General features: G+C 34.7%; 3 protein-coding genes and 2 long non-coding RNA genes across 5 annotated transcripts; 2 read left to right on the top strand and 3 right to left on the bottom strand.

The window, feature by feature from the left end:
• Positions 1-35,428: 35,428 nt before the first annotated feature.
• LOC143239681 (la-related protein 6-like) lies at positions 35,429-36,912 on the bottom strand. The gene has a single exon (XM_076481046.1). The coding sequence runs from the start codon at positions 36,885-36,887 to the stop codon at positions 35,637-35,639; it is 1,251 nt and encodes a 416-aa protein (XP_076337161.1). The 5' UTR covers positions 36,888-36,912; the 3' UTR covers positions 35,429-35,636.
• An 8,065-nt stretch (positions 36,913-44,977) lies between these two features.
• On the top strand, positions 44,978-73,028 carry LOC143239698 (uncharacterized). Its single transcript, XR_013021316.1, has 3 exons — positions 44,978-45,088; positions 69,949-70,009; positions 72,889-73,028. It is a non-coding gene; the product is annotated as an uncharacterized LOC143239698 (long non-coding RNA).
• LOC143239691 (uncharacterized) lies at positions 47,811-59,367 on the top strand. The gene is made up of 3 exons (XR_013021314.1): positions 47,811-47,931; positions 50,911-51,652; positions 59,104-59,367. It is a non-coding gene; the product is annotated as an uncharacterized LOC143239691 (long non-coding RNA).
• On the bottom strand, positions 66,029-103,704 carry LOC143239687 (repulsive guidance molecule A-like). Its single transcript, XM_076481058.1, has 3 exons — positions 103,278-103,704; positions 93,932-94,431; positions 66,029-67,282 (listed from the first exon to the last, which is right to left on the bottom strand). Exons 1-3 carry the CDS (start codon positions 103,363-103,365, stop codon positions 66,617-66,619), a joined length of 1,254 nt encoding a protein of 417 aa, XP_076337173.1. The 5' UTR covers positions 103,366-103,704; the 3' UTR covers positions 66,029-66,616.
• A 3,872-nt stretch (positions 103,705-107,576) lies between these two features.
• LOC143245453 (zinc finger MYM-type protein 1-like) lies at positions 107,577-108,948 on the bottom strand. Its single transcript, XM_076491816.1, has 3 exons — positions 108,882-108,948; positions 108,158-108,774; positions 107,577-108,026 (listed from the first exon to the last, which is right to left on the bottom strand). Exons 1-3 carry the CDS (start codon positions 108,946-108,948, stop codon positions 107,577-107,579), a joined length of 1,134 nt encoding a protein of 377 aa, XP_076347931.1.
• Between the last annotated feature and the right edge of the window lie 5,383 nt (positions 108,949-114,331).

Here is a 114,331-nt window from a genome sequence, read left to right on the forward strand (position 1 = left end):
GTAACATTATAACGCCCCCACGGCTGAAAAGGCAAGCATTTCTGGTATGTCGGGGATTCGAATCCGCGACCCTCATATTACGAGTCGAGTGACTTAGCCACCCGTCCATGACGGGTCTCAATAAGTATTGAAAATAAGCTAATTGCAGTAAAGACAACATCAAAAACTATAAGCTAATTGCAGTAAAGACAAAAATTATTCAAATCTGATTGTAGTTGAATAAGGCTAAATTGTTGACAGTTAAATAAGACGACGAAAGCGATTCTTATCTGTAAATTTTATTCAAATTGCATTCCAGCTTCACTTGCAATTTCAGAATCCATGGTTGATAATATAGAGATAAACTATTATATTTAGAAGAGACAACACCTCCCACTTTTTTCATTTATATTTGCCTATTTCTGATATAAATTGGGTTTCAGTATCGTGGCGGGAAATGAACAGGTAGCCCTTTGTGTAACTTTGAGCTTAATAACAAACAATAACAATTCGTCTGGGTGTTCATGAAACACTTTTAATACTACAAATCTAACACCATTCATTACACATAGCCCGGCATGGCCAGATGGTTAAGGCTCTCGATTCGTAATCGGAGGGTCGCGGGTTCGAATTCCCGCCACACCAAACATACTCGCCCTTTCAACTGTGGAGGGGCGTTATAATGTGACGGTCAATCCAACTATTCGTTGGTTAAAGAGTAGCCCAAGAATTGGCGGTGGATGGTGATGACTAGTTGCCTTCCCTTTAGTCTTACAGTGCTAAATTAGGGACGGCTAACGCACATAGCCCTCGTGTAGCTTTGTACGAAATTGAAAACAAACAAACTATGCGTTTGTTTTATTATATTGAGTCAGGCTTCGCTTTGGGGGATAATAATCAACCAGGTCAAGTGCGATTGCCACTGAGGGAAACTAGGTGGTACAGCTCCCCGCAAAATGTGTACTGTTAAGAGTGTCAGTTTGATGCTATTTTAACTCAAAAGGGACCAAGACATGGTGAAAATCATGAAAATACAAGTGAAATTATTTTTATTTTCTACTCTAGCTCACAAATTAACTTTAAGAATATTTATCTGCTTATTGTTGGTTACATACGCTTTGGGTTTTAACACCTCATATGTTGAAATTGTTTTTTGTTCTTAATGAAATAATTAAAAGGAATATTTTTTTGTTAGTTATTAATGCCAAATCTACACAATGAACTACATGTACTCAACTCACTGAAGGTATAAAGCCTGATTTCTGGTTTTATAAGCTCTTAGTTTCATTCCTCGACTGGTAGCTGAAATGTTCAAACGTGTGAATTCATTGCTGCCATGTTGCCTTCATGGCACAAGCTTCCTTCCATTCCAAGATCATCAGTACCCCCGGTAATTCTTGACGGATTACCGTTGGATTTCTCCCCTAGTCATCGACCAGTTCAAATCTAACGTCTCAGTTGATCCCACGAAAACAAGAATCCTTCGCCAAGGAGGTATATTACTGCAGCCTTCAACTCTCCAGGACCACGCTTATCTATGTAAACCATGGAATGCAAATATCAACGTTCAGTGCTCTCCTACCAAAAGTTCCAGTAGCTTATACTCGGTATTTATTAAGAACGTTCATTTGTCTATAACTTCTACTGAAATTCAACATTCTCTGGAAACAACAACCTCCACGAAACTCCATGCAGCCCACAAAATTCATTCCAAGACCACAGGATTACTAATTAACTTTGTTAAAGTTGTGACCGAGCATAAACAGGTAGCTGATTCTATACTTAATCACGGATGTACCCTACAGTATTATCATTTTAGTGCCGAAAGTCCCTGACGTCGACCAACTACTCTTCAAAATGTCAAGTCTGTTAATCAGAGTGACCCTCGTCCAGTAAGCTTTACATCTCCCTCTTCAACATGTCAAGTCTGTCAATCAGAGTGACCCTCGTCCAGTAAGCTTTTCATCTCCCTCTTCAACATGTCAAGTCTGTCAATCAGAGTGACCCTCGTCCAGTAAGCTTTTCATCTCCCTCTTCAACATGTCAAGTCTGTCAATCAGAGTGACCCTCGTCCAGTAAGCTTTACATCTCCTCTTCAACATGTCAAGTCTGTCAATCAGAGTGACCCTCGTCCAGTAAGCTTTTCATCTCCCTCTTCAACATGTCAAGTCTGTCAATCAGAGTGACCCTCGTCCAGTAAGCTTTTCATCTCCCTCTTCAACATGTCAAATCTGTCAATCAGAGTGACCCTCGTCCAGTAAGCTTTTCATCTCCCTCTTCAACATGTCAAGTCTGTTAATCAGAGTGACCCTCGTCCAGTAAGCTTTTCATCTCCCTCTTCAACATGTCAAGTCTGTCAATCAGAGTGACCCTCGTCCAGTAAGATTTTCATCTCCATGTATGCCCATTATCTTTACTGCCAGCAGCATTTCTACACTTAGTGCTAAAAAGAAAGACAAGCTGACCAACGTTGGTATTACTCTTCAGCAGGGACTCAAACCAGAGAAGACAGCTTCATGCCAGACTAAACCCACGCATGTTATGATTACAGACATCAACATCACGTTCAGACACAAACCAGATTCATAAGAAGACACCAATCGTCCCAGACAGAAATTGAATGACTTATCGATACAGATATAATTGATCACTCTGTTTTATATCCACGAACAGCCTATCTTTATCCTCCTGGTGCCTTAGATCGGTCTTTTGATTCATCGTTGACTTAACTCATGTGTTTTACCGTTGTGTATGTTTTTGTGTATTTTTTTTAAAGCATTACTAACTATAATTTCCTTTACAGCAACTTCCGGTCTGGGTAGATTATTCGGCACCCTGATCGTGAAAGTGGGTTTTCTAGGGGTACTCCCGTTTCTCCCCACAGTAAATTCTGAGGTTCTTGGAGCTACACTGTCCTCTTATGTTGTTTTTTTATACTTTAAAAGTCAATATTTAACCTCTCGCGAACCACCAATGGACCTTTGCCACCTGATTGCAGCATAATTTCGTTAACTTTAAATCTTGTCGGTTTAGACATTAATCAGAAGCCCAGTTAACTTTAACTTCACGAGTAGGGCGAAGAGAAGGTCTCTTCTGAGTGCCCTCGACTGCTTTGCATCTCTTCTTGATATGCTAAGTGTTAAATCGAAATACGTACCACGATTTTATTTTTATTATATTATTATCCCTTAGATTTACCGCTGAGCTACCGAGGATGGGAAGGATCCTAATGAATAACATTGTAACTGGGATAATAAACGTTATAAACTTTCTAGTTTAGATAGTCTGCATCTGAACTACATTAAATGATAGTTTATGGTAATTCATGATTTAGTTATTTCTCATTCAGATAATAAAAGTAACTAAAATCGCTAGAGGAACCCCAGAAAATGTTATGTCACGAGTAACTCTGGATTTTTTGACTGAGTTGAATAAAAAAACAAAACACGAAGTGAATAGCAGTGTGAAATAACCTTTATTAAACGACAGCTCAATAAGCTGCACATGATAACACACTACTTGTTCTTATTAGAAGGTAGACGTGACAAAGATATGAAGACAACAAAAACTGTGTGAATTTCTGATTATAGCGACTATAAACAAAATATAATATGATCTTTCCCAGAGCACATGCATCAGTCTTAGTTACTGTTGGTCATTATAATACATGAATAGAGAGACTATATCCTCGAGGCGTCACCTAAGACATCAATTAAAAACAATTTTTGTATAAATCTTTCCCTCTAGAAAGTACATGTGGCACCAAATACAACTGGCTAACTAGAGCATACTGAATTTAGTAACATTCTATGCCTAACATCCGGTGTTAAAACAAGACAAATAACTTTAGCTCTGATCTAATGAAAGTTATTTATAGCTCTTCTTGAATAAACATGTACAGAGTCTTGATTCTAATGTTTCCAAGTTTTTACGAATAGTATCTTACTCTCTTCCAAGAACAGGTACGATAATTTTGGTTATCTATTGAAAAACTAAGTGTTTTTACCTCAGCCCATGAATTACATCATTTTTATTTAATTCACTTGGAATTTGCCAAACAGAATAAAGATGGCATTAACCATCCCTTCAAAATGGCTGAACTTGTTTTATAAGAGGCAACAATACACTAGTTCTGGAAATTATTCTATGCCATTCTATCTTAGTGTATTTTCGTATAACTTTCTTCTGGATATGCTTAATGATATTTAGATTATAGCTATCTGTGCTATTTTCTGGAAACATGCTGAAATGACACTTGACAAAACTTCTTGCTTTCTTGTGTTGCTAAAACACTTGAACATGATTAATGTTCTGTTCCTCCTAATCCTTGGGTTATCTCTCAGAGAGTACGAGTTTCGTAATGTTAGGAGTATACTTATTTCTCTAAGAATTTACACATGTGTAAATTACAATTGATATATATATATACCTTGTTTTGGTGATACTGCGTTTGATAGTGTTTGTATGCAATATTATTTACAAACTTTACTGTATGAGGTAATGTAGTCATGGCCAGGAAGTTAGGGCGCTAGACTTACAGTCTAAGGGTCGTAAGTTCGAATACCCGTCACACCAAACATGCTCGTCCATTCAGCCGTGAGGGTGTTATAATGTTATGATCAATTCCACTATTCGTTGGTAAGAAGAGTAGCCCAAGAGCTGGCGATGGGTGGTGATAACTAGCTACGTTCGCTCTAGTCTTGCATTGCTAAATCAGGGAGGTCTAGCGTGTATCGTAATATGTTAACATACATATATCAATTTATTTATTTAACAATGAAGAATCGATGTACATATCCTCCCTAACCTTAACGTGAATCGTTGAAGTTCTGTGTTGAAGCACAGGTCACCAATTTGAAATGTGTGCAGATGCACTGCACTTGTTTGCAACTTTTGTCTTGTTTATCGGTTCTAATACTTTTTAATAGCCTATATTCTGCATGTATTAGTGTTTTGGTAGTATTAACTATCTACTAGCAGTATAACGGTGTAGATGCACCACCATGACATTAAACAATTGTTGTTGTGTTTTCTGTAAAAAAAATGTCTATCATATGGACTGAAAAAGTGCTTCATGACAAAACAAAGTTTGATCAAAGGTTAAGGTACTCGACTCGTAATCTGAGGGTCGCGGGTTCGAATCTACGTCACAACAAACATGCTCGTCCTTTCAGCCGTGGGGGCGTTATAATGTGCGATCAATCCCACTATTCATTGGTAAAAGAGTAGCCCAAGAATTAGCGGTGCATGGTGATAACTAGCTGCCTTCCCTCTATCCTTACACTGTTAAATTAATGACGGCTAGCGCAGATAGCCCTCGTGTAGCTTTGCATGAAATTCCAAACAATCATTCCCTTTTTGTCCCCGTAAAGATTTTCAGAATTGGTTATGTTAGATATTATAATTTATCTAGGACAAGCCTCAAAATTATTATGTTACGTGTTATAATTGCAAATAGCTGGAAATTTTAATTTATAAGCTAATTGAATGTATCAGGTCATCCCTTAAGTAATGTCCGATTGAGGTTTCAGAAAAGGAAAAAGGATTTCACACGCTTTTGATGTTATTTAATCAATAATGTATGTTCCATTATTATTAATTACTTCCTGTCAATGATTCACAAGCTTCTGAATGACACTTCTGTAAAATTCTTGGTGTTTGGAAGAAAAGAATGTAGAGAGGGTAATTTTGACATCTTCATGTGTTCCAAACTCTTTTCCATCAAGATAGTTCTGCAAACTTTGGAATAGATGATAATCAGATGAGACAAGGTCTGGAGAATAAGGAGGATGTGGAAGTTTTACCCAGTCTAGCTTTTCAGTCTTTGCAGATGTGATCCTTGCTGTATGGTGCTGTGCATTATCCTGGTGTAACACAACACCTTTACGATTGATCAAAGCAGGCCTCTTTCTTTCAGTGCAACATTCAGGCGCTTTAAATGTTGACAATAGAAGTCTGATGTAATCGTTACATTGAAATGCAGCAACACAAAGTGGATCACACCAACAATATCCCACCAAACGCGCTGAACAAGACTTTCCTAGTGTGAAGGTCCATTTTGGGCTGTGCTTTAGCCAGTTTACCTGCACTAAGCCATTATCTGCGGCGCTTAACATTTTTATAAAATATCCATTTTTCATCTCCAGTCACTAACCTGTCCAAAAAAGGTGAGTTACGTTCACGAGAGTACAGAGGAGTGGAAATGTCCACTCTTGCTCTAAGATTGGCATTTGTCAAATCATGGGAAACACGTTTTCCAAGTTTTGACACCTTTCTAAGCTGTTGCAGATGACGGTGAACTGTTGAATGGGTTGAATTAAGCTTCTGTGTTAGTTTTTCAACTGTTACAGCACAATCTTCATTAAGTGCAGCCAGCAGCAAGTTATCATTAAACTCAACAGGATAAGCTGAACGTGGTGCATCACTTAACCTGTAGTCACCTGGTGTGAACTTCGACATTTTCTGTCATTGAGAGATTCTGCACCATAAACACCTTGAATGTTTCGTGCAGTTTCTGCTGCACTATTGCCTTTTTCAACTCATAAAGCATTATATGCCTAATGTGCTCCTCTTCATGTTTATTTGATTAATGATCTGTAAAAGTGGAGTTGGGTTAGTTTCTTTTATTTGTCTGAACATTTTTATACATGTCCTGCTACATATTTTAGTCATTAAAGCCTTCTACAAAGATAGAATGATGATGCACTTTGTATGCTAAATTTTCGGGCATTACTTATGGGATGACTTGGTATTAAATTTATTATATTTGCCAACAAGATTGATACACAAAATTTTCTTCATAACACAAAAAATTTTAATATACAAGTAAGAATACAATTTATAATAACAGTCATTGCAAACTTACAAACAGTCTTACAGCTGTGCTAGAACTGGTTGTTTTATCGACGTTCACGGAGAGCAGATTAATTCGTTGGTGATACACCTGCAGACTTCTCTTGACGGCTGGAAGCGCGCGTGAGTTTTTCACCGACGACAGTATCTAATGTTCTTGTAGAAATACAAACGTCCGAAGTTAATTCACTGAAGTCGAATGGTTTGAAATGTTTAAAATCGATAAACATGTCTGGTCAAATATCTGTAGTTTATCGATTAAATGCGTTAATAATAATTACAGATTCCGAGACTAATTGTAAACTAACTGTAGCGACCAAACAATGTTCTATAGCTGTCTCTCGGCGAGTTTGGATTATATACTTTAAGACGAGATCCTCGAATGTTCAACAATATTCGAAGATAGGCGAGTGTTTTCGTAAAAAATATATTGTTGGTTTTTACGCTCAAGAATCTTCTACAAATTCAGAGAACAGACGGGACTTAAGATATACACATTTAACAATAAAAGTTACATGCATCAAACTAAAACAAACGTAGTCATTAAAATAAATGTATAACAGCAAATCAGTTTATACCTCCCTCCTTAGAGAATTAAAAATTCGCGTTTGACGATTTGTGACTAAAATATTATATATGTATACATACACATACATTGATAACAGTACATCATGTATGATGCTTTGTCAAAGAATTATCCAATTTCAAAATCATGACACAAATAACACATTCGAAATAAATAACTTAATTAGCATAGCATTACATAACATGTGAAAATGTTTAGACACAAATGTTATCTTTTTTGGATCAACACAATCAATAATCATACGACTGAGGTGTTCTTTGAAAGCTGGGATAGGTTTGAAAGGAATAACAGAAATTTTCCTATTAGGTTATTCCAGCTAATTGCCGTCAAGGTGTTCCCTAGTATTGGGTTAAAAAATGTCTTGTTAACATGTCTTTTTAACACCTAAATGATCTCCCATGGGAAGTTCATGGGCCAATTTCAATATTTCGGAACCGTATGCTTTCAGAACAACGATTTGATAAACTACAGCCCAGTCCTCTAAATCTAGTACATTTGGTGGGCTCCATTTTCTCATAAGCATACCATTTTTGAAGAAATAACCATTTGAGACTTTCTTCAGTTCGTATATTTTGGGGAGGGCATATTTAAATAATGATGAGATCTGTGGATCGTTTTCTTGTTCAGTTATCAGATTACGTAGATCAAACAGAACTTCACCAGATGAACCAGATCCCTCACGTTCATCATTGTCACTCACCAATGAATTGCCAATAGTACATTTCTTTACAAGAACTCTGTCAGATAAAAAAATATCTGAGACAAATCTATAATATCGTTTTTTGAACAAGTGTCTATCATTTGCTTTTGGCTTAGTTTCATTGCATGAGCTCGAATCGCAGCATACGTGGGATACACGTTTGGATTATCCCAAACAACAACGTCGATCTCAGATGAAACAGTCATCGGCTGTTTTTTGCCTCCTTTCATATTTTATTTTTCAAACATCAACAATCAGTCATAACATGACCAGATTTTTCTTGGAAAAATAGCAGACAGGCTTTAATAGTTTTGATAATATTTTATTCAAACTGCCGGGATATTTCGAACTTAAAGAGCTGGGATTTTAGAATAATCCTCAGCTTTAGTGGATGGAAAAGATACATGTTCTACTGAGATAGCGGGAATTTGTTTTATGAAAAATGGTTTTCTGTGTTAAAAAGTAGTAATTGGAAAAAGCAGCTGCTTCCTCTGGTACTTCAACTTTTTTTTTCATCGAAGTAAATTTTCAGGTTGTCAGTTGTAAAGCTTTAAATTCCTCAATTAGATATAGTTGTCTTAGCTTAGCAAAACTGTTGCCAACATGCATAGAATCACATCATCGGTCAAATAAACCTCTTTTTTTTTGTGGGCGAATTCCATATAAGTTTGACTGTATTGCTTGCGATAACCTTAAATATTTCAACGATAAGCCTCCAATACGCATGATTTGAAGATAGCTGCTTTAACCTTATCATAATCCACACAATATTCTAGAGACAGAGTTACATAAGCTTTTTCTGCTTTACCAATTAAGACACTCTGTAATAATTTGTTTGTTTGTTTTTTGAATTTCGCACAAAGCTACTCGAGGGCTATCTGTGCTAGCCGTCCCTAATTTAGCAGTGTGAGACGAGAGGGAAGGCAGCTAGTCATGATGACCACCCACCGCCAACTGTTGGGCTACTCTTTTACCAACGAATAGTGGGATTTACCATCACATTATAACGCCCCCATGGCTGAAAGGGGCGAGCATGTTTGGTGCGAAGGGAATTCGAACCCTCAGATTACGAGTCGCACGCCTCAACACGCTTGGCCATGCCGGGCCCTCTGTAATAATAATGTCTATTTTTCGGTTGACCATTCCATGGTTTGGGCAAGTTTCTCAAAATGTTAGAGATAATTATCATTTTCATTAAACAGTTGTACCTTAATATATCGATTGAGTTGAAATGTATTCTCAAGACGAATGGTATAGGTATTAAAACTTTAATTTAAAATTTAAAGTTTTATTACTTATACCAGCCATCTTGAGAATACATTTTTACTACAAGTGGGTTTCTCGTCATCATGAGAGTGACTTCAAAGTTGCAATTTTGCCTTAATCGATCGGACTTGAGTTTAATTTTCATTTCTTTAAGCCTAACTTCTTTCTCGATTTTCATGTGGGATTGTTCAAGCTCCATTTGCTTGAGTTTTACATGGATTTCTAATTGATCTTTATCACTCAACTCTGATTGGCTGGTTGAGACACTACATTATTCCCCTAATGCTTCCTCAGACAACAGATCTGTTTGATATTTAGACATATGCCTATAGGCATAAAATACCCTACAGGAAAACTGAATGATTTCATTGAAAAAAAAAAAATGAGTAGTGCTAATAGACCTTAGATCTCTTATTAGTGCCTTAAATAAATTTTTCAAAACCATTTTTCATTAAAAAAAATTCTGCTATCTCAGCAAAACATGTATATTTTCAATCCACTAAAGCTAAGGGTTATTCTGAAAAATCCAGCTCTTTAAGTTCGAAAGCTCCTGATAGTTGGATTAAATACATATTCAACAGTATAGGTTACACATTTATAATTGCATATTTAACTGAAAAAAGCATCGATATTAAAATAAATATATAATAGTAAGTCCGTCACACATTATATACACACATTAACCACAATACAATAAATATAATACATTATCAAAGAATTTTACATCTGTGATAATCATAACAGTATACAAAAGAATCAGTATAAATAATCTACAAATTAAGGTTAAAGGGTAAGTTTAAGACTTGAGAGCAAAAGAGAGACTGATTGGAATGACCAGGAATGAACTAATGATAAGATATTAAAATATTGTAGTTAGACCAGTTTTGTTTAACAAGCCCAAGTAACTGATAATAGTATATAAGAGATGGAGGAATTTATTGTATGGTTAGTGCCAGCTTTTGATTGGATAGGAGCTCACTTTACAGGTTTAAAAGAAAAAACAAAGTTGAAACACAACTCAAGAACTACCAGTGATATGTCGACAGTATCAAAAGCAGCAATTCAATGTTCATACTGTTTTAATACACTAGATAGATTATGAATGGCAAAGAAGGAAAAGTACAACATGGCAGCTTTCTGGCAGAGACTCTTACAATGGCAAATAAATTGTAGGGCTTTCTTCAAGATACTGCTTCGAACATATATTTAATATATATACCAGTTTTAAATAGACCACACATCCACAATACAAAAAGGTAACTATAACTGAGTAATTCGTTGGTATTCAAGCCTATGGATATACATATATCTTACAATCCTATAACACCTTAAGGTTGGATGCATATAGTCCTATCCTGTGGTATGTTGGGAATCTGTTGTGCTAATAATGTTTTTTGAAGAAAAAAAAAGCCCATAGAAAAACAACAATACTTGGCACTGCTCTCATTATCAGATCCTTGTTGAGATGACATTCAAATTAACAACTTTGATATATTCTCTCCTGTACTTTCCCTCTTTATTCTTACTGCAAAGTTGGTTGATACTGATATACATATATATATATAAAACTGTAACAATTATATTTTGTCTCTTGCTGAACATATCAACACGTTACTGTACTAGAAGTGAAATTATGTTTACAGTTGATAGACAAACTGTCATTATTGGTAACATTCATATTCGTGTTAACTGGAATGAGAAATTAACAAGTACTATGTAGCCATAAAAAAGTAACCTTATAACTTCGTGTTTGCTATTCTCATCAATGGACAGAAAATAATATAACAAATTGTGAAAATGTGGATCTATAAAAAATGAAAATGAAACCAACTCAACTCACATGGTTAAAACTGACGTCAATTGTAAACAACAAAACAACAACAGAAAATATAGAAAATCTGACTAAAATCAGAGTAACAAAGAGAACAAATGAAGTTAAACTTCCTCTTTATCACCAGTTTGACTCTGAGACACAGAATCATTATGCAATGAAACAGATAATTTATTACAGGTAAAACTCATAGTTAAACAAAGCATTAGTAGTTGGATGATAAAATTTCAATTTTAGAGCGAGCAATAAAAAAAGAAAAACTTTGATGTGAAAAATATCTCTTAAAGACTAATTTAAATAAAGACTAATTTAAATAAAGACTAAATAAATCCTAATTTAAATAAAGACTAAATAAAGACTAATTTAAATAAAGACTAAATAAAGATTAAATAAAGACTAATTTCGTCTGAGTTGGAGTCAACTTTGGTTTTATTTTAGTCTCCAAAAGTCAAACTTACACAGGTACATATCCAACTATAAATACATTAATAATAAACGGACTTTATTTATTTCCTCATTCAATTCCAGTCTATTTCTATCGATAAATAGAGTGTTCTTAACCAGAAAAGCCGTGAAGATCATTCCTTATTAAATTTACAAGTATTAGCGATGTTCTAAGTGTAAACATTTTCTCTTTAATAAATAATTGTTTGTTGACTTTTGTATGAAACTTGTTACTTGCTCTTAATTTTTATGTGATAGACGAGAAGGAAGGCACTTATTCAACATCACCCAATCTCAGCTTTTGGGATAGAACTTTCAGGCCAAATATTGTAACTTGATTGTCACTTTTATAATACCCCACAACCCCAGTTACGTAGTGTGATTTGTTTTTTTCTTCTGGTAATGGACACAAACCTTTGTTTGTTTTGTTAGTAGTTAACCACTCACGGGTATCGAAACTCGGTTTCTAGTGTTATAAGTCCACAAACACATCACTCTCCCAATGAGAGCAGGCTACGAACTATAGGACCACAGATCACAGTGTGGAGTTGTAACTCGGTATTGAAAGTTATTGTTTTCAAAAGAATGAAATGCAATGTTCGTACTTACGGCTATACTTTACCGTCTAAAGGCTGATGCTTCACGCTGATTGGCTACATAATTGAGTGGTATGTTGTAAGGAGGATGTGCGAAATGATGCCATCTGGCGAGTTGCTTGGCCTCCATGACAGGCGGCCATAACGGACGATTACGTAATAGTTCCTAGAAGGTAATAATGTGTTTCTTGGTCGCCATGACGTAATAGTTCTATATAGAGGGACCAGCATAATAACATGTCTAAACATGATTATAACCAATCCAGTCGGTATATAACAATAACTTATCAGTTATGTAATTTTTCTGACCATTTAAATCGCCATAAAATGATGATAACTTGGAATAATTAAAACTTAGTATTTAGTGTCTGAACAAGACAATATTCAATACAATTAGTTTAAAACACAAAATAATTAGTTAATCACTTTAGTGACTGTTTAAATCATCATAAAAAAGACGCTTAATATTAATGCAGTAGTGAATTACATTTCCTTACAACTTATGTCTCCTGAGAAACATTCTATCGTGAAATAATATACAATAATTAAAATGGATGTATATCAGAAAGGCTGGTACGGGTATTAACACTTTTATTGATAAGGAGAGAACAACGTTTCGACCTTCCGAGGTCAGGTTCTTAAGCTAAAGATGACCTAGGAAGGTCAAAACGTTGTTCTCACCTTATCAGTAAAGGTGTTAATATCCATACCAGCCGTTCTCATATAAAATTTTAATTCAAGTGGGTTTCTCGTCATCAGGAACTAAAATGTACACTTTCACTAATTTCTTTTTCTACTATAGCCACCCCCCAGCGACACAGCGGTATTTCTGCGGACTTACAACGCTAGAAACCGGGTTTCCATACTCATGGTGTACAGTGAACAGATAGCCCATTGTGTAGCTTTGGGCTTGCCTTCAAATAAACATACTTCATACTTTCAGTATGACTTGAGACTACGTAAGATTAATGTTCACTTTAGAAATCGGTAAATGTATTGCATTAGACGGCCCGGCATGGCCAAGCGCGTTAAGGCGTGCGACTCGTAATCTGAGGGGCGCGGATTTGCATCCCGGTCGCGCCAAACATGCTCGCCCTTTCAGCCGTGGGGGCGTTATAATGTGACGGTCAATTCCACTATTCGTTGGTAAAAGAGTAGCCCAAGAGTTGGCGGTGGGTGGTGATGAATAGCTACCTTCCCTCTAGTCTTACACTGCTAAATTAGGGACGGCTAACGCACATAGCCCTCTAGTAACTTTGTGCGAAATTCGAAAACAAACAAACAAAAAGTATTGCATTAGATTGTAAGTTTCTGTAATTAACAATTATAATGAAACATCTTTATACAGAATATGTAATAATAAACTTTACAATTAATGTACACCATTCTTTAATTAGCAGTTGTGTATGTTACTAAAATTTAAAAGTCAACAAACACCTTTCTTTGCATAACATTAAAAAACACTAAATTTTTATTTTATGATTTAGTTAGCATACAATAATTGCATACTGTGTCCAAGATACTGTAAGAGTGTTCTATTCAATTTTAATATATGATATATACATGAACATGTGAAACGTGAGATTTTATTACACACTAAAATCTAATCACTATTTGAAATATTTCATAATGTTTTGAAGCATAATTTGTAATACCTGTGGTATATATCTGTTACCATAAGGCATTGTCAAAATTATATAAAGCATATCATACACTTAGAAGCCATAATTAAACTGACTGTGCCCTACAGCTTAAAAGTGGCATATTTCGCCCCAACGTACTATCTTAAATACGTGTAAGTAAAGACATGTAAGGTATTACATAATCACTACTTACAAAAAAACATCAAGTAATTCGATTATTTAAATACATCAGATATTTTTTACTGTATTTTGTAATCATTAACAGATTAACAAAATTTGATCTCACTAACAAAGCTATATAAATATTTTTGAAAAATCACAGATGTTGATGTTTACTGTAAATATAAAAAGTGAGAAACTTTTCATCAGTAGAACCAATATGTGTAGTAATAACTTATTCTTTTTTCATAATGTAATGGGCATAAAAAGGACCTTTAATATTTCATACATTCAGAAGAAGAATGGATTTTATCTTCACCAACTTCTATCCGAATCCTCATTTGAAATATATTATGCCTATTTTAGGTAACACCAATGACCTAGTAAAGAAGTGACTTTGGATTATTTAAATATTCATTCATATGGCTACATAAATAAAATACATATCCATGAACAAAACAAACAGGATACTCACCAAAATGACCTGTTCGGAGATAGTGATCACGTATTGAACATTTAGGAAGTATTCTCTACAAAGAATACACTTGTAAACTAAGTTTCTATCTACTTTTGTTTGTTATTTCACATATACAGAGTTTGCCCCTGAAAAAGAAAGCTACACCTTTCGAAAGCGCTTGAATTACATATTTTTTCATTTCATCTCTATCATCCTTGGATCTATGTGTTTTTTAACAACATGTATTTATACATATATATATATTCAGAACAAAGGAAATTTCTAAAAGGAAAACCAGAGGGTGACTATTGCTTTGACTCTTGTTCATTAGTCACATGTTGGTCAATATCAGAGTTCTTAGTGTCAGCTGGTAATGTATCTAAATACTTTATAAAAAGATACAACACTGATAACTAACACTGTATTTTAAATACTTTATAAAAAGATACAACACTGATAACTAACACAGTATTTTAAATACTTTATAAAAAGATACAACACTGATAACTAACACAGTATTTTAAATACTTTATAAAACGATACAACACTGATAACTAACGCAGTATTTTAAATACTTTATAAAAAGATACAACACTGATAACTAACACAGTATTTTAAATACTTTATAAAAAGATACAACACTGATAACTAACACAGTATTTTAATACTTTATAAAAAGATAAAACACTGGTAACTAACGCAGTATTTTAAATACTTTATAAAAAGATACAACACTGATAACTAACGCAGTATTTTAATACTTTATAAAAAGATACAACACTGATAACTAACGCAGTATTTTAAATACTTTATAAAAAGATACAACACTGATAACTAACACAGTATTTTAAATACTTTATAAAAAGATACAACACTGATAACTAACGCAGTATTTTAAATACTTTATAAAAAGATACAACACTGATAACTAACACAGTATTTTAAATACTTTATAAAAAGATACAACACTGATAACTAACGCAGTATTTTAAATACTTTATAAAAAGATACAACACTGATAACTAACACAGTATTTTAATACTTTATAAAAAGATACAACACTGATAACTAACGCAGTATTTTAATACTTTATAAAAAATACAACACTGATAACTAACGCAGTATTTTAATACTTTATAAAAAGATACAACACTGATAACTAACGCAGTATTTTAATACTTTATAAAAAGATACAACACTGATAACTAACGCAGTATTTTAAATACTTTATAAAAAGATACAACACTGATAACTAACGCAGTATTTTAAATACTTTATAAAAAGATACAACACTGATAACTAACGCAGTATTTTAAATACTTTATAAAAAGATACAACACTGATAACTAACGCAGTATTTTAATACTTTATAAAAAATACAACACTGATAACTAACGCAGTATTTTAATACTTTATAAAAAGATACAACACTGATAACTAACGCAGTATTTTAATACTTTATAAAAAGATACAACACTGATAACTAACGCAGTATTTTAAATACTTTATAAAAAGATACAACACTGATAACTAACGCAGTATTTTAAATACTTTATAAAAAGATACAACACTGATAACTAACACAGTATTTTAAATACTTTATAAAAAGATACAACACTGATAATTAACGCAGTATTTTAAATACTTTATAAAAAGATACAACATTGATAACTAACGCAGTATTTTAAATACTTTATAAAAAGATACAACACTGATAACTAACGCAGTATTTTAATACTTTATAAAAAGATACAACACTGATAACTAACACAGTATTTTAAATACTTTATAAAAAGATACAACACTGATAACTAATACAGTATTTTCACTTATACGTTGATTGAGAAAAGCAAGTATTGCTTTCGTTTCTATAAAATGGACAAACAAACCAGAAATTCTATTTCCATATCATTTCTTTGGATAAAAGACAAGAAATATATAAAATTGTATATCTTTCAATTCACATTTTATAAATCCGTCACGTTTACAATCCAAATAAACTGTTCAGTTAGTGTACAATTATTGCATACTGTGTCCAACATACAGCAAATGGTCAGACTGTGTCTGTAGGCTCAGAATAATTTTCAAAATGGAAGATTGGTTAATTTCTAATTTATAATATTTACTTAGATTGTGTAAACATGTAAAATTCATGAAAGTTAAAGTATTAATTGTTATTTCAAAACAGTTATACATTCTCACGTGGATTTTGAACCTATTACTGTAACATAAATTATCTTACACTTTAAGGATAGATAATCAAAGGTGTAAAAAAACCACCAGTTACGAATTAGAGGTCCCCGCATGGCGAGGCGGTTAAGGCGTTCGACTCGTAATCTGAGGGTCGCGGGTTCGAATCCCTGCCACACCAAACATGCTCGCCCTTTCAGCCGTGGGAGCGTTATAATGTGACTATCCCACTATTCATTGGTAAATGAGTAGCCTAAGAGTTAGCGGTGGGTAGTGATGACTAGCTGCCTTCCCTCTAGTCTTACACTGTTAAATTAGGAACGGCTAGCGCAGGTAGCCCTCGAGTAGCTTTGTGCGAAATTCAAAAACAAATTAGAGTTTTGTAATTTTGTTGAATGAAACTCACTTATCATTAAATACTAATACATTATATTTAGTGTGTTTTTAAGTATTACACTTATAATTTTGTTGAATGAAACTCACTTATCATTATATACTAATACATTATATTTAGTGTGTTTTTAAGTATTACGCTTATAATTTTGTTGAATGAAACTCACTTATCATTATATATTAATACATTATATTTAGTGTGTTTTTAAGTATTACACTCATCGAAACATTTGTTAATAAAACTGTAAAATATACTGAGATACTATTTACTAAAACTTCTTAGTTTATAAATAAATGACAAACTTAGTCTTTTAGGGTAAGTTACACACCATAAGAATTAGTTTCTAACTACTGATGCAAATCTTCATTTATTATTGATATACAAAAACTAGTGTTTCGTTACAACCTGATGTAATACAGTTAATATATGTATGTAAAATCACATATTTAACATAATTCTAAAATAATTATGAAATAAACATCAAGATATAATATACTATTTATCAGACTTCTTAGTTTGTAAAATATTGATATACAGCCCAATGTAATAACACCTGTGGTATATACTTGTTATAGAAATCTATGAGTCACCACAAATGAAACTGAGGACATATAGTAACACTGTCACAGCATACTTGTTAAAATCCTATGGACAGTCATTAAAATAATGGTTTTAACATAATTAAATGTATTCATATATGGAAGTATAGTATCATTATAACATTCATGAATCATAAAACTATGAAGTGTCACATGTAAAGTGAAATACCTTCTCGTGTTATAGCACAAAGCCAAACTACTGAAGTGGTAACTTTAACTATTCCATAATATTTAATAAACGTTTTATTGATGACGTAATTGCATGTTGAAAAACAATTTGCCAAAGGTATTTTGGCTTCTTTACTGAATCTAAACTATCAGTCATAGTTTGCTTTATTAATAACTTCTGTCATAACCTTTCTCTGTTCATCTCCTAATTAAAAATATTTTTTTAAATTTTTAGCATTACGAAAATAATAACTTAAATGGTATGCACTATAGCTAATTAAAGAAATAATCAGAAAGGCAAAGCACAGTAACTGGATAAAATAATAGTCTGAAATGTATAGATAGTATATGGTAACTTTAGGCTTGGTTTGCAGTTTAACTTTTTGTTTCTGATTTCATTTTATTATGGGTTATGAAGATCTCAATCAGAATAATTTATTCATTATGGTCATGTTTTTGTTGGTAAGTACCAAGTCATATTGATAGCGTAAATTCAAACTAGTGAACGTGTAAGTTTTAATTAATACTTAATATTTCATTCTTTTTAGGACATGTAAAAGTAAGGAAATGTAATTAACTAATAATTTAGTGTTTTCAACCAATTGTATTAAATATAGTCATGTTGAGACATCAAAACACTACGTTTTAATTAATTCGTGATATCGTCCTTTTAGGATGATTTAAATGGTCAGTAAAAATTAATTAAGTAATGAATTAGTGTTTTACACTGACTTTATTAATGATAGTCATGTTGAGACATGTTATGTTGGTTCCTCTTTGTGGAACTATGACATGGTGAATGCCTGTCGTAGCAGCCTAGAAACACGTTCTTTACTTTCTGGAACTATGACGTCATTGTCTATCGACAGTAAAGTGCAGCCCTAACTACTGAATTTAATAACAAAATTACATATATATTTATAACAATTTATTAGAAATGCATTTTATATATATTTTGAAAAAAATAAAAATTACAATAGTATTGTAGCGCAAAAAATATACAATACTTATTCTGTAAAATCAGAACTAATTAATTTTCTTTAACATCCTATTTTTTTTCACTTAAAATTAAAATACCTAAAAGTATTCTATATTTCCTCCTAGTAAGAAAGTAAGCACATTTTGCTAGTAATTTTTCTTGAATAATTAGCATAATTTAAAAGACAATTTGAATATTACTTATTAGTTGTCACAAACCAAATACTAAAACTTTGTTCTGAGAAAAGGTGAGGGGTAAGTAAAAAATATGAAAAACAAAATGTTCTGTAGGAATGTATGTGTATTATTGAAATCAGTGAATCTCGATAAGTTAAAGAAAGACGGACACAAACAATACCAAGTGTTATAGTTGAGACTTGTAAATGAGCAGTTTTACGGATTTTCAACAGCAACTGGTAAAACATGATGCTTTTGTCAAACATTATGACAAAATATACATCAGGAGAGAATGATGACAATTCTGACCAAGTATTATAATTTAGCCCCTGTCAATGCTTCACCTTCAGGCGTTGTTCTTTATGCTCAGAAACTGGTATTTCTATCAAATAAAAGGTCCAGTACATCAGATGTCATGCAAATGAATTAACAATATTTCTAGAGTTCTGGCCATACAAAGAAGCAGATACGAGCTCAGCAGTTCTGACTACATGTGATAGGCAGGATTGAGTATCAGTCACAGTTCTTTACGTCCTCCTTACCTAGAACGTTTAAATACAGAGAAAGTATAATAAAAATTAAACAAGTTATACCAAAACAATATTTGTTTTCTATGCTATGAAATGATTACAATTATAACATCTGCATATTACACCCTCAAATAAAATTTTCTGGAATAACTTAACTTTAAAACTTCTACGATTTATAGTAGTAAAATCATCTGATCACTTTTATGGCAGTTTTATAAGATGATCAGATGAATACGGAGATGGATATTCAGAAGTAGATGTTACACACTCATATTGATAGCACTTAGGATTATGAACAAATTCTAGATTCCACTAATACTCTTGAGAACCACTTAATTTTTATCAGTCTTACTATGAGACTATAATTTTGTTGCATCAAACTTCTACAAAGTACAGCCATGTCAGTCTAAGACTAAATATGTTGATAATCCTTCCAACGACACTGTACACAGATGTACACAGACCATTAGAAGAATCACTTTTTCATAAAATTACATATAATAATAATTAGTATTAGTTATGGGTGACAGATAAATTTTAAAAAGCTCGTATGAATACTATTCGCCTGGTTCATGAGTTGGGTATTCTCTCTGATAGTAATGTTTTCAGCCCTCTTCCAATATTTAAAGAGGTTAGAAGCACAAAAGTCGACTGGAAATTCAATCAAGGAAATTGAAAAGTATGTGATGGAAAGAACTTACTGTGGTTTATTAACAGTACTAAGAAATATGTCTGGTATTGCCACATTGGCATTTTAGATTCCCTTCTGTAATCTAAGTCTTCAATTTTCAGAAAAAAAATGTTTCTTCAGATTGACCACGGGTATGTTGCTGTCTTACACACTTTACTGTTTAAGTGTTATTCCTTAGAAAATCATGAAGACTTCCTTCTTGAAAGTGCTTTGCTATATCATTTAACAACTTCACTTTTAAAATGTCTATACTTGTAAAGCCTGTGCTATTTACTTCCAATCATAAATCTATGTGTGCGTCAATTATCAGAAGTTGTACCACCTATATATATGTTAAACATATTGTCTGTGGTACTATCATACACAAGCCATTCTTACAAATTGTAATTAACCATATGAATAAGTAATTCTAAAATATTTAAAGGAGCAGCAGTGACTCTTACATTTTACTTTTATGGTGTATGCATTTGATACTTATCCCAAAATCAAACAAAATTTGTTTTCTTTAAGTTGGAAAGTTTAAATGAGGTTTATTATTGTGTACCTTATTAGAGGTAAATTATGTATATTTGCCTAACATCATTTTGAGTATAATTTTTAGAGGCAGTTGTACCAGGAGGATGACTGAATACACATTGCATATTTTCTTTACTTAGTAATTGCCTTGCCTGTGTTGCATGTAGGCATAATAGGTAGGCATATACTACCTTGTGTTACTTTTTAAAATATTTATACATGCAGAATACTTTGTTGCAGTACAAATTATTGGTGATAAAAGTCACTAAGTTTCTTTCACCCTAGCTATCTATTGTTCTGGGTAATTCACTTTATATGTTTAACTTTATATGTAAAATTGTGTAATGAAATTTTCATGTGATGCACTAATGTTGTTAATTTTTCAGTGGAGATGGCCAAGAAATGCATGCCCTGTGAATAATAACATTATTATTTCAAGTACATTATGTTATTATTTCTCAGTCTGGACCAGCTTTTCAAACAATTCTACCTTAACTAAGGATGTTGTCATCCGTGCTTTCGTCTTGTCTTTAATTTTTTGTTTCAAATGAAGATTGTTTCATTTCCCAATCTCTTTCATTCTTCAAGGTCAGTTAAAGATAGAGAATTCAACCTTTCTGCATGAAACATTTTCTAGTAAACTTCCTGTTATTCTGCAAAACTTACCTGATCACTTAAAGGAAACTCATGCTGTTGAAAATACTGCACCCAAGGTGTTAGAAGAATCACAGTCCCGTTGTTGCAGAAATAAGCTCCCCACGTTGAGGTCACAGTTGGGCTATGTTAGTAACCATTAAATCCTACTTTCTTAGTCAGACAAGAGTTGGCATTGGGTACTGTTAGCTAGCTGCTTTCTCTTTATTCTATCAATTCACACAGAAGGATGGTTATGAGCAAGTAACCTTTGTTTAAAATTTAAGATAAATATATAACTATACAGGCAGGTCAATCGATATTTTTGCTATCTTAGATATTTATTACGTTTATTTTTCACATATTATACTTGAAGTCGACACCCAACACTACTTTTACACTCAGGTTCAGTGAAAGGATAAAAGCGCGAGTATGTTTGGTGTGACAGGGATTCGAACCGTCGACCCTCGGATTACGAGTATAGCGCCTTAACCACGTGGCTATGCCGAGCTGATGTATAGGTCTTCATACACTAGTTTTATCTCCGTTCATAAGTTGGTTGTTAAAGTAGTTTTACATAGTACAGGTTTAAATTTTTAAATGAATTCAGTATTTATTGGAATGTTACAATTTTTTCCAGATGTTAATTATTTTATCGCTGATTTCTGGGCTGTAAGGTATGCAGAAGTGTAGAGTTCTGTTGTTGATTATTTCATTGATTTTAGGATTCTTGGTTGTGTTGTTTGTTATGGTTATTGTAAGGTATGCAGAAGTGTAGTGTTTTATTGTTGATTATTTCATTGATTTTAGGATTTTTGGTTGTGTTGTTTGTTATGGTTGTTGTAAGGTATGCAGAAGTGTAGTGTTCTGTTGTTGATTATTTCATTGATTTTAGGATTCTTGGTTGTTGTGAATAACTCTTTTTACTGCTTTCGGAAGATGTTCATTAAGATTGGTCCGGTATAGTCAGGTGGTTAAAGCACTCGACTCGTCATCTGATGGTCGCGGGTTGGAATCCCCGGTACACAAAACATGCTCGCCCTTTCATCCATGGGGACATGAGCGTTATAATGTGACGGCCACTCCCACTATTCGTTAGTAAACAAGTAGCCAAGAGTTGGCGGTGGGTGGTGATGGCTATCTGTCTTCCCTCTAGTCTTACAATGCCAAATTAGGGACAGCTAGCACAGAAAGTCCTGGTGTAGCTTTGCGCAAAATGACAAGATAAATCATCCAAAATATCAGGATACATTAGCTTACTATTTATGTAAATATATTAATTTATAAAACACTGAGTTTTTAGCTACAAATTAGCATTATATGATTTTATTGCATAAAGCTAATGTATCCTCATTGTCCAATATGTTTTGAATAGATATTAATACATGTAATTAAAATTTCAGACTTAAGAAGTATCTCCCCTACTGAAACGTTTTAGTAAGAAATCTTTGAGACACAGTAATATACTATTTATGTAAACATCTTAATTTAGAAAATTTCTCAAACAACTTTCATTTACGTTTTCTACATTATGTTCAAATTACTACTTAGTGTACAATTATTTTATTTTACTGAGTTTACCATACTTTACAGCAAAATAATTTTGCTCTTACTACTCAGTAAAATAAAACTGTGCCAGACATACAACAATTAGTTAAAGATTCACACATTAGTTAGGTAATGTACTCATGTTAAATTGATAATTCTGTAAGAAAAAGTAAGTGAATTTGACTTTATCCTGACTAAAGATCAAATGCCAACTAATTATATGTCCATCCTTGTTATACTATGATAAGAAACATCGGTATTAAGCAATAGAGATGTCATGTGTGGGTTAAAAGATCTAATGTTCAGCCTAATATGAGATAGTCATATTGGTTATATATTTTAAATGCATGATATGTTTTGTAGAATTTCTATTCGGAGAAATTTTTAGCTTGAATCACTTCAGGGACTATAGTTTGTATATCGTTTATGGGGACTTAGTCTACAAGTGGGTTTTCCTGTCATCACGGAGACTTATTCTGTTTGACTAATCTCATGCTAAAATAAGCATATACCACAGATATTATTATATTGGGTTGATATTGGACTAAGGTGTTTGTAGCTTTTATAAATAGTATATTAGTGTATGAAATTCTCGGAGTTTTGTTAATAAATGTTTAAGTATGGGTGGTATTTGTTAAGTGTTTTTTTTACTTACACATATTAATTATATCTGCTTAAACTTTATTGGGTTATGATGAATCATGAGTTTTATAAGAAAAATATAAATAAAGACTTGAATTAGATGTTCAAACATACTTGTTATAAACTGATATATGTGGTGTTTAATTTATCATAAAAGTCTAAGCTGGATATATAATTATCTGGCATTTGATCTTTAGTGAGGACAGAGTCGAATTAAGTTACTCTTTTTTAGGAAATAATCATAGAAAGGTAAATATATTTTCTGAATAATCATATATGAACATTTGACTGATTGCTGTGTACACTTTAATCATTCTGAGTAATGTGCATAATACAGAAATACAAATCAGTACACCAACTATTTAGTTTATAAACTAGTAGCAATGTACCTGGTACTGTTCAAATGAAAATGACTTTAAATATCCTTAGATTATATTTCATAAAATCAACCATATTAATCATGAATTTTGGAAAAATTCATTCTTTATCTAATTAGATATTTTGATTTAAATCAATAAAAATAACAATGTGTAAATAAAAAAATTCTAAATCTGTTTCACTCAATGCAAAAATGGAAATGTTGCTCCTGCTTCTTGCATGTTTTTTGCATAACATTTCAAGTTTCTAAAACAAAATTCCATGCCTTTAGGTGCCCTGATTTCTGCTGTGTGACCAAATGTCGTTTGCAGTCTGCGATGTCTTTAATGTCCTCCACTGGGACAGCAGTAAGTCTTCAACTTTACAATGCTAAAATCAGAAATTCGATTTCCCTCAGTAGACACAGCAGATTGCCTGATGTGGCTTTGTTATTAGAAAACACACACACAGACACATTCTTTAAAAACCATTACATTTAAAGAAGAATTGGTTCATTCTATTCTCGTTACAACAGTAAGTAAAGGCAATGTTTCCAATAACAAACATTTTTTAAAAGTCATCTTGCTGCTGATTCTTGCGAGTACATGCAAAGAAAGCAAAATATTTGACAGAAGCAAGCCTATTTAGTTGAAGTAGTGTGTATGCATTTCCAGAGAAAGCACTAACTGTTTTACAGCTAAGGAAAGTCAGAGAGCAGTCATGTATGTGTAGAAGAAAGAGAGAGAATGGACAGAGAAGTAAATGAAGGTTGCACGAAGTTTTAAAATCATTTTAATACATAATTGATAATGGATAGAATGAATATGAGAAGGCCTTACACTGAGAAGAAAAGTAAACAATATCCCTCTTCATCAAAAATTATAAAAATATCTAGCTTTTTCAAAATGGGGCCGAGTGATCGTCTGATTTGCAAAAAAGTACAATAATGGTAATTTGGTAATTTTGGTCTCAAATAGTATTTATGGCTGCAGTTGCATAGCCATTACTTCTCACACAAATTTGTATCTGTACCTGAAGTTTGTAGTTTGCAGCTTTAAAGACGTGACCGTGAATAAGGGACATGGCCACTGAGAGTGTGTTTTTTCTTACAGGAAAGCCACATTGGGCTATCTGCTCAGCTCACCGAGGGGAATCGAACCATTGATTTTAGCGTTATAAATCCGTAGACTTACCGCTATACTAGCGGGGGAAGCAGGCCACTGAGAGAGAGAGAGAGAGACATTCACATTTATAAAAATACATATGATAAGAATTTTGCGTACTGAACTCACATGAAAAAATAATAATACGAACAAAATTTAGAAAACTTGTAAACAAGCTAATTTACTAATTTTACAAGTTATGAACGTTTATATAAATAGTATAATAATGTATTTGGGAATTCTGTTAATCATATCTTTCAGTATGTGTAATACTTCTTAAGTCTCAGATTTTATATATACTCATATGCTTATAACATATTATACTATGATTAAACAAGATTCTTATATAAGAAAATCACAAACTCTGATTCCTAACAAATAATTTGTATAATTTGTGAGCGAAAATATAATATACACTGCTGGCCAAAGTCTTAAGGCCAATGAACATAAAAAAATATGCTTTTTGCGTTGTTAGACACTTTTTGAGTAGAGCTTCGAAAGATGAAAATAAGAAAAGGGAAAATAAAAATAAAAAACTTTTAACATTTAATAGGGAAAATGTGAACACTATGAAATTAGCCTAAATACTAGCTGGTCAAAAGTTTAAGACCATACTGAAACGAAGCGTTAATAGGTAAACACGTAACGAAATTTAGTCATTTGTGTTCAAGCATGAGCGTTGTCAACGTCTCCCACTGACATAACCTGTGTTACATTGGGTAAAAGCATGCCAAAGGTTAAAAAGGTGACACAGTTTGAGCGTGGCAGAATTGTCGAGCTGCAAAAGCAGAGTCTCTCTCAACCTGCCATCGCTGATGAGATTGGGGTAGTAAAACTGCTGTTGCAAATATCTTAAAAGGCCCTGTGGGATACGCAACGAGAATTTCAAGTGGTCGGTCCAAGAAAATTTCGCCAGCGTTGAGCAGGAGGATTCGACGGATTGTCCGGCAAGACACCAGCCGATCGTCGAACCAGATTAAGGCCTTTATGGACGCACAATGCAGCTCAATAACAGTAAGATGGCATCTACGAGAAAAAGACTTTAAAAACCGTAAACGTCTTCAAAGAAGGTGTCCTTCCATACCGCGAAACAGCTTGATTAAACTTTGCTGAGAAGCACCAAACATGGGACTTATAAAAGTGGACAAAGGTTTTGTTCTCTGATGAGAAAAAAATTAACCTGGATGGTCTAAATGGCTTCCAACGTTACTGGCACGATAAGGATATCCCACCGAAGATATTCTCTACACGACACAGTGGAGGAGGTTCCATCATGATCTGGGGTGCTTTCTCCTTCCATGGAACAATGGAGCTTTAGGTTATACAGGGGCGTCAAACAGCAACTGGCTACATTGAAATGTTAGAGAGAGCATCTTTATTGATTGAAGGCCCTCGCTTGTGTGGAAATGATTGAATCTTTCAGTAGGACAACGATGTAATTTACAATGACCGCAGGACAAAGGACTTTTTTATGGCAAATAACGTGATTATTTTGAATCATCCAGTTTGTTCGCCCGAACTGAACCCCATTGAAAATGTTTGGGGTGGATGGCAAGGGAAGTCTATAGAAATGGACGTCAATTCCAAACAGTACATGATCTTTGTAAAGCCATCTTTACCATTTGGAACAACATTCCAGCCAGCCATCTGCAAACGCTTATATCGACCATGCCAAAATAAATGTTTGAAGTCATTCACAATGACGGCCGTGCAACTCACTACTCAGACCTCTTGTTAGGTATTTCCTACCCTGTTTGGGACTTCTTTTTGATATGGTCTTAACTTTTGACCAGCTAGTATTTAGACTAATTTCATAGTGTTTACATTTTATTTTTATTTTCCCTTTTGTTATTTTCATCTTTCGAAGCTTTACTCAAATAAGTGGTTGAGTCTAACAACGTAAAATACATATTTTTTACTTATGTTCATTGGCCTTAAGATTTTGGCCAGCAGTGTATGTTACTGAAACATCGTTTCAGTAAAGATTAAAGCAGGTATAGAAGATTAGTGCAGCAAACAAGCAGAGAAAAACTAAGACAATAAATAACAGTGTCAAATCTATTAAATTTAAAGAAGTAAATAAATATCAATAACATTAGAACACAGACAATAAAACCACAAAGACATTTCTAAGTAAGAACAACGGAATGCGGTTTCATAAAACACCAAATGATAACCAAAACTTTAAAGAATTTAGTCATGACATATCATGTAAAATTGAAATTATTTTTGCGCAAAAACTGTAGCATTAAGCTAAACGTCACGAAACACAGAATACTGTTATTTAAAGAACAAACTGTGATAGTAAAGACTGCCAAACGGGGTAAAACTGTAATTATGGAAAGAAAAGATAACAAATACTTCTTTAGAAAAAACTAAAAACACCTAAACGATTCAACCCAAGTCCAAGATCTATCTTGAAACGTCAACTAATGTTGACGTTATGTTGATTAACCTACTTTTAAAGTTATAAACAACAATGACATACAGAAGATATGAAGAACATCTTAAAAGTCACATTAAAATATACAGTGATTATTATATTAAAAATCCACAAAATGAATTACAACTTTAGCTTAAAAACTTTAAAATAGCTGTTCCACTTTGCATTGAAAATATTTTACCCATCAAGGTAAAACCTATTAACAAATATACAGCCTAAACATGTGAAGCTCTTTGTCTTTTAGATTATTTGATTCGTTCATCAACAAAATAGAAAGTCAAGCCATTAAAACAGCTCTATACCCTTCACGCATTTTGTGGATTTACAGATTACAACCACCAAAGGGCATTTCTATAACACGTAAACAACATTCATTCTAACATCAAATACATTAATGACGAAGAAAATGGTAACCAGGTTTTAAGTTACATGAACATAACAACAGAAAAAAAACATTAACAATTTCGAAAAAAAGAACACTACCAGAAATGTGGTAATAGTAGCTCATCTCAATAAAACATTGGTACGTGATCATGCATTTACAACACAACATTTAACATGTGCAGTAACAGTATGTTTACCTTGTGCAGTAACAATAATCCACGAAATGAACTAGAATCAATATCCAGTACATTTATTAACAAGTGTCATGTTACTTCACTAAACAGATTGTCACAAGGACTTTAACCAAATGTATAAACAAACTCAATAAAACTCGATAACAGAATTAACGAAAATGAAAATAACATGAACTCCACGAAGGAAACAGCATGCACAAACTGAGAAGTTTCTTACCATGTCTTAGCTATGTAACCAAAAACATCATAAACATTTGAAAACAAGTATTAAAAAAATGCAATGTAAACATCAAAGTTATTTTATTTAACCGCCGAGTACTAAAATCGAAGGTAAAGGAGAGTCTACTGCGGCAACTTCATCAAAGGAAGTATCTAAATTTATCAAAAATGTGGATGTGACAGCACTTATCAGGCGAAACGGAACGTAACATAAACAGTAAGCTTAAAAACACGACTTCTCGTTACACATTAACGAACATAGCACAAAATTAACATTAACAACCTTAAAAATGTTAAACACTGTAACCTTAAAATGTTATGTAATGGGAAGAAAATTAGTAGAAGAAAAATAAAAGAAGCGTTAATTATCCATGAACTAAAATCCAATTTAAATCCAAACACAGGTGTCGCTCTAAATAGGTTGTTTGTTTTTGAATTTCACGTAAAGCTACACGAGGGTTATCTGCACTAGCCGTCCCTAATTTAGCAGTGTAAGACTAAAGAGAAGGAAACCAGTCATCACTGTCCACCGTTAACTCTTGGGTTACTTTAAATAGGAACAAAATTATATCATAAGTTCGTAATATTTTACACAGTAGACGATAGTTTACCAGATGATAACCACAGGAGAGGTTGAAACATTGTTATAAAGTTAAAAAAAAAAACTCACGTAATAAACTGGGTCTCTGGAGTTTTATTTAAAATATAAAGTGGATTTCCTTTCCTTACAACAAATATTAACTTAGTAAAAAAAAAATGCTATGTGAATATTATAAGTTTATTCAAGCTATATATTAAACGACGTCTTGTAAGTTGTACAAGTATTAGTCTCATAATTCAAAATGGAGACACTGTTTAATTTCAAAATGAAGTCTTTAATAGATGAAGTATATGTGTGTATGAGTGTATTAGTTTTTTATTTACTCTATTGTTACTTTACCTTAACTAAGGATAGATGGCGGTAGTTTCGAGGGTTGTGATATTATTTCCAGAATTTCAATCTCATTTTTTTCTCTCTCGCTAAGTGCGATTATACTGTAAAAAAAAAGTCCAATACGTGTTTTTCTGTATTAAAGTGTATATACTCATTAACATAATTCAAAGAACAAACACTATTTAGTAAAGAGCGTGTTTTGTAAGTGATACATGTTTAGTATGTATATATAAATACATACATTCAGGAAACTTTTAAATGAAATATAAACTCATTTTATTCTGCGACAAACGTTTAAACAAAGATTTTGTGTGAGATAAACTCAAACAAATAGTCAGAGAGAAGCATAATTAAGAATACTTTCCTTTAAATATTTTGATAAAGTATTAAGTAAAATGTCTGACAGATGACGTTCACCCACTTCTCGTCTAGCCCTCGTGCCATCAGGCCACTTCTCGTCTAGCCCTCGTGCCCTCGTGCCATTTCTCGTCCAGCCCTCGTGCCATCATGCCACTTCTTGTCTAGCCCTCGTGCCACTTCTCGGCCCAAACACCTTTCTTTTTAACTATAGATGTGTTTCTATAGTAGTTTTAATATGAAGCAAACTTCGTACTAGGATACTAACTTGTATCACAAACAGAGACACGTAAACAAAATATCGATTTGCTTTATCACAGAAAAATAGTAGTTGGTCTTAATACAAGAATTCAAACTTAGAACACGGCTTTTAAATAATTCTTAAACGTTTAACTGTACAGCATTGTCATATTTGAAATACAGCCGTGGTTTGGGTCACCTCCAAACAGAAGTTTATTTTTAAAATAAATTTGTTCTGATCACAAAACTTAATTAAAATGCAAACTTAATGTGTGTGTTTTCTTGTAGCAAAGCCACGTCGGACTACTTGCTGGGTCCACCGAGGAAAATCGAACTCCTGATTTTAGCGTTGTAAGTCCGTATATTTATCGCTGTAACAGCAGGGAACTGCAATCTTACTAACGATGGATCTTACAATGTAAATCAGTAGATTTATCGCTGTAACAGCAGGGGACTGCAATCTTACTAACAATGGATCTTACAAAGAATTGTAATAATGAGCAGTACAATAATTGTAATGAGCAGAAGTTAATGAAAGCTGTCCATTCAACTGTTCCCGTCCAAGAAATTCTGTCAGCATGGTTCTCCATTGATGATGATGTACCGGTAGCTTCCTCAATTTTAGCAGAAGAGACCATGAGCGAAGATGAAGAAGAAGAAGATCCTTCCCCAGTTCCTCCAACAAGAACTGCAGATGAAGCCGTCAAAGGACTTGAGGTTGCCCTAGAGTACTACGGGCGTGAGGGAGACAAGCTGAAAACACTACAACTAAAGTCCATGATTAGAGACGCCAAGAAGAGGGCAACAATGAGCAAGAAGCAAGCAACAATAACGTCATAACAATAACTAAAGTCCATGATTAGAGACGCCAGGAAGAGGGCAACAATGAGGAAAAAGCAAGCAACAATAACGTCATACCTTACCAAGAAATAAACTGTATTTGAACTATATTATCTGTATTTGTAATTTTTAAAATTAATAAATTGAATAAAATTTTTGTGATGATAATGTAAAAAGTGGATAAAAATTTAATGTGGTTTCGTATATATTCGTAAGAATTTCAAATGTAATAACTCGGCACTTGTTAAAACGGCACTTGTCAATTGTATCTGAATAGTCTATACATTAATATTATAATGATCACGCAATGGCCCGGATGAGGCTCCTCGGCGGAGCTGTTGGCGACTTCGGCTTTTCAGTCACAAAGGTTTAAGCCGCGGACCACTTAAGCCGCGGTTAAGCAGGTTAACCCCCCAAATACCGCGGCTTAGCAGCGCTCCACTGTAATGTGCAAACATACTTAGATTTATAATTAATATTTTCACTTAACATTTATAATTATATCTTGATGTCCTCATGCAACTTGTAATGTACGCTACTTAAATTAGGTATTCTATGATATAATTTGTATTTTCTTCTATTTATCCCTTTGATGAATACTTTAAGAAAATTAGTTATTTAAGTACTATTGCACTAATCAATACATATAATTATAGTATTATTTTCAGACTTAGCTGAAGACATATTAAGTGTATTCCGAAATGTTCGAATCTTTGGTAAGTAAAAAATGTTTTGTGTCTTGTAAACCGTCTTCCTCTTTACTATTGTACGTCTTTTTCTCTACCATTAATTTATTACCATAGCTACTTGAATTATGGAGAGGAAACCTCTAAACATTAACACTGGTAGTGTTAAATAGCTGTTACCTTTCTGAGCAGTGAAGAAATGTTTCAAAAATGTGCTTGTTAAATGTCGCTGTTGGTTTAATAAATGTGGATATGTTTGTGTTACTGGTAACTGCCACACTGCAACTTTTACGTTAAGTAGTTGTTAGTATGTACATGTCATGCCTAATAAGTACTTATATGTATAATATCATATTTTAATACATTTCTGTGAGAATAAATTAATTTTATATAGAAACCGTTATTAGTGAGATAATTGTAATGTTCAGTAAAATTATCCTTCCAGACTATCGCCACCCATGCATATTTTACTGCAATGACTGTTAAATAAATAAGTGGCTAGTCTCAACATTATCATTCCAATAATTACGTGAACTGTAGTTATGAGATTACTAATGTATATGTGGCTAATTAATTGCCAAATTACGTGTACATTAGATAACGTTTTGTTTCCCACTTGGTCAGCGGTCTAAGAGCTTACAACACCGAAATCAGGATTTCGATTTTTGTGATGAACCAATTGTATAGCTTTACGTTAAAACACAACAACAACACTTTTTTTTTTTTACTTGATGGTAATTGGTTTTCGTCTGCTTATTATTGTGTTATTACAAGATAATAGTTGGTTTCTATCAGGTTATTGATTTAATTTAGATTTGAGTAACAGGGGTTCTATTCCCTTCGGTGGACTCAGCAGATATCCCAATGTGGCTTTGGCATAAGAAAACATCCATTATAGTAATTGATTTTTGCGATCGTTGTCGTATAAGACATGTTATATTGCATATAATAACAAGCAAATATATGTATTGGCTTGATATTTGTCATTTTTTTCTAATAATCGATGAAATATATCTGTTAAAAGGTAAAAATCCCACGTTATGTCTCGAAACAGTTTATATTGTTTTGATATCCTTGCAATGAATTAACTTACAGTATAAATTAATGGTCAAGTTTCATTCTCTACATAAACGCATTACGAGTTTTTCAATATACTTTACCCGCCTCAATGACGTCCAAGTCATTTGCTTTTAAAACAATAAGAAAATTAAGCTTTTCATTCATATATCTTTTTATACAGATTAAATTCTTGTCTAAATCTGTCGTACTGCCACAACTGTTTGTCTAAATCTGTTATGCTGTCATGGCTGTTTGTCTAAATACGTTATATTGTCACATTTGTTTGTCTAAGTGTGTTATATTGTCACATTTGTTTGTCTAAATCTGTCATACTGCCATAACTGTTTGTCTAAATCTTTCGTACTGCCACAACTGTTTGTCTAAATCTTTCGTACTGCCACAATTGTTTGTCCAAATCTTTTATGCTGTCACAACTGTTTGTCTAATTTTTTTGTATTGCTACAACTGGTTGAAATGCTGGAATACCACTACGTTTATGTTTCTGAACAGATACAAACACCGATACATCAGTTAAAGGCAATAGTTTCATATTCATTTTAGCTCATATACAACTAAAAATGTCAAGATTACCATATTTTACTTCTTGTTGAAAAACTAAAATACATTGTAAACAAAGGAGGATCGTGACCAATCTAGATTCCAATGGTAAACCAAAAAGCAAGAAAATGGCTGTGTTTAAATCCCGCTTCTAGTGGAATTTTATTTATTTATTAATTTTAAAATAAAATTTTGAAAAAATCCAAGTTATATAAAAAGACAAACCCTGTTAAAAATATTATATGATCTACAACTAGGTAATAATGTGAAATCATTGGATAAGATTTTTTAATTCATTGTTTTAACAACTCACTGATCATAAACACAATTTATAAGAATGTGCTACTTTCTAGAAACTGAACAAGGGTTTATCAGGTAATTTAACAATATTCTAACTTCTAGTGACTGAACGAGGGTTTCTGAAGTAATTTATAAAGGTTTTGACTTCTGGTGACTGAACGAGGGTTTCTGAAGTAATTTATAAAGGTTTTAACTTCTGGTGACTGAACGAGGGTTTCTGTGGTAATATACAAATATTCTAACTTCTGATGACAAAACGAGGATTTCTGAGGTAATTTATAAAGATTCTAACTTCTGGTGACTGAACGAGGGTTTTTGTGAGTAACATATAAGGATATGCTGACTTCTAGTTTTTGAGGTAATTTATCCTGTGGTTGTCTACTCTTTTGTCTGTTTCCAAGTTTCACAGTAAGTTTTTATTAATGTTTGGACACTTAATTTTTCCTACGCTCGTGGTTCAATGTGTCAGCTACTTGAACTCTGATCATCCAACAGTTCGTTTTCCAATTTTTAGTTTTTTTTTTAAATTTAACCGGGAAGTTCCTCTTTTGTCAGACTATCTGATCGTATCAATGGTATTTCTCTTAACCATTTATCGTTTCTTTCTATTATAGTATCAATCTTTTCTTCTTTCCACTGTTGCATACAACATTGTCGTGCATAGATTAAGCATACACATACACAAACACATAAATGTTTAATACACATGTTTACTGAACACTCACCCCATATGGTGCATTTGTTTCGTGTGCGAAATATGATATAACAAAATGTTGTTGTTTTTCTAATGATGGACAGTCTCTGTCATATCGTCCACTGGCTTATCTTACATTATCAGGGCCCGGCATGGCCAAGCGCGTTAAGGCATGGGACTCGTAATCTGAGGGTCGCGGGTTCGCATCCGCGTCGCGCCAAACTTGCTCGCCCTCCCAGCCGTGGGGGCGTTACAATGTTACGGTCAATCCCACTATTCGTTGGTAAAAGAGTAGCCCAAAAGTTGGCGGTGGGTGGTGATGACTAGCTGCCTTCCCTCTAGTCTTACACTGCTAAATTAGGGACGGCTAGCACAGATAGTCCTCGAGTAGCTTTGTGCGAAATTCCAAAACAAACAAACATACATTATCATTTTAAAATATTATTACTTTCAAGCACCGTACGTGCATAGGAATGTTCTTAAAGTATTAACCAGAAGGATCCATGAATGAGGTATTTGCCAAATTTAAAATAACAGTGTTTTTGTTACAACTATTTATGGACATTATTACGATAGAGAACGGTGGTGGCTAAATTTGTAAGAAGTATTCATTTTATGAAGAATATTGAAAACCAAATGGAGGTAAAGATCCCAATACCAAGCTACGGCTCTCATTAGTTCGTGTATTTTTTAAAAAAATACTTTATGTAAGTTCTAGATAACTATTTATTTCCGGTATGTTAATATTTGTTCATTAGAAAATGCAAGTTTTGCTGATGTTGAAGTTTGTTAGAATGGGTCTTTTATGTGATTTTTCAGAACGTTTATGTTAATGTGGTATCACTGCCACCCTACATGAAGGGGTGGTGCCTCGTTTAAGAGTGAGGAAGTCAGAGGATGTACCTTCCACGTTAACCGTACATTTCCCAATTTCCAGAAAGTTCGAAGGCAGCGAATACTAATATCGGACGACAATTCCGTTTCTGACATACGAAACCTCAGACGGTTGTGCCATACACTATCAACTGCTTTATATATATATAATAAGAAAGAAAGTGATATTACATTCTTTTTTGGTGCAACCACCTATAACGGATTCGGTTAACCTAACTAAATGATTCATAGTTTGCCTGAATTTTTTAAACCTAATTTAAGCTTTCGGTAACCACGCAAGAAGCATGAATATTTAAAACTGCCACAGTTCTTTCAATGAACGATTTGTTAACATTCGAGAATCATCCTTGTCCCGGGAGAGCTCGTGAGATTTGTGTCTTTAACATGTTTCGTTAAACTTAAAACAGATTATGAAAAATTCTGAAATACTGTCTATATGTTTTACACAACTCACTAAGGGCAAGAAACATTCACTCATTCTACTTAATGACTGCTATTTAGTGGTAAAGACAACGTGTAAAAAAAACTAAATTGTATACAAAACTTTATTTGACAAAACATGCGATCAAATAATTGATGATTTTACAAAAAAACTTTTGATACATCGAAAATAATACAAATAAATATTTCACTTTTGTACAATATCTTACAGAACCAAAACCTCCACATGTATCACCAGAATAGAAAAATAAATAAAAAAGGAGGAATGATGAAGACAAGCAGAAGGTTATTGAATTAGCACATGCTAACCGGATGGTTAAAAGTAGACCTTAAAGCCCTCCAGTCAAATCCTTTAGTACCGCTAGGACCACGTGGAAGCCGGATCACACCTTCCGGAATTAGCCTGGAGTTATGAGCTTGAACAAATGCTCCAGTTACTCGCCGCTGTTGCATCCAAACAGCACGAGGGGAAGAAATCTCATAGTCACACTTTGTATGACTCAAGAATCGTTTTTCTTTTTCTATTCGGCAATTACTCCACCTGATTTGTTTCGTAGATGACGACAATAAGTCCGAACTAGAGTTAGAAATACAGTCTGATCCTTGCATCATTCCGAGGCAACTTACGTTCTTGGAAACACTCGTGTTTAAACTGTCACTTTTCCACTGTTCAGTCCTATTCAGTTTGTCTCTCTTCCTTCTTTTATCACCGATATCTACTTTTTTCATCCTGGTTCTAGACTCCTTATCTGAAATGTTAGCTACAAGAGGAACAACTCTTATAGAACGCCAGTCGGTATCAGTACAGTCCAATTCAATAACAGCTTTCTTTGCGGCCTCGAGTTTCGTAAATTCTACGACTGCGCACGCTGAAGAACGTACTGTGGGAAGAAACCGTTTAATATCTGCTGGGATACTGTTGCCAGGATTCAGAATCGTGACGAATGCAATATCTCCACATTTAGAAAACAGTTCTTTAACATTTTCAGCTGTAGGATGGTCTAATGGTAAGTTATATGCTACAACACTCCTCACCGAGGAGTCGTTCTTATCAGGCAGTGGATGTTTTCTTCTGACTTTGGTTTCTTCTTTGTTTACTTGTAGACTTTCAGACTGTTGTAAGCAGTACGCTACGACTCTCCAGTCTTTAGACAAACGTTTCACTTTTCGAAACGAAGCAACTAGCCTCAGACTCACATATCCTTGTTTATTTTTTTTTATGTGTTTTAAAAGAAAATTCTCTCTCAGAATGTTTTCATCTGAAAAAAGAAATTCAACTTCCCTCACAATGTTTTTCACTAACTCTCGACTAGGAACTTCAAAGTCTTCCGACGCATTGGAGCTATCGACTCCAGAATCGGTGCTAGCTTGGTGGAAATCGATAGCGGGCGTCAACTCATCGGTGGAAACAAAGTCACACTCGGCGTCCACGAATTCTTCATTTTCTGAAGAACTGTTACTGTCAGACCGCTGTCTGGTCATTTTAGTTAGAGAAATCAAGTGAACTTCCTCAGGAACAGGAATACTAGTGCAGCGTTGTATCATTACACAACAGTCTGTGGTTAACACTGTACTGTTTATATTTATAGTGCGTCGAATCACGCATAGTTCCTCCCAGAGGTGATGTCATCTAAACCTTATTGGTCAGAAATGCGTGTTAACGCACGTGCTGTTATGAGTCACGCAAAATACGCCACGTTGTCGTCTTGCAATATTTGCTCTTTTAGCGTAGACGTAGCAGTACTTAATTAACGCAGATTAACTTTTTTTACTTGTTTTTGTATATTTTATTTAATCTGATTTAAACTGTTAGGTAGATGTGTTCAATAATTATTCAATGCATATATTGAATACTGATAAGACAAGATATAGGTGCAATCTGCTAGTAAATAAACGGTGAGTTTAATTACTTACAACCTTAAAATACAGGGCTCGATTCACTGTGATGGACAAAGTGCAGACAGCCTATTGTGTAGCTTTGCTCTAAAATAAACAAACAAAGTTGAAACCCTTGGTCAGTAAATACAGTAATACGTGAAGTTACAGGGATACCATAAACAACCTATATTCAGATAAACAACGTTTAATGAGCATCAGATACACATTCCTGTAACTGCCACGTGCACCAAAGTGTGCTGTCGTATCTCTCACGTATGATGTAACAGCCCATGCCACGTTAGACAAATGTAAAGGTTACTTTTATTGCAGGGACTATCAAAAGCTCGTAAAATATTATATTAGCGTTGTACTGAAATTAGTGAAGCTTATGACTGCAAGATTATGGTTACTTAACCTATGAGACTTTGGGCATTTGATCTCTCGAATGCACAACTGTTATTGGATCTCAAATCGGTCAAGAAATGACAGTGCTGTATTCGAAATAAAAAAAAGAACATGAAAAACCTACAGAGCCGTTTTATCAGACATCGATAAAACTCTGCGTTCAAGTCTATGGTATAAATACATTCTGGAATGTGGAATGCTACTATCAGTCATATACGAGAGGAACGCTAATCTCTGATCAACAGTTTTAAGTTCGGTTTAGATATGCCTGAAATTTATTGTCTCTGATCTGGCCACTTAGTTTTTGTGTAGCAGCACAATGTGTTCATGAGATTTAAAATATCAAACAACACGCGAACTGCAAAACTTGATTTTAATTACTAATTATAATGTGTGTAAAGTTCAGTTCACTCTATATAGATTTACTTTAAAACACTCTGAAACGAAATCTCATAATACTTTCCTAAAGAGAACAACGTACAGGTAGCATTTTTTATATCTAATGTCAATATTTAATACACTGATAAAAACCTTAAAAATGGACTCACATAACACCGTGTTGTCAACACTAATAAAACATATTGTTATGCGTACACAATTATTTCTGTTTGGGCTACTTATGTAATACACATAATTTATATTTATTTTCAGCTGTTTAATGGCACATGTATTAATAATGTTAATTCTGATCGTATTTCCATAGTCAGGAGAATCTACATAAAATAACAATGCCGTAACGTCAGTAGCCCTATTATGTAATGATTGTAATAATAATAAAGCTATGTCTCATCCATACCTTGCAGTATATTAATCAAATTTAGAATAAAATTCAGTTTAGAAACATTCATAACAAAGAATGTTATTGACTACTGTCAAACTAATTTACATATTCAATACCCACACGATACACATAACAATTGTGTATTAGTAATAAAACACTATATAAATAAACACTGAAAATATAACAGAATCAGATAAATAATAGAATAATTTTACTATCGCAACAAGGACAAAAATAATTTTAAAAGGTTTGTCAGTAACAAAAATGTAGTATAACAGTCGCACCAGGTGTTTATTTGTTAGCTTAGATTTTTCTAAGACTGTCAAACTCCTTCAAACATACGTACTTTCACGCATGCGCATTTTTTTGACAAATAAAATACCAGTCCAAACATGTAGCTAACTTACAACTATCGTAGTCACTTATTATTGTAGCTCGATTTCCTTTGATGCCCACCGTCTAATTATGTGATTTATTTTCATACGAGATCAACAATGTAGAGATTTAGTGAAACCTAGATGGTGTAGCCTCTCTAGTTCTATCAACAATGTAGATATTTAGTGAAACCTAAATGAAGTATTCTCTCCAGTTTTATCAACAATGTAGATATTTAGTGAAACCTAGATGATGTACCCTCTCCAGTTTTATCAACAATGTAGAGATTTAGTGAAACCTAGATGAAGTACCCTCTCCAGTTTTATCAACAATGTAGATATTTAGTGAAACCTAGATGATGTACCCTCTCCAGTTTTATCAACAATGTAGAGATTTAGTGAAACCTAGATGATGTACCTCTCCAGTTTTATCAACAATGTAGATATTTAGTGAAACCTAGATGATGTACCCTCTCCAGTTTTATCAACAATGTAGAGATTTAGTGAAACCTAGATGATGTACCCCTCCAGTTTTATCAACAATGTAGAGATTTAGTGAAACCTAGATGATGTACCCTCTCCAGTTTTATCAACAATGTAGAGATTTAGTGAAACCTAGATGATGTACCCTCTCCAGTTTTATCAACAATGTAGAGATTTAGTGAAACCTAGATGATGTACCCTCTCCAGTTTTATCAACAATGTAGAGATTTAGTGAAACCTAGATGATGTACCCTCTCCAGTTTTATCAACAATGTAGAGATTTAGTGAAACCTAGATGATGTACCCTCTCTAGTTCTATCAACAATGTAGATATTTAGTGAAACCTAGATACTTCAGTTTTATCAACAATGTAGAGATTTAGTGAAACCTAGATGATGTACCCTCTCTAGTTCTATCAACAATGTAGATATTTAGTGAAACCTAGATACTTCAGTTTTATCAACAATGTAGAGATTTAGTGAAACCTAGATGATGTACCCTCTCTAGTTCTATCAACAATGTAGATATTTAGTGAAACCTAGATACTTCAGTTTTATCAACAATGTAGAGATTTAGTGAAACCTAGATGATGTACCCTCTCCAGTTTTATCAACAATGTAGAGATTTAGTGAAACCTAGATGATGTACCCTCTCCAGTTTTATCAACAATGTAGAGATTTAGTGAAACCTAGATGATGTACCCTCTCTAGTTCTATCAACAATGTAGATATTTAGTGAAACCTAGATACTTCAGTTTTATCAACAATGTAGAGATTTAGTGAAACCTAGATGCTGTACCCTCTGTATTTTTATTTATAGTTGCAAATGCTATGTAGGCGAGTAGCTCATGCACTTTGTGAAAAGTGGCATTATTGTATTAGTTTTATTTATAGTGACCGATCATAAACTAGTTGGTTAGTACTTTTAATAACTGGAGAGTAACTAATTAATTAATTTACCTTGTACTTTTAGATTACTATAATCTGTTTCCAACTCCAGTGAAGTCCTGAAAAAGGCAATATCTGTGTTGGCAGAAGCCAAGGTTCGATCTTTCGTCTTGTGTGTGAACCACATGACTCAGGTCTGTCCCGTTGAAACTTGAATCGATTAATAATTTGAATGTTTGCAGCAGGGATATATAAGTTTTATTGACTTATATTTTAGGGTGGCTGCATCACTAGTTAAGCGAATGTAATAATATTTTGTCATTTTATTATATGGTAATTCTCTCTATGGTTGTTGTAATGTGTTTTTTGTTCTCTTTTCGGGCTTTAGCAAGCCATGTCGGGCTATCTGCTTTATCTACCGAGTGGAATCGAACACCTGATTTTAACATTGTAAATCCCTAGATTTACCGCTGTTCCACCGAGTTTTAGATTTTTTTTTTTAATTTCTTGCTATCTGCGCTCACTGTCCTCATTTAGTAGTGTATGACTAACTGCCTCCTCTGTAGTCATACACTGCTAAATTAGGGACAGAGAGTTGGCTACTATTTTACCAGTGAATAGTGGGTTTAATCGTTTCTTTATAACGCCCCATAGCTGAAAGGGAGATCATGTTTGGTGTGACGGGGATTCGAACCCGCGACCCTCACATTACGAATCAAGCTCCCTAATCACCTGGCCATGCCGGGTTCGACCTTTAGGTAATTAATTGTGTACTAAAAGCAATCGTACAGAGTTACTGCTATTTACATATCGTCTGTATGCTATGCTTCCAATAACTCAACGGTAAGTCTGCAGATTTATGAGGCTAAAATTTGCGTTTCGATACCCCTGTTGGGCAGAGTACATATATCATATTTTGTAGGTTTGTGCTAAACAACAATTAAAATAAATTACTTCTAATGGTCAACCCCACTGGATGATCTATACTTAGCTATCACTGAAGCTATGAAACCTATACATTCGAAAATAAAAATACCTTTTTGATGCATCCTGAATCATTCCTAATTGATTAAAGCACATTTATCAAGTCCAAATGTAAAAGTATAGGATGGGTTGAAGGGCAAACAAACAGACTTTGCTCATATTATAGTAAGACGCAATGAAATGTTATAATTAAAACATACAATAGCAAATAGTCATGGTAAGTTCATACAATATCAAACAGTCATGGTAAGTTTATACAATATCAAACAGTCATGGTAAGTTCATACAACAGCAAACAGTCATGGTAAGTTCATACAATATCAAATAGTCATGGTAAGTTCATACAATATCAAACAGTCATGGTAAGTTTATACAATATCAAACAGTCATGGTAAGTTCATACAACAGCAAACAGTCATGGTAAGTTCATACAATATCAAATAGTCATGGTAAGTTCATACAATAGCAAATAGTCATGGTAAGTTCACTTTCCGGTATTTCTTGGAATGTAAATTGGGTTTGTCAAATTTATGTTCTTAGATGTTTGTGTATACGTTGTTCATGAGCTACCTCCGCTCACAGTCCTTAATATTTACGTGAAAGACTGGATGAGAAACAGGTAGCCAACGTTGTCTACCCCTAAACCTTGTGTTACTACAATTAAATAGCAATATATGATATTTACACGTGTAACATACCCCACTCAGAAGTAAGATTTTTTTTTATTCGTGGTAATAGTTTGTTTGTTTGTTTTTTTATGTCGCTCTAAGCTTCATAAGGATCATATGCATTAGCCGTCCCTAATTTAGCAGTGTAAGACAGGAGGGAAGGCAGCTAGTCATTACCACCCACCGCCAACTCTTGGGCTACTCTTTTACTAACGAAAAGTGGGATTGGCCGATAAATTATAACGACCCCACGAATGAAAGGGTGAGCATATTTGGTATGACGAGGATTCGAACCTGCTACCTTCGGATTACGAATCGAGTGCCTTAACCACCTGGCCATGCTGGGCCGTTTTGGTAAAGGAGCACTACCTACGGAACTTCAGATCCACAGTCCATTACACTAACCATCGTGTCACGCTCGAGCTGTTTGTTAGATATTAACCTCATAGCCGAGAACGCGAAAAAGATACAGTATTAAAAGAATAAGTTTGTCGATTTCTATTTCTTACATATAATATTTAAATCACGTGAAAAGCATCCTATCAAGACCAAATAGGCTAAAATAATACACATAACGCAGCATTAGACTAAATAATTCAATATCATTACAAAATACACTACTCTATTTTATTATAAAATAATACACCTAAACGAATAACGCAGCATTAGACTAAATAATTCAATATCATTACAAAATACACTACTCTATTTTATTATAAAATAATACACCTAAACGAATAACGCAGCATTAGACTAAATAATTCAATATCATTTCAACACACACTACAGTATTTTATTATAAACAGTCTCGAACAGCTGTGAAGAATTAAGGTCTACCCGTTGAAAACCCTCGGGTTTCAGCAGTTTTGTTTTTTCTAATATGAAGTTGGTAGAGACTTTTATATCAATCCTAACATCCTCTGTTATCGCTTATTTACTAGCGACATTTCTGTAGAAAATAATTCCATGAATCACATCAGTAGCTGTCACATATATGTCCCTGTCAATTGATGGAAGTTTCCGCCAGTTGTTTACGTATGGGAAGTAAAACTACGTTATGGAAAGTCACGATTTCCCACTACGGTGGCAAAATTACTTTTACCTTCCGGTTCTTACTCTCTGAGACTAACTTCTCGTTCTACATTTAATATAATCAAATACGTTCAGGCGTTAATATATTTACGGGACAAATCGAGGTTTTGATATCAGCCTTGAGATTCGTTTTATATATTTTGTGTGTTATTGCTAAAAATTAAATAAATGAAATATTTCTACAGGCTATCTAGCGTTTTGTTCGTTCTAGACAACATGTAAACGTTTTATTTTTATTCAATAAAGAAAATTATGTTAAACTTTAAGAAGGCAGTAGAAAGCAGCTTTGATAAAATAAAAACAAAGAAATTAACCGTTGTTTGTTTCTGAATATGTTCTTGTTAAACTCGTTTTACATTTAATTTTTTTAAGCATATTTTGAGATGCAACGACTTGGCAAGATGTCTCAGAAACGTCAGAATAAAACAGTGAATGAAAACTCATCTGAGAACGAACCATTTGAGCGATAAATTAAACTCCTTCAAAACAACAAAAAGCATCATAGGTTACATAGGATGATGAATCCAGGCCCATCCTGTGAGAAGTGAGTGGGTTTTTAATGGGTTTCATTACCTGCATGCCAGAGGCAGAGTGCTGATAGCCCGTAATATAACTTTGCACTTAATAACAACGAACAAAGAAAAATGTTCTTGAAGGATGAAATCTTCTAAACGTCGATATCGTATTTTCAAAGTTCGTTAAATATATTCAACAAGGAACATCGAGTGAATATAAACGACTTTCTTAAATAATTTAAACCTATTACTGAAATATTCTGTGAAAACTGGGACGAGGTTATACAACAAATATCCGTACAGAGTGGAAGAAAACATTGCTACACAGGGTATACTGAAATGACAAGCCTAACACATAAAGGTATCGATAGCAAAATATAGAATCAAGAATTTAACATCACAAAGAATCGATTTATAAAAAACTCTGTAAGAGAATTCTTGAATCTCTTTTCAAAACGTATTCCTCAATACTCGTTGCTTGTTTAATTTGATGTTAGAAACCTATATTCAAATATTGCATAAGATCTCGACTTAGAAACAACCAATTACTAGCTCAAAAATATCGATAGGCAGTTAATAAGAGATTTAAATGATTCTATTATTGAAGGACTCAACTTATTTTACAAAATAATATTTTCTACTTTTACAGTACTTTCTACAAACAAATAAAAGGTCGCCCCTATTTATGCCACCTATACTTTAGCTCATGTTTGTTTTGGAATTTCGCACAAAGCTACTCGAGGGCTATCTGTGCTAGCCGTCCCTAATTTAGCAGTATAAGACTAGAGGGAAGGCAGCTAGTCATCACCACCCACCGCCAACTCTTGGGCTACTCTTTTACCAACGAATAGTGGGATTGACCGTGACATTATAACGCCCCCACGGCTGGGAGGGCGAGCATGTTTGGCGCGACTCGGATGCGAACCCGCGACCCTCAGATTACGAGTCCCATGCCTTAACGCGCTTGGCCATGCCGGGCCACTTTAGCTCATATCGAAGAATAAATTTATTCTACAGTAGAGGAACACTGCGACGAGGGATACAGAAATAAGTTCAAAGGATTTGGAAGAGATGTTTTGAAACTATGTCTTACTCTGGTGGATCCCACGGTGGCTCAGAGTTAAGTACGAAGGATTGTAACACTAAGAATTGAGTTTCGATACTCTCTGTGGCCACAACATAGATAGCTCACTTGTAAAGTTTTAAACTTAACAACAAATTATTTACTGGGAAAGAAGTAAAGAAGACTCTGTGTAGTCAAGTTCCTAACAATCTGTATGAAAGGATAAGTTTTACAATAGAAGACAACGAAACACGATTTTTTAGGCATATTAATTATCAACTACAGTGGAACTATAGAAACTATGTTCTTACAACAACAACCCGTATTTACTTTTTCCTGCTGCCAAAGATATGAACAACTCCATGACTTACAAGTTAGCTTGAAGAACCTGTACAAATGTACCTCCGGAAATGTACAAGAACTAAAACTTATTGACGCAAACAGAAGTATCCTGTTTATATAATAGAAGTATCCTGTTTATATAATATAAGAAGGAATTAAAGCAAAACTGAACAGTTAAATGATAGAAAAGAGTAAAGTACAAACCAAACTGGATAAAGCATTTTATTACTGGTAACAATTATGTTCAACCTACGAGCCCCACGCTAATACAGGGGTAAGTCTATAGATTTACAATGCTAAAATCAGGGGGTTCCATTCCACTCGGTGGGCTCAGCAGATAATACGACGTGGCTTTGCTATAAGAAAACCAATCAACCTACGAAGTCCAAAACTATTTCCATTGATGAAAGAACAACTAAACATGTTAGTAGAAAAGGAAATAATTTGAAAATAACTAAAAACAAACGAAAATTAAACAACCTTTGAAGAGTTTTAAGAGAAGATAAATTGACCTAAACAGTAAAATAACTATTGTAAAGAGATGCAGTATTAGAATATGTATGTTAAATGTTTATCATAAAGAAGAAAAAAATATTTAAAATTAACAAACACGCGGAACGGCTGGGCGTGGCCAAGTGGGTTAAGACATTCGACTCGTAATCTGGCGGTCGCGGGCTCGAATCCCGGTCGCACCAAACATACTCGCCCTTTCAGCCGTGGGGGTGTTATAATGTTACGATCAATCCTACCATTCGTTGATAAAAGAGTAGCCCAAGAGTTGGCAGTAGGTGGTGATGACTAGATGCCTTCCCTCTAGTCTTACACTGCTAAATTAGGGACGGCTAGCACAGATAGCCCTCGAGTAGCCTTGTGCGAAATTCCAAAACAAACAAACAAACAGTTCTGGTGAGTTCATGCTAAAAGGTTTGTTTTCAACTTTTAAAAACGATCCAATATTTTCCAGTTGGCTAATGATCATATACAAAAAGTAGAATAAACGTTGTACAGTGAATAATGGTTTATTTTTCCATTAGTTTATCGGTGTGTGTTTTGTTTCGCTGTTGTTTTGTTTTTTGAAGGGGGGCAGAATAATCCTTTTGCGGGATCTGTGAATGACCGCGACATTTGAAAACGATGCAAATATTTTGCCACAAGATGGCAGATTAATGGGTAGTTAATGAATATATGTAAGTATATGTGAGTAGCTTTAAGTAACCTAAAGAAATATTGATATTACTGTACTGATATGTAGTACATGAGGCTATATATATACGTGTGTGTGTGTGTTATGTACCTATAACCGAAGCTAGTGAGACGACAGCTTGTTAGGTGTTTCATAAAAGAAAAAAAAAACTGTTCATATTTTTTAACATTGAAATATAACAAAACTTTCAGTAAATATGCGTATAAGTATTATTTAGAACCACAGTCTATGAACGGGTTTTCTGATGTTTTTTAATAGACAACTGTTATACTGTTATTGTGACACACTGACTAGCACTGAGTAAATGACACACAAATATGTTCTGCAAATAATTATCACCATCTTGGGAGAAAGACTGATTTCAGATTATCACTGCACGCAAACCATGAAAAAACCGCTAAATACTGTTCACCAGTAGGTACAACCTGTTTTGGGGGTTTGTTTTGTGTTAATAGTGAAGCTGAACAATGAGATCAGAGGCGTAGCTAGGGTTTTCAGCGCCCAGGAACAACAGAGTCAGTTTTCGCGCCCCCTCGTGACAAAATGTAAGCCATAATTCCGAATTATGTAACATCAATTTGGCGTCCCCACCCTCGATGCTGCGCCCGGGGACAGATGTACCCCTTTGCGCCCCTAGTTACGCCACTGAATGAGATATCTACAATGTTTCAAACACAGCTTACTATTGAATCACCGAGTTGGGCACACATTATTTAACAATTCATTTTATTCATCGTTGTGCATCATAACCTAAAATATTGATCATAAAATTTAAAAAATATCTTTAATTCTTTCTGTCCCTCTATTTCGAAAGAACCACTTTCAAGTTCAGAAATGATACAATAAAGGTATAAAATCTCCTTTATAATAATAAGCCTTTGTAATAGAAATGAATTGAACCGGATAAGAAACACTTGAGTATTACTGATTCCGATGAACATGAGAGTTTGTTTGTTTGTTTTTTAATTTAGCGCAAAACTACATGAGGGCTATCTGTGCTAGAGGTCCCTAATTTAAGAGTGTAAGACTAGAGAAAAGGCAACTAGTCATCACCACCCACCGCAAACTCTTGGCCTACTCTTTTACCAACGAATAGTGGGGTTGACCGTCAAATTATAACGCCCCTACGGCTGGAGGGCGGTCATGTTTGGCGCGACGCGGATGCGAACCCGCGACCCTCAGATTACGAGTCATATGCCTTAACGCGCTTGGCCATGCCGGACCCAAACATGAGAGAGAAGCACATTAATAGGGAGCCTTATTTTCCAAGATAACAGACAGTTGTGCAGTTTTTCGCTAAACAAATAACTTACAGACACGTTGAAGTTTTCATATGTTTCCTCCTTAATCTTGTTACGGACAATGTTAAGAAATGCGTCATTTTTCATTATTTTTTCTTTGTTTACGTCAAATAACAAATCTATGCGAGAATGTTTAAATAAATTATGTATTTTTTCACAAAGATTTATCGAGCGTGATTCCTGCTGTCATAGTCATGATATAATTGTACATATAATGTTTGTATTTAAAAAAAAAAAAAAAAACATTTAGCGAACAATACGCGTGCATATCACACATTTTTTGTGCTGTTGTTGCCCTTTGGATTTTATGTATCATGAGCGTTATACGTTCTCTTACGAGAGATTTTTGTGTTTTGAAGTAGGCATTAACATTATATGGTTTCTCTCTCTTAACCAGTTATGTAATACATACTTAAGAGATGTGAGGTGACATTTGTTAACCAATCAGACGCGACCTTCGTGCTGTTGTTAGATCCATATACGGTAATACCCCTAGTGAAGGTTTTGTCTGTTAGTTTCGCTAACGAAAGGTAATAAGATTTATTTAATCTTAATAACAGTACAGCAGTAAACTGGTGTTGGTTGGAATCGTCTGAACAGTGACACTATTGCGTATGTATTACTTTTTTCCACAACATTAATATTTGAAAATAATTTTAAACAGGGCCTTGTTAAAGATAATTAAAATAACTGATATGAAAAACAAAACAGCTTCTTACTTTAAACCTTGACACTTGAAATTAAAGTTTTCTTTGCTAGTTGTTAAATACAAAGCTTCACAATGGGCTATCTATACTCTGCCAACTGCTTGCGTGTGTTTTTCTTATAGCAAAACCACATTGGGCTATCTGCTGAGTCCACCGAGAGGAATCGAACCTCTGATTTTAGCGACATAAATCTGTAGACTTACCGTTGTACCAGCGGGAGACCCGACTTCGACTGTCAATACTCGTTATAAATCTTCAGGCCCAACACGTAGCCATTGAAAGGTTTAGTTTGTTTTGAATTTCGGGCGAAGATACACAGGAGCTATCTGCCTCTTGCCGCCCCTAATTTAGCAGTGTAAGACTAGAGGGAAGGCAGTTAGTCATCACCACCCACCGCCAACTCTTGGGCTATTCTTTTACCAACGAATAGTGGGATTGATGGTAACTTATAACGCTCCCACAGCTGAAAGGGCGATCATGTTTGGTGTAACGGGAATTCAAACTCGCGACCCTCATCGAAAGGACTAAAATAAAAGGAGCTGACAAAGTAAAATAGAAATGTTTTTGGAAAGCTTTCTCTAAATAAATTGAATTGAGGATATTAAAAGAAAAATTTAAATAACATGATCATTTATTCTTCAATGACTCAGAGAAAATGTTTCATTATTAACTCTGTTCTCCAGAATTTCTATGTACTTTTGTAATTGTGAAATCAGATTTATTAATAATTCTAGAATACCAATAGCAGTTTATGGACAGCTTTCAGACTAACAGTCGCAGTTGCAAGAGAATGAATTGACGCTGATATTGGGAAAGCTGGCTTTGATTCTGGACTATCAAGTTTAAAGTTGATGAAACAGTTTTGTTTTTATAGTGTAGATATGTACAGCTCTACAAAAATGGATAAAATTTATCTACTAAGTAAAATAAATAAGATTCATATTGATATCAGTCCTAAATTAACGAATGCTTAAATGTACTCTGAAGTACTGTATAACGAATGTAAAATCATTAATTTTACTCTGAATAAGGTACAGTAGCTAAGGGTGTTCCTATTCTGTAAGTAATAATAAAACAAAAAAATTAAAACATTACTTTAGTCAGTTTGCTTAGGAGTTATGATTTCTGTTTGAATTATGCGCAAAACTATTCAAGGGATATCTGAGTTAGCCGTCCCTAATTTAGCAGCGTAAGACTAGAGAGATGCGCTAGCTTTTGGGCTACTCTTTTACCAACGAAGAGTGAGATTGATCGTAACATTATAACACCCACACAGCTGAAAGGGCGAGCATGTTTGGTGTGACGGGGATTCGAACCTGCGATCCTCGGATTACGAGTCGAGTGCCTTAACCACCTGGCCATGCCAGGCCCGAGTTATGATTTAACAGAGGGCTAGTAAAACGTATAAGTTCAACATAAAATAAAATAAACACAAAATGGGAATAAATTAGTGAAAACATAAGGATTCATTTACCAAGTAAACTTTTTAAACGACTCTTGTGTAAACGCTCTTTTTTCGAACGATTACTTGTAAAGAACATTTGTTCAGAACGTGGTTTGGTAAGTTGAATAACTTGAGTAAGATGCTTTTCTCAGAATATTCTCTAAATTGGAAACATAAAAGGAACAGGGATGAATTCGTATTTATTTTTCGAGATTTTTTATATTTTGGTCTGTTTGGAATCAAGCACAAAGTTACACAATGGGCTATCTGTGCTCTACCCATCACGTGTATCGAAACCCGGTTTCTACCAGTGTGAGTCCGCAGACATACCACTGTGCCACTGGGAAGATTCTTCTTTTGGATAAACGTCGATAGTGTCAGAACAGATTTTAACTTAAGAGTTTATAGAAATATTTGACGAGGGATCCCGACCACAACTTCAGTAGGAGCTTCGTTTTCTGTCAGTCAAACAGTCCCCGGTTGGTGCAGCGATAAGTCTTCTGTCAGTCAAACAGTCCCCCTTTGGTGCAGCGATAAGTCTTCTGTCGGTCAAACAGTCCCCCGTTGGTGCAGCGATAAGTCTTCTGTCGGTCAAACAGTCCGCCGTTGGTGCAGCGATAAGTCTTCTGTCAGTCAAACAGTCCCCCGTTGGTGCAGCGATAAGTCTTCTGTCGGTCAAACAGTCCCCCGTTGGTGCAGCGATAAGTCTTCTGTCGGTCAAACAGTCCCCCGCTGGTGCAGTGATAAGTCTTCGGATTTCTAGCACTAAAATCAGGTCTTCGATTCCACTCGGTGGACTCAGCAGATAACCAGATGTGACTTTGCTATAAGAAAACTTACAGAAATTCGGTCAGTTGAATAGAACACAGGATAATCTAAGGCTGAAATAATCTAATAATATTTTAGAACGCGTCTTCCTAAATTACATGTGAGATATTAGTAATAATCACGGTAAATGAGATTGCGGTGTTTGTTATTTGATCACAGATATTGTCCAGATATTTTAGATGTTGTTTTATATCACTTTACAATGTAGAAACTTAATGAGTGAAAGTTTATAAAATACATGTCCAAAACAGGTTTAGGGACTTCACAGATTCGAATAGTTTTTTTCAAAATTAAAACATTAGAATAAGTAAGAATGAGTGACGAAAGGAAAAGTTAACTAAACTACGTTAGTAGTTTAACACCTGCTAGACATAACACATCATAACACATATATTCTTTTTTTTGTTTTGGTTGTTACAAATTTTCATATATGTGTTTCAGTTAACGTTCTTGTGGATAGGACAAGAAAAGTCGTAAACCAACGCTAATCTTCTGATTTACATAGCGTACTGGTTGTTCGGAAAGGTTTGTGCTTATTTGAACCTATTTCTGTTTCACTTCACCGGGATGTGAGTTATTCTAAAGTCAAGTGTGTTTCTTTGTTTGTTTCAGATTTTTTTTTCGCAAAGATACATAAGAGAATATGTCGGTACAACCATCCATAATTGTGAACTAAGAGATTACAGGAAGAACAAGCTAATTGAGAGTACCTCCCACAAATTCTTAAGCAACTTTTGTCTGACTGAATTCGGGACTGGAGGAAGCAATTCTGGATTCGCTAGACAGATCGGAATAGTGTAAAAAGTGCTGGAGGTGTATGCTTACCCAGGAAAATTTTGAAAAATTGGTTCTCTGAAATTGAAGTTTGGGCTAATTTTACTATGATTTATTGGAAGTATTAATCATTAAACACGTGTTTATAATTCACAAAAAATAGGTGCTCACCGGAACTTTTACTAACCACAGCTATAAGGAAGCATAATTATGTACACTTACAGACTACACGTAATTTATTATGCACTGTTGTACTGTTTCATACTGTTTAGAAACAATTTTTGAAGTGTAAGTTAAGGTTTAAAAAGCCTTACAGTTACTGTGGCAAAATCTAAGTCTGGCTACTGTCCGGTTTGACTGATCTGCTCCAGGACACATGGAATAGTCGAATTTCACCGTCATTCTTATAGCACATCCACAGCGTTAAATTCCAGGGTGTATTTTCGCGTGAAGAGTAAGGAGGGATGACCTATATCCTCGAAGATAATCTTCAGACGTTATGACCAAAATAATGTATTCTGAGGCATTTTTGAACAAGGTTGAAGCTACTATGTTCCTGACTTGTAGCATATAAACACTTGTACGTTCAGTTAAGCTAAATCATATTTTAGAATCAAAACTATTTTGCTATTTTAATTGCTATGCATGCCAGATTACATATAAAAAATATAAACAAAGTGATATAAAGTGTCTTTTCTTAGACGGTCTCCAACTGATTTATGTTTTAGACTTCTTAATAACAAATTGGTTTTAATGATATAAAGGAATAAGTTAATAGATCAAAATGCGCTAAACTGTGGCAAACAGTAGTGTAAGGTCACATACAAACTGTATAATGTTTGAGGCTTCGCGGAGACCCAATAAATTATTGACATCTGCTATTTGTTGGATATCAGTGCGTCTAAATTTCATATAATAAGTTAAGCTAAATGCCTGGTGTCATGATGGAGATTTGTTGTTAGAGAGATTATTTAATCATAATGTTTTGTACTGTAAACCAGTATCATCATAGAAGGACACATTCTGAAGTTATGTAGAGCTTATGGGGAAAGAAAGAACCTTAGTGGAGATGCAGACACAGTCTGAACATAAAGCAAGGACTAGAATGTATCTACTGTTAGGGAAAGAGCTTTTATGAGCCATAGTTAGTTAGTTATCTATATTCATCTGCTTCGGGTCCACTCCTACAGGTGCATGGTGGAATACAGGATAATGAAGGTACTGATGAATCTAGCATTCTCAGAACCAGCTGGGGTCGTTGTCTGGGGTTCCTAGACATCTAGTGGCCAGCCTAAGTAGTTGTTTGACTTAAAACTAGCCAATGAGAGAGGTGAAATAAGCACGGTAAACAAAACACACCAGGAAAAGAAACTCTGAGCCATCAATATCCTATTGCCATCCTATCGATACTTAGAGTTGTCAAGGTACACTGGTGGCATTCTGATATTTCATCTAATGGCTGAATATTGTGCAAAACATGATAATACATCACAATGATTTATTGCTTACTTCGCTCAAAAACAGTTTCATCAGAACGTGCTTTTCAATGAACGTTTGTAGGAAACTCAAATTCTCTCGGTTACTCATAGTATCTCAGTTGTACAGTATTCGAAATATTGTTAACATAAGCCTCTCTGTACCAAAGCAGGTTTACTTCTCAGAATTTAAATATCGGTGTAAGAAGACTTTGATCGGTTCTTTATACACTCTTGTCACTTTGTCTCTTAGCAAGAATGATCTCAGGAGTAGGCAGTGTAATATTTGATATTTAGTACAGATGCTCTATGTATCACTCGACTACATGGAGCATTTGGATGAAAAGCAATACAAAGACTAGTACCTAGCTGTCACCGTGTCGTTTCTCATACCATAGCTTGTGGAGAACCAAACAATGCACCTGGCTAACTGCAAAGGTTTAAGCAAAAAAGCTTTGAAAAGTAACCATTTTGATGAATGATCGGAGAAGGTTACATAAAAATGTATTGTAATCCTGTTAATCATGATGAAATACACATCAGTGAATTTACTTGAGAGCTGACAACCAAACTCAAATGGTAGTACAAGTTAATAGGATATATCATTTCTGAGTGAATCAAACTCTATTGTGACACAGTTTGAGGTGATCATGCTAAACTGGATCAGAAATAGATGTCAGTAATAGTATTGGCAGATGCAGCTGTAAATTGTGCTCTGAAAAACCTTCAGGACCATGATGGCTACAAAGGTTTGGCTGAGGGATAAATCTACAGGTCAACACGCTTCACCGCAGTAAGTGCTTTAAGATATTATGATGCATAAATAACTGATCCAAATGAGACAACAAGAGTAATCAGGTCTACTTGATATCCTCCTAAATATGCCAGAAATATAAGAAGAGGATTTCTTGCTTAGTCTATTTCAGAATGCGCTATTGTCAATATTTGGTTTTGAAAGAAGATTCTTAGATGCAAGTAACGTCTTGATTAATCCAGGAGAAACAAAGGTGATTGATGGCAGACTGTTGTTCCAATTAACCCAACTAATTTAAAGCAGTGGAGACTGAGCTGTTTCTAGTCATCGACTTAGACAGATGCAGCAGTCAGTTTGTAATGAATTCCATGGTACTTAATTTGGCTAATTACGAAGTTTAGAATCACATAGTTTGTGCCTGTAATAACAAGTTTGTGTGAGGTACGGTGTTCAATAACTACTAGATTAGCCTGAACCTTAGCCAATCTATCAGCCTATAAAGTATTATGAGTGAAATCACAACTTTGAACACTTACAACAAAAATAATTTTATTATATGGCGTCAAGTTACACACGTCTTGAACTAACGTATTGGCATTGGTGCTGAACAACTTTGTTCAAACATTGATGTCTTAGGAGTGGTCCTACTGAAGAAACTAATTGAATCCAGAAAAGGTTAAAGTTAATGCACTGCTTTTAAGGTGTGTTATGAATCTAGTTTAAAGCAATGCTGCCATTTACTTAGCAGTAGAACTAAGCATGATACAAATTGTTTTCTGTCTGGAAAGCAGACTGGACTTGGTGAAACATTTATTAACCCAAGTGCTGATATTGTATCTCGAGTTAAAGACATTTGGGTATTGAGTTAAAACAGCAAAAGTTATGTAAAGTAACTATCTAGGTTGTGTTGGATCCATTGTTTCACATTTGGGAATCAAAGCATAGTTTTTCCTTGCACCTGAATAACAATTTAAGATTTTGTTAAAAATATAAATGAGCTAATGTGTTTCTAAGATCTTATTCGGTTGCGCAACTATTAAGCCTCATTCTCAGATACATTAATAACTTGTCGGATGGTAACCACGAAAGCAGTAAGAATGACAAAAAATGTTATATGAATTTCTGATTTGGCTAAGTTTAAACAAATTAAATGCAATATGTGCACAAAGCCTTCAGATAGCACTACAAAAATGAAGATTGCTCCATATCAGAAGAAAACCTGGGAAGTTTTAAACAAAACTGAAAACATTTATCACTAATAGAAAATACAATAGTTTCGTTTCTCTCCACATCACTTTGGTCATTCCAGAAATGAAAGAAGAGGGAATATCCTACAGGTATTCATAAATCTCTTTATAGGAATGTCACTACAAGACACATGGTGTGGAACCGAACTTACAACAACACCTTTCATGAAAGATATCATATATGTCTAACGGTGAAAACCTTGATAAATGTTTAGTTAGTGCATTAAATAGGATTGCATCAACTCAAAGCGGATTTCTTTTCACAAGAAATTCCACACGTGTAAAAATATATATTTAACCCTAAATGTTTAAACGTTTAAGCGAATATGATCTTTATCTTTCAAAACTTAAAGCGAAATAAAATATTGTCTCAGATGGCGTTCTAACATTCAAGCTTTTCTCAATCAAGTCAAGTACTGGTATCTCAAGACGTAGTGTCAGGAATTGTTATTAAATTTATCTAGAACGTTTATGGAATTGTTCTACAAGATTTACCAACAAGATAGCTCCGACTGGTTGGCTTCGTCTGCCAGACGTACTTCCAATCTCCTTTAACTTGATATAAGTGAAAATAAGCAAAGATGGAATGAGGATTTTTTGTTAGGAAGAGTTTGGATGCACTATAGAGACCACCAAATTCTGTCTTAGGACCATCATTTCATAAGTAAACAAGTAAACCATTATTTGGATGGACAGTACATCATATTAACATTCACAGGTTAACCCTCGTAAAGAAATATCGACTATTTGAAGGTGCATGTGTTATTACGTTTTGTATTCTTGTCTTAAATAGATTTTTGAGCCTATGTGTTTTTCTTATGTCATAAGCTTTCATTAAAGCTCAGGGGAAGAACCTGGTCAGAAGTTCTGAAAGACATAGCCTATAGTTATGCCTGTGAAAATTTAAATTATTCGTACTAGTTCCAAACAGCTAACAGCTTGATGAATACTTCAAAAAGTGATAAAAGTTATTTGTGGCTCAATGCGAATGAAATGGATGAACTATTATTTTGTTTGTTTTTCTTTAATTTCGCGCAAAGCTACACGAGAGATATCTGCGCTAGCCGTCCATAACTTAGCAGTGTAATACCAGAGAAAAGGCAGCTAGTCATCACCACCCGCCGCCAACTCTTGGGCTACTCTTTTACCAACGAATAGTGGGATTGACCGTCACATTATAACGCACCCACAGCTGAAAGGGCGAACATGTTTGGTGTGACGGGATTCGAACTCGCGACCTTCGGATTGCGAGTGGAATGTCTTAACCACCTGGCCATGCCGGGCCCTATTACTTCGTATCCAATGAACGTAGTGTGAACTCGTTTATGTGAAGCTAACAGACCTTTACATCTGATGGCTATCATTGTGTACTATACACATCTTACAGTGAAAGTACTTTAGGGACTTCTTGTTTTGGTTACGTTTGATCAGTTACTTGACAAAAACATTTTGACTCCTTTATCACGTGTTACTTTTACAAGAATGCATTCAGTACTGTACATTATTGAGTTGTCAACAACTTTGGCAACTGGTGTACTAGGCACTAGTTTTTCACCTTTCTAAGAAACCTTTTGTTTGCTGTATTTCATTTAATTGGCAGTGTCATAAAGCTACACATTCTTGTTAATTTTATTATATGCATTTTTCATTTTAATATAGAATAATTACACTGTCAGTAACTATGTAGACAAAACTAGTTTTGTTACCACAGCGTTATTCAAGATTATTATTATAGAAGTTATATCCGATTAGACTGCTGAGGTCAAGAATGTCCATCTTTGTGTCACAAGCTAACCATCAGTATTTTATGGAGGACAAAGATCAGGCACATCCATCTGAATGGTCTGCAACACGAAGAAGTAGCTCATGATTATTATTTGGTTCATTTACCAGCATTATAGGTTGTTTGAATCAATATAAATGATGCAATATTCATTTGGCTTGCGCCATAGTTTTGATGCACGAAGTGTTGGCTTCAGCTGGATGGTCCTTGATATTCTACAATAAATGGAATGTTTGATGAAAAACAATATTTTGTATCTGTAAACAACTCAAGCCATCAATTCAACATTCTCAGCAAAAAATCCAATATGAGTAGACCACTAGAAATATTTACTAAGATATTGGAAAAACATAGCAGAAACTTCACAGAATTATTTTTCCATATTCTTTGGTATACAGCTGAGCTCGCCATCCACTTCTGTCATGGCTTAGGAGATAAGGCACAAATTATCTTAGCAGACGTTGTGAAATACTAAGAAAGTTGTCATTTTTTTGTCAAGCCAGAGGATCTTCAGATATTGGTATTATATTGAAATAACACCATACGACTACTACAGATTGTTGATGTTTGTTTGTTTTCTGAATTTCGCACAAAGCTACTTGAGGGCTATCTACGCTAGCCGTCCCTAATTTAGCAGTGTAAGACTAGAGGGAAGGCAGCTAGTCATCACCACCTACCGCCAACTCTTGGGCTACTCTTTTACCAACGAGAAGTGGGATTGACCGTCACATATAACGCCCTCACGGCTGAAATGGTGAATACGTCTAGTGGGACAAGAATTCGAACCTGCGACCCTCAGATTGCGAGTCGCTTGCTCTAACCACGTGGCCATGCTGGGCCTAATCCCAAATGTACTGGAAAGAAGTACTTAATCTGTAACTCTGAACACTTCTGTAGCATTTTTGTTGTTGTTTTTATTTGGTCACTACAGAACGTTAAATGGTGATTTCGAATTATTACTTTTTACGTTTAACAATTTAGCTTACACTGTTATTATTTTAACCTCTCGGAACTTGAATTTGAGGAACATACGCTAAGGAAAAAACATATGACAAATCTACAGCTATATCATCCGTATATTCATGTTTGCATTGCTTTCGGCATTACTATTCCTACAGCATCTTACACCAACAAAATTATTTGTATTATTTGTTTTATGACGTTTTTCCCATGACTAAAATCTAGTGTATTTTCTGAATATGAGTAATAAAATTTAATATTTTGTAAATTTATTTTTTCTACTCCTTCACTTCTTACATAATATAGTGCTTAACTCCATAACGGCACCGATTGTATAGTGTACAAAGCAATGAGTATTCCACATGTTAGAGTTGTCTAATGTTCATCTATTACTAGCTAATTCCTCTTTTACCCTGTAATTAAGCTTTGTAAAGGAACTCCAGATTTCTGTAAGAAAGTTAACTATAAGATGTAATTATAACATCGTTTACACTATATTTTTAGTTTATATTAAGTACTACCATGCATAGTAATAGCCTGTTAACAAGTGTTGTTAACATGAACTTTTACTGTATTAAAACTATTGAAAAACTTCACACATTTTTTTTCTTTTGTCTAGCGTTGGTAAAAAAAAAAAAGAACATTTCGGCTCTTTAGCTCGTTCCTAGTTTCCTTCTTCAGCAACACTTTTGGATTATACTTGGAGTCTCACAAGCTGTAAAACACTGGCTAATTGGACTTTGATTAGAGTCATTTGACATATGGTTATAGTTCAACTTTAGCAGTTATTTGTAAACAACTTAGCGTAATAGCTTGAATGCAACAGCCATTCTTTTTGGCCCATCCTTACATGCTAAGCGCTATCGTGCTTAATGATACAGAATAGAATCCATTCATTCCACAGTCCTGTTGTCTGCCTGCCAAAATACAGTCTACTTTACGTCTGCTTGCTAGAACGTTTAAGCTAATACGACGAAATCCTAATTTTGTTATGTAGTTGCTGTACCCAAAACCTCACATTATATATTACTGGAAAATGTGAGAATTAATGACCTATAATCAACACTATAACAAATAGACTATGTGCAATATGTTTGCTTATTGACGACATTTTGCTATCAATCCAGTTTTCAGTATCATGTTAACCTGAAGATGACGTAAGAAGGTCGAAACGTTATCCTATATTTTATTTGATTTGAATACCCGTACCAGCAGCCGTCTTCAGAATACATGTTTACTTCAAGTGGGTTTCTCGTCATCATGAAATCCTGCATTTATCAACTGAACTTAAGATACATCGGCAGGAAGCCCTGCGCCATGAGCAAGTTGCATGTTATCTAGCGATATAAGTCACTGGTAACTGCATAGAAACCTCCTTAGTCATTAGTGTCACTTTAAATAAGATTTCAGAATCAATAGCTATGCTTATAGTGTCGCCGACTGCTGGCCAAAAATAAAATTATTTATATACAAACTTGGCTTTTGAGTTTTCAAGCATTCACAGTTGTTCAATGTTTATTCATTTGTTCTATTCTTAAAATATATGATGAGTAGTGTTCAAAACAACACTGATGATTTTTGTAAAAATCACAAAGTTTAAACTGTTTTACTATATCTGATGTTTAGTTTAATTTTCATGTATATTTAGACGTATTGACGTCTAGTGACACTGTTCAAGAACTGCTATAAGTTCTTCAGGAAAAAAAAAATCCTAAATTTAGAAAACTTCAACATACTTTTTTAATCACGAAATAATAATTCTGTAACCAACATGTGAATTTTAAGCTCGGTCTCTTTATACGTATATTTTAGGACAACGAAGTGTTCTTATGTGAACTTGTTTCAGCTAAGTCTTCTTATGTGATGAACATTGTTTCAGCCAAGTGTTTTTATGTGATGAACATTGTTTCAGCTGAGCCTTCTTATGCGATGAACATTGTTTCAGCCGAGCCTTCTTATGTGATGAACATTGTTTCAGCCAAGTGTTTTTATGTGATGAACTTGTTTTCGTAATTTCAATGTACTTCTCAGCTTCTTCTGAGTATCACTTCTTAATAAACAAGCTTACAAAAACTTTTATATGCACAGGGTAACTATTTGACAGTAAAATATTTTATATTAATAAATTATTTCCCATAAGCCAATCTTCATTATAAACATTTTAATTGCATGGTATCAACTAAATGTCGAGAGAAAGTTGTAAGCTTAATGGTATGATTGTAGACGTTGAGAGAATCGTACCACGTTTTCTGCTCTTCATCACCCTATTAGTCTAATCTAAAGTGTTGCATTCAAGGCTTCTATGACATTATTTTCACTTTTTCGTTTGTGACATATCTAAAGTAGTTCATTTTTTCTCCTTCTATGACATTATGTTTTATTTCTTCTTCTGTGACTACGTAAACTAATTCATCTTTCTGTTTTGTTTTTATTTTGTTTCTAGAATTAAGCGCAAAGCTACACGATGGGCTATTTGTGCTCTGCCCACCACGGGTATCGAAACCCGGTTTTTAGTGTACAAGTCCGCAGACATACCACTGTGCCACTGGGGGCTTATCTTTCTTCTTCTATGACATTGTTTTTACTTCCTCTTTGTGTCATATCTAATGTAGTTCATCTTTTTTATCTTTAACACCTTACAGAGCCGTTAACTGCAGCACGTCTCACACCTCTGTCCACCTATACGTTTGTAACAAAGGTGTACATAAAATGTGAATTTTGTGGATCTGCAGTTCTGTGGATCTACTAAGCTATTCAAGGATTTCTAAGATGTAGTCGAACCTATCGAAGAATGCATCCATTGGTGCGTATTCAGAGACTTATCACGTGTCATTTAATTTATCCTTTAAATAATCCCTTTACTTATTGCACTTCTATAAATATGTTATGTCATTTCACAATTACATTAAAGAAAGTTGTTATCGGATTATGATATTTCATGTTAAATGTCCACTATGCAAATGCTCTGTCAATGTGTCATGTGCTGGGTGTAAGGCACCGATTTCCTCGAGACACTTACATCGTGGCTTTGACGTCATTGATTTATCTAGACGTTTCTCTTGAGCACTGCAATAATTGGATGACAGCCCTGCTTTCTGTACTTCATTCAGAATAGTTAAACTCATGGTTAAAAACATAAAGTTTATCCATTCATTATCGCAGTGGATGAGAACCTTTCTTAGAAGTCATTTCGATGTGTTATATGGTAATCCTTCAGATGAAGTGATATTGTGATTATGATGACCTCCTGTATTGTTACGGTAGACAAACTACATGAATAAACACTAAAAACGGTAAAATGTTATAACACGTGTAATTATTTTGTATCACCCATAACAGTTAGCAGATAATATGTGGTCAAGATAGTGGCTTTAGATCCCTTTTATGGCTCGTGACACATCCTTCTGGTGTACATCTAGGTAACTACAAATGCAAGATATTTACAATCTGTAGTATCTGTCCTTTGTCCAGGTTTTGAAGTTTAAAAAAAATGTGTGGGTGAGTGCTATAATAAATAACAAAAAATCCTAACTTTCACACGATTTATTAATAACATAACATATTATTACAGTATTCATTATTACTTCACCAAACGTTTTGTGTATGGTTTCAGAACTAAATATATATTTACTTAAAACGTGCGATGATGAGGATAATTTTGTGGGAAGAAGGTAGTGGGTACAGTAGTGACGGTAAAGGTGCTTTCTGTTACCTGCATTCAACACCCAGCTCTGGTGTTCACGTGACTAATTAATAGAGGGCTATTTGTCGCAGAAGTGTATTACGGGCCGAAGTTGAAAAGTCACAGATCAAGGTATTAGCCTTATGGTGGCTGTTGGAGTAAAAACTTCAGCTGTGTTTATGTATTACTGTAATAGTGGAGGTCATTTTTCCTCTGCATTTCTTCATATGGAGTATTATCTCAGTCTGAAAAATATGTAGATCGTTTGTGTGCCTTCCCCACATTGTGTGTTTGCTATTTTGAAAATTTAATAAAGGTTTTATTTTGTGTGTAACGATGTGGCACCATCTATGGATGTAGTTAACGTAAAGTTACTTCAAAGATAATAAATGTTCAATAACATGAATAAATGAGGGTGAAGGGAGTTGTGAATTCCTGTTAACTTATCCCAATTTACCATCTCACGAATTTGGATGAGATTGACTCAACCATCAAGAAGTGGTGATATAACAGACAGACAAAGAGACAGACACTTTTTTTTCGCTTTATATATATATATATATATATATATTTAACAGTAAATATAAAAGTTACATATTATTGTCATAGTAATCGTTTGTCATGAACGAAAATTTAAATACCTTTTGACTAATGAGATGAAATCATTGCCAATGTTGGAATTTTTCTGTTGGACGCCATAGCACTCCGAACCCAACTTCGCATCTGCTCCTGGTCTGAAACATTTATAATTAATATTTATAGGGCAACAGAAAAAGGGTATATGTCTGTATCATCTCAGATTTTTTATCTACATCCATTTTAATTCTTAAACACTTCCTTTGAGTGAATGTATAAGAAGGGCGAACCACACATTCCGCACTCACTGACAAAGGAACAGTGACCTTAGCCCCCCGCTAGTACAGCGGTATGTGTACGAACTTACAATGCTAAAATCAGGGGTTCGATTCTCCTCGGTGAGATCAGCAGATAGCCCGATGTGGCTTTGCTATAACACACACACTGTTACATTATCATATTTATCATAACAGTTGATCGGGAAAGGAATTTGTAACAACAACTGCGATAAATTGTGTGTCTAACCACATGTCAGTTAGGTGGCACGCTTGAGGGCTCATAATGCTAAAATTCAGGGTTCGGACTGAAACACATATTAAGCAGTATGTTCGTACTATTTTTTACATTTACAAACATAGACTCCATAAAGTTTGATAAATTACTCAACTTTGTATTTAACATATTTTGTTATACCTAGAATGTGTATCATAATATTACCTATAAACAAGAACACTGACTTAGTTTCAGTTATACAGTATTACCTTATGTTTACCTACCCTCCCTGTCTCTGTCTACTTCTCCTCTCCATTAAAGCCTCAGTAAGAGACTAAGATATTTATAAGTTAATTAAACGACAGTTTAGCCCTGTTCCGCTTGGGCAATCTTCTTTTAGTATAGTCGCCTGGTTCGTGTCCCACCCAATACTGACTTTAGCAAATTTCGAAGATCACTGGTGACTTGTAGAGGAAACACCAGTGACAATAATCACCTGTAATGTTTTCTTTAGGTTAGATTTACAATAAGCATGCATCTGAATACATTTAGGGCTAGAAAGGCATATTTGTTAAATGCACTATTGTGCAGGACCCCTTGGTAATTGATCAAGAAATAAATCACTTGAATCAACACATCAAACGCAGCACTAAATCAAAAATGGTGTATTGTTTGCATATTAATTTATGTTATCATAATTTTTTTCATGAATGTAATGAACATGCAATAATGGTTATTATTCTAGAAAGATAAATTTTCCCTGTAGCATAAAGTTAATAATCCACAATCAAAATTTAATTTTAGAGGCAACATTCCTTGTGTCATTTCATCTGAGTATGACAGTCATATTCAGGTTTTAATATTAGAGACAGTCATGGTCAGGCTGTCTCTAGCAGCTCAGATGTAGGGTCTGAGAACTTATAGAATTAAAAGCAGGGTTTTGATATCCTAGATAGCTCATTATGTAGGTTTATCCTTAATAATAAATAAACATATCATCTGTGTCTAAAGATGAAATTGAAGCTTTAGTACTAGGTACAAATCACAACTAGGCCATCTTGTATCTGCAGATAATATTCAGACTAGCTCTTTCATATTAGGTACACCTTTTTTTTTCCTAAATTATTAAGCACTTAGTTTTTGCAGTGGTATGGAAGCAACGTGTGGCCCAGAGTGTCTTAATAATTGCTTGTTATAGCTAACACAACCCTTTGTTCTTTTGTTAGATGATGTCTTCCACCAACAGGGAGTTTTTTCAGTATATTTTTTACTTGTGTTAAAATTAGTTAGAAGGTGAAATTTTGGTGCCGTGACACCTACGATTTACTACAAATCCCAACTTAATCTCTTGCATCAAATTTAAAATAATGCATACATGAAAATAATGGCTTTCTTGAATGTGGAACTATTTGGGGCAAGAAAGATAATTTAATGTTAAAAAAAGATGGTTGTTTTCGAGAGGTGTTAAGTTCAGAAGAAATCCTCTCTTGAACTTAGAAATGTTGCCAATGCTGCAAAGGTTTATAAAATTGGTCAGTTTGTAACTGCCAAATCAAAATTACCTGCTTCCATGTGGTATAACTAGACCACTGAAGTAAACACATTGCCCCTGAGAACTGATCTGAGAGTGCAGATCACTGAGGTTTTCTGGAGTAAATTGGTAACAAGTGAGTTTGAGACCATGAAAAAAAGTTTCTATAGAACTACATCATTACCAACCAGAGCACAACAGAAACAGAGCTGTTGAGAAATGAGAATCAATGGATCAAAACTGTGAAATACGGGTAATGATCCTTTCCAACCCCAGAGTTACCCCCTGATGGATTGTTGTTAACAATTTGCCACTCTTTACTTTGAACCAGAAAACTCATCATCCTAAGTCTGTTATGTCAGGGGCACCTTCAGCAGAGTTTGGCAATAAACCAGACAGAAGGAGGTTTGATCAAGTACCACAGGCCCCGTGAAAGAGGCCAAACAACTCATAACCTATGACATTCAAGACTGTGACAAGAGTATATATAGACCACTTCTTGAAAGTTTTCAGTCAATTCACAGCTCGAGATGGCTGAATTCAGTTCAGCAGCAGGCTGTCCAACAACTGATTCTGAGCTTAGGCAGTCCAGCCTACAATGCCATCAATCATCTGGATAACAAACAATAAAAAGACGGGTAAACGTGGTCAACAAAAATGAAGAAACATTACGACTTAAAATAAAAATACAAACAAAAACAATTTCCAGTTTTGTTTGAAAGAAGGTTTTAATAAAGAAGTGTATCCATGAATAACAGATGCATTCCATTAACTATGCCTTTTAAGTATATTTCCAAGTTCTGTATCTAAGAAAATTTCTACTATTTATCTATTTATTCTTGCCAAGTCCAGCTAAAGCAAATTTTTACACCCTGTCAATTTCTTCAATCCAACCTATGTGTTTTGATAATTTTTGATGTAGCCTTTTATGAATTTCTCACTTCCAATAGATTTTTTTAAATTTCTTCAATTGACAAAATGCAACCATTTGTTATATTTAAAAAAATGTTATCAATTTGATATCTATAGGCCAATCTCATTTCACTTTCATGACAGTCAACTATCAGAAACTATTTTTCTTTGGCTATATATAAAATCATAAATGTAATACTCTTTTAAAGTTCAAAAACATGCTGCAGATTTGTCCCATCATGCATTCCACTTCTAGATTGGCAAGTCGATGAAACTATATCGCCAAGTTCCATAAACCCATTTTTCCCAAAATTTCACACCAATGATGAACCCCACTCCCTGAGGATGGCTAAAAAGCTACATTACAGTGATGGTTTGGAAAGTTTTTGTATCTGTACTATAAGAATGATAGTTGTTTACCTAACAATGGACTTAAGGTACACATCATATATGTCTAACATCATGGCTAAAATGCAAGATATGTTAAGTATGATATTAGGTATTTCTGGTTGACATGACAGCATTAATTGAGGAGGGTTAATGTATAGTCACACCTCTTGAGAGCATCGAAATTAATGTCTGGTTACTTACACAGATAACCATGGTATGGAGTACTAAGTCTAATAGCATCTTATTTACACAGATAATCACAATAGATGGTACTAATACAAGTATCATTTTGTTTATACAGATAGCCATGGTAGGGAGAACTAAGGCTAATGTACATTTTCTTTTTGCACATGTAACTAAAGTAGGTAGTACTGATAATAGTGTAACTTTTTTGCACATAAACCATAGTAGGTAGTACTGACATTAGGAGAGAAGTTAACAATAAACTTTACATATGTTACCTCACCAAGATTTAAACAATAAGTTTCAAACAACTCTACTTTATTACAGGATGAATTTCTCCATTTATGTGACAACTTCAGATTTGTTGGTTTAGTCGAAATTGATTTGAAAACAAAAAGGTACTTGAAGTAAAATTAGCAGTGCACATAATATATACCTTAAGGTGTATTGAAGTTAACAAAGTGCATTAATTATTTACATTTCCAATCTCACGAATGACTTCAAACTTAGGATTGTGAAAATATTGTTCAAAACTTTAACACTTTGTTTTAATCCGTAATGATGAGAAAACCTACTTGTTGAGAAAGTAATATATTTAGAAACCCACTTCTGTCTTTGTGAACCTGACGATGACCAAAGAAGGTCAAAACGTTGTTTGCTCCTCTACTAGTGCTTTCTCTACCCTACCGGCCGTTTCTAAATATACAACTTTGTTTTACCATTTTCTTTTTTACAGAACTCCATTTTCTGTCAAAAGATTTAATTTTGAAAAGTTAAAACTGAGATACTGAGAGGAAATTTTTTAACACCAGAAATGAAACAAACATTATAAACAATGTGTATTTTTCTGTTCCATATTAAAATACCTAGAATCATGTATCAATAATGAAATGTAGGAGGACAAATTTCAGTACTTACAATTTAACACTGATGAGGTAAGACTAGCTAAAAATATAAAACAAAAACTGATAAAAGAAAAATAATTCAATTTACTATGATTCAACAACAGTAATACAGTAATGTGTTAATAATTTCCATATGAACTATGGTAAAAAGTGGAATTTCTGCTACAAATGAAAAGAAACAAAAGTTTAGTTGCATTAATTTTCACAATACAACGTAATATGTGGAGTTTACCACCAGTCAGTAAACAACAATACATATTCGAAATACCACTTAATTATACAATTATGACCTTTAAAGGATTTATTTACCCTAAAGAAAACTCTGGTATAGGGTGTATTAACCTTGCTATACACGATATAAAGAAAGTAGAACATTATGGAATAAAAATACTGTAGATCAACTACAGGTATCTATGATACGAAGGAGTTTTTGATACATCTCATTTCTTACAGGAAAGAACTAATTCCCTTGTTTTTAGTCCTTGTTTGTAAGAATACACTACAGACTTTATATTATATAGTACATAATTATTACTGCATGTACATATGTACTTACACTGTACAAACTATCCTCAAGAGTACACTATAGACTATATATTGTACATAATTATTACTACATGTACATATGTACTTACACTGTACAAACTTGCCATTTTAATGAAAGACCTCAATTAGGTCAGATATGCAAATGAATAACAACAACATTAGTAATAATAAAAAGTTCAAAGAACGACCCGGTGCGCTATTTTCCTTGTCAATTAGTAAATAGGTCCTGTTTTTTTCACTGTCACTAGATGGAGCATCCTCCAAAGCTTTTTCTGCTGCTAATGTAAAGCTACTATCTCCTGTCGTCAAAACGTCAAAAACACATGCATCAAAATAGAAGTTGACAACATTACGTTGCCTGCACAATTCAACAGCCTGCTGCACGGGGACTGCGGGCCGAGAGTTGCGGGCAACTTTGCTAATCCAGTGGTTGGGGTGGGCCAAAAACTGTTTGTGATCGATACGTTCTCGACGCGGACAACCCTTAACACAAAGCTGCAAGTTCTCTGAACTGGCACTAATAATTGCAACCTCTTCTGGCATCTTGATAGCAAAGGTTAAGTAACTTCCAACTTGTCGAATCACAATCCGCGTGGCGATGTAACGGATATAAATTTCCACGTGGCTACCTGGATCTACCTCCCAGACAAAGACAGGTTCAACTTCAGGCTTACCTTTAGAGCCATCATTAAACATACCAGGTAAATTGTTTGTTTGAGATTCAAACGTCCTCTCCTGTGTACAAGGTTTATAGTCTCGCACGATCACAGTGACCTGTTGAACAAAAATAATAAGAATATCTTAAGATGTTAATATACTTTTGACACACTATTAAATTAATTTTAGACATAAATATTTTTACGTTTTCAATAGACAACCTACTGAAGAAAAGGTAAACAATTCGAACCACTAACGCACATCTTTTAAGTAGGTCAGAATGTCGCATGCATACTTTATAAACTATTATATTTCAGAAAATATTTTTACTTTTATTCTACACATATAGTACATAAAGTTAGCACTGAAAGAACTTAGCTCAACAACAACAAGCATGTAACTAATTACACAATTACTGTACGGAATCATCCATCATGTTAAAACACTGCCATGTTCCTTTCGTATCACCTAATCAGTTTGTTCTAAAATACGTGGTGGTCCAACGTTAAATTAAACGTTATTAGACATACGTTTCACATTATTCTTCCCATATATATTTTATTGTGAATATTAACAAAGTGTCTAAAGTGTGACAAGCCAAAACAGGTGTAAGACAGTCTGTATATAAACAATACACGCAACTACGCTGTACAAAATTTGATACAACTTGTAATGAAACAAACTGTACGAGGTCTGTTCAAAAAATACGCGGACTGACGTCATAAAACAAAATGTACTTTATTTAGAAGTTACAGGTCTGGGACCCCTTCAAAGTACTCTCCTCCCCAACGCACACACTTATCCCAACGGTGTTTCCACTTGTTGAAACAGTCCTGGTACGCTTCTTTTGTAATGTCCTCCAGCTCCTTCGTCGCATTTACCTTAATCTCGGGAATCGTCTCAAATCTTCTTCCTTTCAAGGGTCTTTTGAGTTTGGGGAACAAGACAAAATCGCAAGGAGCAAGGTCAGGTGAGTAGGGGGGTGGGGAAGAACAGTGATCGAGTGTTTGGCCAAAAACTCACGAGTTCTGAGGGCCGAATTTCGCAGCAACGCGGTGCATCTTTAATTTTTCGGTCAAAATCTCGTAACAAGATCCAACTGATATCCCACACTCTTCAGCAAGCTCCCTGACAGTCAGACGTCGATTTGCCCGCACCAGGGTGTTGATTTTGTCGACATGTGGGTCGTCAGTTGACGTGGAAGGACGTCCAGGATGCTCATCATTTTCAATGGACTGTCGACCATCCTTAAAACGTTCATGCCACTTGAAAACCGCGTAGCTAATACACAAATGAAGATATCTGCAATCGGGAAATGGCGTAGTAATCAGCTGATCTTAAAACCGCGTAGCTAAACCTAGATATCGACATCAAGCGTCGATCAGCTTGTGCAAACCCTGGAACCAACTGGAGTCGCGCAATTCAAACAGTCCGCGTATTTTTTGAACAGCCCTCGTAAACTGCTAGCTTTTTCTGAACATTATTTTTAGCAGGATGTGATTTTTCTCTCCAGTTACGAGAATGAAATAAATTTATCAATGTTTTTTCAGTCATCAGCCATCATTTGTATTGCATTTTCAATATTGAAAATTATCATATTTTCTATATTTGACAGCAATCAGTAATGTCGAGAAAACTCACTTGTAGAGAAATATATATGTAAAAACAGCTCGTGTGGGTTGAGAAAATTTTTTGCGTAGAGGAGTGAACAACGTTTCGACCTTCTTCGGTCATCGTCATGTTCACATGACCAAAAAAGGTCGAAACGTTGTTCACTCCTCTACGCAAAAAATTTTCTCAACCCACACGAGCTGTTTTTACATATATATTTGACAGCAATGTTCCTTAAAAGCTGTACAAGATAGTGAAAAATAATGATTTAAACAAATATTTCTCCAGTAAATGGCATAAATATAAACAAAACTATGTCAATAAGAGGCCAGAATAATTACAATATATATATAAAAAATTATTTAGATTGTTTTTGAATTTCGCACAAAGCTACTCGAGGGCTATCTGCGCTAGCCGTCCCTAATTTAGCAGTGTAAGACCAGAGGGAAGACAGCTAATCATCACTACCCACCGCCAACTCTTGGGCTACTCTTTTACCAACGATTGGCCGTCACATTATTACGCCCCCAGGGCTGAAAAAGCGAGCATGTTTGGTGCGACGGGGATTCGAACCCGCGACCCTTGCATTACGAGTCCCACGCCTTAACCCACGTGTCTATGCCAGGCCAATTATTTAGATAACAATATAAAAGAACTTGTCTTTATATAGATTCTACACGTGTTCCTGTAAAGTTAGCAGTTTTGTAATGAGGAAAACAGATGGCAGCACGCATGCAGATTTGGTGACTCGTAATGGTTTGATTTGTTTTTAATTTCGTGCAAATGTACTCGAGGGTTATCGGCGTTAGCCGTTTCTAATTCAGCAGTGTAAAACTAGAGGGAAGTCAACTAGTCATTATCACCCATCGCCAGCTATTGGGCTACTCTTTTACCAACGAATAGTGGGATTGATCGTACTTTATAACGCTTCCACGGATGAAAATGCGACCATGTTTGGTGTGACGGGGATTCGAACTCGCGACCCTCAGACTACGAGTCGAGTGCCTTAACCACCTGGCTATGCCGGGCCCATTTAATGTGATAATGAAGCGAAAACCTACCAACACCTCAAACGTTGTTATTCGCTGGTCAACCTGATCCATCCGAGCGAGTACTCTTTACTGTGTATTCCTGAATCAAATCATTAACTACGTTGTTCTGTTTCTATACAGGCTCATCGAGGGCGGGAGGAACTGAGAATATCTTTTCCAGAAGCCATGAGCCTTGCGTACGGTACGTATCGTTTCAGTACAAAATGTTTAAGCAAACATCTCGGTACGACTTCAATGGCACGTAAACGGCATCATTACACTAATTATTCAGAGGGTTGGGAAGGGGTATTCTTACCCAGGACACATGATATTCCTGATTTATATTCTTACAGCAATTGAAGACAGTTCCTTGGTTAAAAAAAAAAACAACAACAACAAAAACTGTATGTAATCAAGCTATTATGGAAAAACCGTTTAATACAGCCATGTTACTAATCAGTTTGCCCTAAGATTCATGGTGGCCTAATGCCAAATTAAACAGGTTTCATTTCCACCTATTTCAGTCCCCTGCATATTTTACTTGAATAACGTCTTTTAGAGAAGGAATAAACAATCACACAACATTTATTTTGATTGATATAAATAATAATTTAATGCACTACATAACAAGAATGTTCAAAACCATTGTGATTTTTCTGGTCTTACATCTAAACTAAATTTACTATAATGATATATCAAGACAAGCATTATACCACCAGCACACACATTATTGTACTAGTCATAACAACATCAAATAAAATCACTCAATATTCAGAAGATGCTTCAAAAGCACAAGTATTTTTCGTTTGGTCATATAAATTTTGTTTATCTTATAAACAACACTTGTTTAGGAGATAAACAAGCTAAGCACACTATTCTGAGAAATAGGTTCACTTGTTTTTTTTAAAAACAATGCCAAATTTTGGTTCTGTATTTTTACGTGTATCCTCTACAGCGGCGAAGAACAAGTCTTCTTACGAGTCTCAAATAAATCATACCACACACCATGACATCACAAGTAACGTTCCAGTGGGCACCGACAGTCTCAGCTGTTACTTTGCGTATTTTGAATCACCTTGACAACAAATTAAAATTAACCTTCAGAGTGCCAAAATTATACTTGGAGTCTGTTTCTATGTCCGTGTCAGTTTTTTTTTTTTTTTTATAGACCACTTTATTAAAAACAAATGTACAAAATTATCACTATATAACGTAAGAGTTACTTTCTTCCAGACTCGTTCTAATATTATAGCGATAGGATTCCTGGAATGAGCATTCACAGGAACTACCGCGAGAGAAACAGAAACATTGAGTGTAACTTGGTACGCGCTATTGTAAAGTATGTCAATCTATAAAATAATAATAACAAGCTTTCAAAAGTGCATCATTCAGCTGAACCTCACAGCAACCAGAAACTGCGATTCAAATGAAACTATATAAAACTACCATATTGCGGTTATATAAAGTAACTATTTGTTCTTAATGTTGTTTGTTTGTTTGTTTGGAATTTCGCGCAAAGCTACTCGAGGGCTACCTGCGCTAGCCGTCCCTAATTTAACAGTGCAAGACGAGAGGGAAGGCAGGTACTCATCAGCACCCACCGCCAACTCTTGGGCTACTCTTTTACCCACAAATAGTGAGACTGACTCTACATTATAACGCCCCCACGGCTAAAAGGACGAGCATGTTTGGCGCAATGGGGATTTTAACCCGTGACCCTCAGATTACGAGTCCAACGCCTCAACCACCTGGCCGTGACGAGCCTATTCTTAATGAACACATCATAATTTCAAAATTTTCGAGAGCTCTTACTTCCTAAGTATTCTTGAATTAAATCATTAAGAATGATTTTCTCTTTCTATTCATGCCTACCGTGAGGGTGGGGCAAAAATCAATCAATTAGGCATCACTTCAAAACATGATTCAGGTGGTGGTGGAGGGTTACTCTTACCCCAAGCACATGAAAACTCTCAGCGGTCCTGTTTCTATGTTCAATTGAAGACAGTTCCATTTGAAAAAATAAAACTGTACGAAATCATGCATCGTGTTAAATCGTTTAATACTGCCATGTTAAAATAAACAAACATACTTTTCGGTTCACCTAATCAGTTTGTCTTAAACTTCATGGTGGCTCCTACGCTACATTAAACGTTCTTAGACATACGTTTCATTTTCACATTCAGTCCCTTGTATATTTTATTGTGAAACCGCAAGGGCGAAACGTTGATTGAAATCAAAAAGTATAAAGCTCGTTTTCTTTCTCAGCTTTTCATCACAACACATACAATTATTATGTCTACTTAATATACACGCACTGTATTACCTCTGTTTCATTGAATATTTATTAGCAAAAACACGACAATGATGCCAAGTGTTGAACTTCAGCAAACACCGAGCAGTTGCGAATTTTAGATTATGTAGGTTCTCCTTAAGGAGTGGCAAAATTCGTGCAAGCAGGAGACAGAGACTATAGACAAAAGTGGGGCAAATATTCTATAGCCATATATCTGGCTTCAGATACAGTGTGCAACAGCGACGTCCACCAGTTTACGGTCTTCACAGTGGAAAAAAGGAGTGGTAGAACTTCTTCAGAAATTGGTGGTGGTGAGAGGTATCTTAATATAATCAATTCACAATTGTTAACTAACATGTTTTTTTTATTATTATTTTGTACAATGTGCAAAATGTCAGGAAATAAAGGAAGTCAGGCCAACTGCAGCAAAACCGTGACCAGTCTTAGTATGACCAGCGGCGAGGAGTAGGAGAAAGGAGAAATATAACTATAAAAAATATTTAAAATGTTTATTTGTAAACATATAATGTTATGACACAGTACTCCATATTTGCACTGAATATATATGCATGCATCTACAAAATAAAGAAAATTCATATGGTTTTATATATGGCTTTACAACTTATAAACTATAAAGCCTGCATGTATGTAGATATAAACACTAGTCAACATGCACTGCACGCTTACGCACGTATTAAATACAGGGTGACCCGTAAGTCCCTACCCATCCATATGTTGTTATGTTATATTCAATTACGCATGTATTATAAACTTGTTTCTTTTTTCAGATGTAAGCCGATTTACACTTGAAGAGCGTATTGTGACAAGTACGTGGGTATATTATGCAGCGAGAATGAGGAACAGCACACAGATACACTGGATACATAAGATATATGGATGGGTAGCGACTTACGGCCCACCCTGTACATGCTGACAAACTCCAGTTCCTACAGCATTCCAGTATAGCTTAAAGAATCCCTCCATTCCAGTATTTACAGATTCTCCATACACTTACATGGTGTAAATATAGTTTATACATTCTACAAGCACCACCATATACTTATATGTATGTATTCTACAAGTACCATCATATAGATATTTTCAATGGATGTGCTCTTCCAGACCCTAACTTCACATACACAATTTCACTACAATTCATTAAAACTATAAAATATCTAATTTTCATTGAAGTTCTTCGGGTGTTTTTTGTTCTTCTTCACACATAAAATTTATTTTGCAGAAAAACATACTTTAATTTTATAGATTTTTCATACATGGTACACTAATAACTCATAACTTACGATTAGGTGCCAAATCTATAAGCCACACGTGCTACGCTTTTCAACAAAATGTTTGCGCACGTCTAAGCATACAATCACGTGGGCTACACGTGTTAAAAGTTCACTACAGGTTCACCTAACTGTAAAAGTGAACCGTTTCTAGTCGTTCCTCATTACAATTAAAGGTGGCTTATTTAGAGCAGCAAGACAATAGAGTGAAATCACGTGCAAATATACAAGTCTTGGTTGAACCACGGAAAGTCGATAAGCAGTGTTTTTGCTCAAGTTTTCAAAAGAATACTTAAGGTGAACGTTTATTATTGGATGCCAACTCTTAAGCACAAATTTTATAAAACTTTTACTAGATCTTTTGAAATTATCCTGATTAAAAGTTGTTTAATTTAACGTGATATTAGCTTAAGCAATTGACATAAATAATTATGCTTGATGCGGCTGTATCGAGTACATGAGAAGATGATGATGAAAAACTGTTAATCTAGATTCCACGGCATTGCTATAAAGGAAGTTATTAACACTGATTTAGAAAGATAAACCACCATCATATATTTAAAAGAATCTGGTTTGTTTTGTGAAATGATGGTCCGCTCCGTATAATGGGTTGCGATTTTAAAGCCAATATTCCTTACTGTCCAGTGTCACTTTCTTCCTTGTTGGCGTGTGTTATCAACCTGGGGCATGATGATGGGTAAACCAAAACACGTGGCCTAGCTAATTAATTAATGAATATCTGCTGTAAAATAATTATTTTTTATTTTTTGAATTTCACACAAAGCTACTCGAGGGCTATCTGCGCTAGCCGTTTCTAATTTAGCAGTGTAAGACTAGAGGGAAGGCAGCTAGTCATCACCACTCACCGCCAACTCTTGGACTACCCTTTTACCAACGAATAGTGGGATTTACCGTCACATTTATAACGCCCCCACGGCTGGAAGGGCGAGCATGTTTGGCGCGATGGGGATGCGAACCAGCGACACTCAGATTACGAGTCGCACGCTTTAACGCGTTAGACCATGCCGGTCCCGTAAAATTATTATCAAAGCTATAAATGGAGCTACCAGTTTGGTCACAAATTTTTATTTCATTCCTCTAAATCACACGTTCAATCCTTTTTTGGCCGCATTTTTCTTTCACACCTAGACCCGGCATGGCCAAGCGTGTTAAGGTGTGTGACTCGCAATCTGAGGGTTGCGGGTTCGCATCCCCGTCGTGTCAAACATACTCGCCCTTTCAGCCGTGGGGGCGTTATAATGTGACGGTCAATCCCACTATCCGTTAGTAAAAGAGTAGCCCAAGAGTTGGCGGTGGGTGGTGATGACTAGCTGCCTTCCCTCTCGTCTTACACTGCTAAATTAGGGACTAGCACAGATATCACTCGAGTAGCTTTGTGCGAAATTAAAAAAAAACAAACTTTCACACCAAAAGGTGTTTTTTGATTATATAGCATTTACAAGGAATGAAGTGTGTACAGACGGTATAATGTAAATAAATGTTGCTTACTATGAATATATATATGAAATAAGTAATAAAATTAATATATTAAGTCAAATTTGAAATTACGGCAGAGACAGGTAAAACTAAAATTATGAACACATATATATCCAGTCTTTTAATGTTGCGAGAGAAAAATAATTTATCAATAAATTAACTTCTAAACGGGTCTATTTATTCATGGCTGACTGCTGCTACTTAATCATAATTACTTCAGTTGTTTTTTTCTGTCTTCGTAATCGTCATCTTCATTCAATGTACGATCTTTGAAATTAATTTAGCCATCAATAACCCACAGCCAGTAAACCTCGTTTTCAAACAGAGACCCTTCTTGATTATGATTCGTACACTTCTCTGGGACATGTAGATGGCTTTTCCACTGAATTTTGCGTATGTGGGTTGTCACCTGTTACAAGATGCCGTACCTATGTTCACCACATCTTAACTTATTTCAGGTCTCTTTCTAAATGGTATGTACCCCAAATTAATCCATATTAATTTGTTTTTCAGTGTCATTGAGTTCAAGGGAGAATATCCCATCTTGAAAATTCTAAACTCTCGTCATGAGCACATGGTGTGATTACATGAATATTTTGCGACAAAAAGGACTGTTACATGCCTATCCCAAAAGCGATCGATCTTTCAATAAATAGACGTTTGAACGCTAATTTGGTAATAATTTTCTTTCTCTAACATTAAATACATATCTCTACATATTTGTAATTTTGCGTCAAATAATACATTTGTATAACTGACCATTTAATAAATTTAATATAAATATCTCATATCTGTCCTTGCTCAGCAACATTGTTTTTAACATTTCTTACTCGTCTGCATTCTGTTGTCTCCAGGCGCTGTTCTTTCCTTGCAAGTTGACCTAATATGGCCAGGTGGGTTAAGGCGTTCGACTCGTAATCCGAGGGTCACGGGTTCGAATCCAGGTCGCACCAAACATGCTCGCCCTTTCAGCCGTGGGGCATTATAATTTGACGGTCAATCACACCATTCGTTAGTAAAAGAATAGCACAAGAGTAGGCGGTAGATGGTGATGACTAGTTGCCTTCCCTCTAATCTTACACTGATAAATTAGGGGCGGCTAGCTTAGATAACCCTTGAATAGCTTTGCGCGAAATTCAATAAATAATCCTTGCAAATTATATTTATGTAAACACCTACCTCGTACTTTACCAGTTAATATGCATTTCTTTATACGGTATTTCAAGAAGGGTTATAATCGAAACTATATACATTGTCTAAAATTTATAATAATTAAAATTAGTCTATAATTTCAAAGTGCTGATTATTAAACCTACACCATTGTGCAAATTAATTGAAACAAGACGGAAAATTACGATTTTTTTAATTTTTTGCGTTTTATTTCTGAGAATCCAAAAATTACTCGCAAATTAATACATGCTATGACCGCCTTTATATTTCAGAAGATCATTAATCCACTTTGGCATCGAGTCCACGAGCTGACTGCAATCTTTATTAATTTTTGGATCGCGGTACCACACCTCAATTATGGCCTTAATTAGCTTATCTTTCGTAGTACAGTCTTTTCCCCAAAGTCTTTCTTTACAAATCGCCCAAAGATTTTCAATAGGATTTAAGTCCGGAGAATTTCCAGGCCAGTCCAGCACCTTTATTCGCGTTGTTTCACAAGTTTCGATGTGTGGCACGGAGCCAGATCTTGCTGAAAAATGCCAGATCCATCTGGAAATCTCTTTTTCAATTCTGGAACGACTCTTCTCTGCAAAACTTCGATGTACTGTGGCCCTCGCACCATACCTTCTACGATATGTAATGTAAGTCTCCGACGCCATAGTAGCTGAAAAAGCCCCAATACATCTTCTTCAAGGGATGTTTTACGAACTGATTGATGTGAGATTCTCGAAGTTTCTCACCTGTAGATCTGCGAACATGCAGACTTCTTTGACCCTGTACGAAGAAATTAGTTTCATCACTGAATAACACCTTCCTTCATTGTTCTTGCGTCCAGTTCTTGTATTTCAGACCCCATTGATACCGTTTTTTTCTTCACTGAGTTGGTAAAAAGTTGTTTTTTGACTGGTCTCCTTACCCTTCTAACGCAATTTCGAATGACGTAATATTCCACAAAATTTCGTCATATATCGCAAAACACAGCTAATGACGCAGTCTGTGTGAAAAAAAAAATGACTATTAAAGGAAATCAGCAGGTCCAGCGAGCCTACACCGGCCGCCATTATGAAAATATTGTAAAATGACCATTTGTTTCTATTAATTTGCACAAGGGTGTATCTTCTAATGAACTCTAAATCTCAGAAAGGCAGTACGTAAATAAAATGTTACTTTCGGGGGGAAGTGACGTAGCACGTGTTCAAAAAAGGTATCGTCATAAAAACGTATGAAATGTGAAACACAGAACGACTGAGTTGAAAAATATTTTGATATATTTTTTATGAAACATAATGCTGAGTTTCAAGTAATAAACTAATACTAATATAGTGACTTCCAGTATATCACATTTTAGACCAGTACTACTACAGCAGTTTTCATTACGATACCATATCACATTTTACAGACCAGTCACATTTTACTACAGCAGTTTTCATTACGATACCATATTTCAGGCTAATAATATTACAGCACCTTTCAGTATTATATCACATTTAATACTAATATTATTTGTAACAGATTTAATATTATATATTTAATATCTATGTTTATTTCAGATTAATAAATATTTAGAAGTGCATGTAACTTGTATTGTTAAAAGTGGGTTGCAAACGTCATACCTGTTACCTAAATCTGTAGAAGATATATATTGCCAAAAGTGGTATCATTTTACATTAATACTATCAGAACAGCTTTCAATATATAATATTTTAGACTAATACTATTACAGCAGCTTTTAGTATACCACTTTTTAGACTAATACTAATTGAATTTGCAAGACAACAAAATAAACAAGTATTTGAAGTTGATATGCCATCAGAAATTCCAAACATTAAATCTACTGCTGTTTTCATAAGTAAGGCAAAATAAAGTGGAATTACTGCAAGTCCATTCACCATGATTAATCTTTGATGAAGTTCTGTGCTACTAATCTGTTTAAACGTGAACTGTTCCCCCACCCACTGTGAGAATGGTAAATTTCAGATTTATAACACTAATATCAGGGGTTTGATTCCACTTTGTGGACACTACAGATAGCCCAAGATGGCTCTGCTATAAGAAAAACATATACACACACACACAAAGGTGAATTTTCAAGCTGAAGTTTACAGACAGTGAAAAGACTTTGTACAGTTTTTGAAAGGCTTGTGGTTTAACACTAAGCTGATGTCCTTTGAATAGTTTTATCAAAATGTAAATTGCAGTATCTGGCAATAGTTTCATTACTGGGTATATAATTATAGTGAACATGAGTGATATTGAAAAAGTAGATCCACTTTAATAGCAATACTTAAATGTTTACCACATTTTAACATTTAGTTCATGAATTATTTTTAAATGCATACTTAAAAGTTTTCATTTTTGATAATTTTTTTTTTTTATGTAATCTTAGTTTCATTGCGGCTGAAGACTGCTTACCAGGACAACAAAATCACCAAGATTAATTAATAGTTCTCATTCTAGTTTATAGAGTTGTCTATTATTTTTTACCACTTACTCCTTTGTATACAACTTAGATTATTTATACTGATTATCCCTTGAACTGCAACTGCTTTATGTATTGTGCACTCCATAGTATATAGATTACAGACTTTATGTATTTTGCACTCCATAGTGTTAAATTATTTATACTGATTATCACTTGAACTGTGACTGCTTTATGTATTTTGCACTCCACTTGTCTGATTTTTTTAATAGTGATTCTGCCCACAGTTATTATGCAGTCCATAGTATATAGCTTACAGACTTTGTCTTTTTTAATAGTGATTCTCCCATAGTTAAAAGTATATACTATCACTGTTACCCACATGATGCTTAATCCTAAATCAAAACTGAAGTTATGCATTAAAATTATGATTCTGCTACCTTAATCATGTATATGACAGATAACACCCTACTAATTACAATGTTAAACCTCTTCCCACACAGAATTACACATACACAAATAAATGTAAAGCATGTCTCACTTTGGAAAAGTCAATGTATATAAAATGTGTATGTTTACCTTTTAAATTAGTATTATATCATAAATAAACTTACATCAGTTCTCAATATAAAAGTATTAACTCAATATAAAGAGCTATTTTTTAAATCTAAATTTCTATTAAACACTGAGTAACCGATTTATAATCACTCATGAAGAAAAAATGTAATTAAATATCATTTCTTAAGAACCCAATCCTACATCTCAAATTACACTGATTTATAATACCTTGCTGCTGAAAATGTTAATGAGTGTAAAAACCAAAAAACACCAATACTCCTGAAAAAAACATGGATATCGAATCAACCAACACTCAACTTCAAATTACATTTTATAAAATAAACAAAATAAGTTCTTCATTACAGAACTTATTATATCAACTATATACTGGGGATTCATTAAGCTTTAAAAAAATCAATTTTTCAAATATTGTACTAGTCTTGAAACTACTTCTTCCATTACCAGTCATGTTTAATCTCATGGCCACGTTTACATAATATTAAGAGAAACTATAATTTTGACTGTGACAATCATCAACATAAAAGTCAGTCAGTCAATCTTACACCACAAACCTTCTCCCATGCACTAAACACTAACTCAGTGTTCACAATTTTGTCAAGTTGACTATCCTTTATGTTGCTAAATTTACTGTATTTTACTTTAGAATGATCACTTAGTTATCCTACATATTAAACTTAATTGTATATATTGAATATAATGACATTACTACCCAATTAATATTCCAAATTGATGAAGTAAAAATGAAGTAATTTTTTTTTTACTTTCTTTCAGATCATTTTGTGAAGACAAAAATAAACGATAAATTTAAAAACTCTTCACTTATAAGAGTTCTGTTTCAGTTTGTTAAATTCGTTGACAAAATTTTTAGAAAACAAAACAGATAGAATTAGCATTATGACTTTCAAAACGTGACGAGTTTCAAATAGCAGAATATTGAATTTGGGAGACAATTACTTTGATTGGACAACATTAGTAAAAGCCTAAACAACAACGTAATCTGAAACACAATGTACAACTCGTACAGTGTTACGTAACAAAATGTCACAAATAATACTGTTAAAATACTCCATCTTCAACACTTCTGTCTTAAAACTAAACAATCTTGAAATGTGAAGTCACAAAATAAACAGTAACACACTAAACACTTGTTTATCCAACAGTAACCTTGGTGAACTTTTTTAATGCCATTTTAATAACACTAAGCGTGTTGTTTTCATTTGTTACGTTTTTTTGCAATATACAGGAGTAAATATTAATGTTACTGACTAAAACAATTATGTGCAGTTTCGATTGCACTATAAAATTTGCAAAGGTGAAAGTGGCGCAGTGATAAGTGTTCTGTATTGTGTCTTCGAATGTCCTTGGTTCGCACCCCGCAACAGCTAAAAAATATCACCCCAATTTCAGGGTCACGGACGTGTTATAACAATGACAGTCAAAACCCACTATTTTCATAGATTAACCAACGAACTGACTGTAAGTGGGGTTGAACAGCTGCTTTCCTTTCAAGATTAGGGACAACTATTGCAGATAGCCCTCAAGTATTTTTGTGTGAAATTCAATCATCCTCATAAAATGAGTATGGAAATTCGGCACAAAAAAACAACTTCGTCTAAACAGTTGTCATATCACAGCTTACAAAATATAAAATGTGTCAGTAAGATATGCATAATGTTTATACATGGTATATATACGTTTCTTAATTTACACGTACTCGTGTTTCAAGTTGTTACAATTTTAGAACAAAAACAAACAAATCGAGTTTACAGTAGCAGCCATTTAAATATAATATAGTTTCTTGTGTTGCGTATTGACAGATTCACGAGCTTTAATAAAAATCAAGACAATTGTATACCTTATAGTACTGGTATAAAAGTACTGGTATTCGCTCCTCGTTTAAAATTAACTCTGAATAGGAAACAGCAGTATAAAATATTCAATGGACGCTGAAACATCGATGTATAGCGACTAAAATAGTTCTTAAAAATTCCCCTACTTCCTGTCGGTATTTTCTATTAAATAATGATGAAGTCTGGAAGATAACAATTCCCTATTATACCCTTTGCTGTGACATGCGTATACAGCAACATGAGCATGCGTTATTGGGACTTACCTAAGTCCTAATAGCTTTAGTCCTAAGCGCTTTAGTAAGTGTGACAGAATTCTGCGATTAGGGATAGTCTAAATCCACGAAAAGAAATATGCAAATACATGCGGAAAATTAAATTATATTTGAACAGAGAAATATAGAAATTCTGCTGACTTTCTGGAGTATCTTTTAGGTTAAATGTCTGTACTATTAATGACTTATTTAAAAAAAAAGTTAATATAGTAAACTATAACACAATTATTAGTAAATACTTCTAATGTAATATAGGAAGCATTTTGCCACTAAAATCAAAATACGACATTGTAATTTATTCATATATTTCGAAACTAAACAATAAGTACTAAAATACAGTCATTCGGTTTATAAATGATTAAAGATAAGTCTCTCGTGTATTTACTGTTTATCTTAACAAAAACTGGTCATTCTAAACTCAAAAAATGATCAACTGTCTGTACTGCTTAACTCATCCTCTCCTATACTGTAACACCCCTCTCCTCACAAAATGTAGCGTAACTGACCTCGCCTACTTAAATTGTGTAAAACATATGTCTCTTCTCCTCCCATTTCTTTATATCAGCCTCCAAGGTCAAACAGTTTTCATTCTCATCGTGTGAGGTTTGTTTTAATGCGTTCTCGCTGTATTTTGAGATACCAGATAAATGTATCAAATCTCAAACAGATTAAAAACAACAACAACAAAAACTGTTCTCTATATTTGGGTACTTATCAGTTGGTAGCTTTTACACCATACATATATACGTGTACAATATTGGAGGTCATTTTTTGATTTTTCTGTTGGCATACCTACATCTAAAGAAATGAGTTACATCACTTATCTCAGTTAAATTGAAGAAATATCTATTACCTTTGTTTGTTTGTTTGTTATTAGGTACAAAAGAGATTATATCCATGCTGTGCCACAGTTGATGTTATAAGCATTCAGACTCACCGCTGAGACACCAGGGGCTTATAATTTGTAATAAAATCTAATTGATTTTGTTATCGAATTATTGAACCCATTTTTTGATAATTCTCAGAAACACCCTCCCTTCTTAAATTTGTTGTATTTATAGTACGATTCAATACGGTATGTATGGTTAGACACATTTCTAACTTTAACTTCATTCACTACTTCGTCCGTATTTTATAAACAACGCCGTTTCACATCGCTTCTAAACTCATTCTCGGAAGAACGGGTGAATAGGCTATCAAATTTTGATCACGAGATGGAGACCAGCTTAATATATATGATGTTATCTACGCAGCACGCTATAATTACTAGCTAACCCCGTTTTATAGTTTATGTTGTACAAACAATACTTACACACATATTAAACATACACCAGAAGGAAAGTTCTATTGAGTGGGTTGTTTGAACCTCTAAATTGTACGTAAAACATAATGCTAGTTCATCACGGATAGGTAAGTTTATCATGCTAGGTTTCATTGTTGTCTATTTTACTTCCTTCAAATTACATATAAAAAATGGAGAATTGAAATGAAATGTAACAGTTACTATAAAATGTTCCCTTCCCGCAGGAACACAAAACGTCTTAGAAAATAAATATTGTAAATATGACATCCAGTGAATTGACATGAGAATGCTAAAGCAGTGACCATCTTGGTATAATATATATATATATAATTTTGGTTTTAATCATAAAGATAAGTTTAATATTTTATAAAGTAACTAAACCAATATTTAGACAGCACCTGTGTATGTATATGATCAGAGTCAAAATTCTTTATAAAAAAACCAAAAAGCATTGAATTATTATACACAATAAAGGTAAAAATGATTGTCTGATACATTAAACATCTGGCCCGGTGGCTTAAGGCGTTCTACTCGTAATCTGAGGGTCACGGGTTCAAATCCCTGTCGCACGAAGCATTCGCGCCCTTTCAGCCGTGGGGGCGTTATAATGTTACAGTCAATCCCACTATTCGTTAGTAAAAAAGTAGCCCAAAAGTTGGCGGTAAGTGATGATGACTAGCTGCCTTCCCTCTAGTCTTACATTGCTAAATTAGGGACGGCTAACGCTGATAGCCCTCGGGTAGCTTTGTGCGAAATTAAAAAAAAAAAACACTAAATTTTTTTTCGTGCGTTATCATAAGTGCAGTTTTACGTAACAGTCAATCTGTTACATAACAGCCAGTAAGTCAAATATTAGACTACTATACAACTTATACAAATTATCAATCAGATCATTCTTTACTGTCCCAAGTGAAGGTCGCGGGTTCGAATTCCTGTCGCACCAAACCATGCTCGCCAGTCCCAGGTTTAGTTTCCAGCAAAAAGAACGTATACTAGCTTTTGAAAAGCCTTGTGGGTAGTGACATATAATAAAATCAATGTTGTTTAAATTATACCACATAGTATTAAAATGTTTTTGTTTATGGAATAAATTGGTTAAAATTATCTGTTTATTACACTGATCTAAATATAATACTATAATAATACTACAGTTTTTGAGATTGTCCAATTTTGGTTTGTTTTGATTTTCGCACAAAGCTACTCGAGGGCTATCTGCGCTAGCCGTCCATAATTTAGCAGTGCAAGACTAGAGGGTAGGCAACTAGTCATCACCACCCACCGCCAACTCTTGGGCTACTCTTTTACCAACGAATAGTGGGATTGACCTAAAATTATAGAGGCTCCACGGCTGAAAGGGTGAGCATGTTTGGTGCAACGGGGATGCGAACCCACGACCCTCAGATTACGAGTCGAGTGCCTTAACCACCTGGCCTTTCAATTCTGGATTGGACAGTTTTCGTTATTACATTTCAAACACAAATGTTGCTCTTAATTCTTTAAGTTGGGCATACGGCAAAACGTGTAAATATCGCATACAGATGAGCGTCCACAGGTACAAAAAAAGGGGTACTACCCCCAAAAATGAGATTTCTTTTATATAGTCATTCACTATTTCATACGTGTTACGGCACTTTAGAATTTCTCTCCTCAACTCTGAATAAAGTTCTGTGGATGCCTATGCACATATATTTAAACATATTTTTTTTACTAGCAATCACAAGTTGGAGTTTACCATGAATTTAATATTCCTAGTCTCTGTCTGGCGTTTTGAAATTTAAACCTGAAATGGCTCATTCTGATGGCCTTTTTTCTGCCTATACAGGCGGTACAAAGTATTGTTAAAATTTGCTTACGGACATCTGATTTTGTAAATTTTGTTGGGAGAAGGCAGCCAGTTTAAAAGTACAAACAGATATGACACGAAGATCTGAGAATTAATCGTTTTTTAAATAGAAGAAAATGACACAGAATGATCAAATAACAGTGCTCAATGACCGACGTGTTTAACGGGAAGATACCAAACTTATTTTTACGTTTAGTACCATAATTTGAATAGATGTAATTACATTTGCCACATATAAAAGTTTATAACTCGTACTTTACATCACAAAAAATTCGTATCCCAATATTTCTATGTTACGCACGATCGTACGTGCGTATGTCAAGATACGTCCCTGGCCCGCGATGTTCTTTCTTATTAAAAGGGTTCGTTGTTACACATAACGAGCCTGTTGTCCAGACAAACACGACACAAGGATCGCTTACAGTCTGTGAAAGCTGTGCAATAGTCTCACATTTACTGATTAACTGTTACGGCCGGAGGGAGGTACATGTATACTTAATAAACGAAAGTAATGTTGAATGAAACACCTAGACTACCATATTTTATGCCTGAGGTCTGAAATTAGATTCAGTTTGCTTTACATTGAGGAAAATTAAGGGATCTTTCATATTTTTCATAAGTCTACCACACGTACATTAGAGGAGTGGAATAAAAATCTCATTATTTTTTTGCTTTTGAGATTCTCATATTCGTTTAGTTTACTGGTAAAGCAGGTTGCCACATATTACACAACAAACAAGTACCAAGATGTTAAAGAACACAATCCGAAAAATTAATTTATTAATAACTAGCAATTAACTGAAAAAAAACAACACTTTCCTTTAATTTTGGTAACCATTAAACGTTTTTCAACTATGTTCGTCCTACACTTGGAAATACATATAAGATGTATTATAGTATAGGTTATCCATGATGTTTTTTTTTTTTTTTACTTGATGGTCTCCATATCATTGTTAAAGTGATATGTTAGAATTAAACTATAGTTGTAATAGTTTAATTAAAGTGGTTGTATATATTTTTTCATGTTACTAGTAGTATCACACCTTATACATCTATGAAATACACTGCTTTATATTGTAATTCTACATGTTAATTAACATAGGTAGACTTACTTTTGGTCAAACTTCAAAATATATTTACTTGTACACTTTTTGAAGTGGGCAATTGTAAGACCAACTGCTAACTTATATCAAAATGTTTTTGTTGTGAAGTTATCACATACAATATTATTGAATAAAAAGAGGGGAGAGAAAAGACAATTTTAGCTTAAAACACTAGAATATATTGTGTACTCATGGGGCATTTAACACTGACTACATTAAAAGACAATTTTAGCTTAAAACACTAGAATGTATTGTGTACTCATGGGGCATTTAACACTGACTACATTAGAAGACAATTTTAGCTTAAAACACTAGAATATATCGTGTACTCATGGGGCATTTAACACTGACTACATTAAAAGGCTTTTTTTTTCTCAATAGTTTTTCTTTATTACCTTACACATGTGACACTACTGCATCTGTGAAGCTGACGTATTTAACATGGTTTTGTGCCACATCTGTAACTTTTGAAAATGACATTCAAAACGACAAAATTATTACCACAAATAAATAGTTAAGAGCATATTCCCATGACATGGAAAACTTTATATTTCAGTAATCAATATAAAATGGAATGTCACATTGCCAGTTAAGTAGTTTACAAAGCAGGAGATAACAGGTACCGGTATGCCTATTATCATAAAAAATATGTATGATATTATACAATGCACTTAAAACCAACAAGTAAGTTATTAAATACATATTAATTGGAAATTTGATCAAATTTACTCAGCATAGTTGTAGGTAAAACTTGTCCAAATAATGAGAGATCAGACACAGGTATTTCCTTTTGAAACAAAATTCAGTTAACACAACAAAAAATGTTTCAGATTATGACTCCTAAGCACAACATTTTAACACTTTTTGTATTCTACATTTTCTATGGGTTTTAACATCACAGCAAATCTTGCAAACATTAGGCAATTGCTATAATTTAACTTTGCTTAGAACAACATTACAATTCTAAGCTCTACTTGAAGCTTCCTTGTATTCCACCTCACTAGAAATGTCCTAGAGTTTAAGTTATTCTAAAACGACCAACATGCTAGACAACCCACTCAATGATCAGGGCTGCAGGAAAATACTAGAAGGTGTCTAAGCCAGGATATGAGGAAATAGTAGTTTTTTAGTAGGAGTAGTTTGCCCATATAATATTGTAGTACTTTCATACTTGATTTCATACCAATTTAGTAGTTTTATGATAGTTCTTCAGCTGTGACCTTCTACAAGATACACTCATTGTGTATAACATATACTCGAAAATACACTTCTATTACACTGGACAAAAATGCTTGAAAAATCTATCTGCCACTGTAAAAAATCAATTTATACCATTACCATTCTATAAAATAATCAAATTAAATACATATTTTATTTATGATATGCTTTTACTTAATGAATACCAGCATTATGACCGCATACAAATTAAATATATATATACTAAAGTAAGCAAGCTGGCATCCTAGGGTTAAGAATGAATAACTTTTAAAATTTCTGTACTCACATAGTATGAAAGCAAACACAGTCTCAGTATTCTCACCAAATCTGACAGCATCTAAATTTTGTGTGTGACATGTTTAAAAAAAACAAACAAAAAAACTAAAAACGTTTAAACTACAACAGGCTTCAGCCACTACAACAGCTACAAAGAATGGTGGCTCTTGTGTCTGATCACATGCTCCAACAAAAGTAAGCCACTACTTCAATAGCTTTTCTCGAGTCATAATACTCAAACTCAGGCCCTTCAAATCCTAAGCGGCATCATATCTTACAATAAGTCTTTATTAATGAATGTAAACATTCACACCAGCTTCAGGATACTGTTGAGATCTGTTAAGTTGATTATGCAGACAGAAATAGTATATTTATGTGCTTGAAACTTTGCATGTGTTCTTTTAGTTCATTCTATAATTTCTGCCTTCTTATCTTCTGTTAAAAAAGGAGATCAAATAGAGTAAGATTTTTGTCAAATTTCAGATTTTCCATATAAACTGAGTCATTCACTATTTTCTTTCTGTCAAATGTGTGTATTTAAAATCACTTAATTCAAGAGCAAGCATGCAGTTGGAAAACCTTTCATTAGTGTATTTGACCAGTCTGTCAATTACTTAACAAACTGGTTTCCGAGAGGCAGTGACCAGACAACTCTATCACAGCTGAATCAGTTCCCAAACTTTCTTAATGGTGACACAGCTTAAGAAACCTATATGCCTGGGTCATTCTTCAGTTCCACATTGTTCCACTATAGGCTGGACACGCATCAACAGTTGTGTCACTAAAATGAAAGAATTCTGAAACACGTGCTGCTGACTCTAGGATATCTCTCAGGCTGTTATGAGGTTTGGTAAAATTTATACTATTGACTTCAGTGAGGACCTTTCTTATCTAAGTTGATGACTCATCACTGCCACTGCTAACTCAACCTAAATGCAAACACAAATGTACAAAATTTGCTGCACAGCCTTTAAAAGCTCCTGATTTACTTGAAACTCATTGCACTTGTTTCACATCATAAAGATACAATATTTTCATCTATAACCCTTGCAGTTATGTTTTGCATTTTTTACCCTTTTTGGGTTATTCCAGTAAAATTTGAAAATCCATTTCAAATGTTTCTTCAAACTTAGCAATATAATATAAGGATCTAGAATTGCCAACTAAAAGTTGTGAGGTACACAGTGAGTAAAAATTATCTTTTTTTAATTGTGCTGCAACACCATTTTTGGAAATCATCATAACAGTTACACCTTTAAAAGTACCTGATATTAATGTTAGATCTAGTTCTTCAGAAGACTTAAAATCTGTGAAAACCAAAGACAGTTTCTTAATGCCATAAACAATACCATCTAAGAAACCTAATGCATGTGCATGCTCCAGTGGAACAAAATCTCCTAATTATGTAAGGCTTCCTCCACTGACAACCCTTATTAGTACACTTTTCTGTTCAATTACAACATTATCTTGCATTCTTTGTCAGCTACAACAGAGTTGATTCTTGATGAACAAAATGTATCCTTGATGTCATGTACATAGACTACTACTGTCTCACATCTAAGAAATTCAGAGGCTTTCTTACAATTTGTGTAATTGTCTCATACATCCTCACAAGCCTTTCTCTGCACAGGAACTCCATGCCTGATAAAGATTTCCCCTATTTAAATAACAACATTATTAATTCTTCTATCTCCAATTTGTGCATTACCTGCACTATAAGTGGTTGCCTCCCCAAGACCGATTTGTAGAACATGGAGAACAGCATTGTCTGATTTTGTGATCTCTTAAATTTACACAAAACACATACTATGCAAGTTTGGTCAGATTCCTATGCTCTGGCTAGCTCAATATGAACTGATCATATCTATTCAAGAAAGCAATCCTGTCTGGTGTGAAGTTAATAGCTGTTATTGTTAGGCATTTCTGACAAATCTCACAATACATTTTGAAGGCTGATTTTTACTGGTAATGTGTTTCATTAAAAACTACCCACAGTCAAGTGTCCTTCAAATGAGACTGAAATAAACTTTCTTTTACATCCACCACATTTTTAAAAATTTTTGTGGCACAGAAGTGATTGCTTCTAGTAGTGATAGTAGCATCACAGTTAGTTAGTTAATAGAGGGTTTTTTTTGCCACCATTCATACCCCAATTTTTTATGCAGAACTCAAAGTATAAAAGACTCAGACATAATTTACCCTTTAACTCAAGATAAGAGCTCTAATGTTTCAAGCTATAATTCTTTACTCCACTTTTAATTTCTTTCAGAATACGAGATTTGCATCTCTTGACTTGTTTTAAACAGTTATACGGTGGTGAAAGAAACTTTAAATGAATAACAAAGTTTTTCTGAGTAGTAAAGTATAACATTCTTTTAAATACAATTCATCAACAATGACAGGATGAAGAATGTATGAAGTAAAACTGTCAAGCAACATACAACAATAAAAGATATGGGAACTGAATGTAAAATTATGACAAAAAGTAAATTTGAGATAAAGCTTATTAAACAAAATTAAAGAAATAAATACAAAGGTAGCAAATTTGGTTAATAAAAAGGAGTTGACATACCAACTAACCTTAAGGCAATGAATAAGAAAAATAACATCCATTGAACACAACTGGCTAAACAAAACAAAGGTCATTATGAGAAAGTACTATATACAAGGGAAAGTGGATGTGTTAAAAGGAATAAACATTTTTCTATTATTCCAAAGTTAATAATGCTTAAAATTCCAATATTTTCCCAGGTTTTCTTTTTGTATTGCACTGGAGAAAGCAAATTGAAGTCCAAATACAGAAACATTAGAAATGCAGAGTGAATAGTTACTGAAATGTTAACCTGTAGGTTTTGAAATATTATTATTTCTCATATTTCTTTTCATGAACTATCTTCTAAAGAGTATCCTTTTTGACCAATACATGATATATTTTTAAAAAATATCATACAATATATCAGGTTTTTCTAAATGCACATGAATGGCTATTGTATTTGTAATTTTCCACTGGAGAGATATACAGATATTTTGTTGTTAATATAACAGAGGACAAGACATCATTTTCTGACAATAAAGATGCACCTGAGTTGGTACTAGGGATCGATTTGTGGATGACACTGAAGACCAATATGATTTTGATATTTTCATCATTTGTGTAACAAAAAAGTGAGCATTCCTCAAATTTTTTTTTTGTAAGTGTTGAGTTACGAGTTAAGATTTTGAAATTTCAGCTAGTGATTTAGACAACTTTAGTGGTATTAGGATGGTAAGTAACAATAAGCAATACTTGAAAGTTTGTAGACCTAGGTTTAGGGTATATTCTTTAGTTACAAAATTAGCACATTGGGCACTTTTCTTTATAAAAGGCTTAGGATAATAGTGATTAATAAAAAATTACTTCAGATTTTAATTTGTTATTGCTGAACCCCTATGAGGGTTAGGAACTAAGAATATGGAAAATACTAAAATATATAGTATGAATGAAAAAGAGTCAAAATGGATTAATAGATGGGAATCAGTGTGTTTATAATGGACTGATTTAGCAAAGAATGGTATTGCACAGAATTGCAAATGTTACTTTTACTATCAGTGTATAGATAATTCAAAGCATTTAAACAATGGTTGAATGGACTAACAATTAATCTGCTTTGAAGTTTGTTGCAATAATACACTTTTGGAGTTACTGATCCAGTTTAAGAAGTGATAATAGCTGCATCTAGTGAATCTAAATTTTAATATGCTTCAATTGAGTGAACAGCCTGGCACGACCAGGTGGTTAGAATGCTTGACTCAAAATCCGAGGGTCATGGGTTTAAATTCCAATCATGCTAAATATGCTCACCGTTTCAGTCTTGGGGGCATTAAAATGTGAAGGCCCATCCCACTATTCATTAATAAAATAGTTGCCCAAGAATTGGCAGTGGGTGGTGAAGACTAGCTGCCTTCTCTCTAGTCTTACACTGTTAAATTAGGGATGGCTAGTGCAGACAGCCATCATGTAGTTTCATTCAAAAACAAACAAAAACAATTCAATGACTAATTATTACTTGATCTTTATTAGAAATGTCAAGTTTTATTATGACACTGAATAAGAATGTGGTTTTCAAGATTCATCTTATATCCTACAAAAATCTGAACAGCCATTATTTGCAGCATTCCATGCCACAGATCTAGTGTACTTAGTTATTTTTCTCAAATTAATCAAGCAACTTTTGTGACTTTTATCCTACCAAGTAAACCAACTGCATGTAATCAGTAACCTGACAGTAAAAGATCTTGTCTGCTCAAAAAAGCACAAATTTTAAAGTGTAGTCAAGAAGTTTTTGTGACTAACTATCTTTTCTTCTTCAAAAACATATTTTCTCAAACAACTATTAAGAATGATAGTAAGTAATAAGACAGGATTTTTATGAGTAGAAAGGTCACTTTTCTGTGTTGTTGTGATATGCAGATATGCATTTTCTACCATCTTAATACAGAAATTTTCAAAATATTTCATTTATTCTGAATTTAATATAACATCTGGTTCAGAAAACTATTTTGACTTTGTTATAGTTGTATTTTTTCCTTTGTTATTCTCTAGACTTAGTATCTATTTCAACTATTGAAAATACTGCTCTAATGTTGCATCTTGTACATGAAGATAAATGAAAACAGTATCCTTCAGTTATAGAGCATATAACATCTAAAGTTTATGGAGTCCACTATGTTGAATGAGAATGACCAGTCAGATAGGTAGCACTAGTCACTATAAGTAAATTCTACATTTCTCATTAACTAGTAAACATTAGATTTAAAACAGTCTATACAGGATCTCATGCAAGTCCAGTGTCAAAAACAAAGATATGTAACCCATGTTTGTCCATTGATTTGAATAAAGATACTTTCATTTTGTATTACCTAGCATGTCCAGTCTATTTATTTTGTAAATGGAGTTAGTTCAGTTAAATTCAGATTTAATTTGTAACTTATCTTGCTGATCCTCCTTTTATAAAATATACCACCCCAATACCTTTAAGGAAAGGAGTTTAACTTGACAATATCACAAAATAAGTAAGAAGAAGGAATTGTGGTGGTGTAACAACAGAATTTTAATCTGGAGCTTTCCATTTACTGCTAATAGGCACATTTTGAAGATAAATAGTTGTATAGTAGGTGTTAAGTACAGAAGAAGCCCTCCCCACTCATAGGGCTTTTGGCATTGTTATACATGTTCCTCTTCAGATATCAGTCTTAGCAGAAGAGAAGTACAGTTACTAACGGTAGCAGAGTTGTAACAATGCATGGCAAGTTTTACATATTCATTAAGAAGTAGGAGGAGGATGACTGCTTTACAAACCTAAAACTTAGCATCTTTGTGGTGATCACAATTAATGAAAACATAACAAAGCAGTTGCCAGAAAGAAGCTCTTGCACATTAAGATACTCTACTCAATGTCTATATGGATGTTTACACTCTGAGAGAGACAACTTCTGAGCTTAGAGAATTGCTCAACTACCTCATCTTTCCTTTGATGGTTATTTGTGGTGGATTGCATTTGTGGCCTGGGGCAGGCTTACAAAGCACCTTGGTGTTATGAATGTTGAAAAACAGAGGCTCAAAGTTTGGTATGTTTCCACACAGAGATTCATTATAGTCTGAAAATCTTCCTCAAATCACAGTAGATAAAGGTCATTTATGCAAGATTCAATTATGTGCTAATCTGTCTTCACTGATATTATTATATATTTTACATAAAACTAGGTTTACTCCTCAAAAGACAAACTTTTATAAACTTCAATAATTAATATTATTTTTCTACCTGAATAAGCTATGAAACTAGAGTGAAATAAAAACATACATCTAGAATCAGCAGAGTTCATTCAGTATACCTTTGCTGTTATACAGCATTATCCAGCTTTTAGACTGAGCCAGATGTAGTTTGCAAGCTTTAACATTTGTTAATTTTAAAAGATACCCTGTGTTTGAGATCCTAGGGGCTTGAATTTCACTTGAACTTAATGGATTATTTTTACTTTACATTTTAACTTTCTTTTAGTGTTGCTTACTAAGGATTCATACTGAACTGGTAAGAGAAATCTATTAATGGTTTCTGCACACCTCTACTAGTTCAACCAAGACTATAGACTTGCCTTTGTTCTCTCTTGTGACTGGAACTTTGAAATTTATTTGTTAACAAAGACTATTGTTGTGGACATTCTACTTCTTGAATCTTTCAGGCAGAGTTCACAGAAAAACAAAAATACTTGATATTCTCTATACTTCTAGACAGAAAGTCATAACATGCTACTGTACCAGAACTCCAGGTGCCAAAAATGCAGTATTACAAAGTCAAAATAATATTTTCAGGTATTTTTTGCTTGAACTCAGAGATACACTACTTATCTTCCAAGGTAATAGTTATGGAAGTTAGCACTACAGCACATATAAGCTTATGAAAACTAGAGAAAAACTTGTAATAGTTACAAGTCTTTCACACTGACAACTTTGTAATATTGTGAAGTTAAAAACAAACATTCTCCACATATTCTATAATGTTTAAGACTCAGGATCTAAGTAGTTGCTATATTATACTTACAAGTTTTAGATGACCAGAACTGATGTGCACTTTATATGTAATACAATAAATAATATATTAAAATTAAAGAACTAAAAATATTGTATTATTTAGAACACTTACTGCATCTGCACAAGTTAGACAATGGGTAATATTTATTAATTTCACTTTTCAAGGCTTCTTCGAAACAACTGTACCTATAGAAGTACATTGTAAATACAACAAAATATTCACTTTTTCAATGCTTTTAAATGAATACAGGTCAATGAATTCAGAGTGCTCATTTGTGTCAGTGAAACACATTTTTAAGGATGGATTACAAATTTCATGTTTTACTAATGTTCAAACTTTCTAGATTCTCAACATGACTGATATTGTTATTTGCAACAAGTTCTCTGCAGAAATTATTGATAAACTGCATAAAGTGTTATGACTCTGCATTGTAAGCTACTCACCTTACTAACAGCAGTTGCCCTAAAACCATCAGTTACTGGCTCATTTGTTACTTGCACTGCTAAATAAGGATTGTCAATAAGTGGCCATGCTCCTTGTACATAACAGGTTTGAAACTCATCATAAAATGTTCTAAGATGTGGATCTCCAAAGAGCCCACAATGGCTGAAACTTATTGGACCTGGATTCCTTGGTGCAAAAGAACATATTGCTGGAAGAACTGGTGTTGGCCTGTGAGTGAAAACTGGTTTTGTTGGGATTATACCATTTAAAATAATATCTGAGCAGTTGTATTCATCAAACCACTGCATCACAAGTGATGAAATAGTATGATAGTTGAGATTTCCACGGCAACTTCTTGCAGTTGCTCTGATGCAATTACTGTAACTATGAAGCACTGTACAATAATAATAGCTTGAGCTTGGTCGAATGAACTCTATATGTGCATGTGTGGCTCGTTGGTATTGTGCTGAACAATGTTCCACTTTGCAATTGAAACTACCTGAAATAAAATTCCCATGATAAGTTGAATAGTAAAGAACAAAATGAAAATTGCAGCAAATAATTATTTATGAATACAATTACAGTTTTTATAATCAAATATGTTCCAAACCAAAATGTAAATACACTTTTAATATCATAATTCCATGAAGTTAAAATTAGAAAAATAATATCTTACTGACAAATAGACTTTTACTAGTTCTAAAATGATACAACTGATCTTGTAGAGCTAAAGACCAGATTTTCAAGGTCTCACACTCTATCAGTTGGGACTTGGTCTTAGCACCCTGAGCACTCAGTGTTGGCAAAGACCATATAACAGGATGCTGCAAAGAAAGTCAAATTCACCCTTCACAAAATTATAATTTTCCAAAACCAAAAATGTGTTTCCAATAGGTACTTAACTCTTCTCACATAAATAGTTATTCTTGTTCAGTGTTTCCCTCTACATGCAATTTTTTTGCTCATGCCACAAGCCTTGAAAACACCCATCCATCTGGAATTGGCTAATTTCAATGTATCTATCATGCAAATTATCATGTGGCAAATCTCTACTAATAAGAGCACAACACTCACTCTTGACACATGTGACATCCTCTATTCAAATCTATAGAACTACTCACCTTGAATGTTTGCAAAAAATGAAAAAAAAACAAAAACAGTTGTTAGTGGGGAAGAACAATGGGAAGTGTGAGATGAGCTTATTGGAAATACATTTTCAGTACATGAAAATTATAACTTCTAATATGGAATATTACCCCCACTCACATGAAAATCTAGAATCCCACATTGAATTTTGAAGCATTCTTCAAAAACACCAAAAGAACACTCTAGATGAGTAAAATCCTTGCAATAAAGAATATGTGAGAGACCATACCACTTCTGTACCAGGTATACTCTTCTCCCAGTGTAGAAAGCAGTGTTGTAGACATGGCCAGAAATTGAAAGGAGCACCTCTAAAGGGAAAGAACAGTGGTTAGGTATGGATCCGAACAACATGATATTGGAATCTTGATCTCTTAGAGTACATCAATGTGGGTGAGAGTAAAAGGATGTGCCTCTAGCTGTAGAGTGACTATGGTGTGAAAGACTGTACATGCCAAGTCAACTGCAATCCAAACCCTAGCCACTGAGAACTGACATCCATGTGGTAGTAATAAGGAAGACCAACCTACCAGCAAGTCAACTACTATCCAGAACCAAGCCATCTGGTGGGAGGAGGAAAGAGGATTGTACCCTTTTTTCATCTCAACTTTAGCATATTTTCACTTAATCTGTGAATAGGGCATGCACTAGTAACAAATTATTTGACCAGTCTGGAAACCTGATATCAAGATTATCAGTATAAAAAAAACAAAAAAATAATCTTATAGGAACTAACTTCAGTGCTATAAAATCCTTGGGATAAGAAAACCATTGAGAGATAGCATGAAAGGAAGAACTGTATTAATCTGCAAATTCTACCTGAATGAGGAAACAGAGATGCCTCTAAATAAATGTGAGGACTAATGTTGATTGGTTCAGCTATGAATCCAAAACCCAGCCACTGGAACTGACATCCGTGTGAGAGCAGAAGGAGAAATCCAAATCAAAAGGGGTGAACTACAATTTTGGCTGTTCACTCCAAACCTACAAAATGTAAGGTAGAAAAAATCAATCCAGAACAAAAATGACAGATTGAGCTGAAGCAGTTGAGAAATCCAGATCTGTGTTGGCTAGGAAGAAGCAAATCAGAGAGACTTGACACGGAGTGGCAAGAATGAATGAAATCACCTGAAGATGATAACTGACATCTATGTGGTGGTAATAAGGAAGTAAGGATAAGAAAGTAAAGGTATAAACAGGTCCCAATCCTGTCTAAATGCATCAACAGCCACTTCACGTGGATGAAAAACCAGTGAAAAATTAGGAGTGTGAACATAAGAATACAAACATCAACTGCAGACATCCACAGTCCTGGAGAAAGGGCCTACCACAATATGATAAAAAAGAATACAGGAAAAAGGGAAAGAACAAAGAAATGACTGAAGTGGGACAATGCAATCATAAAACTCCAAATCATCAACAACTAAAGGAGGAACTCTTATTAAACAAGAAGGTACTGAACATTGAACATGAAGGCAGTATGCAATGACCAAAAATAAAAATAAGCAACCAAAAGGAAAAAAATCAAATGCAGCTATACAGATATTCCATGTGATGCAAGCTATAGGAGTGACAGTTTAAAAAAAAAAAAAGATTACTGGAGGAAAAGAGATATTTATAAGTGGAAATGAACAAACTTGATAAAAAAAAAGTGTTCCATCTTGGAAGATTCCAAAACAAAAAAGCCACATTTGTAGAGAAAGAGCCAAAGCTGACAACTATTCCAACATGGAGGAGGAAAGTATCCCATGAAAATCTGCAAGAAACAGATGAAATGTCTCAGAAAAGAACTGTATGGCTGCCAATACCAATAGAAACTTTAAAATTTTGTTAGTCATTCCAGATCCAATATCATTAATACAGATCACAAACAGCAGAGGACCCAGCATAGAACCATGAAGCACACCACTTGTAACTGTGATCTAGTCAGATTTAACTCCCCTTATTACTCTACTTTCTACTCTTCAACCAATTTTCTATTCAATTGAATAATGTCCCCCACACCCACAGAATTAATTTTTGTAACAAGTTTTTTATAAGGCATCTTATCAAACACTTTCTTAAAATCAAGGTAAACCAAATTCAAAGTACTTCCTTCATCACCTCTTGCAGTAACATCCTCAAATAATGTCAGATTTGTTATGCAAGATTTTCCATTAGTGAAACCATGCTGGTTCATTGACACTATATCAAACTACATTACATGATTTTGCAACATAAAGCTTTAATTGCACTCTCCAAAACCTTTCCAATTACTGATGTAAGACTAACTAGCCTATACTTGCCTGGACAATGTTTATAATCTCCTTTAAATATTGGACAAACATAAACCAACATCCAATTTTCTAATACTCTTCCACTACTCAATGACCTATAAAAATATTAGCTAGTGGTTAACAAATAAATCTTTAAGTTCCTTTAAAACTATAGAACAAAGGTTGTCTGGTCCAGAAAATTTATCAATTTTGATGTTTCCCAAATATTATCTTACAGTTTCAGAATTAAAAATATCTTTTACATCAATAATTTTCCAATACATTAAATGCTCTAGTTGAGGCATAATACTGGTATCTATTTTTTATAAAAACAGAATAGAACAAACAATTTAACAAGTTTACCATCCCATTATCTTCCATGATCAGCTCCCCACTATCATTTATAAGAAACCACAGATGGCGTCAGCCTGAGCAACAACATACGGAAAAAGTGTTATGTTTTACTAAGTATAGCAAGTATGATCCACCTGCATAAAATTTGTATTTCATGATCAATAAGTGCACCCTACCTGTGAAAAAGACATCTGGGAAAAGTACCTCAGGTTGAGCATATTATGATATTATACAATATGCAATTTGAGTACTGCTTAGCTTCTATGTGATCCAGGGCAAGAGAAATGGCATACAGTTCAGCAGTGAACACAGAAGCTGAAGAGGGGATTCTGCACGTAACCACCAAACCCTAACAAACCACGCCAGAGCCCACACAGTCACCTGATTTTTAACCATCTGTATAAATAGGAATGGAATGATGGTTCAAAAGATGTTCAGCAAATAACAAGACAATATTTCCAAGTGGGAATGTCTGCTTTTCTCAGATTACTTAAAGACAGGTCACATTTAGGGATTGTAAGAAGCCATGGTGGGATTGGCTGACCAGTGGATACAGCAATGTTATCCAAGGACAGATCCAATTCATCATACAGCACCTGGATATGAAGGCCAAAAGGACCAATGGCAGATCATCTGTTCTGAAAAAGCATAGCCCACCAAAGAAGGAAAACACAACCCCAAATAAGATGCTTTGGTAAGGAATGAAGTTTCGAAGCATACAGTAAAGACAGTTGCAAATGGAAGAGGTACAAGGGAGGTTTATGACACTGTGTATAAGCTCTGAACTGGAGAAGTGCAAAAAGCCCCAGTACAGAGACAAAACTCCTGGTGATGAACGTGGTCCAACATCTTTAAGGCTGAGGTCCTTGCAGAGCCACAGACCAGAGATCCATAGTTTAGTTTCAATCGAATAACAGCATGATATATCTTTAGCATAGAACATCAATCTGCTCCCTAAGTGGTAGAAGAGAGAACACAAAGAATATTCAGTGCTCTCATACACTTGACCTGTAGCTGCTTGATGTGTGGAATAAAGGTCAGCTTACAATCAGAGATAAACACCAAGAACTTTGTCTCGGGGACCACAGACAGCACAACTTCACCAATACTGAGTTCAGGATCAGGATGAATACCCAGCTGGTGGCAAAAGTTCATGCAAATGGTTTTAGAGAGAGAGAGAGAGAGAGAAGTTAATGCCATTTGCTGTGGTCCACTTCAGTAAATGATTGAGGGCAGTCTGTTGTTGCTGCTCAATATACCTCATGTTTACAACAGTAAGAGGGAGTTGTTCAGTGATGGTATTAATCTTTATAATGAAAAGTGTGACACTCAGAACACAACCCTGAGGGACTCCAAGTTCCTGTAGAAAAAAACAGAAAATTGTCAAATCCACATGAACTCGGAATCTCCTGTCCATAAAAATTTTTTTAATAAAAATGGGCAAATGGCCACGTAACCCATATATATGGAGGTCTTCAAAATGCCAAACATCCATGTTGTATCATAAGCCTTCTCAATGTCAAAGAATATTGATACAAGATGTTGTGGTTTGAGATAGGCTTCTCTGATTGATGTTTCAAGTCAAATCAGGTGGTCCATGGTGGGAATGCTGTCATCGGAACCCACACTGGATGGGCAAGAGCAGGTTGTTTGATTCGAGGAACCAAACAAGACGAGCATTAACCATCCTCTCTAAGGTCTTACAGAGACAGCTAGTTAAAGCAATTGGACGGTAGTTTGAAGGAATCTTGGAATCTTTCCTAGGCTTGGAGAAAGGTAGGACAATAGCCTGGCACCAGGAAAAACAATCCCCTACCAGATCCAGTTAAAAACAATCAGAAGGATAGCAAGAGAAGCAGGAGATATATAGCACAGCATCTCATAGTGTATATCATCAGTTCCAACCAATGTACTGCCAGACCGATGAAGGGCCAATTTGAGGGACGATTATAGTCATAGAGACAATCAGCTCAAAAGGAAAGAGGTGATTGCTCTGCCCGAGTCTTGATGGCTAACAAGGTGGAAGAAGAAGCAGAAGTGCTAGATACCTGGTAAAAGCTTTCACCTAGAGTAGCAGCAATGCTCTGCATTTAAGCCATTTCCTGGCCATCAGAGAGCAAAATTGAGGGGGGGGACAGAGTTATATTGCCCATTGACCTTTCAAATCTTGTCCCATATGGCTTTGGAACTGGTGGTAGAAAATATGCTGGTTGTGAACTTAATCCAAGATTCCTTCTGGCTTTGGCTCTAAAATACAGAACAGAATAGAAAAGGTGGTTAGCTGAATAAATCAAAATAAATGGTGATGCTTTATAGAATAACAGAACAAACCATAATCACCCATGCCCACAGGAATGGGAGAAAATGATACAGAGCTCAATGAACTAGGCAAGATCCCTAGATGTGAAGTGTAGCCTCTTCAGCTGACTACTGACCTGAAATCTTTGGGAAACAAGAAAAAACCCAGCTCATTAAGGAGGAATCTGTCAACAAAAGAGACTGGATACAAGGCAAAGGAAAAACCTTGATGTACTTTCAATATTTATATTGTCACTGGAATATTTTGTAAAAACAACAAAGATTTTTATATTCATAATTAATAAATATTTCATTTCCAAATCTCACCAATCATTTGAAGAATATAATATTCATTGATACAAACACCTCAAAACAATATCTATCAACAGTGTGTACTTTATTATAAAACATTGAAATACAGCCATTATTTATTTTTTGTATTCTACATGTCAGTCTGAGTGTGATTATGCCAAAGAAAGTATGCAAGAGAAACTTAAAAACAAAAAGGTCAACTGAAAGGAAAAAGGCCATAAATGCATACAAAGCCAAAAACTCCAGTAAATTCATGATGACAAGAAACCCACTTGAAGTAAAAAATGTATTCTCAAGACAACTGGGATGGATATTAAAACTTCAATTAAAATAAAAAGTACAGAATAATGTTTTGACCTTCTCAGGTCATCTTAAAAGATGACCATAGAAAAGTTTAATGTTCAAGACTATGAGATGGCTAAACACTGAAATGTTTTTTTTCTATTCTATTTTTAGAAGAAAATATATTGGCAATATTCCTGACTCTGAGAATTCTTAGGTTATCTTCAGGTCAAAACATTGCTCTGCACTTTATTTAATTAAAGTTTTAATACCCATACCAGTTGTCTTGAGAATACAAAATGCCAGTAAAGACATAAGTATAAAATGAAACAAGGATCCTTGTCTATAAAATTAATAGACAAATCATATAAACTATTTGTTAATTTTCTCATCCTGCATCACACAGATACATCTGTCAGATGTTTGTTAAGAGCTAACTGAAATATTAGAATGGAGACCCGAGACCTTAAAAGATGCTGACAGAATAGGTTACTCAAGACTATGAGACGGCTGAACACTGACATTTTTTCTATTTTTAGATGAGAACGTACTGGCAATATTTCTAAGCTCTGAGAATTCTATGGAAAGTATTGGAATTAACCTGAATCATGTAGATATTAACCCCTAAGTGATAAGTAAAAATATTAAATGTAGATAAAGCACCATGATCCAAACTAGAAGGCCAAGCATGGTTTTCCCTTGGGTTTTAAAGAAGTTAGATATGTAAGCCTTTCTTTCAATGTTGGTAGGTTAACATTATAGATATGTGCCTAAGGAATTGAAAGTTGATTACATAAGACAAGTTTTTAAATGTAGTGATAAGAATTGCAAGTTTAAACTAATTTCCAGAGTTTGGAAAATTCTGAAGAATCTGATAAAAAGAATTGGACAAAATCATTTAGTGGTAAATTAAATGAAAGCCTAACATGAAGTTACTAAAGGGAAATATTGTTTACTTATTTGTTATATTTTATTTTTTTCCCCACACATGTTGCTTAAAACATTGACATGGGAAAAGCCAGTTGTGGGTTTTGTATTCTTTGATTTTCTTAACATCTTTGATGAAATACCACACAAAACATTAGCTAAGAAGATAACATCAGAATAAGGTTAAAGAAAGACTAGTTAATTGCATTACAATTCCCTTAAACCTAACCCTTGTTACTAATGGAGCACCTCAAAAGGTTAATTCTTTCTTATTTGTAGGTCATATGATAATATTTACAGGATAAACATGCAATTAATAGTTTGCTGATGTCATTAAACATTTTGGTATTTCTAAAAGTAATGAAAGTGCTTAACATTATGAAGGACTATCTTCACAGGGCTTACAGGTACAGGGTGGCTGGCCCGTAAGTCCCTACCCATCCATATGTTATCATGTTACATTCAATTACGCATGTATTATAAATATTTTTCTTTTTCGTCAGAGAAATACGGCCAATTTAAGCCCATTTACACTTGAAAATGTCTCACAGAACATGGCATCGCATAATATTATGCAGTGAGAATGAGGGACAGCACACAGATACACTGGATACATAAGATATATGGATGGGTAGGGACTTACAGGCCATCCTGTAGTTCAGAGCATTCAAACATGTCCTCGTAGATATAATGGATGCAAATAACAAAAAAATTACTTTTGTGTACATCAGCTGGTCTGAGGCAAAGTTTGAGCCAGTTTTCATAACTAACCAGTTGAAATTTCTGTTCAAGAAACCAAATGTTTGAAAGACTGTATGTTTATACCAACCTTGAAACTGTGTCACATTAAATCATACAATATATATATATTTCAGGTAGTTTTGGTGGCAATCGAAAACATGCAACAAAAGATGTTATCACAATGAATTCACATTTATTCTACCACAGTGTCAACAACTTAATAGAATCTCTACCAGATATTTTGCCTTTAAGAACATTGTTTACTTACACAAAGATGTAGCTAAAGAAATATTAAATCTACTGCCTACAGAAAAAAATGCACCAGAAAGTTGAATGAAGTTTCTGTTGTTCCAGCCTCTGGTAAGTTACACAAATTACTTATGAATGAAACATACCATCCAAAGAATTCCAACTAACCTATAGAAGGAATATATCATCAAGGATATCATCATCAAAACAAGTACTACTAGGATTAATAAAAACAAATCCAATATCATGTTCTTTACATGGAACTTACAAACGACTTATTTAACTTTTACCTTAAAATATAGATCAGTTATACACCCCATATCTACTATTAGTATTCAATAGCATAACAGAAAATTTAATTATGTTAGGAATCTTTCCACACAGAGTAAGGCCAATATATTTGTAACTTTGTATTGTACTCTGTAGGGTCTTAAATTCTAAACTTTAAAGTAATTTTAGTTCTAATTCAGTGATTATCTGACTCTGTCTAAACCGAAATATTTTATTAAAACTAATAGGCCACATTAAACTTAGATTAGAAACAGATTTGAGGTATTCAAATAACAATACGTGATGTCGAGAAAACCTACTTGTAGTGAAAAATATATACGTAAAAACGGCTCTTTTGGGTTGAGAAAATATTTTACGTAGAGGAGCGAACAACGTTTCGACTTTCTTAGCCCCTCTACGTAAAATATTTTCTCAACCCAAACGAACTGTTTTATATAAATAATAATACGTAAATTTAAGTTTATAAAAGATTTTTATCAAAGCATTTTCTTACCTGCCCTGTTAAAAGAACTTGCAAAAATCAGACACAAAACTATACTTTGAATAGAGAAGGTGCAGCCAGTATTAGGCCGCATCCCCATCACAACCCATTGAGCGAATTTACGGCAGCCAAAAGCTGCGTCTCAGCTGTCAACACTAATTTTCTGCTTTTCACCGTTATCATGAATAAATAATCATTTTTTATGATTAATTAAGCCTACATGATATTACACTGAATCCTTGAACTTCGAAGTTTAAAGCATCTTCGTTATTAAAACTTCTACAGAGACAAAAAGGATTGAAAATATATTAAAATACTTGAGTTGAAAACTAATATCACCTACGAAACTTACTACGACGCAACAATGACACTCGCGCTAACATTTATGCTGCACAGGGACATTGAGTTCGAGTTTATTCCTACCTCTTGCAACTGAGACTGCGCACTGTTATAGCACCTACCATTCTCAGATTACCTTAGGATGTGAGCTCAAGTGCGTGAATTGCATAAGCACCGTTAATTTGGATCAGAACGTTTAAATGAACGTTTATATTTGAAGCAAAAACTTGAGTGTGCTTAAGTTGACATATGTTATCAAATTTTACTTTTTCTTCGTTTTTTTTTTACTAATGAAGAATTAAGCAGTATTCCATATCTTGAACAGTTGATATAAGTGGAAACGAAATCAAACAAGATGATTATATTAATTCCGCAACCAAGCTTAAGCGAGGCGTAACAGAATCAACTCACAATTAATTTTCCTACAGTGGACCTTGATCGTCGATAAAATTTTCAATTCTAGACCAACTAGAAGAGTCAGTATAGTTTATAACCTTGTAAAACTCTTCCATATAAGCCATCATTTGTAATAACTATTAGTAATAACCGTTATTATAAATTATATAGTTTTTTGTTTGTATATTAAAATATATTTGTGTTAAAATAGAAAATTGTGTATATCAATATAGTTGGCAAATAACATAAATTTACTGCATATTAACATTTAATTAACTACTAAATTCAAATTGAAATTTCCGGTTTCTTGCAATAGTGTTACCTAACGTATGAAACAATAAATCAGAGACTCGTCGAAATAAAGTATAATACGTAACACAATATAAAAGGAATTGATAATGTTTATGCATCATTTTTTCTTATTTAACAATAAGATGAGTAGGACTAGGAGACACAGATATAAATTTTAGCAGGATAGAAATCGTCTTCAGCTAAGAAAGTTTCATTCTTCTAACAGAATGGTTGGCCTTTGGAATGGGTCACCTTCGGACGTTGTAGAGCCAGAAAATTTAAGCGAGTTTAAGAAAAAGCTTGATAGGTACATTAATATCGAGTGCTGGCTTTAAGAGTTGTTTTTAATTATTTCAATTTAGTTTAGAAGATGGAATAACCGAGGTGGACAATAGTTCCCATGTTGTCCAATAATATTATGCTCGCCGCGAACCGCAAAACATTTGCAATAGTTTAACATCGTTTGCTAAATTTTCCCTATTCTATCACTCTCATGCACGGCATTTTACACTACGCTTTCTTGAAGGTAGCCTGGCATGGCCAAGCGCGTAATGCGTGCGACTCGTAATCCGAGGGTCGCGGGTTCGAGCCCGCGTCGCACCAAACATGCTCGCCCTCCCAGCCGTAGGGGTGTTATAATGTGACGGTCAATCCCACTATTCGTTAGTACAAGAGTAGCCCAAGAGTTGGCGGTGGGTAGTGATGACTAGTTGTCTTCCCTCTAGTCTTACACTGCTAAATTAGGGACGGCTCGGTGCAGTGGGCTAACAACCTAAATACTTGTTGAAGAATCCGCAAGCGATTGCGGCTCTCTGTTTCTAGATGGAATCTAATGGTGATAACTTTCTTGAAGGTATTATGTGTTTGGTCAATAAATCTAGTATATTTGAAAAAGTTGTACACGGTCAAATGAACAAACTCACGTAGGCATAACTTTATTTAATAAAAATACGCGTAAACAATCAAGTACAATAATGGCATTTATAATATGATAGAATACAGAATATGAAACAATTTTAAGAGCTGAAACAAAGACTCGCTAAAATGAAGAATAACACACGAAGTAAAGAAAAAAGTAGTTAAATATGTTTATAGCAGTCTATGAATCCGATCCAAAGCCAAATTATTCCAAAGTGAGATAAATGTAAAGTTATAATCTGTGTTTTGCTTATAGCAAAGCCACATCAGGTTATCTGCTAAGCCCACCGAGGAGAATCGAACCCCTGATTTTAGCGTTGTAAATCCGTGGACTTACCGCTGTACTAGCGAGGAGGGGCGTAGAGTTATAATAAAGGCAAAGTTAGCTGAATATGCAAAAAAGGCTTATTTTACGTCCACAAATTGACAAGCATATGTTTTTGAACAAACTGCGCACGCGCAATTTAGACTTAAATATATCGCAAAAGCCCACATCAGTAACATCAACTGCATTCAGCGTAATATTCTTTTTATTACAGGAAACTGCATGCGGGTTAAGTTAGTTTATGTGAAATACTTTGCAAATAAAAAAAGTAAAATCGAAGCCAGTCGTAACATAAGACAACGACATTGTGTAGCGCATAGCACATTCCTTGCATTAATAAATTTTGCTAAGCATAAAAAACGGGTAAGAGGATTCTGAATGGTTTGAAGTTCGCGCAAAGCTACATGAGGGATATCTGTGCTAGCCGTCCCTAATTTAGGAGTGTAAGACTAGAGGGAAGGTGGCTAATCATCACCACCCACCGCTAACTCTTGGGCTACTCTCTTACCAGCGAATAGTGGGATTGACCGTCACATTATAACGCTCCCACCACTGAAAGGGCGAGCATATTTGGTACGACGGAGATTCGAACCCGCAACCTTCGGGTTACGAGTCGAGTGCCTTAACAACCTGGCCATGCCGGGCCTTCTAGAAAGGAAAAAAAAAAATGCACTCAGTGGCGGCGTCAGGATATTTTCGTTGAGGGGGGCTGAGGTAAACTGTGGAGGGGCTTCCCAAAATGCCATCAATATGAAGTATAGATGGTAAATTATAATAATTTAAATACCGTGGTACATTTCAGAAAGGTGTGCTATTTTGAACTGCGTTTTCAATGCAGTTATCATTGGAAACTCATACCATGATTAATAATTCATTATTACGAATTAGAAATAATGTGTATGAAAATATGCGTATATGTAAAAGAGAGCGGTCCTAATTTATACCCAAGGTAATACATAATAATAAAGAAAATCAAGATTAGCTTAGATTGAACATTTAATATACCATTAAGAGTAAAGCTACAAATCAAAAGAAATATAACATAAAGACACAGTTTACATAGCAGAAACGAATTATCCCATGTGAAGTTAATACACTCTGAGGAAAAGTAAGGTCACTATCAGGCTAACTATCTTTCATCATGTTGTGTTTATAGTCAATATTACTTCAAAACAATGCACCTGTTCTGGTGATTGGCAGCAAATGTGTCTATAACAGTATCAATATTGAGTTGCTTTGCCCTCCTGGAGTTTACTGATATGACAGCAAGATTGCTGGTGCTGTTGTGCAAGTATGTCTTGAGAAGCTTTAGAGATGAGAAACTTCTCTCACAGGCAGCTGAAGTGACAATAGAGTCACAGCGATGCATACAAATTTGTGGAGATCCATGAAGGCATCCTTGTATGGCTTCAGCATGGTCGCGAGCTCCAATGGTGTGCATACTTCCTGCCCCTTGTCTTTCTTCCTGGCAATCAGCCGGTTCAACTGGTGGACCTCCACTGCGAGGTCATCCTCTGCCACACCATAGTTTGCTGCCATTCCTAAGCATGCTTGCTTGTCCAGAAATGTGGAGTGTTTGGGGTTCAATGCAGTTGCGCCCATCAGAACACTGCAGGCATCAGAGGAGAATCTTCTATTCAGCTCGTTGAGCATCCTGTCTATGATGATATAGAAGGTGTGTCTCCTGGCATCTGGTGTTGATACATCTCTTTGGCTAGTACTAGATGTTGATTATGAATTCGTCCAGGTGTATATGTATCCTCAGCAGGCTCTTCCAAGTCTTTCCATGCTGTTTCAGTTCTTATTTCTGAGAGACTAGAGATGATAGATTATACTAGGTACTCTGCAGAGGCCAGCTGCAGATCAGGTGAGTGGAGGTGGTCTGATAGTTGTTTTGTCATCAGCAGTAGTTTTTCTATGGCCACTAGACCAGTTACGAACTGCTGATCTAGGAGAATGCACAGGCCCTTTGATTCAATGGCTCTGTGGATATTGTCCCCCTCCACAAGGCGCTTTATGGTTGTCACAATGGCAAGGATGGTTCATTTCACAGCCAGACAAGCAGCATGTTGGCAGGCCCATCTTGTGTCTGACAGTCGCTTCAACCCGATGTGTTGGTTCACGGGTTCAAGCTCCTTCTGTACCTTCAGAAATTCTTCGTGCACAACCGATGTAGAGAAGAATTTGTACAGCTTCTGAATGACCACAAAACACTCTGCTGCAGTCTGGACGTTGTGCACACAATCAACTAGCACAAGGTTGAGCCTGTGTGCATAGCAGTGGACATATACAGCCTGAGACACCTCTCTCCTGAAACTCTCCTGTACGCCACTGATGTGTCCTGACATGACTGCAGCTCTATCATAGCACTGGCCAATACAGGCATTATGGTCAATATCACATTTAGCCAGAGTCTCCATGATGTTTTTGAGCAATGGATCTGCATCCAGACCATCAGCAGCTGTGAAGTCCAGGAATTCCTCGCGAAGGCTCTGTTGGTGGAGGTGCCTTACCACAATGGACAGCAGTTTTGTTTGCTCACATCCTTTGTTTCATCCACCATTAGAGCAAAATTCTCAGCTTCCATGACATCTTTGCTGATATCCTTTCTGATCATTCAAACTATGATGTCAAGCAGTTCGTTTTGGATATCATGGTGTGTGTACTTGGCATTGCCAGGACCACTCAGCTTCTTCACGATTTCATCATACCTGGAAATCATGTCAAGAAGTTCCAGGAAATTGCCCCTGTTATCTGACTGACTACCTTCCCTGTGACCTCTCTGGGCTTCATTATGGCAGGCTGTGAAGAGCAGTGCATCTATCACGGCTCTTATGTAATGTCGGTTTTCCTCCACAGCTTTAGCATGGCTTGCATCGAGAGCATGTTGGATCCTTGCACCCTTTGTTTTCTGCAATTTAAACTCTGCCCAAGCTTGCATGGCAAACTTGTGTCCTGCAGAGTTATCATGGGACTTCAGTGATACGGTCGCCTTCTTCCAGGTCTGGAAGCCTTCATTGGTGAAGGACTTCTCAGTTTTACTGAAGTGTGCGTGACTGAAAAGACAACATGTGAAGCAGAATGCAGCATCTTGAGTCACAGAGTACTCCAACCACGAGTGCTGATCACGCCAATTCTTGTTGAATGACCTTGACTGGCCACTGTATTCTGTGGCCGGGTATCTCTTCAAGTCTGGACAGGTAGGACCACCATCTGGAAGCTGGCTCAGGTCCTTGGGTCCTGGTGGTAGTTTTTCACCCTGGATGTGAGTTGTGCCCTCTTGCAGCTAGGGTTTGCACTAGTTGTGTCCGCATTCTCACCATCACGATCACCACTGTCTTGCTCACTTGCACCACATGTGTTTGTAGGACCATCTACTCGCTGCCTCTTCTTGGGTAGCAGGTAGTGTTGCATAATCAACCCTATGTGTAGTATGACTGGTTTATGTTTTGGTGGGTGATGTCTGACTCTTGTCATGTGTGTTGGTGTCCTTGTTTGAAAACGAGTCGCTGATTTTGATTTCCTTTTATTAATCCAAGCTGAGTGTGTGTTCCAGTGTGAGGACAAGTACCAGAGAGAGCGAGAGCCGCGTAAACAAACATAAATCCCTTATATACAGAGTGTGCGATCGCCAAAGTGACCCCCAAGCCGGCTGACTGCTGGTACCACTTCTTACTTCCACGTTGTGTTAGTTTATATGAAACGAATGGGAATTTATCTCCTTATATTGGCATTAGGGCTTACAAAGGATATTCATTTTAAACATCGAAATCTGAGGAAAAAGATATAACATACATACTATTGGGTCATTTCATGAATAAGTAACAAATGGCAACTAAACATAGTTCAACATTACGAACAACTGTTCTGCGGCATTGAAATCACCAAATTATATTAATAGCACATGAAAATCCAGAACATATCCGTGAAATACTCTTAGAGAAAGTGTTTATCTTTAACCATATAGCACAAGTAAGTAATTAGAGAGTAGTGATAATGTAAAATTACAGGGCTAATTAGGGAACACAAACAGCTTTGATAGGGCATGTTGTAAAACTGTGGATAGCTAATGGGAGTGAGCGTGGGGGTGGCGTGCGGCTGGCTTCTGGATCTCGATTGGGCTAAACCGATCGTTAGCCGTATGCAGAGCATACACCATGGTCAGCGGCTCGGTGATCATACGCTTAAGGCGTTCGAGGTGGGAATCGCGCTGTCGCAGAAAGCAAACCTGCGCCCTGGATATTGAATGGTCATAAATTGCAGTTGACCTTCACAAAAAGGCTGGTTTCTTCATAAGTTCACATTATTCATACAGGCCAAACTGTGATTGTGATATTGTTCTTATTATCATAAGCACCTGTTACAATAATGTAACTACTACATTACATTAAATTAGGCACTTCTAAATAGCCCAATGACAATTTCAAGGGGCCTGGCATGGCCTAACGCGTAAGGCGTGCGACTCGTAATCCGAGGGTCGCGGTTTCGCGCCCGCATCGCGCCAAACATGCTCGCTCTCCCAGCCGTGGGGGCGTTATAATGTGACGGTCAATCCCACTATTCGTTGGTAAAAGAGTAGCCCAAGAGTTGGCGGTGGGTGGTGATGACTAGCTGCCTTCCCTCTAGTCTTACATTGCTAAATTAGGGACGGCTAGCACAGATAGCCCTCGAGTAGCTTTGTGCGAAATTCCAAAACAAACAAACAAACAAAAGACAATTTCAAAATTCATTCTATAATTGTTTAGAAATATTATTTGGTCAATTAACATGTAAGGTTATTATCTAATCATAAGTATAACATTAACTGGATTGTAAATCACAATTTTAAGTGTATGCCACAATCATCAGTACAATTTTGGATGGCTGATACACAATGCAAAATGATCTCACAGAGGACACAACACCGGCTAAATGCTTCATGGTTTTGACCTATACACAATACACTTATACATGCATGCTATGTTTTACTTTTCACTAAAAGATAAATGAAATTAATGGGTAAATACCTGTGAAACCTTTGGTTTATCAAGTAAAATCCCTGATGATCTGTTATAACTTGAAATCATCGTGGTTGTCTAATCTTCGTCAAAGCTCAAGATAGAATGGCATTACACAGGGAGCGGCAATACAGCGCATGAGTTCAGTGCATTCAGTACGTTGCTATGGGATGCATGACACATACTTCCGTTTTAAAGAAATCGTTGAGTTTTACAGATCTATATCTCTTTGATGTTAATTGTTAAGCAACAACGACGATTGTGTTTTCCATATTTTATGAATTTATGTAGGTCACAATATTAGGGGAGCTGAGGGGCTTGGCTCATTTTGGGGGGCTCAAGCCTCCCCCAAGCCCACCTTGGCGCCGCCACTGTATGCAATCTAAAACCCTCAGATAAAGACATTTCTAACAATATAAGATTTGTAGCATTCAATCAAAATATTTTCGAAAAAAAGTTCCAGACAAAAACAAACAAATTCAAGCATATTATTTATACAGATGTTATGAGGAAATACATTTTAACTGTACTTGCTGTGGTAGGTTTTGACCAGAATTTTATTTGAGTTTTAATGTGTTATGTATTATACTCTATTTCAAACGAGTCTCCGATTTATTATGTTATGTATGTTAACATATTACTATTTCAAATAACTGTACATTTGAATTTGAATCTAGAAGTTATTAAAATGTTAATATATATTAAGTGTATGTTATTTGCCAACAAGATTGATACACAATTTTTTTTTTTTAACACAACTGTATTTTAATACATAAACATAAACTCAATAAACAGTTATTACTAATAGTTATTGCAAATGCTGGTTCATTCACAAGAGTTTTACAAAGTATACTGAATCCTCTATCAGGTCTAAAACTGAATATTTTATTGATGGTCTAGGTTCACAACGAGCAAATTAAGTCAGTTGATACCTCTGTTAAGTTAGCTAGGCTGGTTGGACTAACGCCGTTTATAATCCGACTTTTACCGAAGGAGATAGTTAATGTCGTCGTAGAAACACTAACGTTCAAAATTGATTCACAGAAGTTGAACAGATTGTAATGTTTGAAATGTATAAAGGTTCCTGACCAAATTCTGTAGTTTTCCAACAATATTACTTCTTCCATATTTCGGCTAGCCGCGGGTTTGTAGAAATTTCAACAATGTTCTAGCGAATTTTCGTAGAAAAAATATTGTTGATTTTTACTTTCAATAATCTTCTACAAATTTAAAGAAGAGGCGGGAAGTGCACAATACACCGCCAGCAATACACTTCACATGCATAAAGAAAACTGTACTGAAACGAGCGTAGGTCTTAAACATGTAACAGTAAATCCCTTACAGTTTCAGTTGCTGTGTATAAAACTAAAACTATAGTAGGAATTTTATTTTTCTCTTGAAAATTTTTAGTGCCCAGGATAAACTACGTGCTGAAAATCTGCTGTTATTTTGACTGGCAAAATAAAAATTTTGAAACTGTGATTTAGATTTTGTTTGAGATAATATTAACAATTCTGCGGGTGTATTTTTATATTTTTCTTACAGCAAAGCCACATTGGACTATCCCCGGTGTTCAATCGAACCGCCGATTATGGTGTTGTAAGTCTTTTACCAACAAATAGTGAGAGTGACCGTCACGTTGTAACGCCCCCGCGACTGAAAGGGCGAGCATATTTGGTACGACGGGGATTCGAACCCGCGACCCTCAGATTACGAGTCACACCTCGTGCCGGACCTCATTGAACGAACTACAGGAGAAATTGACTGCTATGAAGGAGAAAATGAACGCTCGTTAAATTTTAAACTAAAAAGTAAAATAAAACTTTTAGGTCTTTAACCTGACATGTTTTTTACGTTCTACAGACATAAGTTTTTATCCCCACTTACATTTTCCTTTTCAACCTAAGAACATCAGCTTTATATACTTTCAAACATTTTGCTCATAAACGTTTAGAATTTTATCTTTAGAGAAAGATGAATATTATCAGTAGTATATATGTATAAAAATGAGCGCCTAGGTTTTACGATATTTTACTTTCATCACCGATGGTGTTCTATTCAAGATTTTGGATTATTGCTTTGCAATGTTATTTCCACTGCATGATAGAAATCTTTGCTATCTGAAATTTATAAATTTAGTACAGTTCATTTTTTAAAATTATATCTTCAGTAAGAACTTTTCAGAAGCTCAAAAACATAGAGGTCATGGATGAAAGATGTCTGTGAATAATGTAACATTAATTTTAATTTGTATTTGCACTTTCCAAAAGATCTGTCATATTGGTCTGGACGTGTGAAATGATGTTTTATTTTGCCAAGGCCATATGTTATTTGTATCCGTTTGAAGTTGTTGTTGTTTAAATTAAGCACAAAGCTACACAATGGGCTATTCGCTCCTCTGCATAAAAAAATTTCTCAACCCAAACAGCCGTTTTTACATACATATTTATCTGTGCTCTGCCCACCACGGGTATCAAAACCTGGTTTTTAGCGTTGTAAGTCTTCAGACATTCCGCTGAGCCACTGGGGAGCCCGTTTAAAGGAGCAAAACTTTTTTTTTTAAATATTGGTGTCAAAATATTAGCCTGAAAGCTATGGAATTTTAATTCATTTGCATTATGTTTAATTAACTATCATAGTTGCAACCACCCAAAATTATTTGTAAAATATTCCGTGAAAAGCTGTATCATTTTTGAAATTCCAACACAATTACTTAAGCATGTGCTTCATTCAGTGTGTGTGAAAGTTTGTTTTTGAATTTCGAGCAAAGCTATTCGAAGGCTATCTGTGCTAGCCGTTCCTAATTTAGCAGTGTAAGACTAGAGGGAAGGCAGCTAGTCATCACCACCCACCGCCAACTCTTGGGCTACTCTTTTACCAACGAATAGTGGGATTGACCGTAACATTATAACGTCCCTACGGCTGGGAGGGCGAGCATGTTTGGCGCAACGGGGATGCGAACCCGCGACCCTCAGATTACGAGTCGCACGCCTTAACACGCTTGGCCATGCCGGGCCCAGCTTTGTGTGAAATTACATAAACAAAACAAAACATCCAAGCTAAACCATGTAGTAAATTAATTCTCTATTTCTAATTTTTGTTTTTGTTTTACTTTTTACACATTTCTTCTTCATATTCGTTCTCTTCTAATGTATTATTATAGGATAATAATTCGTATCATAAACTATTCCTGTTAACTTGCCATTATGATTTACTACACTTGCTCAATCAATCTATATTCTTGAACATGGCAGATTTGAAGTTGGTATTTGTTTGTTTATTGTTTAGTGCAAAGTTCCACTATGTGCTGTGCCCATTATGAATACCAAAGCTGAGCTTTCAACACTAAATCTTCAGACTTGCCGCTGAGCCAAAGTTGATCTTGCACATTTTAAAGCTCTTTGATTATTGTTTTAAGATAAGTCCTAATGTTAATTACTTCAAAAACGTTTTTATCTTGTGAAACTTACAGAATTTAATTATTTAAAACAGGTATGTTTTTTCTAATTTATAGCTCTTTATAAGATGCGCAGTTCTACAAAATCATTGCACATTTTTAACCAACAAAATGAGCAGTTCTAAGTTTCTTAATGTACAGAAAAGTATTTCAAATAATATTGTATTTTTTACTGAATGTTAAATGGCTTATAGCTACATGTTCAGTACAATTACCAGCACTAAATCAAAATTTTTGGTTTCTACCTTGTGCTTAATGGTTATCTCATATACAGAGATGGGCTTTAGGCTCCAGATGGACAAAGTGAACACATTGTAGTGTTCAAAAAGTAGATTATTGATAT

This window comes from Tachypleus tridentatus, chromosome 2 (genome assembly GCF_004210375.1).
Source record: "Tachypleus tridentatus isolate NWPU-2018 chromosome 2, ASM421037v1, whole genome shotgun sequence".
NCBI classification, from domain to species: Eukaryota; Metazoa; Arthropoda; class Merostomata; order Xiphosura; family Limulidae; genus Tachypleus; species Tachypleus tridentatus.

Bases quoted from the DNA above. Each gene is read 5' to 3' on its own strand.
- LOC143239681 (XM_076481046.1), bottom strand. From the start codon at position 36,887: ATGATACAACGCTGCACTAGTATTCCTGTTCCTGAGGAAGTTCACTTG.
- LOC143239687 (XM_076481058.1), bottom strand. From the start codon at position 103,365: ATGGGGATGCGGCCTAATACTGGCTGCACCTTCTCTATTCAAAGTATA. The intron at 94,432-103,277 runs GTAAGAAAATGC...ATTTTATTTCAG, and splicing joins AAGTTCTTTTAACAGGGCAG to GTAGTTTCAATTGCAAAGTG. The intron at 67,283-93,931 runs GTGAGTAGCTTA...TTTGTTCAACAG, and splicing joins GGGCAACTGCTGTTAGTAAG to GTCACTGTGATCGTGCGAGA.
- LOC143245453 (XM_076491816.1), bottom strand. From the start codon at position 108,948: ATGCAACACTACCTGCTACCCAAGAAGAGGCAGCGAGTAGATGGTCCT. The intron at 108,775-108,881 runs GTGAGCAAGACA...AACTACCACCAG, and splicing joins TACAAACACATGTGGTGCAA to GACCCAAGGACCTGAGCCAG. The intron at 108,027-108,157 runs GTTTGAATGATC...CTCCACCAACAG, and splicing joins ACGAACTGCTTGACATCATA to AGCCTTCGCGAGGAATTCCT.